The following is a 144,179-nucleotide window of genomic DNA, read 5'->3' as shown; positions in this document are numbered from 1 at the left end:
AGAACAAGTTATCTTTTTAAAGGAACTATTGACTGGGAGGAGGTACAAGGAATACTTCTGGGGTGCTTGTGTTATTTCATATCTTCATGTGGTATTGTGATTACCCCTGGGAAGAAGGCTACAAGCCTGCCAAGACCTGGCCTCAAAGACCATGCACCCTCTCAAGGTTATGTCATTACAGTGGATACAGATGGTGCTCCACCCACATCCCCTTGGGTCTTCTTATGGAGCCCCCTCAAGTTCTCTCTGTTGTACTTTAGCAGCTCACAGCTGCAATTTTCAGAAGACTCTCCTTTGGTTACTGGAGCTCCTTCGGCTGTACCTGCATGGAGCTGGAAGTGCTTGTATCCCGCACAGGGCAGCCTGTGGCTAATGGCTGACTGCTGTGGGAGAGTGAAAGCCCATCTCCTTTCCCCCAGGACAAGACAAACTCTCTGCACAACTACCTATAGGATTAGACTAGAGCTGTGACTTGAACTAAAACTGCTCCACTGCTTAGCTTCTTCCCCCTGCCTATCTAGTTTCTCCTACTCCGCTACTGGCCTCTTTTGTGAGTTCAGCCTTAACAAATCTCTTGCCTACAGATTCTCATGTCAAGGCCATCCCAACCATATTGGAAAACCAATATCATATGGATGTGGCTTTCTATCCCCCATACTGCTTCAAAATACTTAACACTGCCTTCCTTATTATACCCACACAGTCTGTTTCAGGAGTCGAGGTCCTAAAAGGCTTCTATTAATTAAACGGAGACTAATCCAGGAGGCATGACTCATGAAGCATTCGTTCTCATCCTGAGTTCTTGGATCATCTTTACGATCACTGCTCTAAATTCTTTCTCAGTAGATTGCCTATCTCCTCTTCACTTAGTTCTTTTTCTGGGGTTTTATCTTGTTCCTTTGATTGAAACCTGTTCCTCTGCTGCCTCATTTTGTTTTAGATGCTGTTTGTATTTTTGTGTATGTGGTAGGTAAGTTATGTTTCTTGACCTTGGAGAAGTAAGCCTTCAATAAGAGGCATCACATGTGTCCCAGCAGTGCATTCCTCTCTCATTGACAAAGCTGTGTGCTCTAGAGATTCCTCCTAAGGGGGCTGTATGGGTCCTTCTGTTGTGGCAGGCTATGTGGGCAGTCTGATAAGCTTGGTTCCTGTCTAGTCTGGTTGATCGCCAGGCCCTGCCTGTGAGGATCCTGTTGGTTGCTGTTTAGCAGTTCTGGTCAGGAGGTGGGCCTACAGAGCCCTAGGGGGCCCAGGGCTAGTGCTGGCTCACTGGTGCATGGAGTCAGGGTCCTGAAGACTCGGGGGCTGTTGCCCACCCCTGCTTCCACTGGCAGGTGAAGCAGATCCTGGAGTTGGTGGCACAGTGGTAAAGAATCCATCTGCCAATGCAAGGGATGCGACAGATGTGGGTTCGATCCTTGGGTTGGGATCCCCTAGATCCCCTGGAGGAGGAAATGGCAACCCACTCCTGTATTCTTGCCTGGGAAATTACATGGACAGAGTGGCCTAGTGGGCTACAGTCCATAGAGTCACAAAACAGTTGGATATGACTGAGCACACACACACACACACACACACACACTTGCAGAGAGAGATGGTTAGATGGTTCCTGGAGTCTGACTGCAGGGCCTGTGGATCCCAGAGCTCAGTTCGTATCTTTGGTAGGGGGTGTGTTTCCTGGTATAGTTGGATTCAGGGTCCCAGGTGTCCTGAAGCTTGAATTGGCCTGCTACAGGCAGGAGCAAGACCCAGCTGGTCTCAGGGAAGGATCTAGCCTACATTGCAGGGTCCTACTTCTGCTGTCTGCCCTCTGGTGGGCAGAGCTAGGTCTTGACCCTGTGGTGGGCTTGGCCATGTCTAGGGGCTTGTCCAGAGACAGCTGTGGCTCTTGAGGAAGTCTTTAGGAAACCTGTCTTCTGATGGTGGGGCTGTGCCCCAGCCCAGTTAGTTGTTTGGCTTGAGGCACCTCAGCACTGGTGCCTGCAGACTTTTGAATGCTCTTGGCATTAAAGAGCTACTAGGAGTGTTCCAGCACCTGACTGTCTGGTGTTTATGTCCCCCAGGGTGAGCCACAGTCTTGCCCCTCCCCCTCTCCAAGAGACTCTCCAAGACCAGCAGGTAGGTCTCGTCCAGGCACCTATCAAATTACTGCTTTTGCCCTGGGTCATCAAGCATGTGAGAGTTTGTGTTCTCCCTTTAAGAGTGAAGTCTCTATTTCCCCTAATCTTGTGGGGCTCCTGCAGTCAAGCCCCGCTGGCCTTCAAGGCCAAATGCTCTGGGGGCTCGTCTTCCCAGTGCTGGATCCCAGGCTGAGGAACCTGATGTGAGGTGGAAGAAACTCTGTGATATAATTATTCTCCAGTTTGTGGGCTACGCACTGGTCGGGGGTAATGGGATTTGGGATTTGATTATATGTGGGTTTACCCATCTACTCATCTCACCGATTTTTTTCTTTATGTATTTAGTTGAAAAAGGTATTTTCTGGTAAAATCTAGTCTTTTCCATTGATGGTTGTTTTGCATATAACTGATTTTGGTGCATCAGTGAGAGGGGGTGAGCTCAGGGTCTTTCTATGCCATCCTGGCCTGCCAACATCTTGTGAAACATTTACCAGTGATTTACATTTTGGCAAAATGCAAAAAGATTAGCAATGCAGTCATCTGACAGGACCCTCAGCCAGCAAGACATCCACTGCTGGCTCATGATTGGGCTCAAGGAATGATGTTTAGTGGAGAAGGCAATGGCAACCCACTCCAGTACTCGTGCCTGGAAAATCCCATGGATGGAGGAGCCTGGTAGGCTGCAGTCCATGGGGTCGCTAGGAGTCAGACACGACTGAGCGACTTCACTTTCACTTTTCACTTTCTTGCATTGGAGAAGGAAATGGCAACCCACTCCAGTGTTCTTGCCTGGAGAATCCCAGGGACGGGGGAGGCTGATGGGCTGCCGTCTAGGGTCGCACAGAGTCGGACACGACTGAAGCGACTTAGCAGCAGCAGCAGCAATGATGTTTAGAAAAGGTCCAAAGCACGAGCCTTGCCTGGAAAGGAGGCCTGAGTGGGGCGTGGGAAACATTCTTCAGGCTGCAAGGAGCAGTGTTAGATTTTCATCACCTGGACACAGGAAAGAAAGAAAAAAGACACAAAAAAGAAACTATTTTGAGCAGAAGACAGTCTAACTTCGTGAATTTTATCTAGGACTAGCCTTTAACTAATATTTATTAACTCTGTGTGTGAATGAATGTTGTGATTTAATACATCAGGGGACTTAATATTTTTAAGTGATTGAGAATGGGGTAATAACTCCTTGTTCCACATTGCAATAACTACCTGTCCCAGATGAAACCATAAGCTTTCATGATTGAATAAGACTTCAAGAGCATGTTGGATAAGAGCACAGTTATCCAATAGAAAAGCAGATCAGAACTAATTACTCCAACTCAAATAGGTGATCAAAAATTTTTGGCCCAAAATCCATGTTAAGATTACTGATATTAACAGCGAGTGGTATGAGCTTTAGAGTTAATTACCTAGTGAGTCAATAATCATAAAAATATCTAACATACTAGATGGAAATTTCAAAAATATTTTAAACCTATACCTCACAATTTCAGTTTATTTATATCTAAAGTTATTTTAAATTGGCCTTTTAAACAGTTTGTGCTAAAAGTGTTAAGTGATTGAACCGGAGTGAATGGTAATTAAAGTTACCAAAAGAGCCTGTGACAAAAGGAGATGATCAAAACAAAAAGTGTACAAAAGAAACTCTGCATCAACAAAGGCTATACTGAAGCATGCCAACATTTCAGTTGTGTTTATCTCTGTTTGCTAGGATTGAGGATCATTTTATTTTCTTCATCAGGAAAAGGGTAGTTTATGAAAAACATGCTGTGTAAGAGCCTCTCTCTAATTCACAGTTTCCTCAAATAGAGACTTAGTGGGTGACTGTCACCTAGGCATGGGCATGCTGTGAAACACATGATTATGAAGGCTTGTGTGAATTGGGTAGAGAGATTTACTTTGATTTCTTTGAATTATCCTATAGTGCTTAGAGAATATGCCAACATAAGGGAGCATTACAGACCAAAATGGAACTGGTTTTGTTGATAGCGGTAAGGTTAAACCATCAGCCATTTTCCTAACATCTATTTCCTTGATGGACAGATACTCAAAGGGAGTGGATAGGCACATGTAAACACCCCCACACACACAACCTTTACCTGATGGGAAATAAATTATATTTGTGCACGTCTCCCTTAGTAATTGCTCAATGACTCCCTTGCAGTTTATAAAAGCCAGTAAATTATAAGGCATGGCAAAAATAAGAAAAAAAATTTTAAAAGGAATGACTTTCAAAGAAAAGGTATAGCTGATGAGAACAAACTTCTTACCAAGAAGTTTTAATTAACAAGTTTTCATTACATTGAATGGGATCAGATGTGAACCCGTGGGATCATTTATTTAATACTTGGCATTTCCTGTGAGTAATGCTTTTATCTGAGCATCTTAGAATATTTTTTAAACACAAAACCTCTATAATATCTGCATTGTTGTTTTGTTTTATGGTAAGTCATCAAAGAACTTGTAAAGTCGACAGAGGTCACCTAGAATGAGATTGATTCCATAACACACCCCTCCCCTATGGCCTTCAATTAGGATTTAAGAAATCCACAACTTCAATTCTAGAACATTCTACAACATGAGACTCATATCTTTAACTTTTAGAGGTAATTTTTAAGGAGATGTCTCTAGGAAAAAAATATCTATACATGAACACATACAGTTAAATATAATCTACCTAAGAATGTATTCCTTATGATTATACAGTGGAGGTGATGAATAGATTCAAAGGATTAGATTTGGTAGACAGTGCCTGAAGAACTATGGATGGAGGTTTGTAAAACTGTATAGGAGGCAGTGACCAAAATCATCCCAAAGAAAAAGAAATACAAGGAGACAAAGTGGTTGTCTGATGAGGCTTTACAAAGAGCTGAGAAAAGAAGACAAATGAAAGGCACAGGAGAAAGGGAAAGATATACCCAGCTGAATGCAGAGTTCGAGAGAATAGCAGGATAGATAAAAAAGCCTTCTTAAGTGAACAATACAAAGAAATAGAGGAAAACAACAGAGTAGGAAACACTATAGAGCTCTTCAAGAAAACTGGAGATATCAAGGGAACATTTCATGCAAGGATGGGGACGGTAAAGATCAGAAACAGCAAGGACCTAACAAAGGAAGGAGAGATTAAGAAGTGGCAAAAATACACAGAAAAACTATCCTAGAAAAGTCTTAATGACCCAGATAACCATGATGATGTCACTCACCTAGAGATAGACATTGTGGAGTGTGAAGTCAAGTGAACCTTAGGAAGCATTACTAAGAACAAAGCTAGTGGAGGTGATGGAATAACAGCTGAGGTATTTCAAATCCTAAAAGATGATGCTGTTAAAGTGCTGCACTCAATATGCCAGCAACTTTGGATAACTCAGCAGTGACCACAGGACTGGAGAAGATCTGTTTTCATTTCAATCTCAAAGACGATCTGTGCCAAAAAATGTTCAAACTACCATACAATTGTGCTCATTTCACATGCTAGCAAGGTGTAATGCTCAAAATCCTTCAAGCTACGCTTCAGCAATACATGAACCAAGAACTTACAGATGTACAACTTGGTTTAGAAAAGGCAGAGGAACCAGAAATCAAATTGCCAACATTCATTGGGTCATAGAGAAAGCAAAGGAATTCCAGAAAATATCTACTTCTGCTTCATCAACTACACTAAAGCCTTTACCTGTGTGGATCACAAAAATCTGTGGAAACTTCTTAAAGAGATGGCAATACCAGCCCACCTTACATGTCTTCTGAGAAACCTGTATGCAGGTCAAGAAGGAACAGTTAGAACTGGATGATAGAGCAGACTGGTTCAAAATTAGAAAAGGAATAAGTCAAGGCTGTATATTATCACCCAGCTTGTTTAACTTCTTTGCAGAGGACATTATGCAAAATGCTGAGCTAAATAAATCACAAGTTGGGATCAAGACTGCTGGAAGAAATGTCAATGACCTCAGATATACAGATGATACTGCTCTAATGGCAGAAAGTGAAGAGGAACTAAAGAGCCTCTTGATGAGGGTGAAAGAGGAGAATGAAAAAGCTGGCTTAAAACTCAGCATTCAAAAAACTAAGATCATGGCATCTGGTCCTATCACTTCATGCCAAATAGAAGGGTAAAAAGTAGAAACAGTGACAGACTATTTTCTTGGGCTCTCAAATCACTGCAGACAGTGACTGCAGCCATAAAGTTAAAAGATGCTTGCTTTCTTGGAAGGCAAACTACGACAAACCTAAACTGCATATTAAAAGCAGAGACATCACTTCTCTGACAAAGGTCCATATAGTCAAAGCTATGGTTTTTCTAGTAGTCATGTATGGATGTGAGAGTTCGGCCATAAAATAGGCTGTGTTAGTTGCTCAGTCGTGTCTGACTCTTTGAGACCCCATGAACTATAGCCCGACAGGCGCCTCTGTCCATGGAATTCTCCAGGCAAGAATACTGGAGTGGGTTACCTTTTCTTTCTCCAGAGGATCATCCCTACCCAGGGATCGAACCTGGATCTCCCTCATTGCAGGCAGATTATTTACCATCTGAGCCACCAGGGATGCAGAGAAGGCTGAGCGCCAAAGAATTGATGCTTTCAGATTGTGGTGCTGGAGAAGTGCGACACGTGCAACAGACTCTTGAGAGTCTGTTGGATTACAGGGAGATCAAACCAATCAATCTTAAAGGAATCAACCCTGAATATTCATTGGAAGGACTGATGTTGAAGTTCCAATACTTTGGCCACCCTATTTGAAGATCAGACTCATTGGAAATGACCTTGATGATGGGAAAAATTGTGGGCAAGAGGAGAAGAGGGCAACAGAGGATGAGATGATTGTATGCTATCACTGACTCAATGGACATGAGTTTGAGCAAACTCTGGGAGATGGTGAAGGACAGAGAAGCCTCATGTGCTGCAGTCCATGAGGTCACAAAGAGTCGGACACCACGTAGATACGGAACAACAATAAGATATACATATAAAGGGTTCATAATCAATGAAATATTAATAGCAGTAGAACCAAATGGAGGAGTCTGTATACGGTAAATAGAAAGGTAGAGTGCTTAGGATTTTTTTCCCCTGACTCCTTTGTTAGATGTAACCTTTCTGAAGTCTCTTAATGTTTGTTCAGAGGTTCTCAAATTTTCTTGGTTTGTGATTCCCTAATGTCTCAGCATATTTTTCACCATGCCCCTAAGGCAAAGGAAATACCTAAGAGTTCCATTTATTAAGTAGTTTGGTCGGAACAACTAATAAAATGTTGGTGTGATGTCCAACAGACAGCGTTGTGCTTTCCTCACAATTAACGTTCCCCCTCAGCCGCTTCTATGGGTTCACTGCCCTTGGGCAGCTCAGCTCAGCTTGCAAAGAACAGCTTTAGATCATCTAGGCATGAGGTGGAGTGAGCGGAAGAACTGGTCTTGGAGGAACCTGAGACAAGAGAAAGGGATTCCATGGAGGGAGGATCTTTCATTACAACTCCAGGTAAAAGTGCCTATTACTACCCTTTAAGACTAATGAGTATAATGCTCACCCTAGGAAAGAGGGGAACGGCGGGTCTCTTATATAGAACTCATAGGAAGCCCCCATCTAGTGCGGATTTCGCGGTCTCCTCTTTCGACAAAACCTGCACTATTACAAGCCCTCTACATTGGTTTCTATTCTATTCATTTCACCTTTTCATTGTCTATGACTCATTCTACAATCTACATAACCTCAAGGATAACTATTTTAAATAAAATAGGCCTCTGTATCTGAATCACACCAAAAGAACTAGACTTCTCGTAAATACTGAGCTTTGTTTGGGGCAGCCAGATTTAAAATATAAGCATAAATGAAATTTGCTTTGGAGAGCCCTGATGGGGCAGCCCAAAGAACGGGGCAGTTTGTGGATCTGACAATAAAGTGTGATAAAACACATCTGTGTGCTCACCAGTTGGATGAGAGGAACTGGAAGTTTCAAAGTGCTCTGGGCAGAGGAAATGGTGATTTTAAGTGAACCTGCAGATGAGAAGTTTCAAGAGTAGGAGGCTTTCAACTGCAGGTGTTGATTGGTTCTGGAACTGATTGTCACACAGGAAACTCCATGAGCATGCATTTGGGAGAACGCAGGGATTTTTGTTTGTTTTAGCCAGCAATTGGTGATTCTCCTGTCACTCCAAGAACGCCAGAGACTTTCTAATCAGGCTCTGTTGAGAATGAAATGCTCTGTTCACAGTTAAACACAATTCTTCTCTTTAAGAAATGTAGAGAGAGTGCCTGCTAAGCACCAGGCACTGTCTGAATTTATGGAATATCAAGGCCTGAAGTGAAGGATGAGCAGCGTGAGGACAAGTCCTTCCCTTTCAGGGTTGGGCCCCGTTGTTAAGAACAACAGGAGGCTCCGTTTGACAACTCAGAGGAATCAGAGGAGATGTCTGGGCAGTTCACGTTCCTCTCTGACTTCAGTTTACTCTTTTTAAATGAGGGGGTTGGAATACATGATCGCTAAGCCCTAACATTCTGATTCTAGGACTGAACGAAGTTCACTTCAAAGTCAGGGAAAGAGTTACAGCAACATAAATAGACCTCAGGGTATAAACACTGTGTTATCCAAAGGGAAAATAAAGATGACAGGCTACATGTTTTAAAATAAACTCACTGTGGTTTTCAATTCTCAATTCTAACCTTGAATTTTATGAGTATTGATTTCCTAAGAAAGAAAGCCGACAGCTCCTACCTTCCTTAAGTACCTTTCTATTCATTTTACATAAGTCCATTAAAAAAAATCTCAGGCCCAATATATATAACTTTCCATTTAAATGTCCTTATTACCATCCCCCAAAGGACCTTTCTTATGTAACTAAAACAAAAGATTTAATTTTGGACAAAAGAAGTTATACTTGACCTTTGCAAGAAATTAATACCTTACTTTGCCTTAAAAAACAGTCTTGACTGGTGGGTACTTCAGGGAAATGTTATTGATAACACAATTGGATGGGCGAACTGAGGAACTGAGACCTGCAACACCTGTGATTTACTTAAAGTCACACAACTGCTTTATATTTCTGCCTCATTATCATCTTAATGCATTGTATTTATCTCTCACAGTAGTCCTTTAGGGTTATTTCCCTGCTCTACAGACAAGAAAATAGAGTTTCAGAGAAAATGTGTGCTTAAAATAGTAATGAATTTGAAAATGTTGCTGCTGCTAAGTCACTTCAGTCGACCCTAGAGATAGCAGCCCACCAGGCTCCCCCATCCCTGGGATTCTCCAGGCAAGAACACTGGAGTGGGCTGCTCCAATGCATGAGAGTGAAAATTGAAAGTGAAGTCGCTCAGTCATGTCTGACTCCTAACGACCCCATGGACTGCAGCCTACCAGGCTCCTCCATCCATGGGATTTTCCAGGCAAGAGTACTGGAGTGGGGTGCCATTGAATTCGAAACTAGGTGTAGCTATCTCAAAAGCTCTTGCAATTTCCCCCTATATCTTATGAGATTCCAGCACATAATCTTTACTTTGAGAATTGTACATTCTCACATAGAAAGGATATCTCCATTTTTCTTCAGAGAATGAGAGGGAGGCAATTGTAAAGAAGGGAAGGGGGCGGGGGGCGGGGGGGAAATGGTGTTAAAGAACTGCCACTCTATTACTCTAACATGTTTCCAAACTTACCTTACACTAACCCTACACAGACCTTATATTGTCCCAAATTGGATTCCCACAGTTCCTGGAATACACCTTATCTAGCCTCAGCGTCTTCACTCTTTTCTCTCTTACAATGCCTGACCTTTCTGCTCTGCTTACTGAAAGCCTGCTCATCCTGCAAAGTCCATTTCATGAGTCACTCCCCTCTCATGAGGCTGTTTGAACCTCAGTTTTCTCAATCACAGAGTAGAGAAAAGAATTCTGACTGAGATAATCACATCTACTTGGCAGAGTCATTTAAATGATGACTGACACTTCCATCAGTGATAAAAGGTAAAAAAAATAAATAAATATTTTTTTTCTCACTGTTAAACATCAAATTTTAGTAGATCCATAGCTTTTATACTTGCTCTTAGGTCATGTTTTGGCATTAAAATTTCTAATCTAGTCTAACAATTGCAAAGATGGAGGCTAGTTCAATAAAGAAATAAATGATCTAAACTTTTATATGGTATCAAGCTTTAACCATTGATGGAGGTCTGGGAAAGGAGGGGAGGGGTGCCCTTCAAAATTAGCTTTGGAAGAAACTCATCTTCTGCCTCCTTTCTGTTAATTAAGCCACTGTTCTAGTCTCTCTCAAGTCAGCCTGGGAAAAGAGGGACTGGAGGGAAGGGGCCATGGCTGCATGCTCTCTTCTGAATAACTGTTTTGAGCATCTAGGAATCCACCATTTCTTCATGTACCATCACCCACCGAGGCTGTCTTTTTGGAGGAGATTCCTTTTGAAGATGACCCATGTCAACTCACTTTTGGAAGCGGTCTCATTTTGTTCCCACAAGCCAACTGGAGTGGAAGTGCATACCATCACAATGGTGTCTCCTTACACCCCTTGACTTTAGACTTCTGAAACTTGAACACCATTATCTGTCTCCTTCAATCTCCAGGACACAAATATCAGAATCTCCCCATTGTCTTTGCTCATTGGCATGAGGTGAAAATAAATTATCTTTCTATTTCTGTGAGAATGGAGAAGAGAATACAAGGCTCACACGAAGAAATCTCTCTACTCTGCAAACCTCGTCCTTATACCAGGGGTGCCTGATCAAGCTGGCAAGCTACCTGATAACAATCCTGTTATCCCTTAACATCATGCACAGCACTTCACTTTGAGATAGAAATTGTTAGGCAGTTGAGAACTCAAAGTGTGGGAACTCTGAGACCTCGGCCTGTTTCAATAAACATCCCACTCCATTAACCTAAAACTATATTCCTTTGTCCCGAGTTCTTGACTTTCGGAGAAATGTGTCCTTGGTCTGATAAACTATCAGCACTCAGATCCAGGAGAGGGTAGTAATTGTTCCTTGTCTGAAGGAAAAACAACTGGTGATCATTGATCTTTAGCCCTTACATCTGATCTATTGTAAAATGGCCAGAGGTCATGAGATAAGGTCACAGGATGACTGACTTAATGTCTAAGAAAAATAAGAATCTGAAGATCAAAAGAAGCCACAAAGATGTCAAGTTAAACATTGTGACCTTTAAGCTGATTGGTTAGAAATGACATATGTTAAAAGTAAGAACCAATCAAAAAGGTACAAATCAATACTAGTATAACTGTTTAAACTGCTCTAAGTCCCGCCTTTTCAGGCATGTCACCCCCTCTCAGTGTCTATGATGAGAGCTTTGAAGTAAATCCTGTTTGCTTGCTCTTTGCTTGCCATTTGAGTGTTTGCATGTTTGCTAAGTTCATTCTTCAGCTCTGAGAACAAGAGCTCAGATTCCTGTTTCAACTTCATTATCTGGACCATTGGGTGAGGGAAGGAAATTATTCTTTGGAATCTATTATACTGATCTTTGTCTTTGGGCTCCATTTAACAACCTGTTCAACAGATAAAGGGTTTAAGGGGTAATTGAACCGTAAATGTGAAAGTCGTCAAGAGCCAAGGAAACTCTTCTGTCTTTCCTTCTCTGTTGTGAAACGGCTACCGTAACTCTGCTTCTTCCTGCTCATAATCCATTTCATTCTCCTCTTCCTGCCCAAATTTTCTTTCTTTGTTTCTCTCTGTATCAATACATACAAAAAACAGCTATCCCACAGCTTCCAATGTTATATATTTGCCCCCAGAAGCCATAGAAACTGACTAGCTTGAATCTCACTCACTTCAAAATTCCTAGAGAGAAAATACAATTGGCCTGGTCCAGACTAAATATCTATTCCTGATCCACTGACCCTTGTTCAACAAACAGGCTATCTGACCCCATCCCTAAGGACAGGGAAATTCTTAAAGAAAGGAGGTAATAGGTTAGGTCAATAATCTCCAGGGCTGCCTACATGACTCAGTGGTAAAGAATCTACCTGCCAACTCGGGTACTCGAGTTCGATCCCTGGTTCAGAAAGATCCTCTGGAGATGGAAATGGCAACTCACTCTAGTATTCTTGCCTGGGAAATCCCATGGACAGAGGAGCCTGGCATTTTGCAGTCCATGAGATTGCAAAGAGTAGGACACAACTTAACTGACTAAACAGCGTTAGCAGTAGATATTCCCCCAACAGTGTCAGAAATACACATATTGCCTGCCACAGGGTCTGGCATAAATAGATGCTTAGCATGTTCTTCTGCCTTTTCAAGACATTTATTGTCTTCTGAGGACTTAGATAGAGCAGATATTGTGGTTAGCTCTCCAAATTACTCTCCCTTTCCTTAGTCACTGCCCCAGTTTTCATTCAGATATCTTCACCTCCCCTGGGCATCTCACACTAGCAGTGGAGCAAGTGGCTGGAGCCCAACTAATGAACATAATCCCTCTCCCTAGTCACAGTTATTTGTTCCGGGATGACTGATCAGGCTAAGGAGATCAAAGTAGAGGTTATCTGGTGACTTCTGGAGAAAAAGTGTCCTCCCCCTTCAATTTCCAGAGCTGGCAAGAGTAAGTTTTTGTCTTTGTTTTTAACTTCATAACCTCTCCTTTATATGTTAAGAAACAAAGCACAGAAATCTGAGGAAAGTATTTTTCTAAATATGAAGCATATAAGAGATGACAGGAGGGAGTTTTGGGGTCCAAAAAACAGAAACAAAGTAACAAAACTCCTTAGGTGTGGTATCTTAGACTGCTTGGGTTGCTGTAACAAAATACCGCAGACTTGGTAGCTAAACAACAGGGATTTATTTCTCATAGTTCTGAGCTAGGAAGTCCAAGGTTAATTTAGTTCTAAATTAGCAAGCCTGAGGACTTTCCTCCTGGCTTGCAGGTGGTCAGTTCTCTTTGTGTCCTTGTGTGGCAGAGAGAGAGAATGAGGATATGGGTGTCTCCTTATAAATATGCTAATTTTATCAGATCAGCTTTTTTCTGTTTTTTTTTTTTTTTTTTAAGTATAGTTGATTTACGATGCCTATTATGTTAGTTTCAGGTGTATAGCAGAGTGATTCTATGTGTCTGTGCTTAATTTCTCAGTCGTGTCTGACTTTTTGAACCCTTTTGGACTGTAGCCCACCAAGCTCCTCTGTCTGTGGGATTTTTCAGGCAAGAATACTGGAGTGGGTTGTCAATCCCTTCTCTAGGGGATCTTCCCAACTCAGGGATCGAACCTGTGTCTCCTGCATTGCAGGTGGATTCTTTACCTGCTGAGCCTTCAGGGAAGCCCTAGTAATTCAATAATATATATATTTATATTCCTTTTAAGATTCTTTTCCCTTATTATACAATATGTATATAGTTCCCAGTGCTATATAGTAGGTTGTTGTGGTTATCTGTTTTATATATATCAGTGTGTTTATGTTGATCCCAACCTCTAAATATATCCCACCTCACCCCCTTTTCCTCTTTGGTAACCATGAGTTTGATTTCCTAATCTGAGAATCTCTGTTTTGCGAGTAAGTTCATTTGTATCATTTTTTTTTAATAGATTCCACATATGAGTGATATCAAATGATATTTCCTTTGTCTGTCTTAATTCAATTAGCATGATAATCCCTGAGTCCATCCATGTTGCTATATACAAATGGCATTATTTCATTTGTTTTTATGGCTAAGTAGTATTCCATTGTATGTATATGTATATGTGTGTGTGTGTATGTATATATATAGATATAGATATAGATATACTGCCTCTTCTTTATCCATTCATCTGTTGAAGATATTTAGATTATCTCTATGTCTTGGCTATTGTGAATAGTGCTGCTATAAACATAGTAGTTTTGCATTCTAGTTTTGTCTGGATATTTGCCTAGGAGTGGGATTGCTGGATCATATGGTAATTCTACTTTTAGTTTTCTGAGGGACTAAGAAAACTAGTGTTCTAGTTTTCTAGTCACTGTGTTCCTTAGTGGCTGCACTAATTTACATTCCCATCAGCAACAGAGGATTCCTTTTTCTCACACCTCTCCAGTATTTGTTTTCTGTAGACTTTTAATGATGACCATTCAGACTGGTGTGAGGGGGTAGGGCACCTCATTGTAATTTTGATTTGCATTTCTATAATAATTAGTGATGTTGAGCATCTTTTCTTGTGCCTGTTGGCCATCTGTATTCTTTGCAGAAAGTTTATTTAGGTCTTCTGCCCATTTTTCAATTGTGGGGTGTGTGTGTGTGTGTGTGTGTGTGTGTTTGTTAAGTTGTATGAGCTGTTTTTATGTTTTGAAAATTAATCCCTCATTGATCTCATTTGTAAATATTTTCTCCCATTCTGTAGGTTGTCTTTTCATTTTGTTTATGGTTTCCTTTACTGTACAAAAGTTTATACGTTTGATTAGAATTCAGTTTTTTTTGTTTGTTTGTCTTTATTTCTATTGCCTTGGGAGGCTGACCTAAGGAAACATTGGTATGATTTATGTCAGAAAATATTTTGCCCAATTTTTTCCTCTATGAGTTTTATGCTGTCTTATGTTTAAGTCTTTAAGCCATTTTGAGCTTATTTTTGTGTACAGTGAAAGGATCTAACTTTATTGATTTACATGCAGCTGTAAATCAGAGACTGTAAAAAACAGACTGTCTTTTTCCCTTGCCCAAAGGAGCCAAGGTATATTCTTGCCTCCTTTGTCAAAGGTTAATTGACCGTAACTGTGTAGTTTATTTCTGGGTTCTCTCTTCTGTTCCATTGATCCGTATGTCTGTTCTTAAGCCAGCACCATGCTGTTTTGATTACTGTAGCTTTGTGGTAGTGTCTGGAATATGCCCCCTGCTTTGTTATTTTCCTCAGGATTGTTTTGGTGATTCTGGGTCTTTAACAGCTCCATGTGAATTTTAGGGTTATTTGTTCAGTGTGTGCATGTGTGCTCAGTTGTGTCTGACTCTTTATGACCCCATAGACTGTAGCCTGCCAGGCTCCTCTTTTGATGGAATTTTCCAAGCAAAAATACTGCAGTGGGTTACCATTTCCTGCTCCAGGGGATCTCTCTGACCCAGGGATCAAAACTGAGACTCTTGCATCTCCCACATTGTCCGGCAGATTCTTTACCAACCTGCACCATCTGGGAAGCCCCAAGTTCTATGAAAAGTCATGGGTAACTTGATAGGGATCACAGTAAATATACAGATCAGAACATTTTAAAATTAGTTTTGTTTATTCTTCTGGAGCCTTTAGCAATTAACTAAATTAATCTTTGACACTTGCTAATTTTGTATTTGTCAGAATTGTATGTTTAATTTTTTTGAATATTATGTTTTTATGACCATCAAATGCAAATGGTGAGTAAGCTCAGTTTTAAAATAAAAACCTACATTTATAAACATTTAATTCACAATGCATGAATTAAAAACATTTCAGTTGAGTCATAGGATTGGCTATCTGCATGGGAATTTTTATTTTAAAGAGATCAGCCTTTTCCCACACTATTCCTTAGGCTAATCTCCCAAGAAAAAATGTCAAAGCACTAGGCATACACAGTCTTACTAGCTGACCCTCAAGATAAGTACACAGATCTGTACTTTTATGTTTCACTAATGTTTATTTTTGGAAAACAAATGGACATGAAAAATAATAAAAATATTGGGAAACCTACAAAATACTATTTAGCCATAACTACATTTCAGTTCAGTTCAGTTCAGGTCAGTCACTCAGTTGTGTCTGACTCTTTGTGACCCCATGAATTGCAGCATGCCAGGCCTCTGTCCATCACCAACTCCCGGAATTCACCCAAACTCTTGTGCATCGAGTCGGTGATGCCATCCAGCCATCTCATCCTCTGTCATCCCCTTCTCCTCCTGCCCCCAATTCCTCCCAGCATCAGGGTCTTTTCCAATGAGTCAACTCTTTGCATCAGGTGGCCAAAGTACTGGAGTTTCAGCCTCAGCATCAATCCTTCCAATGAACACCCAGGACTGGTCTCCTTCAGAATGGACTGGTTGGATCTCCTTGCAGTCCAAGGGACTCTCAAGAGTCTTCTCCAACACCACAGTTCAATAGCATTAATTCTTCGGTGCTCAGCTTTCTTCAGAGTCCAACTCTCACATCTATACATGACCATTGGAAAAACCATAGCCTTGACTAGACAGACCTTTTTGGCAAAGTAATGTCTCTGCTTTTGAATATGCTATCTAGGTTGGTCATAACTTTCCTTCCAAGGAGTAAACGTCTTTTAATGTCATGGCTGCAATCACCATCTGCAGTGATTTTGGAGTCCCCCCAAATAAATCTGACACTGTTTCCACTGTTTCCCCATCTATTTCCCATGAAGTGATAACTACATTTAAGACCCTCCAAATTCCTTTAGTCATCATCTGTTGCATACAGTCCCTAATTTCCTTTTGACCGAGTGATAGGAAATCCTATTAAATTGTTTTACATGAACTTTGAAGTTCACAAAATTTGTCCCTCTTCTTCCTGAAAATAATCCTAAAGAAAGAGTATGTGGGCTTCTTTCTACAGAAGTCCTTCTTCTTAGCCCATGTTTTATGTAAGTCGTCAGAGTTGAACTGTGGGTGCCTGGTTTTCATTTCTCTTGATACTCTGCCATGGAAAGATCGTAGTTGCTGGCTTGTGCTGGTGATGAGTTTGCTCACAATACAGTCAAAAGGTGAGGGCCATGTTGATGGATGGCAGAAACCAACACACTATTGTAAAGCAATTATGCTTCAATTAAAAATAAACAATTTTTTTTAAAAAGATGAGGGCCATAGTGGAGCCCTCTCAAATGTGGAGTCCAGAAGAGTAGCTGCTTCTTTTTTAGTGTTGGAGAATGAGACCTGCCTCACAATCCTGAAATAAGGGATTATAAACCTTGATTAGTATCTTCTAATTGCAGAGAGAAGAATACTAAGGAAATAATCATAAATTAATATAAAAAAATTATCCGACCAGAACAATCAGGAATAAAGGCCTGACAGACACTGATTCTGTTAAACTATACAAAACTAGACTGATAAACAACTAAATGTGAAATTCCACCCTTGCTCAACATTAGGTCTTGAGATAATGACTTGACTAAGTTGGTATGTTTCTTTCTTTCTTTTTTTTTTTTTTTTCAAAAATTTTATTTAAAAAAAAATCACATGCTCCCCATCCTGAACCCTCCTCCCTCCCAACCTCCCCATACCATCCCCCTGGGCCTTCCCAGCGCACCAGCCCCAAGCATCCAGCATCGTGCACTGAACCTGGACTGGCATCTCGTTTCATACATGACATTTCACATGTTTCAATGACATTCTCCCAAATCTTCCCACCCTCTCCCACAGAGTCCATAAGACTGTTCTATACATCAGTGTCTCTTTTGCTGTCTCGTACACAGGGTTATCGTTACCATCTTTCTAAATTCCATATACATGCGTTAGTATACTGTATTTATGTTTTTCCTTCTGGCTTACTTCACTCTGTATAATAGTCTCCAGTTTCATCCACCTCATTAGAACTGATTCAAATGTATTCTTTTTAATGGCTGAGTAATACTCCATTGTGTATATGTACCACAGCTTTCTTATCCATTCATCTGCTGATGGACATCTAGGTTGCTTCCATGTCCTGGCTATTATAAACAGTGCTGCGATGAACATTGGGGTACACGTGTCTCTTTCCCTTCTGGTTTCCTCAGTGTGTATGCCCAGCAGTGGGATTGCTGGATCATAAGGCAGTTCTATTTCCAGTTTTTTAAGGAATCTCCACACTGTTCTCCATAGTGGCTGTACTAATTTGCATTCCCACCAACAGTGTAAGAGGGTTCCCTTTTCTCCACACCCTCTCCAGCATTTATTATTTGTAGACTTTTGGATCGCAGCCATTCTGACTGGTGTGAAATGGTACCTCATAGTGGTTTTGATTTGCATTTCTCTGATAAAGAGTGATGTTGAACATCTTTTCAAGTGTTTGTTAGCCATCTGTATGTCTTCTTTGGAGAAATGTCTATTTAGATCTTTGGCCCATTTTTTAATTGGGTCATTTATTTTTCTGGAGTTGAGCTGTAGGAGTTGCTTGTATATTTTTGAGATTAGTTGTTTGTCGGTTGCTTCATTTGCTATTATTTTCTCCCATTCTGAAGGCTGTCTTTTCACCTTGCTAATAGTTTCCTTTGATGTGCAGAAGCTTTTAAGTTTAATTAGGTCCCATTTGTTTATTTTTGCTTTTATTTCCAATATTCTGGGAGGTGGGTCATAGAGGATCCTGCTGTGATGTATGTCAGAGAGTGTTTTGCCTATGTTCTCCTCTAGGAGTTTTATAGTTTCTGGTCTTATGTTGAGATCTTTAATCCATTTTGAGTTTATTTTTGTATATGGTGTTAGAAAGTGTTCTAGTTTCATTCTTTTACAAGTGGTTGACCAGATTTCCCAGCACCACTTGTTAAAGAGATTGTCTTTAATCCACTGTATATTCTTGCCTCCTTTGTCAAAGATAAGGTGTCCATATGTGCGTGGGTTTATCTCTGGGCTTTCTATTTTGTTCCATTGATCTATATTTCTGTCTTTGTGCCAGTACCATACTGTCTTGATAACTGTGGCTTTGTAGTAGAGCCTGAAGTCAGGTAGGTTGATTCCTCCAGTTCCATTTTTCTTTCTCAAGATCGCTTTGGCTATTCGAGGTTTTTTGTATTTCCATACAAATTGTGAAATTATTTGTTCTAGCTCTGTGAAGAATACTGTTGGTAGCTTGATAGGGATTGCATTGAATCTATAAATTGCTTTGGGTAGTATACTCATTTTCACTATATTGATTCTTCCAATCCATGAACATGGTATATTTCTCCATGGTATGTTTCTTTCTAAGTAAATGATTTTGAATCCAGAACAAGTGACTAGTTGTTCGAATAATAGAAAATCATTTGTATAGAACTTGTCTAGAAATGCTAACTCATGGGGCCAAATTCTGTATATGTCTCTACGAAACTTGGGAAACACAAACAAGGGAAGCTCCTTCACATTTTTAGCTTTCTATAAACAAAGATGACAGAGAAAAGGATGAGCTGCTGATGTTTTTCCATTTCATCTTGTGAACATTTCATTCTGGGAATTAGCACCAGGGCTAAGGTCTTTGGGCTCACCATAATTGGACTGTTTTACAAGGAATGCAGCCCAACTGGTACTTACTTAGTTACTGTGGACAATGGCAGTACATGCTGCACAGGGAGAGACATACTTCACATGGGATCCGAGACAATCCCAAATATGTACATGCTGTAACACTGACTTCCAGTCGCCAAATACTAAATGCAAATGAAAGTATTTTTCATATATGTAACTTCAGTTCACCCCCTTAAGCTTAACATTATTGAAAGAATAAAAGGAAACGTGGGATAATTCTCTGTTGCTTTTCAAATGGGATTCTGCCAGTATTTACTATTTCTACTGACAACATTTGATATGATATTTTTGTCCTACTTTTTTCCCCACAATCCATGAAACATTTCTAATAGAAGCAATGTAATCTCCTTGCTCTGGGATTTATGGCTAAAGATATTTAAGTAAATTTTTCAGTCACACCAAATCTAGTAAGACAAGTATCATCTCCATGATCATCAAGAAAAGTATTGCAGTAAATAGAAGATAAAACCTTGTCCTGATCTTTGACAAAGACTGCATATGTCTGCTCTGAAACATTTAGTGTAGTTCTGGCCAATAGACTTTAAGAAAGACAGAGCAAATTCAGAAAATAGAAAAAGGAACTCATAAACTATTGAAGCAAAGTAGATGGTGGGTAGTGGGTAGGAGGAGATCTCATTTTTGAGAGTAAAAAATATCTAGTGTTTTGCAATCTGAAAGTCAGTGTGATCATTTATTTGAAACCTTTTAAAACTTATTATTAAGGCTTCCCTGGTGGCTCAGATGGTAAAGAATCTGCCTGCAATGTAGAAGGCCTGGGTTTGATCCTTGGGTTGGGAAGATCCCTGGAGAAGAGAATGGCTACCCACTCCAGTATTTTTGCCTGGAGAATTACATGGACAGAGGAGCCTGGCAGGTTACAGTCCATGGGGACACAAAGAGTTGGACACGACTGAGAAACTAACACTTTCACTTTCACAACTTACCAAAATGATGGATTAGAGACTTCTGGTTTTTACAATTCCAGTAATATTAAAAACAAGAAAATGCCCTTCAAAACCAGAAACATGAAAATTTAAGACACGTGAAAGAAAATACTTTGCTCAAGTGAGGCAATAAATAATCTGATCCAGCACAAAGGCAGTGGGAACTGACAAGGGCTGCCTCCTTTTTGGAGGATTTGGGGATCCAAGGCCCTCTTAATTTTATATCTTTCTTTCAGTCTAAGCAGATACAATTTTTTTTTTAAAACTTGAGAGTTTCTTATGTATCAGTTTATAACCAGCTCCATTAGACAAAATTCATATCCAAAAAACTCTTAAGGTAAACCCTTATATAGTAAGGCTTCTTTTGAGACTCCTGTGGGAAAATACACTTGAGAATCTTAGAAGTCTGACTATTTAACAGAAATGATGTGGCCAGGTGGAGAAGGCAAGGCACCCCACTCCAGTACTCTTGCCTGGAAAATCCCATGGATGGAGGAACCTGGTAGGCTGCAGTCCATGGGGTCCCTAAGAGTCAGACACGACTGAGCGACTTCACTTTCACTTTTTGCTTTCATGCATTGGAGAAGGAAATGGCAACCCACTCCAGTGTTCTTGCCTGGAGAATCCCAGGGACAGGGGAGCCTGGTGGGCTGCTGTCTATGGGGTCTCACAGAGTCGGACACGACTGAAGTGACTTAGCAGTAGCAGCATGTGGCCAGGTAGATATTAAGGTTTCTTAAGGACCTTTCCTTTGTTGAAATGTTTTATGAACAACTGTCTTAAATTCTTCTGAGGTATTAACAAAGATCTTATAGACTCATCTTCGATTCAATCTTTCCCAGCACCATTTTTTTAAAACTTAGTAATTGTTTTACAGATTTGGGGTATGAAAAATGCTTTTATTTAAAACTCAGCAAGTTTTGGTTCTTTTATATTTAATAGTTTATTCTTTAGATAACTTCTCTGTCCTCACGTTTTATCTTAGACAATGAAAAAAAAAAAAACCCAGGTGGCATTTTGAATATTATTCCTAGAACTCTCCTTAGCTAGGTCATTTAGTTTATTAGGTACATTCTTCTCTTTGCCACATTATTACAGACAACTATGTTGGCAGACTCTGACATCACAAAAGTTTCCATTCCTTAACCTTCCAATAATATTTTCCTCTCCTTTTTAATGACTTTGCTGACAGTCTGCTCAGGGCCTTGTAGGTCTTCCACAACCTGTTTCCCTAAGACCCCTTTGGTTTCACTAACAGTCTCCTCAACACCATTCCAACTTCTCCACACAGTCCAATTCCAAAGCCAGTGTCACATGTAGAAGGTTTTGTTATGGCAGCATCCCTGTTTTAGATACCTAAATTAGTAGTCGTTTCCTGTTGATATACAGATTATCCTCCAAACTTAGTGGCTTAAAGTAAAAACCATCATTTATTTTGTTCATTAATCTGAAATTTGGGCATGATTTAGCAGGGACACCTGTCTCAACTCTACATGGCATCATCTGGGATGACTTTCCTGGCAACTGGAGAATCCAAATTCATGATAACTTGTTCACATACTCGGCACTTTGGTGCTGTTCATTGGCTGGCAGTTCAGCCAGAAGCTTCTGTTTTTCTCATAGGTCTCTTCTTCCAAGATGTTTTGGCCTTCCTTACAGGGTGGTGGCTGGGTGCCAAAACCAAACATCCTGAAAGAACCAGAATGACATGCATAACATTTTTGTGTTCTAACCTGGAAAATAACAATCCACATTTCTACTACACTCTAGCGTTTGAAGTAGTCATAAAGTTCCAACCAATTGCAAGGGGAAATAATATATATTGCAGCTCTTAATGGGGAGGTAGCAAGGTTTAGAAGAGTGCATGGGAAAGGAGATATTCTTGGGCCCATCTTTAGAAAATAGAATCTGCTACATTAAGTTAAAAATTATATAAAAGTTAATATTTTGGCAGTATATTTCTTATCACTGATACCAAAACTATGAAGAAGAATTAAACACTTTATAGCATAGCTCTTGTTCCTTTGAAAGTAAATGAAATTTGTCTAGATGGATTATAGATCTAACCCAGTTTGGGAATCTTTTTATGCCCATCTAAAATGGACATATCTTTGCACATAAAGTACATGTATACAATTGTTTTCTAAGAGCATTGAGTTGTTTAGGTAATAATAAGAAGAGTTATGCTGTTTTTTATAATGTTCAATACAGTATATTTACAAGTTCCTTCAATAGGTGAATACTTCCAATTAGCAAATAGTGAGGGCTTCCCAGGTGGCTCAGTAGTAAAGATTCTGGTTTCCAATTCAGGAGTCACAGGAGATGTGAGTTCAATCCCTGGGCCAGGAACATCCCATAGAGTAGGAAATGGCAACCCACTCCAGTATTCTTGCCTGGAAAATTCCATGGACAGAGGAGCTTGGCAAACTACAGTCCATGGGGTCACAAAGAGTTGGTCATGAGCACGCGCATGCTTGCACACAATAAAATACAAGTTAGTTTCTAAATGTTAATCTAAATAATCACTCTTGCCTCCAAAACTATTCATCCTCCCCAGTAAAAAGTACTATGGTTCTGACTGTAAAATTAACATGTCTGATGCAGTAGCATCCTTTGGAATCATCTGTAGCAAGTTCCTGAACAACTTTTGATCCTGTTCTGACTCACAACCTTTATCAAGTGTTTAATGTCCTTTTCTCATCAACCAATAACATATGCTTTTTTATTAAATGCATGGCTTGCAGAATACAATAAATAATTTGACCTGAGTTTTTAAAAAAATGGGCATATCCTTATAAAATATAGCTATCAAGTAATAGTGCATGCTTCGATCAAAATAATTTATTGTTTTTTAATAAGAAAAAATGTCTATATTTACCATCCAGTTCAGTTCCATTTGGGCTTCCTTGGTAGCTCAGCTGGTAAAGAATCCACCCGTAGTGCAGGAGACCCCAGTTTGATTCCTGGGTCTGGAAGATCCCCTAGAGAAGGGATAGGCTACCTACTCCAGTATTCTTGGGCTTTTCTGATGGCTCAGACTGTAAGGAATCTGCTTGCAATGTGGGAGACTTGGGTTCAATCCCTGGGTTGGGAAGATCCCCTGGAAGAGGGCATGGCAACCCACTCCAGTATTCTTGCCTGGAGAATCCCCATGAACAGAGGAGCCTGGCAGGCTACAGTTCATGGGGTTGCAAAGAGTCAGACATGACTGAGTGACTAAACACAAGTTCCATCAAGTATATTTTGAATATCTGTTAGATGCCAAGCATTGAGCTAGGTATACTGTGGTAAATAAGGCCTGTTCTCTTTGCATAGTTCTAAAGGCATATACTCCTGAAAAAAAAATTAAAAGTATATACTGTATCTACATGAAAATCAATGAAGTTGGACCCCTACCTCAAATTATATATTAAAATTAAAACTTTCAGTATCCATACAGATCTAAATGTAATAGCTTAAACCATAAAACTCTTGGGAGACAACATAAGAGTAAATCTTCATGACTTTGGGTTAGGCAGTGGTTTCTTTGATATGATACCAGAACACAGGCAATGAAAGAACAAAATAGATCAGTTGGATGTCATTCAAATTAAAAACTTTTGTGCTTCAAGGACACTATCAAGAAAGTGAAAAGACAGCACACAGAATAGGAGGAAAGGTTTTCAAATCATGCATATGATAAGGAACTCATATCTAGGGTATATAAATAAAAGAGAAATAGTTTGATTTTTTTAAAATGGTAAATAGATTAGAAGAGACATTTTTCCAAAGAAGATAGGCAAGTGGATGATAAGCACATGAAAAGAGACTCGGTGTCATTCAGGGAAAGTTAGTCTTTCAGTCGTGTCTGACTCTCTACAACTCCTGCCAGGCTCCTCTGTCCATGGAATTCTCCAGGCAAGAATACTGGAGTGAGTTGCCATTTCCTCCTCTAAGGGATCTTCCTGACCCAGGGTTTGAACCTGGGAAATACCCATAGAAACCACAATGAGATATGACCCCTCACCTATTAAGATAGCTAGAGATTTAAAAAAAAAATTTTTTGTCAAAAATGTGGAGAAACTGTAATCTTCATACACTCCTAGTAGAATTGTAAAATGGTTTGCATGGTAACTCTATTTAGCCTTTAATAACTCTAACTATGGGGTTCCTTTGTGGCTCAGCTGGTAAAGAATCCACCTGCAATGCAAGAGACCTGGGTTCAGTCCCTGGGTTGGGAAGATCCCATGGAGAAGGAAAAGTCTACCCACTCCAGTATTCTGGCCTGGAGAATTCCATGGACTATATAGTCCATGGGTTGGCAAAGAGTCAGACACAACTGAGTGACTTTCACTTTCAACTCTAACTAGTCACTTTGGAAAACAGTCTGGCAGTTCTTTAAAAGGTTAAACAAAGAGTTGCCATATTCCCAATAAAATCCACTTCTCAATATTTATCCAAGAGAAATAAAAATATATATCTATACAAAAACTTGCACATGAAAGTTCTTAACAATGTTATTATTAATAGGCAAAAAATGAAAATACTCCAAATGTCCATCAAATGATGGATAAACAAAATGTGGTATATCCATACAATGGAATATTATTCAGCAATAAAAAGGGATGAAGAATTGATACATAATATATATGTGGATGAACTTTAAAAACATTACGTTAAATGAAAGAAGCCAGTCACACAACTTAACATATTGTATTATTCTGTTTATCTGAAATGTCCAGAATAGGCAAATCTTTAGAGACAGAAAGTAGACTAGTAGTTGTATAGGAAGGAGGTGGGATGGGAAAAAATGGAGTGACTGCTAAGGGGAACTGGATATTTGGGGAGGTAATGAAAATATTCTAAAATTAATTGTGATGATGGTTTCCCAACTCTATGAATATACTGAAAACTGTAGTTTTGTACACATTAAATAGGTAAAATGTATGATATGTGAATTATGTTTTAATAAAGCTTATATTGGAGAAGGAAATGGCAACCCACTCCAGTGTTCTTGCCTGGAGAATCCCAGGGATGGCGGAGCTTTGTGGGCTTCTGTCTATGGGGTTGCACAGAGTCGGACATGACTGACGCGACTTAGCAGCAAAGCTTATATACTCATATAAAGATATGCACTAGGTAAAGTGGAGGTAAAGTAGTTATCTCTACTTGGTGGATTTCAGAGGGCTTCTAGGAGAAAGATATGCCTAGTGGGTGGTACTGGAGAAAAAGGAAAGGACTTCTAAGCAGAGAGAACAGAAATGTACAAATACAGGGAATGATGGAGTGGCATGGTTGAGTGTGGTTGAAGCACAGTTGCACATTGAGAGCTTTCCAGAAATGAGACTTGGAGATGTAAAAAGGGATGCATTTGGACTTTTAACTGCAAAACAATGGGAAGTCATTGTAAGGCTTTGAGCAAATGTATGAAGGTAATGGCATCATATTTGCATTCAGAATAATATTCAAACAATATGGAATAATATGGACTGTAGATGAATTACTAAATGCAGAATGGCCTAGGTGAGATATAGTACCATAACTCAGGCAAGAGGTCTTAACTGAGATATTAGCAATGGAGATGATTAGATATGAAGGAGCTAGACTCTCAGGACTTGTAAAGAAGCAAAATACCTAGCAAAAAAAAAAAAAAAAGGCAATATTTGCTAAGCAAAAACCAGAACTTGGGGCATTTACTCTGCTATTTCAACAATGGAAAAATGTAAAAAATTATGTGAAATGGCTAATGCCTCAAATGACATAATTTTTGTATGTAATATTCCCTTGAATGGAAAGACATGACATATGGCACAGTCTAGAAATGTATATTTATATAATTATAATCTATAAAAGTGGGCTCAAGTATATAAAATTGTTTATACAAACTCTTCAAAGAGAAGCCAAGAATTGATGCTTTTGAACTGCGGTGTTGGAGAACACTCTTGAGAGTCCCTTGGACTGCAAGGAGATCCAACCAGTCCTTTCTAAAGGAGATCAGCCCTGGATGTTCTTCAGAAGGAATGATGCTAAAGCTGAAATTCCAGTATTTTGGCCACCTCATGCGAAGAGTTGACTCATTGGAAAAGACTTTGATGCTGGGAGGGATTGGGGGCAGGAGGAGAAGGGGACGACAGAGGATGAGATGGCTGGATGGCATCACTGACTCGATGGACCCGGGTTTGAGTGAACTCCGGGAGTTGGTGATGGACAGGGAGGCCTGGCGTGCTGCGATTCATGGGGTCGCAAAGAGTTGGACACGAATGAGCAACTGAACTGAACTGATGTATATATTAACAAATGACTCGATGGATGTGAGTCTTAGAGAACTCCGGGAGTTGGTGATGGACAGGGAGGCCTGGCGTGCTGCGATTCATGGGGTTGCAAAGAGTCGGATACGACTGAGCAACTGATCTGATCTGATATAACTACTAAACCAGGGGCTTATTTTAGATATTTAGAAGTTTTTTTTAGAGTTATTTTTGTGAATTAGTGTCATTATTAATTAGGAGTCCCATAATGTTTGAGAAATAACTATGACATTTTGTACCAGCAACTGTAAAAATAGATGGACAGGGCAGCAGCACCTGCTGCATATGGGATGTTTTTTTAGCATCGTGCCAGAAAACTTCAGAGAGGTCTAAATTTTCCTTGTTTGAAGAAGAAACCAGGAAGTTGGCAGTGAACATCACTTCTCAAAAGTGCTTCTTCTTTTTTGCTTCTAATTAGATATCAGGTCATGAAACACTGATGTCCACACGTCCTTATTTTCAGTCTTTGAGATATACAAGTCATGATTAAGTAAGTATCACTCCCTTAGCAATCCTTATCACCCAGAGCTATAAACTCTCCCTTCTAGAGAGAAGATGCTAACTGCTCCATTGTACTGACTTAAAAGTTTGTTGTTGAAATTATATGAAATTTCTGCCAGTTGAATATTCAACTTTAGGTTGTATGTCTTTCAGAATTATATTAGCTTGAAAATAATTTGACCGTTACATATCCATTAGAGCTCTAATATTCTAATAGTAGAACCTCTCAAAAGTAAATAAATAGTCCAGGTATAGTATATTTTATTTCTAATATTTAAGTGTTGATAATAAATTGGCTTGATATATTAGTTTTTTTCAACTTTTTAAAACCCACACCTCACCAGTTCAGAAGATTTTGAAAGGTTGTGTTTTAAAAGACTTACATGCCAAAGAATTATTTCTTCAAATATAAAATTATAAAACTGAATAAAAACAACACACCTATGCATATATGCATAAATCGAAACACATAGACAGAAAAGCTTGGTGTGCTGCAGTCCGTGAGGTTGCAAAAAGTTGGGCACAACTTAGTGACTAAACAACAGCATGCACATTCACACATACAGCATATATTCTCATAACTGCCTTTGGCCAACTGAGAATCTCTGCTTAGAGGATTTTTAAAAGCTCAACTCTGTGGTTCATTAATTCATTTTTTAAAACTGAGAAACAGAAAAGAAACAGGAGTATTATGCTAAGAGGAACAGGAGCTTCCCTGTATCTCAGATGGTAAAGAATCTGCCTGCTATGCAGGAGACAAGTGTTCGATCTCTGAGTTGGAAGGATCCTCTGGAGAAGGGAATGGCAACCCACTCCAGTATTCTTGCCTGGAGAACTCCATGGACAAAGGAGCCTGGTGGGCTACAAGTCTGTGGGGTTGCAAAGAGTGGGACACAATTGAGCAACTAACACATACACATATGCTAAGAGAATGTTGTCAAGGACATTCTTATTAAAAAAAAACGATGAATGATTGCAGATAGCCAAAACTAAGGATTCGAGCTTTCTGAAACCCCAAAGCCTTCGAATAGGATTTGATACAGGATAAAGCATCTCATCATTGACAATTACCCTAATTAATCATTTATTGTGGTGCCAATTAAGTGTATTATAAATAATAGGAAAGACAAACTTCTGACAAGTGTACCTAATGTTGAGCTTTTCCTGAATTAAATAAAGCTTTAGCAAAACAAATCAAAGAATTTTGATTATGGTTCATTTAACATAAAGTTGGGAAAAGTCAACTGTATTTTCACGCATATTTGACTCAGATAATCAATACATCATCTTGATAGTTAATACAGTACTGTCTATTTTTGCTTTCTATTCTATTGTTATTATTCCTACCTTTTGCTAATAGCTAATATTAATTGAGCTCTTGTCATATGCTAGATGATATCCTAAATACCCTTATATTATTATACCTTATTAATCTCCTCTAGTAAACCAGAGAGGAAGGTGCTATTGTTATTTTCAGGAGACTGAGTAAAAAAGTGGCAGAGCTAAGCCTGGAACTGAGGTTTGTCTGCCTCTAGATTGGGACTCTTAATGCTTACATTCATCCACTCCCTTCAGTTAACAATATTTTCTTGTTAACTAAAAATATTGTAAATACTGTAAAAATATATGTGAACACAGATGTCTTTTTTTTTTTTTTAGCACACTCAGTACAGATTCAAACATGTAGCCCAGGTCACAGGAAGAACTAGTTTGTTTTACATACCTAAAGTCTCAAGCTCATTGTTCAAGGAACAGTGACATTGAAAGGAACATTTATTGATAAAATGTTATATTCTAAGCCACTTATGATATTTTAATCTATAATCAGATATGGTAATGCACAGATTTGAAAAAGGAAGCAATCTTCTTAGAGCAGAAAAGTAGGATTCAAGAAATCTCTTGGTGAGGAAATAATTTGTAGGCCTTGAAGAGCAAGAGGTAAGAAAAGAAGAGGAGAAAGGAAATGCTGAAATTGAGAACAAACTATAAAAGAAATACTCATTGCTCTAGAGTACCTGGGTTTTTCAATCATAGAAGCATTTCCTTATCTAACAGTTTAAGTTCATACTATTACTGATTGTCCTAACTGGCTCCTGTGTTCCTTTTATTTTTGTTATTAATTGGAAGGTATAGCACACTTTGAAGAACCTGGTTTACTGCCAGTTTTGGTACAAGTCATTTAATCCGTAAACCAAGACATGTTGTAAATGAATGGTTATCTGTTTCATTGGTGGTCCATGTTGGGTTCCAGGTTTTACTGATGAAGCCAAGCATTCTGTCACTTGGATTTCTAAAAATTAGTTTATTTATAAAATAGACACAATTCAAAATCTTTGGAAGGTTAAGCCTGTTTTGGGAAACTGTCCCCAAAACCATGAGTGATAATTACAACTGTATTCTGTATCTCACATAGTTTCTGATCATGGATACAGTTTTGTTCACTGCTACTGTCTATGGGATTGCACAGAGTCGAACATGACTGAAGCGACTTAGCAACAACAACTGTGTCTTTTTATAAATAATTTCTGTCAAATATATATCTAAAGTCTAAAGAAGTAGAACATCTTAAAAAAGATGGGGTGTTTCACTCTTTTACCTTTCCCGTTATGTGCATTCCTGATGCTGCTGCTAAGTCGCTTCAATTGTGTCTGACTCTGTGCTACCCCATAGATGGTCGCCCACCATGCGCCCCCGTCCCTGAGATTCTCCAGGCAAGAACACTGGAGTGGGTTGCCATTTCCTTCTCCAACACATGAAAGTGAAAAGTGAAAGTGAAGCCGCTCAGTTGTGTCCTACTCTGCGACCCCATGGACTGCAGCCAACCAGGCTCCTCCATCCATGGGATTTTCCAGGCAAGAGTACTGGAGTGGTATGCCATTGCCTTCTCTGGTTATGTGCATTACAGGCAAAATAGACCAAGAAAAGACTCTCCTAGGAAATTAACGTTTACTCCAAAAACTGGTTTAGGATTATACCTGACAGAATCTGTGATGTTATTTGTGTTCTGGTTTTCACTTCTTGGACAGCAATTGAAAGACAACAACAACAATGAGAAGATGCGCCAAAATAAAATTTCTCTTTTGTTGAGAAAGTTGATCCAAATGCTGGCAAATTTGGTAATTTAGCCAATGTGTGGATGTGAGAGTTGGACTGTGAAGAAAGCTGAGCTCCGAAGAAGTGATGCTTTTGAACTGTGGTGCTGGAGAAGACTCTTGCGAGTCCCTTGGACTGCAAGGTGATCCAACCAGTCCATCCTAAAGGAGACCAGTCCTGGATGTTCACTGGAAGGACTGATGCTGAGGCTGAAACTCCAGTACTTTGGCCACCTCATGTGAAGAGTTGACTCATTGGAAAAGACCCTGATTCTGGGAAGGATTGGGGGCAGGAGGAGAAGGGGATGACAGAGGATGAGATGGCTAGATGGTATCACCGACTCAGACATGGGTTTGGGTGAACTCCGGGAGTTGGTGATGGACAGGGAGGCCGGGCGTGCTGCGATTCATGGGGTCCCAAAGAGACAACACGACTGAGCGACTGAACTGAACTGAACTGAACTGAAAATAAAACCAAAGTGCTCCGGCCGTGACAGACCACGCAGAAGCACGGCGGAGACGAGCTACCCTACGCCTGAGGTCAGGGACAGCGGCAGAGGAGCTACCCCACATCCGAGATCAGAGGCGGCGGCAGAGTGGAGCAACCCCACATCCAAGGAGCGGTGGCTGTGTGGGTGCAAGAGGGCCGAGGGGAGCTACTCCACGTTCAAGGTCAGGAGGGGCGACTCGCCCAAAGTAAGTAGTGGCTGCGCTTTGCTGGAACAGCCGTGAAGAGATACCCCACGTCCAAGTAAGAGCAACCCAAGTAAGATGGTAAGTGTTCGAGAGGGCATCAGAGGGCAGACACACTAAAACCATACTCACAGGAAACTAGCCAATCTGATCACACGGACCACAGCCTTGTCTAACTCAATGAAACCAAGCCATGCCGTGTGGGGCCACCCAAGACAGGCGGGTCATGGTGGAGAGGTCTGATAGAATGTGGTCCACAGGAGAAGGGAATGGCAAACCACTTCAGTATTCTTGCCTTGAGAACCCCATAAACAGTATGAAAAGGCAAAATGATAGGATACTGAAAGAGGAACTCCCCAGGTCAGTAGGTGCCCAATATGCTACTGGAGATCAGTGAAGAAATAACTCCAGAAAGAATGAAGGGATGGAGCCAAAGCAAAAACAATACCCAGCTGTGGATGTGACTGGTGATGGAAGCAAGGTCTGATGCTGTAAAGGACAATATTGCATAGGAATCTGGAATGTTAGGTCCATGAATCAAGGCAAATTGGAAGTGGTCAAACAGGAGATGGCAAGAGTGAATGTTGACATTCTAGGAATCAGCAAACTAAAATGGACTGGAATGGATGAATTTAACTCAGATGACCATTATACCTACTACTGTGGGCAGGAATCCCTTAGAAGAAATGGAGTAGCCATCATGATCAACAAAAGAGTCTGAAATACAGTACTTGGATGCAATCTCAGCAAAGACAGAATGATCTCTGTTTGTTTCCAAGGCAAACCACTCAATATCACAGTAATCCAAGCCTATGCCCCAACCAGTAATGCTGAAGAAGCTGAAGTTGAACAGTTCTATGAAGACCTCCAAGATCTTCTAGAACTAGCACCCAAAAAAGATGTCCTTTTCATTATAGGGGACTGGAATGCAAAAGTAGGAAGTCAAGAAGCACCTGGAGTAACAGGCAAATTTGGCCTTGGAATACGGAATGAAGCAGGGCGAAGACTAATAGAGTTTTGCCAAGAAAATGCACTGGTCATAGCAAACACCCTCTTCCAACAACACAAGAGAATGCTCTACACATGGACATCACCAGATGCTCAACACCAAAATCAGATTGATATATTTTTGTAGCTAGAGATGGAGAGGCTCTATACAGTCAACAAAAACAAGACCAGGAACTGACTGTGGCTCAGATCATGAACTCCTTATTGCCAAATTCAGACTTAAATTGAAGAAAGTAGAGAAAACCACTAGACCATTCAGATATGACCTAAATCAAATCCCTTACAGTTATACATGGAAGTGACAAACAGATTCAAGGGATAAAATTTGATAGAGTGCTTAACGAACTATGGATATAGGTTCATGACATTGTACAGGAGGCAGTGATCAAGATCATCCCCAAGAAAAGGAGATGCAAAAAGGCAAAATGGCTGCCTGAGGAAGCCTTACAAATAGCTGAGAAAAGAAGAGAAGTGAAAGGCAAAGGAGAAAAGGAAAGATATACCCATCTGAATGCAAAGTGCCAAAGAATAGCAAGGAGAGATAAGAAAGCCTTCCTCAGTGATCAATGCAAAGAAATAGAGGAAAACAGTAGAATGGGAAAGACTAAACATCTCTTCAAGAAAATCAGAGATACCAAAGGAACATTTCATGCAAAGAGGAGCACAACAAAGGATAGAAATGATATGGACCTAACAGAAGCAGAACATATTAAGAAGAGGTGGCAAGAATACACAGAACTATCCAGAAAAGATCTTAATGACCCAGGTGACCATGATGGTGTGATCACTCACCTAGAGCCAGACATCCTGGAATGTGAAGTCAAGAGGGCCTTAGGAAGCATCACTACAAACAAAGCTAGTTGAGGTGATGGAATTCCAGTTGAGCTATTTCAAATCCTAAAAGATGATGCTGTGAAAGTGCTGCACTCAATATGCCAGCACGTTTGGAAAACTCAGCAGTGGCCACAGGACTGGAATAGATCTTCATTCCAATCCCAAAGAAAAGCAATACCAAAGAGTGTTCAAACTATCGCACAATTGCACTCATCTCACACGCTAGTCATTCCCCGTGGCTCAGACGGTAAAGCATCTGCCTGAAATGTGGGAGATGTGGGTTCGATCCCTGGGTCAAGAAGATCCCCTGGAGAAGGAAATGGCAACCCACTCCAGTATTCTTGCCTGGTAAATTCCATGGACAGAGGAGCCTGGTGGGCTACAGTACATGGAGTTGCAAAGAGTCGGACACGACTGAGCAACTTCACTTTCTTTCACATGCTAGTAAAGTAATGCTCAAAATTCTCCAAGCCAGGCTCCAACAGTTCGTGAACCATGAACTCCAAGATGTTCAAACTGCATTTAGCTGGATCAAATTGCCAACATCCATAGGATGATAGAAAAAGCAAAAGAATTCCAGAATAACATCTACTTCTTCTTTATTGACCATACCAAAGCCTTTGATGTGTGGATCACAACGAACTGGGGAAAATTCTGAAAGAGATGGAAATACCAGACGACCTTATCTGTCTCCTGAGAAATCTGTGTGCAGGTCAAGAAGCAACATTTAGAACTGGACGTGGAACAACAGACTCTTACAAATTGGAAAAGGAGTACATTGAGTCTATATATTGTCACCCTTCTTATTTAACTTATATGCAGAGTTCAGTTCAGTTCAGTCCAGTTGCTGTCGTGTTCAACTCTTTGTGACCCCATGGACTGCAGCACTCCAGGCCTCCCTGTCCATCACCAACTCCCAGAGTTTACTCAGACTCATGTCCATTAACTTGCTGATGCCATCCAAACATCTCATCCTCTGTTGTCCCCTTCTCCCGCCTTCAATCTTTCCCAGCATCAGGGTCTTTTCAAATGAGTTGGTGCTTTGCATCAGGTGGCCTAAGTATTGGTTTCAGCTTCAGCATCAGTCCTTCCAATTAATATTCAGAACTGATTTTGTTTAGGATGGACTGGTTGGATCTCCTTGCAGTCCAAGGGACTATCAAGAGTCTCCTCCAACACCACAGCTCAAAAGCATCAATTCTTCCATGCTCAGCTTTCCTTATAGTCCAACTCTCACATCCATACATGACTACTGGAAAAACCATAGCTTTGACTAGATGGACCTTTGTTGGCAAAGTAATGTCTCTGCTTTAAAAAATATGCTGTCTATGGGTTTGTCATATATAGCTTTTATTATGTTGAGGTATGTTCCTTCTATTCCTGCTTTCTGGAGGGTTTTTATCATAAATGGATGTTGAATTTTGTCAAAGGCTTTCTCTGCATCTATTGAGCTAATCATATGGTTTTTATCTTTAATTTGTTAATGTGATGTATTACATTGATTGATTTGCAAATACTGAAGAATCCTTGCATCCCTGGGGTAAAGCCCACTTGGTCATTATCCTCAATGGTGAAAAATTGAAAGCATTTCCCCTAAAGTCAGGAACAAGACAAGGGTGCCCACTTTCACCATTACTATTCAACATAGTTTTGGAAGTTTTGGCCACAGCAGTCAGAGCAAAAAAAGAAATAAAAAGAATCCAGATTGGAAAATAAGAAGCAAAACTCTCACTGTTTGTGGATGACATGATTCTCTACATAGAAAACCCTAAAGATTCCACTAGAAAATTACTAGAGCTAATCAGTGAATATAGTAAAGTTGCAAGATATAAAATTAACACACAGAAATCCCTTGCATTCCTATACACTAACCATGAGAAAACAGAAAGAGAAATTAAGGAAACAATTTCATTCACCATTGCAACAAAAAGAATAAAATACTTAGGAATATATCTACCTAAGAAACAAAAGACTTATATATAGAAAACTATAAAACACGGATGAAAGAAATCAAAGAGGACACAAAAGATGGAGAAATATACCATGTTCATGGATTGGAAAAATCAATATAGTGAAAATGAGTATACTACTCAAAGCAATCTATGGATTCAATGCAATCCCTATCAAGCTACCAATGGTATTTTTCACAGAACTAGAACAAATAATTTCACAATTTGTATGGAAATACAAAAAACTTCAAATACTCAAAGCAATCTCGAGAAAGAAGAATGGAACTGGAGGAATCAACCTGCCTGACTTCGGGCTATACTATAAAGCCACAGTCATCAAGACAGTATGGTACTGGCACAAAGACAGAAATATAGATCAATGGAACAAAATAGAAACCCCAGAGATAAATCCACGCACCTATGGACACCTTATTTTCAACAAAGGAGGCAAGAATATACAATGGAGAAAAGACAATCTCTTTAACAAGTGGTGCTGGGAAAATTGGTTAACCACTTGTGAAAGAGTGAAACTAGAACACTTTCGAACACCATACACAAAAATAAACTCAAAATGGATTAAAGATCTTAATGGGAGACCAGAAACTATAAAACTCCTAGAGGAAAACATAGGCAAAACACTCTCCGACATAAATCACAGCAGGATCCTCTATGATCCACCTCCCAGAGTAATGGAAATAAAAGCAAAAATAAACAAATGGGACCTAATTAAATTTAAAAGCATTTTTACAATGAAGGAAACTATAAGCAAGGTGAAAAGACAACCTTCAGAATGGGAGAAAATAATAGCAAATGAAGCAACTGACAATTAATCTCAAAAATATATAGCAATTACTGCAGCTCAATTCCAGAAAAATAAACGACCCAATCAAAACATGGGCCAAAGAACTAAACAGAATTTTATCCAAAGAAGACATGCAAATGGCTAACAAACACATGAAAAAATGCTCAACATCACTCATTACTAGAGAAATGCAAATCAAAACCACAATGAGGTACCATATCATGCAGTCAGAATGGCTGCTATCCAAAAGTCTAGAAACAATGAATGATTGAGAGAGTGTGGAGAAAAGGGAACCCTCTTACATTGTTGGTGGGGATGCAGAGTACAGCCACTATGGAGAACAGTGTGGAGATTCCTTAAAAAACTGGAAATAGGAATGGCATATGACCCAGCAATCCCACTGCTGGGCATACACACTGAGGAAACCAGAATTGAAAGAGACACGTGTACCCCAGTTCATTGCAGCACTGTTTATAATAGCCAGGACATGGAAGCAACCTAGATGTCTATCGGCAGATGAATGGATAAGAAAGCTGTGGTACATATACACAATGGAATATTACTCAGCCATTAAAAAGAACACATTTGAATCAGTTCTAATGAGCTGGATGAAACTGGAGCCTATTATACAGAGTGAAGTAAGCCAGAAAGAAAAACACCAATACCGTATACTAACACATATATATGGAATTTAGAAAGATGGTAACAATAACCTTATATGGGAGATAACAAAAGAGACACAGATGTATAGAACAGTCTTTTGGACTCGGTGGGAGAAGGCGAGGGTGGGATGATTTGAGAGAATAGCATTGAAACATTTATATTATCATAGGTGAAACAGAATGCCAGTCCGGGTTCAATGCATGAGACAGGGTGCTCAGGGCTGGTGCACTGAGATGACCCAGAGGGATGGGATGGGGAGGGAGGTGGGAAAGGGGTTCAGGATGGGGAACACATGTACATCCATGGCAGATTCATGTTGATGTATGGCAAAGCCACTACAATATTGTAAGCTAATTAGCCTCCAATTAAAATAAATTTTAAAAAATATATGCTGTCTAGGTTGGTCATAACTTTTCTTACGAGGAGTAAGCATCTTTAATTTCATGGCTGCAGCCACCATTTGCACTAATTTTGGAGACCAACAAAATAAAGTCTGTCACTGTTTCCACTGTTTCCCATCTATTTGCTTTGAAGTGATGGGACCAGATGCTATGATCTTAGTTTTCTGAATGTTGAGCTTTAAGCCAACTTTTCACTCTCCTCTTTCACTTTTATCCTGAGGTTCTTTAGTTCCTCTTCTCTTTCTGCCATAAGGGAGGTGTAATCTGCATATCTGAGGTTACAGATTATTTCTCCCAGTAATCTTGATTCCAGCTTGTGATTCATCCAGTCCAGTGTTTCTCATGATGTACTCTGCATAGAAGTTAAATAAGCAGGGTGACAATATACAGCCTTGACGTACTCCTTTCCCAATTTGGAACCAGTCTGTTGTTCCATGTCCAGTTCTAACTGTTGCTTCCTGACCTGCATACAGATTTCTCAAGAGGCAGGTCAGGTGATCTGGTACTCCCATCTCTTTCAGAATTTTCCACAGTTTGTTGTGGAAACAACAGTCAAAGGTTTTGGCATAGTCATTAAGCAGAAATAGATGTTTTTCTGGAACTCTCTTGCTGTTCTGATGATCCAATGGATGCTGGCAATTTGATTTCTGGTTCCTCTGCCTTTTCTAAATCCAGCTTGGACATCTGGAAGTTCATGGTAAATGTACTGTTGGAGCCTGGCTTGGAGAATTTTGAGCATTACTTTACTACCATGTGAGATGAGTGCAATTGTGCAGTAGTTTGAACATTCACTCTTTGGCACTGCCTTTCTTTGGGACTGGAATGAAAACTGACCTTTTCCAGTCCTGTGGCCACTGCTGAGTTTTCCAAATTTGCTGGCATATTGATTGTGGCACTTCCACAGCATCATCTTTTAGGATTTGAAATAGCTCAACTGGAATTCCATCACCTCAACTAGCTTTGTTTGTAGTGATGCTTCCTAAGGCCCTCTTGACTTCACATTCCAGGATGTCTGGCTCTAGGTGAGTGATCACACCATCACGGTCACCTGGGTCATTAAGATCTTTTTTGGATAGTTCTGTGCATTCTTGCCACCTCTTAATATCTTCTGCTTCTGTTAGGTCCATAACATTTCTGTCCTTTATTGTGCCCCTCTTTGCATGAAATGTTCCCTTGGTATCTCTGATTTTCTTGAAGAGATGTCTAGTCTTTCCCATTCTACTGTTTCCTTCTATTTCTTTGCACTGATCACTGAGGAAGGCTTTCTTATCTCTCCTTGCTTTTCTTTGGCACTCTGCATTCAGATGGGTATATTTTTCCTTTTCTCCTTTGCTTTTCACTTTTCTTCATTTCACAGCTATTTGTAAGGCCTCCTCATACAGCCATTTTGCTTTTTTTCATTTCTTTTTCTTTGGGATGGTCTTGATGTACTTGATGCAGAGTACATCATGCAAAATGCAGGGTTGGAGGAAGCGCAAGCTGGAAACAACTTTGCTGGGAGAAATATCAATAATCTCACATTCGAAGATGACACCACCCTTATGGCAGAAAGTGAAAAAGAACTAAAGAGCCTCTTGATGAAAGTGAAAGAAGAGAGTGAAAAAGCTGGCTTAAAACTCAACATTCAGAAAACTAAGATCATGGTATTTGGTCCCATCACTTCATGGCAAATAGATGGGGAAACAGTGACAGACTTTATTTTCTTGGGCTGAAAAATCACTGCAGATGGTGAATGCAGCCATGAAAGTAAGACACTTGCTCCTTGGAAGAAAAGCTATGACCAACCTAGACAACATATTAAAAAGCAGAGACATTACTTTGCTGACAAATGTCACCATAGTCAAAGCTATGGTTTTTCCAGTGGTCATGTATGGATGTGAAAGTTGGACCATAAAAAAAGCTCAGTGCTGAAGAATTGATTCTTTTGAACTGTGGTTTTGGAGAAAGCTCTTGAGAGTCCCTTAGACTGCCAGGAGATCAAAACAGTCAATTGTAAAAGAAATCAGTCCTGATATTCTTTGGAAGAACTGACAATGAAGCTGAAGCTGCAATACTTTGGCCATCTAATGTGAAGAACTGACTCATTGGAAAAGACCCTGTTGCTGGGAAACGTTGAAGGCAGGAGAAGGGGACGGAAGAGGATGAGATGGTTGGATGGCATCATTGACTCGATGGACATGAGTTTGAGCAGGCTCCAGGATTTGACGATGGACAGAGAAGCCTGGAGTGCTGGTCCATGGGATCTCAAAGAGTCAGACATGACTTAGTGACTGAACTGAACTGAACTGTCCAACTTTCCCAACCCCCCTTGATGAAGAGCCTCTTTTTCCCATTGTATATTCTTGCTTCCTTTGTCAAAGATTAATTGACCATAAATGTGTAAGTTTATTTATGGGTTCTATGCTGTTCCATTGATCCATATGTGTGTTTTTGTGCCAGATCATGATGTTTTGATTACTGTAGCTTTGTATGATTGTCTGGAGTATGTGACCTACTTTGTTCTTTTTCCTTAGGATTGCTTTGGCAATTCTCGGTCTTTTAAATGGTTCCATATGAAATTTAGGATTATTATAGTTCTGTGAAAAATGTCATGGATAATTTGATAGGGATCATATTAAATATGTAGATCATTTTGTGTATTAAGGCCATTTTAACATTAATTCTTCCAATCCAAGAGCTTGGAATTCTTTCCATGTCTTTGAATCATCTTCAGTTTCTTTTATTAATGTTTTATGGTTATTTCTAGCATTGTCTTTCACCTCTTTGGTCAGGTTTATTCCTAAGCTGTTTTTTTTTTTTTTTTTTTTGATGTGATTTCAAAAGCAGTTATTTTATTATATCTTTTTGATATTTCATTGTTAGTATAAAGAAATGCAACAGATTTCTGTATGTTAATGTTGTATCCTGTGCTACTGTGATTAATCTTTTTATTCATTCTAGTACTTTGAATGTAGAGTCTTTAGGGTTTTCTACATAGAATGTAATATTTTCTGCATATTGTTGTCATTGTTCAGTTGCTCAGTCATATCTGACTTTTTGTGATCCCATGAACTGCTGCACACCAGGCTTCCCTGACCTTCACTATCTCCTGGAGTTTGCTCAAATTCATGTCCATTGAGTCGATGATGCCATCCAACCATCTCCTCTTCCATCTCTCCCTTCTTCTCCTGCTTTCTGTCTTTTTCAGCATCAGGGTCTTTTCCAGTGAGTCAGCTCTTCTCATCAGGTGGCCACAGTATTGGAGTTTCAGCTTCAGCATCAGTCCTTCCAATGTGTATTCAGCATTGATTTCCTTTAGGATTGACTGGTTTGATCTCCTTGCTGTCCATGGGATTCTTAAGAGTCTTTTCCAACATCACAGTTTGAAAGCATCAGGTTTTTGCTGCTTAGCCTTCTTTATGGTCCAACCCTCACATCTGTACCTGACTACTGGAAAAACCATAGCTTTGACTGTCTGCATATAATGAATTTTATCTCTTCCTTTCCAATTTGGATACTTTGTCTTTCTTTTTCTTGCTTGATTACTGTGGAACTTCTAATACTGTACTATTGAATAGCAGTGGTGAGACTGGGGGATCTTTGCCTTGTTCCAGATTTTATCAGGAAGACTATCAGCTTTTCTGGAGAAGACAATGGCACCCCACTCCAGTACTCTTGCCTGGAAAATCCCATGGGTGGAGGAGCCTGGAAGGCTGCAGTCCATGGGGTCGCTGAGGGTCGGACACGACTGAACGACTTCACTTTCACTTTTCACTTTCATGCATTGGAGAAGAAAATGGCAACCCACTCCAGTGTTCTTGCCTGGAGAATCCCAGGGACGGGGGAGCCTGGTGGGCTGCCGTCTATGGGGTTGCAGAGAGTCAGACACAACTGAAGCGACTTAGCAGCAGCAGCAGCTATTCACACCATTAAGTATCGTATCAGCTGAGAGTCTGTCATAAGTAGCTTCCATTCTGTTGAGCTGTGTTCCCTCCGTATGCAATTTGGTAAGAGGTTTTTATCATGAATGGTGTTGATATTTATCCAATGCTTTTTCTGTATCTATTGGGATGATTATGTGGGTTTTTTCTTTTGTTGATGTGGTGTATCATATTTGTTTGTTTTAAACCATCCTTGTGGCTCTGGGATGAGTCTAGTCTGGTCATGGTCTTTGATGTGTTGTTGGATTTGGTTTGCTAATATTTTCTTGAGAATTTTTGTATCCATATTCATCAAAGATATGGGCTGTAATTTTCTTTAGTATCCTTATCTTGTTTTGGTATACATTTGTTTCCAGTTACTACCTTTGGGCTATAATGAAAAGTTCCCTGAAGATGGCCTCTAAGTTGACATACCTTTGGATATAAAAATTCCTTTTCCTGCTTACCAACTGTCACGTGAGTGTATGTTCCTCGGTTCTTTGTCTCGTCACAACAAAGATTTGGAGCGACGGACATTAAAGCCCTCGGCGCATCACAGCTCTTGGGTCTTGGACAAACTGTGCTACAGCTCTTAGGCAAATCAGTGTTACAGCTCTATTTTATTTAGAAGATAGCAGGAAAGTGAGAGAGAGAGAGAGAAAGAAAAGAGCGCACGCACGTGGGAGAGAGAGTCCATGAGAGAGCGCTTTGGCTCCTCCTTTTATATGTTTTTTTCCTCCACCTGGGCCTGCCCTATGCAAATTGGGCTTAGCCAGGAGTGCTGTTTGTTCTGTTTGTTCTGCCTGAAGTCTTCACTCTGGTCCTCAGACCTTCCTTGTCTTTTAGCCACCGCAATTTTGGACTCCTTTTCCCTATTCTACCTACCTAACACAACTTTCTCTCTCCAAAGTAACTAGCAGATAGGTAGTAAGACTTACTAATATAAATCCTTGCTACTAAAAGTACAGTTAATGGATTAGAAGCATCAGTTTCTCCTGAGTGCTTCTAGAAATGCAGGAATGTGGAGCCAAGAAAGTAGGACCAGGACCTACGCAATCAGAATCTTCATTTCCACAAAATCTCAGGTAATTCGATTTCCATGCGTGGAGAAATATAGAAGCATTACTCTAAGTGGTATTTCATGAGAATTTTTTGTTGTTGTTCCAAAGGAACAAAATTGAAAATTGAAATTCAGTATTGTCCACCTTCCACTTAAAAAAGGTGAAAGATATAACCAACTGAATTCAGTTTCAAAGAATAGCAAGGAGAGATAAGAAAGCCTTCTTAAGTGAATAGTGCAAATAGAGAAAAACAATAGAATGGGAAAGACCAGAGATCTCTTCAAGAAAACTGGAGATACCAAGGGAACATTTTATATAAGGATGGGCACGATAAAGGACAGAACTCATTAGCATGACTTAACAGAAGCAGAAGAGATTAAGAAGAGGTGGCAACAGTACACAGAAGTATACAAAAATGGTCTTAATGACCCAGATAACAATGAGGTGTAGTCAGTCACCTAGAGCTAGACATCTTGGACTTCACAGTCAAATGAGCCTTTGCAAACTCTACTATGAACAAAGCCAGTGGAGGTGATGGAATTCCAGTTGAGCTATTTTAAATCCTAAAAGATGATGTTGTTAAAGTGCTGCACTCATTATGCCAGCAAAATTGGGAAATTCAACAGTGGCCACAGAACTGGGAAAGGTCTGTTTTCATTTCAGTCCCAAAGAAGGGCAAATGCCAAAGACTATTCAAATTACCTTATGACTGCGCTTATTTCACATGCTGTTAGTAGCAAGGTTATGCTCAAAATCCTTCAAGCTAAGCTTGAACAGTACAAGAACCAAGAACTTTCAGATGTATAAGCTCAGTTTAGAAAAAGGCAGAGGAACCAGAGATCAAATTGCCAACATCCATTGGATCATAGAAAAAGGAAGGGAATTTCAGAAAAACATCTATTTCTGCTTCACTGACTATGCTAAAGGCTTTGACTGTGTGGATCACAACAAACTGTGTTAAATTCTTAGAGATGGGAATGCCAGACCACCTTACCTGTCTCCTAAGAAACCTGTATGCAGGTCAAGAAGCAACAGTTAGAAACAAGCATGGAACAATGGACTGGTTCAAAATTGGGAAAGGAGTATGTCAAGGCTGTATATTGTCACTCTGACTGTTTAACTTGTATGCAGAGTATATCATGCAAAATGCTTGGCTGGATGAATCAAAAGCTGCAGTCAAGATTGGCAGAAGAAATGTAACAGCCTTAGTTATGCCAATGACACCACTCTAATGGCAGAAAGTGAAGAGGAACTAAAGAGCCTCTTGATGAGGATCAAAGAGGAGAGTGAAAAAGCTGGTTTAAAACTCAACATTCAGAAAACTAAGATCATGGCATCTTGTCCCAACACTTTATGGCAAATAGAAGGGGAAAAGTAGAAGCAGTGACAGATTTTGTTTTCTTGGGGTCCAAAATCACTGTGAACAGTGACTGCAGCCACGAAATTAGAAGATGCTTGCTCCTTGGTAGGAAAGCTATAACAAACCTAGATAGTGTATTAAAAAGCAGAGACATCACTTTGGCAACAAAGGTCCATAGAGTCAAAGTTGTGGATTTTCCAGTAGTCCTGTACAGATGTGAGAGTTGAACCATAAAGAAGGCTGAGCACCAAAAAATTGGTGCTTCCGAATTTTGGGACCCTTGAAGAATCCCTTGGACAGCAAGATCAAACCACTCAATCCTAAAAGAAATCAATGCTGAATATTTCATTGGAAGGACTGATACTGAAGCTGAAGCTCCAATATTTTGGCTACCTCATAGGAAGAGCTGACTCATTAGAAAAGACCCTGATCTGGGAAAGACTAAAGGCAGGAGGAGAAGGGGACAGCAGAGGATGAGATGGTTAGGATAGCATCACCAACTCAATAGACATGAATTTGAGCAAACTCTGGGAGATAGTGAAGGACAGGTGAGCCTGGCCTGTTGCAGTCCATAAGGTCACAAACAGTCAGACATGACTAAGCAACTGAACAACAAGAACTAAAATATTCTTAATTACTTAAACTCCATCCTTTCTATTTCCCATTAAGACTTTACTGAAACTAGGTCTTCTTGGTAAAGACTTACATCTCCAACCATCCCAGGCTCCCTCCTGCAAATTCTTTTTATGATTTTCATGTTTTTTATTTGGTACTTCTAAACTTACCCATTCAGGAAAAAAAGGTGCCCTGTTCTTCCATTTAGACCCCCTCTCATTCATTTCAGCAGCTAGCAGGGTGGCTTGAATACAGTAGCTTTCAAATGTTTGAGTACACAAGCTTTACATGGGCGTCAACATGAAACTCTGATAGTGCTTGAGTTCATTTTATTTTACATGCCAACTCTGTAAGGGATTTGCCCATTGAATCAAGCTATTTAATACTGATTATCAAATTCTGGGTTCTTATATAGTCAGAAAAGAACTGTTAGTGGCTACAAAGCTGATTAGTTAAAAATCATTGATATCTGTATTAATATTAGTATTAATATCAGTGCTTGGTTTATATGTATCATTACTATTATTAGAATTGGGTAGTCAAATTGCTGAATTTGAATTTGGCCAGAGAATAAAGTAGTATTTTAATGTCTGTTCTTTGTAGCTTAACAGTACAGTTTAAAGAAAATTTTTGACTCAGATGGTAATAATTAAAACGACAGAACTAGATGAGACCAAGAGGCATCAGTGTGCATTCTTTCTCCATGGTGGTCTAGTATTAACCACATTTTTGAAAGCATCGTAGACGCCTTTTCAGGAAAAGAGAATTTTAGCCTAATAGATTATATGCTCCAATTCTTTTGGGTCTTGTTACTTATCAAATCTAATCCAAATTCTTCATGTTGTGGTTCAAGAAAATAAATCACTAAAAACATGTTAGGCAAAATAAATACTTTATTAATTTTTTTTTAGAAATCAGCCTTTGTGTGATGTGATAATTCAAACATTTAAAAAACCTTTTAGATATTCTTTCAAAGTATATTGTTAACCTCTCAACCACTTTTGATTAAAATTTCACACAAAGAAATATAATAGGAGTTGAAAATTATAAATGCTAAAGAATAATTCTAATAACATCTGGTTGTTACTTTACACATTTATTTAACATATATAAAACCAAATAGGAAACTACCTTCCTTTTTTTTCCCCCCCTATAAAACAAACAGTTCTCACTGGTTAAGAATGAATTAAAATTTGTTTATGAGAAAACAAAAATCTAAATTACTTCCATTATGAAAAAACAAAACCAGCTTATTCATTTCTATCCATTCAAGTCACAGGCCCCATTATTTTGGCAATAATCTACTATTTAGTCTAAAAGAAGAAACATGTCCTTATAATAAAGAAGTCTGGACAATGCAAAAAGTACATAGTGTTTAACATAAGACATGTTTCCAAAAAACAAACAAACAAAAATCCCCAAACTACATAAGCTACAATAAAATTACAATTGTCTTGGGTAAAATAACAATGCTTACAGTGTAAGAACATTAAGTAGTTTTAGGTAACATAAATTCTATCCTACTGCTATTAGTAACCTCCTCAAGAATTAAAAGCAGTTTTTACAACAGGATAATTTTTCTTCTTGGAAGTGACACTAATTAACAGCAGTGGAGGGAGTATCATTGGTTGTTTCAAGCTCTCAAAAAATGAATCAGTTATTGCACAGTAAATACCTCATAGAGGTCAGTGTTTTAAGAAGCTAGTCTGAAGAAATATGTTATTTATAAGTTGGTTAATTATGGAAGTTTTCAAGTTTTAAAATTAATTCTACCTAGGCAATCAACTGGAAAATACTGACATACAAATAAATATTAGGCTTTTCAAATGGCTATGGTTTTGATAGTTTAGAAAAGAAATAAAGTCAGCAAAGTGCCTATGTTTCTATGTTTTTTGAAAAGATATGCACAGAAGAAATAAACATTGTATACAGTAGCCCAGCTCAGCAGCAAGTATCTTCTGAAGCACAAATGACACCCCCACCAGTGTATATCCTTGATAACTCCAGTATCACGCAGCTAACAGGACCCACGCAAACCTTAAAAAAAGGAAGAAAAGTAAAAATTAAGCATTTTTCAATTATTACTGAAAAGTCTTTAAAAGGAAGGATGAGAATAAAGATTCTCCATTATCTATTATGACATGATTAGATATGAGACCTAATGTACTATGTACAATGAGATCTATGGGATATGTTTCTTTAAAAAACAAAAGACACTAAAAATTTATGATTAAATCTTGAAATCTTGGTATGCACGCATGCTTGAATTCTTCATCCATTTGAAGTAATATTATAATCAGGGCAGTGCTATCAAAATTCAGGTTTGAAGGACCCAATTTCCCCAATTCCAGAATTTACTATAATGAAATTTCAATAAAATGATAAAATATCAATATAACTTGGAGGTTTGAGATTATGAGATTTGAATCACTTACACTTCAAATGAGGTTATAAAAGGTTTTCACACTGTAAAATAACATATTACATACTTCCTAAAAATAAAAATTTAGCTAGGGAAACAGACCTATATACTAAGAAAAAGCATTAAAAACTAAGTACTAAGTTACCTTTAGCTAAACAAAGAAATTCAGAAAAATTTACCTATAAATTCCATTAGTGACTATCTTGCTTAGAATTGGATGCTTTACTTGAAGATACTGCTGCCAGAAGTCCACTTACAATTTCCCGTCTGATTTCCCCAACAATAGACTCTTTAATCTAGAATGGAAAAAAGAAGAAAACGAGAACTTAACAGTATCACTATAATCCATTTTATTCTGTTATCAGAAAAAACAAGTAAATAACATTTAATTTCTACAGTCAGCTAAACTACAGAGAAAACTAAATCTTTGTGTAAATCCTTCATGAAATAGAGAGAGAGAGCAGGGAATCACATCCATCTATCCTCAAACTCAGATCATGTTCTGAGATCTTGTCTAGCATAATTCAAATAACTCCATTACAAAATAACACAATTCTCAAGTTGAGAGCATTAACAAATGTTAAAGCTTCATAGATAATTTAGCCTATGACACAAAATAACCTGAAAGAACTGATTAAATATTATGTTCACTTTTATGTTGTTTTTCTTTTAAATTAATGTCTATCTACCTAAAGGCAGAAAGCAAAGAGGGACTAAAGAGCCACTTGATGAAAGTGAAAGAAAAGTGTGAAAAAGCTGGCTTAAAACTCAACATTCAAAAAACTAAGATCATGGCATCTGGTCCCATCACTTCAAGGCAAATAGATGGGGAAACATTGGAAACAGTGACAGACTTTATTTTCTTGGGCTCCAAAATCACTGCAGATGGTAAATGTAGCCATGAAATTAAAAGGTGCTTGCTCCTTGGAAGAAAAGCTATAACAAACTTAAGACAGCATATTAAAAAGCGGAGACATCACTTTGCCAACAAAGGTCCATGGTTTTTCCAGTAGTCATGTGTGGATGTGAGAGTTGGACCATAAAGGAGGCTGAGCATGGAAGAATTGATGCTTTTGAACTGTGGTGTTGGAGAAGACTCTTGGGAGTCCCGTGGACAGAAAGGAGATCAAACAAGTCAATCCTAAAGGAAATCAACCCTAAATATTCATTGGAAGGACTGATGCTGAAGCTGAAGCTCCAATACTTTGGCCACCTGATGCAAAGAGCTGACTCATTAGAAAAAACCCTGATGCTGGGAAAGATTGAGGTAGGAGGAGAAGAGGAAGACAGAGGATGAGACGGTTGGATGGCATCACTGACTCAATGGACATGAACTTGAGCAAGCTCCAGGAGATGGTGAAGGACAGGGAAGCCTGGCATGCTGCAGTGCATGTGGTAGGAAAGAGTCGGACACGACTGAGTGACTGAACACCACCACCAAAACAACCATAAACTCTAAATAAGTCAATATTTAGTTGTATGGTACGTTTGTCACCTGACTGAAAATTTTGCTTTGGATGAGGATTTACATGTCATTTTATTGTTAGAAAACGCAAACAGATCTAGAGGCAATGACAATTCCCTCGAGATTTTCTTCTCCAGATGCCCAAACACTACACATGCACACCTACATCTTTTTCTCTCTGATTTGTGACCCCATGGAATGCAGGCCACAAATCTCTTCTATCTATGGGATTTTCCAGGCAAGAATACTTGGGTGGGTTGCCATTTCCTCCTCCAAGGGATCCTCCAGACCCAGGGATCAAACCCACAGCTCCTGCATGTCCTGCATCGGCCACAGATTCTTTACTAACTGAGCCACCTGGGAAGCCCAGTGCATCAGCTCTGAGTAGCCCCCTGAAGGCTTTACATGTGTGCTTCCTCAAATAAACTGGTAATGCCTTCCCGAACCAGCACTCAGGACACACTCAACCAGCTTTTAAAAATTCTACATTTTCAGTTTCCTGCCAGCCTGATCTCTTTCCTAAAATGTTCCTAAGTACATCCTGAACACATCTCAATGGAAGTCTTTCCAAAAATGGCTCTGTAATAATGTCATGCAATATATACGTTACAGAATATATATATTGTGGTGTTGGAGAAGACTCTTGAGAGTCCCATGGACTGCAAGGAGATCCAACCAGTCCATTCTGAAGGAGATCAGCCCTGGGATTGCTTTGGAAGGAATGATGCTAAAGCTGAAACTCCAGTACTTTGGCCACCTCATGTGAAGGGTTGACTCATTGGAAAAGACTCTGATGCTGGGAGGGATTTGGGGGCAGGAGGAGAAGGGGACGACAGAGGAGGAGATGGCTGGGTGGCATCACGGACTCGATGGACAAGAGTCTGAGTGAACTCCGGGAGTTGGTGATGGACAGGGAGGCCTGGCGTGCTGCGATTCATGGGGTCGCAAAGAGTTGGACACGACTGAGCGACTGAACTGAACTGATACATAAATATTCAGAGAGACAAATGCTCCTTAACTACCAACTATCTATACTGAAATATATTTAAATAAATAAAATCTTCTCATTTTACCTTCTAAACTTTAAACATCAAAGGTCTGTTAAGTTCATAGTCCTTCAGATTTGTTTTTTAAACAAATATATATTGGACACAAATATGATACCAGAATTTCTTTGCCACAGCATACAAGTACAAATGCAGTGTGTTAAATTAGATCCTCTGTAAATCCATATTTACAAAAGACGATGACTTAGCAGAGTCTTTCAGTCCTGTTGTCCAATGCACATCTCATCACACTTCACTCAAAAATTCTTTTTCATTCTTCATCATTCAAAAACAAACTAGCCCAAAGTATTATCTACAAACCAAAAAAGTATGCCAACATTTGGAGGGTAGGGATAAGTACAGACATCACTGCAGTAAAACATAAAAAGTCTCTACCAAGGATGTCATTATCTATGTGTGCTCAGAACAAACATTTCATAAAATATTAAAAAGGAAAAACTGTTAACTCATTAATGACATAAGAACAGAATAAAAAATGAGAGACTAGTATGGGATAGAAGAGGAAAAAGTTATCAGAGAATAGCGAATTTTAACATAGTGATGAAAAAGTGAGGCCAACTGCAGACAACAGTGAGGATGAAAGCAGTAGCAAGAGCACCTTAAGAGAGGGAGCAGAAAGAAGCCTAGCTGGTAAGATAGTCCCCACTAGTCAGAGAGCAGAAGGGAATCAGAATGGAAGGGGTGCACTCAAATGGAAGTTTATCAGTGTGTTCTGGCACACAGTAAATGCTCAATGAATGTCTGAATAAATGCCTTCAATGAGAGACTGAAAGAATATCACACACAAAAAAGAACAGAAAGTGAAAAAAAAAGGACTACATATAAGCACTGGAAAACAACAAAATGCCTTTGATTATTTATTGAAGTAACAAATGTATGAACGCAGAAATTAGTTCCAAAGTCTCCCACGTTACAGAGGTGGGGAAGGATAAGTAGTGAGAAAATCAGTGGAATGGATGGTGAAGTCCATTTTATAACTTCCAAAAAGTAATATCCACTGAAGACCGACTCCTTGAGATCAAGGAACGCACATTGGCATATTAACAAGATGACAGCAAGCCTAAAGTGTGGGACAACACATCCATTTATTAGCCTCTACTGAGTGCCTCCTGTGCGGCAGCCATTATTACAGAGATCACTAACAGAATTGTAGTAAGGACACAGGCAAGCTGTGTAGTTACCAAAATACATACAAAAGTGTGCCAGATGAAATACAGTTACTCAGAGGCATGGACCAAGCCTAGGAACGTCAATGAACAAAGAAGAAAACTCTATACAGAGCAATCTATCTTTATACTCTGACATTTAATTCTGTTCAATTTGCTTCTGTGGACACATGCTCATTTATTCTATTAAGTTATCTTTTTAACTTACTTTTTCTTTCAGTGTTCTCTTTCAAAAGAATTCTACTGTATCAGTATTATAAGTAATGAAAGCATTCTTTTAAAAAACTTCACATATGGTGAAATAATGGAAACAAAGGCCTGACAGACATCGTTGTTTTCATGCACCCATGAGAGCAATAAGAAAACTTCCCTAAAAGTGTTTGCCAAACATGCTTAATCCTCACCTGCAAAACTGTTCAACCCAAGCTTAAATCTTCCCTTCCTGAATAATGGCTTTGTTTATAGGGTTAGGGACCCAGAATTTGCTGGGAAGACAATTCTGTTTTTCTTGGTAGCTGATACAATAAGAGTTTAAAAAAACTGGAATTCAGTAACATTAAGGGAAAAGATTACCCATTTTAAATGAACAGAATCAAGACTAATCTGAATTTAAATATTTTACAAAGTTTAACAGAACACCATTGTAACTGAGCTAAAATGATAATAACCCAAATGATTTTTAAAATTATAGATGACATTAGACTAATTTATCCATTAACATATGCTTTTAAAGTGCTTCAAAAGTTTTTTTTTTTTAAGGACATCAATGTTCCTCTTATGCCCTGTTTCATCTACTATACAATTTGCTTGGTAAGCTCTTCTTTGGAGACATTTAAAAGGGTCAGTGTTAAGCTAAAGTTCCTCCAAACTATGTCAAATTCTGAATCAGGAAGTTTCTAATTAATAGTAACAAATTCTGAAAAATTCTTCAAACATTTGTCTCACATGTCAGTCCTTCAAATCATAAAATCTCTGATATTTAATAGGGAGGTTCTTATAAATGATTAAGTAATTCTCTAGCACCACCACAGTATGATGGGAACAACCAAGTTTTCTATATATGCTAAGTTCTACCAGCCCAAAAAAATCAATGTTCTGGTTTAGGGATGCTTTGAAAGTGAAAGTGAAAGTCACTCAGTCTTGTCTGATTCTTTGTGATCCCACAGACTATCCATGGAATTCTCCAGGCCAGAATATTAATTAGAGTGGGTAGCCATTCCCTTCTCCAGCAGATCTTCCTGACCCAGGGATCAAACCAGGGTCTCCTGCATTGCAGGTGGATTCTTTATCAACTGAGCTATCAGGAAATCACTTATAGCACACATCAGGCCATCCATTAGCAACATTAAATATGAGGACTCAAGTATGCATTAAAAGAGTATTTGTGCCAAATGAGTATATAAAGTCCAGTTTCCAAGGAAGTTTTTCAAACCAAAGCAAGCTAAAGGGAACAAAAATACCACATTTTGTGTCAAGGGAGTACCTTAAAACTGATTTCCTCAGTTAACAAATACATTATGAAGAAAAATAATTACTTAGTTCTACTCAAAAATTGATCTTTGACGTGAAACACCATCAGTCACACCTAACTAACTGAGCAAGGTGGATGTACAGAGCCTGCTAAAGAGTAGCCAGATACAACCAACCTACAAAATAATTACATTTATAGGACAAATAAATTTATAGAATTAAGATCTTTTAAATTTCAAGTTGGTAATTCACGTCATGAAAAGAAATTACATACATGCAGTGTCTTCTGCTATTGACAGAATGCTTGTTTTTTAAGTGTTAACTTGTCTGAATGCCAGCTGAACCTAGGAACAGAGCACCCAACATGCGCAAACACTGAACAGCTACCAGATGTCTTAGTTCACTGTGTTGTGAAGCACACCTGTCTGCACCTGGCATTACAATTTCTGTTAGATTTCATTATCACCCCCCTCTACCACATCACAGTAACTCACAAGTAACTTATTTTGCAGCCCTTCCAAAATCCAATTCCAGAAGCAAATTTCAGGTCTTTTTCAAGGCAGTGTCACACTATTGTAGCATTTATTTCTTAACAAAACAGTGTTAGGGTTTTTATTAGGTTTTCATCTTTTCAAAAATCTGTCACTGACAAAAGTTTTGAATGTTATGCTTCTAATACTATTTTCCCCATGAGCTCTGTAGTTTTTACTACACAAATCTGCATAGCGTGATTTTTAGGAATGCATATATTAATGTCATATAAAGCAAAACTGACTTTATTTTCAAGGTACTTCTCAAGCTACTGTTATGCAGCTGTAAATGATGGCACCTCATACATACACTAATCTTTGGACCCAGAGGAGCAATGGCTCATTTGAAAAAAACATTTTGGTATGTTGCCACCATTCTTAAAAAAAAAAAAAAAATTAATTTTGTACTGGGTATAGCCCATTAGCAATGTCGTGAATTTCAGATGAAGAGTGAAAGGACTCAGCCATATATATACATGTATCCACTTTTCATCCAGGCTGCCACATAACATTGAGCAGAGTTCCATGTGCTACAAAGTTACCATTTTAAATATAGCAAGGTGTCCATGTCCATCCTAAACTTCCTAACTATCCCCCTCTCCCTTCCCCCTGCCAACCATAAGTTCAGTTCTCTAAGTCTGCAAGTCTCTCTCTGTTTGTAAGTAAGTTCAATTGTATCATTTCTTTATAGATTCCACATACAAGGGATGTCATCCTGTATTTCTCCTTCTCTGACTTAATCACTCAGTATGACAATCTCTAGGTCCATGCATGTTGCTGCGAATTGCTGCCACCATTCTTGACCTATAACCACTAAAAATTTGTTCAATGTTACTCACAAATTAATTCTAAAAATGTGTTACATTCACATCACTGAATTTATTGGAAGTACAAAGATTAAAAAGGAGCCACTGACTCTTATTTCTCTGGTTCATTTCAGTATTTTCCATTTCTAAATCCTTACTTCTCAATACATTATACTAAATGCTTTTCTGTATGATTTTTCAACTGTTCCCTGAGTTAGTTCTATTTACCTTCCTACTAGACTTTAAGCTTAAGGATTTCATGGTCTTACATCCATTTTTCTTTTCTCCTTTACAGAGCAGGTACTCATTAAGACACTTGTAAACCATTTTTTTTAAAAACACAGTAGGCTATTCTTTTTACTAATGGAAAGAATGAATGATCCTTTTTATCATGGATTTTAGTATCCCAGTTGGAAAGAACTATGAATAATTACAGTTCTTCCTCAGAGTTATTCTTAAGACAGGGACAGAATGAAAAAAATAAATTCAACACGTGTAATTTTTATCTTATGCATTCTACTGAATTTTGCATCCGAAGACACAATGTAATTTGAGAAAAGGAAAAAACAAAGTCATACATAAATATGTACCTATAGCAGTTTCCTTTTTTAAATGATATCCATACTGTTCCTTACTGTCTGATCCTGGTGTCAAAAGCAACTATTTTACTAATTTCTGAAACATTTTGCCTTTGATTACTAGTCCTCCTAAGTTTCTGCAGTCCTTTCGGTAACCTAGAACTATTGCTAAATGTTTCAGGTCTGCATACTGCTAACCACACAAGGTAAACTTTAATTCTATATTTCTATCTTTGAATGACTTACATAATTTCTATAGGTCTCTACTCACTAAACCAAATAGATTAAATGCTTCATACTTCTTAAAATCTCAACTGACATTATAAAATGGCAGATTTTAATCTTGGAAGAGATCTAAATTATAATCCTTAATTTTACAAAGGTGGAAACAGAGGTCTAAAGTCCTCGTCACATGTTCACCTATTCTGAAACCCGCACATACCTTCTTCACCAGAGTGAATATAGAGAATTGCAATTACTTCACATGGGAGTATGAAATTTGCAGAAACAGCATTACAAACATAATAGACACGAGCTAGATCAATGGGAAAATTACTGAATACAGTGAATCAAAGGAGTACCTTACAAATAATTAATGTTAAAATAAAACCTATTCAAAACAAATTAATTAAGCATAGATTTTACTCACCTCCCTTATGACTTGCTGTAACTCATCTTGCTCCACATTTTTATGCACTTCCTCAGCAGCTGGCAATAACGAGACTTTTCCCTGTTCTTCCTCCACTTCAGATTTAGGTCCTACAGCTTCTGAGGTTTCTTCAGTTGCTCCAGCTTCCTCAGAACTTTCCACATCTGGAGGTGTCTGCACAGAGCCTGTTCTAGAAGGAGCAGTTGGTGTTAGGGCCACTGATGCTCGGAATAATTTCTTGCTTGGTACCAGATGGGTTTTGGGTTTGCCCACTGAGTCAATAGGAGGTACTCCAGTTCTTCTACTGGCATGAGAGGGACCAGAACATACGGACGATGACTCTGATGTTGCTTGGGAAAAAACAGATTCTGAGCTTTCTCCAGGAGGAATTTCAAATCCCATTTCTCCATGGCCCAGGCCCAATTCAGACTTTAGGTATGACTGTTCCCGCATCAGTTCAGTGACCTAGAGATCAGAAAAACTGTAATTCTTCTCTCTTTAAATTAATATTCATAGTTAAAAGAAGATTAATATCCTCGATGCTGCCCCAAATCATTTAACTTGTAGAGACATGATTCAAATGCACTCATTTAGTTACTACTCAATTTCATTTGCAAAAACAGCAAGAAAAATTAAAATTTGCAGTGAGATCAAGCCATAAAATATTTAACTAGGCTATAGCTGGATGAAATTTTACTTGGTTCTACATGGGTGTCCAAATTACTTACAAAGAAAAGTAACCAGTAAAAAAAACTCATAATGCCCTCAAATGAACTAATTCATTTAAAATACAATAAAAATCAATCTTTGTTCAAAATGTAGTCATCTTAAAGATCCAATTACCTAAAGAACCTGGAATCAGACTGCGAAAGCACATTTCCTGAAATATAAATTACTTTTTATGATGCATTATTTCCTTTAGGCCATGAAGATAAATCATTATTGCAATTAACTGGCTTTCTAGTGGCCAAAGATGGCAACAGACTTCAAGAAGTGCCAGACTCACTTCTAATCAAATTAACTAACTTATCAAATTGTGTATTTAAATTTTTTTTCATCTACATTAGGAAAACTGTGTGTTTATTAAATATGATATCATTCCCTTCCCCAGTGATTTAAAAGGAAAGAGGCTTACTGGTTCCATTACATTCAATGGAGAAGGGCATGACAAGTTATCAGCGCTTCTACTGCCACACATTCCCTGAAAAAGCAAAACAATATATATATATGTGATATATGTGTGTGTTTCTGTGTGTAGTTTTTTCAAATTGCAAGTGCTTTATAATAAAATGAGCTAATTATTTTTGCTCTAAAGCAGTCCTTTATGTCACAAAAGTCAGCCTCAGCTGTCACAGGATCCTATAAAATGTGTTACTGTGACTGAAGGTTGCATAGAAGATGTTCTGATTCTCTGATCTCACCAATGCACATTTCTCAGAATAATAGATCAAAACTGTTGATGAGATGAAATAGATCAAAACTGCCGATGAGATATTCATTGACAAGATATGCATAGTCTGTGCTATCATATACATATACACACACACACACATTCTTACTCTACTTGCTATGTGTGCATATATACGTGTGTGTTCATGCAATTGTTTTTAACAAAATCAGTTATGTTCAATTAACAAAGAGAAGAATTCACTGTTTCAACATTTCAAAACAATATATTCTACAACTGAAAGATTTTGGCAAAAATAAGAATACAATTGTTGAAGTTCAGATTGCATGAAAAGGAACATTAGGAGTAAGAATAGTGGTACAAAATAGAGAGAGAGAGTGTTTGTCTCTATTTTTGTTTGTATACAGGTTTTTCTGCTTTTACAAAGATCTTATTTGATTCCTCAAAAAACATACAGAATGGAAAAGATCCAAAATAAAGGAAAAATGTAAAGGGAACAGTATTTTTTCAAAGGCAAGAAAGGGTGGGGGAAAAGGTTACATGAAATACATATGTGTGTGTTCTTCAGTTATACACAATGAGTAACATCTAAATTAGTCATATGCTAACCTACTATCATTTTTCCTTTAAAATCCTTAAATTTTTGCATTGCTCTTTATTCTCTATTATTAAATTACGATTTTTCAATATATTTATATATATATAAATATGCTAAATATTTAAGAAGTTAACCACAACTTACACATTCCATTGATTTGTCAGAAAGACTCATTAAACACGGCATGTCTCTAATGCCATTTTTAAAATATGTTGTTTTTAAATTAAGGCATTTGTCCTAAATTGTGTGGAACACTATTAACAAGTTCTGAGTGAAAAAACCGTGACAACCCGAGGAAGCATACCATGAGTGCGGAGGGGCGGAAGGCTGACGGCAAGTGCACAGGGCGGAGCTGCTCCTCCAGCCCCAGCAGGCGCTCCTCCAGCTGCAGCTCCAGGTCCTGGAGTTCCATTCGGACTGAATTTCTCAAACTCTGCAGCTGATCAACTTCATACCTATTAGTAGGAAACTCAGTGTCACAACTCTCACAAGCTTTTGGAAGTTACTGAAACTCCAAGTTCTATAGATTAGCACAACAGCGTCTGCAATGAGTATAACCATTATAACTGCTTTTTCTTCCTCTAGCTTCCATCACAAATATTCCAGACAATAAGAAACAGATTCCAACCACTGTCTTCCTCAGTTCAGCGAAGACAGAGAAGTTTACTTAGCAAAACATTGTGCCCAATTTTATTTACAATGGTTCACAGACTAGATAAAGGGTACACAGCAGTATAAATAAAAGTCAGCTTCCAAGAAAAAAAAAAGTTAAAATGCTTTTTAGAATGAAAAATATTTTAAGTCAACATTAAGACATATGAACTGTTACCTTTCCTCCTCAGTCATATGATGATAAACCATGGTTTGCTGACGCAGCATTGCCAATTCTAAATCCATCATTTGCGTTCTAAACAAATTCAGACTCCGCCTCATTACTTGGAGCTCCTGGAAAGTATTCTAAAATGCAATATAAGAGCATTAACTTCTAAATCACACAAATTATTCTGTAACACAAGGATTTAAGTAACAACTTACTTCATAAAGAGGTAGAACAGATGATTTCTGAGTACTATACGGAGCAGCAGCAAGATCAGGTCCTCTCATCATAGGGTACTTCAAAAGAGTGAAAGTCTGATTAGAAAGCAATGTTAAAGTGACTACTTCCACATCATCTAAGGTGTTAAAAAGGCAGAATTTGGGGAGTACATATGTTTCTCTTTGGGGCATAAAACAAAACCTAAAACCACTTCATGTTGTACGCCAAAATCAGATAAATCAGTCACCAGTACCACCTACTACTCCTATCTGTTGTAGTTATAAGTCAGTGTATTTGGAACAGGAAAGAGGCAAAGGAACACATATAGTTTAAATCTATTAATATGTCTTACAGGACCTCCTTCTTGCCTTGAGAAAGTAGAAAAATAAAAACAAAACTCAGAAATACAGAAGCAATAGCAAATGTCATTCTGAGATGACAGAAACGACTGACTTGGCTGAAGAAAGTAGCAAGCAATCACCACATTCACTCTTAGATATCTGAGTATCTACTATGCACCCCTTAGGTAGTGAAAAAGATAAAAGGAAGATAGAAGGCATTCCCAGCCTTCAAGCATTCTCACAGAGGAAGAAACAAGGAGAAAACAGAAGTAGAAATATATACATAATATTGGTTGGGGTTGGTGTGGGGACTGCTATGATGAAAACAATCAAAAATCCAGATTAGGTTTGGGGTTGGTGTGGGGACTGCTATGATGAAAACAATCAAAAATCCAGATTAGGTTAAGTGTTTTCGACAGTGGTGACACTTGAGCTGTATCTTAACAGTAAACAGGACTTAGTCAGGTGAAGAAAGGCAAGGGCAGGCCATCCCAGGTTAAAAAAAAATGTGGCATGTGTAAAAAAAAAAAAAACAGACAGCTAGGGACACACACCTAGGCAGGAGCCTGCATGTTATGTGGAGCATGCTCACAGGGAATGGGCCTGGAGACACAGGCAGAGGCCAGGAGATACACAGCACCTGTCTCCTGAGGTGGGGTGGAGTGAGGATGGGGAAATCAGCGGAGTCACTCATGAACACTGAAGAGAAAACCACATCTCGAGCAGAACAAGCTGGTCTAGGCAGGTGGAACATGAAGGTGTAGGTGGACAGGACCCTGGGAATCCCCAGCTTCCCGTAACTGCAGCTCAAAGGTTAATTTCTCATTTGTAGACAGAACTACATTTTGTAAGGAGGAAAGAGAGACACCCACTTTCTGGTTAGACTGAAAATCATTAGTAGAAGACAATCATCATGAGGATAAAATCGCTACTTAAAAGTGTGTTTTACTACATAACTTGAAAGGTTTCCAACTTTCATTTTTACTGTCAAAGGGGCTTCCTGTCTACTACATCATCATGAAAAGGAACGTATCATATACACTCTAGGCTTCTCGACTCTTAGCTGAACACCCCGTTCATTACATTACACTGTCATTTTCTTCATTCCTCAACTGCCTAATCTAAGTAGCTCAGGAAGAGATTTAGAAAGGAAATGTGAAAGGCAAACCAACAATTTACTTCTCAAAACTTATTTTGGAAATTGTTCCCATCCCACTAACAAATCTGAGAGCAGGGACTTTAAAAGTGACAAGACATATAGACTAGATCCACACGTTTACCTGATTTTTTTCTCTTCTTTTAACCCAGTGGAAGCAGACTAATTCTGTACCAGGAGACCAGCATCAGGAGTCAGCAGATGAAGGAAAAGCTTAGTCAGAGAGCAACGAGTGGAACCAGGAGAACACACGGCCACACAAGCCAAGGGAGGAAAACTTAGAAAGAAGTGGTGAACACTGTCAGATGGAAGAGAAAAGGACAGACGGCGCTTGAGAAGTTTTCTTTTTTAATGACAAAGACAACTTGACTAAGACAGAGACAAAAAGGCTAAAGAAAGGAGGACACCTAAAAAAACAAAATCTCCTCTCCAGAAGGGAAGGAGACTGTGAACAGAGACATTCACCTTGTTCAGAATTAGTTACAGCTTTTTCCTTGAGCTAGGAAGGAAGAGGCTGGGGCGGGGGTCGGGGGGTGGAGGGGGGGAAAGTACAGATAAATTTAAGGATGTAGGAAAATGAGGCTGAGGTGATTCATGTCTGATGGCTCCTAGCTTTCCAGTGAATTACGAGGTACTCAGACCAATAAAAGAAAACAAGAGTAAGAAAGATAAACTTGGTTTCATACCTGGGAAAGATTCTGCAGTGAGTTTCTAATATCATGCAACACTCTTCGCAACTGCATCTCGATGGCAGAAGGGGGGTTCACAGAGCACGCTCGGTAAGGGGAGGCAGCATGTCTGTGTGAGTAAGGACATCCGAGAGGGCACGGGAAGGCACTGCAGGTGGCGCCTGCTACACTGGGAACACTGTGAGTGCTCAGAGTTCTCATGTGTTCACACAGGTGCCTTTCCTGCCACTCCGAGTGGAGAGAGTGAAGGGAGCAGGTGGACTGAGATACAGGCGCTGGAGCAGGCAGCGAGCAGGCCGGAGTCCTCCGCTGATGGCACTCCTCCAGCCGCGTCACCTCACTCGGGGCATTGGCTTCTTTCTTCCCAGACGTCGGAGAGATGAAAATAGTGGATTTGACAGAAGACTGACCATCATGCTCAGTCACTTCTTTCTCTAATCTCTGTTCCTCCTCCTGTGTATACTTGTAGGTGAAGGATGGTGGACTGCATCTGGTCTCTTTTCCAGGGGACAACCGGACATTGACAGATGACACAACCCTTACTGGGCTCAGCAAGGTGGTTGGTAAAGACTGAGACCTCCTTAGAGGATAGCCAGCTTTTGCAAACAGGTACCCCTGTTTTAACAGATCTTTTGACTTTATCAAACTACGCCCCACTCTTTGATTAGACAGACTACAAACCTTCATTTGCGCTCTTTGTAAAGCTGTATTAACTCTGTCCACAGAAGAGGGAGACCCCGTTGTATTTTCAGCCCCTTTCTCACCACATTTAGCTTCAATAGAAGCCAATGATTTAAGAATATGGTGGGTGGTATACTGGACAAATTCACATTCGCTGCTTTTATCCACATCACTTTCAGCACTTGCTTCCCTTAGTAATTCCACAGACTGTGCTGGAGACACATCCTCTTTCCTTTCAGTAATTTCAGTAGCGTGATCCCCTGCACTCCAGGTGGACTGCTGATGCCCTATGTTCTCAACAGTCTGGCACAGGAGGGAATCCTGGCCATCTGACCTTTTCTCAGCAACTGTTGCTGCCTTTTCTCTTTCCATCTGAGGACACGTAAGAGACTCCTCCTCTGATTCATTAAAATAAGACTGGTCTTGCACTGTTGGTGTGACAAGGTCTTCACCAAATGATGTGACTGTTGTCTCACTGTCGCAGCTATCTGCACTACTCCCCATGGCCTGCAAGGACTCATGAACCTGTGAAAGGAAAACAGGTAGAAGGATGGGGAACTCAAATAAGTAGTAGCATTAACAAAATACCAAACTGCTGTGAGGCTTCTTCACTTTCAGGGTCTCCCACCTTGGTTTTGGCCCTGGTGCTGCTCTAAACTGCTCTCAGTGTCCTTGATCAACAACAACTCTGCTTTCTCACAAAGATTATTCCAGATCTTTACTAATTTCCTTAAATACCCCCTTTCAACACCCATCTCCTTTCCTTCTTGGAAGAGGAAATGGAAACCCACTCCAGTAACCTTGCCTGAAAAATTTCACGGACAGAGGAACCTAGCGGACTACACTGCACGAGGCTGCAAAGAGTCGGACATGACGGGGCAAATAAGCACTCCATTCCTTCCAACATATGACACTGACTCAGAGAAAACAGACAAAAATGTCTTAACCTCTTCCTCAATACCTACAAACTTCCCTGTACCTTACCCCATCATTCCCTCCTCTCCATTCTGAAAGAAAACTGTGTCTTTTTTCAAAGCGAATCCGTCCAATCTATACTTCTGACCACCTCCTCTCAAAGGTTAGGGTATTTCTCCAGGTTCATCCCAGACTTTTCTGCATCAAGCTCTCTTTCTCTTAGCCTTCTCTTAGCCAAACAACTTTCCTAAATCATTATTGTATAAAAAAGACAAAAAGACTTGTAATCCTTAGCTATCATCCTTATTTGAAAAAAGAACATAATTCATATCTTCTCTGTCACTGATTTACTCTCCAATCACACTTCTCATTCAATGCATCAGAACTACTCACTTAAGTACTCAATTTCAGAATTAAACAAATTTTTATCTTTTCACTCCAATGGCTACAGCTCTCCTTTTAAAAGTTTCTCCTCCATCTCTCAATTTTTATGCCTGCTGGATTATTCTTAGTCTCCTTAGAAACTTCTCACTGTCTACTCCTTAAATGCTGTTTCTAAGGTACTTTTTTAGGTTCTTTTTTTCTCTTATTCCAGTTTTCTTTAAAATTTCCTTACATATGTTTAAAACACTTTTCATGTACATTATGTACTGCACACATAAACTATAAGTTCCTTGAGAACAGTTTAAGACATGCCTGTCTTTGCTAACACACTATAGCATAAAAGTCAAGTAATATTGAGCAAGCTATGAAACCACAGTTTTAGTTAGTTATTAATTAATTATTATAAAATACTGAAATACAGGCACAAATTGTAAAGAATCTGCCTACAATTCTGGAGACCTGGGTTCGAGCCCTGGGTAGGGAAGATCCCCTGGAAAAAAGAATGGCTACCCACTTAAGTATTCCTGCCTGGAAGATTCCATGGACAGAGGAGTCTGGCAAATCCATGTGGCAGCAAAGAGTTAGACAAGACTGACTGACTACCACTTTCATTTTCTCTCATTGAAATACAATGATGATAGAAAATTAAAAAAAAAAATAAAATAGGTTAAGGATTAAAATACTCTGTTTATTGGTGGTTCAAAAATGAAGAAGCTTTTTTGGTTGTTGTTTTTAAATATTCAGTCAGAGAAAGATGAATAATTAGTGTAACTTAACATTTATAGACAAATGCTCAGATAATAAGACTAAAACTCTAGGATACAGATGCTATCATTTGAAAAATAAATATTGCACAGATTCTCTTGAATATATAGACAATGAAAAATCACCTAAATATAAAGAAGTTAATCATAACGCCTACTATGATAGGAAATATTACCTGAAGATGATTAAGTGAGAGGCAGTCTGTCGAATCTTCAGCAAAACCACTGCTATCAGAGTGCTGACTTGCAGTACGTAATAATTGATCTACCAAAAAAGAAATGCAGTTATACAAAACTGCTACATAGGACTTCGGTGAGTACCTTTATTACATGATTTCCAAAAGATACATGGTACACAACAGTGACTCTTTCTGAGAAAAGTATGCATTACTTATGCCAAATTGTGGCTTCAAAGCATAGGAAGTGACCTGAATTCAAATAAAACTGAATCACATCAGAAATTCTCAGTGTTGCAAATTAAGCTCTAATTATCATGTATTTTGGTCTTATCCTTGGAGAACAACCTGCTGAAATGAAAAATGGCTCTAATAAAAATTAAAGTCCCAAATAAACCATTTTCATTATGTAAAATATGTAAAGACACTTAGGTGAAATCAGAAGTTTAAGTGCAGTGTATAAAACATGTACGGGCTTCCTTGGTGCTCAGTGGTAAAGAGTCCACCTGCTAATGCAGGAGACAGTGTGAGGCCTGGTCCACAAGGGCCCCACACGCCACGGAGCAGCTTGGCCACGGGCCACAACTACGCAGTCTGTGACTAGAGCCCATGTGCCACACCCCTGGAGCCTGTGCATCTACAGCCTGTGCTCCACAACGAGCGAGGCCAGTGGGGTGAGAGGCCCACGCACCATCGCTATAAGGCAGCCCCTGCTCGCCACACCTAGGGAAGGCCTGTGTGTGGCAACAAAGGCCCAGCATGACCGAAAATAAATACATAAAATTCTATGTATTTAAAAACACCTATTACCTTCCCAATAAGAAAATAAAAATACAATTAAGGCCAACAAATTAATAATTTATATGCAAGAAAACTTAAATGTCTCTGATGTTTCAAATGCTGCAAACATTTGTAAGTTATGAAACAATTATTTCTTAGCTGAATGAAAATCACATAGGTTCAACTAGAAGGTAATATTGTTAATTTTTATCATTCCTGGTTAGTATAAGCTAAAAAAAATTTTTTTAAGTAACTAAAAAAGCCAACTAAGCACAGTAGGCATGATTACATGCCCAGTTACACTGTGAGCACCATAGTAGGGGAGACTTTACAGCTGTTACATTTACTGAGGATGACATTTCATGACACAGTCAAGTTCTGCAGAAGCAATAGGCTAAATACTCTGTGTTTACCAAGTCCACATTCATTTAAGATTTGAATGACAGGAAGTACTCCATAATATGTTTGAATAAAATCCAAAATTAATTATTGGTTGCCTGACTTTGAAAAATATTCTAATTACCTTAGGTTCAACCTGGAGCAACATGAAATGGAATAATATTTTTCCCATTAAAAATGTAAAATAATTCTGTAATGTTTTGAAGTCAAAAAAATTGTATAATATAAGGAACTGATCCATATCTTGATAAGTTTAGGTAAATTGTAATAACTGTGAAACTGAATTAGAGTAAGCTGTTACTACAGGTACTAATTATGCAGTACATTATCCGAGAAAATGATTAACATGCCACAGGAGTCATCACCATAATTGTATGTTTGCATACCTTTTTAAAAAGAAAAACTAGATTGTCAGTATTCTGAAAACAGGAACCTTATTTATTCCTGTTTGTATCCCAAGTAACTAGAGCAAGCCAACAATAAAAACGTATTTGCTGAATTAATCAATCTCCATAAAGTTATCTCCATAAAGCAACAACAGACTTCAACAGTTGCTTAGAGGATTTAGAGGTGAAACTGCCCAATCTGCTTGGGCAAAGGGCAGCTGCCAAAGAGCCCAGGAAGCCCTGACCAGCTTCCCTCCGGTTCTCTCCCCTGAGTCGTCTTGGCCACCGTGCAGCACCGCCCGTGCCAAGAGCCCCCTCCGCAGTCAGCCCAGTCTGAATTCACACACACACCAGGTCAAGTGTGGACTGCTTAGGCTTCAGAGCAGATGTCAGGCAGTGGAAAGAACAAGGAGACCTGGGTCAAGTCCTGGCTTTATCATCGTAAGCAGTAACTCCTCTCCTCAGAAAATGAGACAATAGTTCTCCTACCTTACCGTGTTACTTCAGAAACTAAGTAGAATGTAGGTGAAACCGTTTTTGTAAACTATAAATCACGATTGAGACTCTTTAGTCAGACATTTCAGTTTCACAAAAAGCATAGTTTACCAAAGAAAAAGGCAGAATTAAAAAGAAACAGACTTGTGTCCTAACTGAAGAGGTAAGACATTATTTCTAATTAAAAACTAGGAAGTTAAAGCAAACATTACAGTGAGAACAAAACAAAAGGTGCCAATTCTATTTATCCAGCATCACAGAGAAACAGTGCACCTGCATACCCTGCTAGGCCAAAGAAAATATTGAACATCTTTGGCAGTAAGGACACTATTGGACTGTTCTTAACATGCCAGTGAATGTTAACTTGTGACATGAGTTGCGTCACTAAACCTCTATTGTAAATCCTGGGACTGCATCTGAAATTTAGATTACTGTAGCTTCAGAAATTCTATTACCAAAGTGGGAAGCATTTTTATACATGCGCTGTGTGCACTTTTACTAAACTTGTGAGATGAATATATTACCAGTGATTCAAATTCTGCCACTAGGATTAACATACTTGCATATCACATCAAAATTTGGAAGGCTACTTTAAAAAAAATGACTAAAACACACTATTGTTCTTTCTCCCTCTTTCATGCATATACACAAAACTATTTTACTGTTAATTTACAAAGATGTGATTCAAAAAAGAGTTACCATTTTTAGTTATGGCACCAGAAATAAGAGCTCCTACAGAAGACAAGAGGAAGAAACTCAGATGTGAATACAAACCACATTCCATCTTTCCCACTACAGGAAGCTTACTCCTCAAGGATCTTAAGGTAATTATACTGTTTTCATCCCCCTTTTGACACAGGGCAAGCTGCTTTATCCAATGCATCCCTTTACCTATCTAAAGCAAAGATTCCTGGATGGCTATGAACTCTGCCTTACAGCTCAGGAACACATATATTTATGGGCTCACAAAGGGAAAAAAATTAAGCAGTAAAGTTCATTTTGTGTCTGAGCAGAACTGTGGTGCCCTAGGGAGAGTGGGGATCTTGTTTGTCAGTACTGTACTGCAATAGAAAAAGAAAATTTATATGCAGATTGTTTCATATGGAGTCACTCCAGAGATCAGAAGAGAACATGTAATTTCCTATTCTAGGAACACACATATGAATCTTGCTTTAAAAAAAAACAAAAACGAAAAAACAGGGTGGTTCAGCATGTGTGAAGTTTTAAAAATAAATACTCCTACCTTCAGTGGTCATTTAACTTCTCTTCTCCTTTCCTTTCTCCCTAAATCTCCAAAGCTTTACAACTTTGAAGATGATCAGACATGTTTTTCTTGTTGCAAGTTAAAAGTGAAAGAAATTGATTCAAAGGGTCTTTGGTCAATAATTAATAACTCAAGAGAAGAACAGTACCTACAGCAACTCACCTTTGATCTAGTTTGAATTTAACTAGCTTTAACTATCGCTGAGAAACTGGTGTTTTCTGCCAGAGGCACATTCATGTATTATACCTAGGAGCTAGATTTAAGTAATGAAAACCCAGAGGTGGCTAATACAAGTCTACATCTCAAACATAAGCATGTAAAAAGCAGGCCTGACTTTGTTGCTCTACCACTTCCCATCTAGCCCTTGTGCAGAACTAAAACATTATTTAGAATACACATAACTGTGCAAGGAGGTCATTACAAGATAAGTGAATTAAAATTACTTTATGAGCACAAAAGTCTTCAGGAAGATACCAAAGATTCTACAATCAAACCATAATGAAGCATGCACACCTGTGTTCTTCATCTTCTTTTTATATTTATAAGCACTGCAAACACTGACCGATGAAAAAACCCCTTTTCCACATCACCCAAAGACATTTCGGTAATGTGCTCAGATACCAGTGAATACAGGCTTACTTACCTCTTTTTGACTTGTTAAGACCTAGCTGGTAAGTGGTTGGAACATGAGGAGCTTCTCCCTCTGTACTTTGGACCTACAGAAGAGTTTTAGGTAGTTAAAACTTGAAGAATCGGTGGCAAAGAAGAATACTTCTTAATAATCATTTACTAACAACCAATCTAACTAAGAAGGTACCAATGCTTTATATATTTAAAAAGTGCAACCTATCTCAAAATTGTTATAATGTCCCACATCTCAATTTTATGATCTATTTTTCAGTTAACAACAGGACTTTCTAGCTAACAAAGAAAACTAACTACATGCGTAAAGTATAATACTTCATTAAAAATAAGTTGCTATTAAATGAAAAACAGAGCCATAAGAAAAAGTTCTTCTCTAAATGTTAAACTTAGAAGTGTAAGGTCAATCCCAGAGAAACACTAGTACACTCACTGCAATCACTTAAGGCGATTACAAGTCTTGCATCTTGAAAACCAGCACATCATGCTCCCATTGCAAAATCTTATAAAAGTCCACAAATTTTCAGGTTTCACATAACCACTCATGTGTAAGATGGCTTTGTCTTGACATAAATGTTCTTTCAAGACATAACTTGGAAGTTGTATGTGGACAAGCAGGTTTCATTACAGGATTAAAATGTGAAAGATCTTAGCCATAAATTCTCCATGAAAATTACGTTCAAATAGATACCAAACCCACAGAAGCTGTCCTTTTATGCTGTCTTTTTGTTTTCCTACCTGAACAACTACATAATTTAGGAACTGCCTGATTCTTTACTCATCATACCCACTCCTCCAATATTCTATCTATCCTAACAACCTAACTCTATCCTAAAATTAAATACTTGCGGGAGTATAATACTAATGCCCAACCGTTTACTCTGAAATGATTTGTACTTAAAATACTAAATAACATCCTAGTAAAGTGGGAAAACCCGCCAAACGTTTGGGCTTTTGGCCTTGAACAAACTGGAAAGTAAATAGCAAACAAGTTTTAGATAGAACCCTGTTTTTGAGCTATGAATCCCATTCCAGAGTAAGAAATATTCCATAGGAATGAGAGTAGAAAAGCCAACATGAAAAACTTAAAAGGTTAAAGATCTTATTATCCAGTTTTAAAACTGCTCTGATCTGTGCTTTGTTCTTAGCAGTAGCAGCAGCTACATAGTTGAACATGAATCCATGTTTGTCTATCTTTTGAAAACTGAAAGCATACTGGTCATTTAAAACCATCACCTATAAATTACATATAAAACAGTTTCTACTATTCTTTGTTATTATCAAAAAATTATACTCTTCAAAGCAGCAGACATAAGTTCAACAGGAAAACCATTGTTTTGTGTGCAAAGAAACAAAATACATTTTCTTTTTATAGTCAACAGAAGGTCTATTATTAGCCTCTATTCAGGCCTAGCCTACTTCAAAGAGTTTTCTGTAAAACCAAATATCAAACAGACTGAAAAAGTATAACAGAAACCAAAATGTCTCCTTAATTTTATTCTAAGAATCTCAGCTTAGGCAAAAGATTATGATCTCTCGTTTTTAAATGCAGAATTATCACATATTCTATTCTTCGTGTGTGTGCTCAGTCATGTTCAACTCTTTGCAACCACATGGACTGTAGCCCTCCAGGCTCCTCTGTCCATGAAACTGTCCAGGCAAAAATACTAGAGTGGGTAGCCATTTCCTTCTCCAGGAGGTCTTTCCGACCCAGAGATCAAACTGTGTCTCTTGCATTGCAAGCAGATTCTTTACCACTATGCCATAGGAATTCCCTATTCTATTCTTCAGATTTATAAATTTAGTCACAAGATAACATGACTTTAATGTGTATGTATCCTCAGTGAACTATCCTTCAAGATGCTACTCCACTGTCAAAAAAAACCCAAAAAACAAAAAACTCCCTCTCCCTCCACTACAAATTCCATAATTAACAAAAAAAAAAAGAACAGGGCCCTTAAAAATGAGCTGACAGTATCATATTTTACTAATAAAGCCACTAAAGTTAGGATCCTTCCTCCCACTTACTTAAAATCATCAATCACTTGGAAGACACTTGCTAGCGATAATGGTTGAATTTCACAGCTCATTATGTTTCAGTATTAGTTATAGTCTATGGGGTCGCACAGAGTTGGACACGACTGAAGCGACTTAGCAGCAGCAGCAGCAATAGTTATAGAAGTGCAGAGGAAAGCATTCAAATTCAAGATGGGGTGCCCCACAGAAAATTATAATCCAAACACAGATCTTAAGATTTATTTGGCAAGATTTTTCCTATTCCATGGTTTTAAATCCTTAGTGAAATTCTGGTCCTTTGCTATAAGTTGATCTTTTATCAACTACAGCTAAATATTGATAACTGAATTAAGTGATGGATAATGGGTGTTCCCTCTACTATTTAATCTCTGGGTAAGTTTGAAGCTTCTCATAATAAAAATTAAAAAAAAAACACTCAAAATGATAAAAATCACTGGGTCTCAGTGTTTTGGGATTTAAAGCTATAGGAAAACAGCTTTAGAATAATCCACACATTTGAGTTACGACATTTTAAAAATGTTTTAATCAAACAAAGATTTCTTTTTGAATCAATGTCCTGCTACCACGCAGATACCTAGTTTGGTTTTTCAAAACCTGTCACATTTATCTTGACTAAAATACATCTTCTTAGGCACAATACTGTTGTACTGTGTTTTATAGAGCAGCAAACACACAGAATGTTCTAACTCAACCCTTCCTCTAAGATTTAAAAAAACGTATACAGCAAAAAGGTCTTCCCAGGTGGCGCTAATGGTAAAGAACCTGCCTGCCAATGCAGGAGACATAAGGGACATGGGTTCAACCCCTAGGTCAGGAAGATCCCCTGGAGGAGCGCACAGCAACCCACCCCAGAATTCTTGCCAGAAGAAGCCCATGGACAGAGGAGCCTGGCGGACTACAGTCCATAGGGTTACACAGAGCTGGACATGATTACAGCGCCTTAGCAGGCAAAAAACCAAAAACCAACTTAGTATAGCAAAAAACAAAACTGAAGCTTCAAAAATCACAATCCTAATTTTTAATGATGCCTCAAAAAATTCAAAGGAAAGCATTATTTTTCCAAAGAAGTGGCATGAAGCTGTGCATTGCATGACTTGAGTTCTTGCCAGTGTCTGACCCTATTAACCGTCGGACTGTACAAATTGTATGGCATAATCAAAAGGAGTAGGTTTGTACAAAGACCCAAATTCAAGTCTTATTCTGAAAGACCAATGGAACAAGTTAACTGTCAGGTATTTGACTGGTTTGGGATTTCTTTAACTCAGGCCAGTAAATGTAATAAGAATCCTGAAATTTAATGGCTAAAAATAGGTAATGAAGTACATAAGTTAAATCAGTAATCAGTGTGAAGACAGGATTAGAAACATTTACTAAAGCATCAGTAGGTTAAAAAATTGCATATGCAGCTGATGGTATCTTAATTTAAATATAAACTTATTTATAGAGACACAAGGTAACTTATTTACAGAAATACATAGATAAAAACTCTCCTTCCTTTAACGTTCAAAGTATAAGAAATTTTTCCTTTACACCTAAAAGATGAACAATTGCTTATAGAGTAAAATCATTCTGGGTTAACTGTGAATCATTCATACTACTAATCTGTGGCTCTAGACAGTTACCATGATGTATCTATTCGAAATAAATTATTTCAAGAACACAAGAATAATCCAAGCAAGTCATTAAGAATTAGAAAACTCAAGAGTAGGTCTTTAAAACTTTCAGATACAATGAAACTAGCCTGCAAGATAGTTTTTATAAGGAAAATTGATTTTTAATTGAAAAGTATCTGACCCTTTTTTTTTATCTTAAGAGATAGTCATTTTCACTCTCCAAGGCCTGGCTCAGTCTTGTCATCTATTTAACTCTTTTTACATTTAAATAGTTCTCTCTGCTCCTGGTGACTGTCAGATCTTACCTTCTGCCTCAGGGGGACCACGCAGCTTCATACAGAGAGCCACGTCTGCAATTTTTTCTCCCACCTAGTTACCTAGAGCAGTTGGCATTCAAGGAACCTGAAAACTGGCTTACTGAGAGACAGTGTGTGTGCTCTAGCTTATATTTATTCTCTGTTTTTACAAAAGGAAGAAAGTTCCCAATAGGAATCAAGCCTCAAGGGAAAAGAGTGCAAAAGAAAAAAGTAACAACCTACTTTGAATAGGATCTAAAAGTTTGCTTTAATAAGATTGTTCTCTTCATTTGTTGGTATGATTCAACAAGCTTGGGAGAAAAGGAAATTAAAGAAACACACTATTTCCTTTCTTTATCCATTGTTCTACAAGCTTTCTTTACAGTTCCCAAAGGGATTAAAAACACAATTCTAAGAGGTTTTTATCCATATTTGAAATATATCTGAAGAATAAGGATTATCCTTAAAATTCCCTGTATTTACAACATAGCTATGGTTGACTATGTATTATTTTTGGAAAACAGAAATCTTCAGTTATTCTTAAACCATCCATGCCTGTAATCTTGGACTTCAAAAAAATACACTTCCATGTCAAGTTACTTTCTTCAGTAACTGCTCTTGCCAGCAGAGGGAGCAAAAAAAAAAAAAACAAAACCCTGCCCATAAAAAAACAACCCAGTTTTAATGTTCACTTGCCACCAAAGTACATCTATCTAGCACTTAATAAACATTGTAAAGAACTTTTGTGTATGGTATCAGTAACAAAACTTTGGCTTAGAACTCAAGAATTCTAGAAATTAAAAAGCAACATGTAAGAGTGTTTTTTCATCTGAGTCACTAAATCAGGTCTACAAGTAACCAACAAGTATTTGCACTCTATTTGACTGTCATAGAAGAGGGGCCCTAAAGGAAGGCAAGAAGGTACACTTTATGAATGCTAGGACAAGTTTAGACCAAAACAAAGACAAAAGAGCAACTCAACAACAAAATGGAACAAAAAGGTTCTATTAAAGTTGTCATCTTCTGAATTCATTATAATGAGAAATAAAGCAGCTTACCAAAAAATGTAACATATTTCAAAGGCCTGCTCTTGCCTCCTTTTTAGTTGGAATTAAAGTACTAAAAGGTGCATTCAAAGACCACAAAAAAGATATGAACAACTGGAATTTTGCAATAAATGAAAAGTCTTAACTGAATGAGGGATACACACTCACCTAAGAGGACATTTTATGGGCAGAATCAATTATCGCTTCCTAGTTCCCTAAAACAATGGCAAGCGATTCTAAAACAGCTGTGAACTATCACTATTCTGTAATAAAATTTAAAAAGAAAAATTACACACTGTACAATTTATAGCCACAAATCGTCCAATTTGAAATTTATGTAAACTAGTAAGAAAGTCAGTCAATCCTAAAGAAAATCAACCCTGAATATTCACTGGAAGGACTGTTTTGCTGAAGCTGAAGCTCCAATGCTTTGGCCATCTGATGGGAAGAGCAGACTCATTGGAAAAGTCACTGATGCTGTGAAAGACTGAAGGCAAAAGGAGAAAGGGGTGACAGAGGATCAGATGGCTAGACAGCACCACTGGCTCCAGCTCAATGGATATAAATTTGAGCAAACTCTGGGAGACAGTAGAAGACCAGGGAGCCTGGCAGGCTACAGTCCATGGTGTCCCAGAGTCCGACACGACTTAGCGACTGAACACCACCACCAACAAAGAATACCACGTTTAAAAAAAAGTAACCAAACACTCACTGGTGGTCTTCCCGGGCTGCAGAAATTCTTTCAAACCTTCTTCCTCAAGGTTTCCTATAGCTTCATGTTCTTTCTAGTCCCATACCCAGACCTAACCTCAAAATCTTCACACTTACCCTTCCACTGAGATAACATTCAGAAAAGCTTGCCCAAAGGCACACAGCAATTCAGTGGCCCAAACAGAACTCAAACCCATCTGGCTTCAAAGCCTGTTATCTCTAACTACTAGGCAACATTGATCTGAGTTTGAATATACTCTCTCAGGGCATTCTCACAGCATCAAACTGTTAAAACTGAGAAAGAAAAACAATGGTGACAGAAGACCCAGAGGAGCTATTATACTGACACCACACAGTCCAGTGACATCTTGGTCTGTGAAACAAAAAACCTGAAAAGTCAAAATCAAGATTTTTTCTAGTATACATCCATTCACCAACTTTCATTTTAAAGACATTTGGGGGCACTGTTTTCCCTAACTCACTGGTTGAAACAGTCCTCAGTAGTTTTCCACCTACCTCTTCCATTTCAAAGGAGTCCTTCTGCTGTGCCATTATATTTCTTATGGATGGGATCATGAGTGGTGCACATGGCTCTTTTTCAGGTGTGCACAAAGGGACATTTTTCAGCTCCCCGCTATTTTCCAGCTCACTATGACTGGACATGTTGAAATCACCACCTAAATCAGTTTCTAGAATACCAGATTCCTCATCCAGTTTATTCTCATGACTTTGAGTTTCTTGACTTTGTCCACTTTCAGCTTCACGGTTAAAATTACTATTTGCTTCATCAGAAAGTCCATCAATGTCAGAATTCTCCACAAGAGCTGCTGAACTGCCTGACACTTCTTCTTTAACTGTAGCCAACACAGAAGACGACTCTTTCTTCTTCACAACTTTCTGAGACTTCTGATCGTTTTTATTGCCACTTTCTTCCATCACTGAAATGTTTACTATCTTTCCTTTGTCAACTGCCAGGGAAGGAGTACTGCCTTCTCCTTTCTCTGTTTTTTCAATACATAAGTTTAGTTTCGATAGTGTTTTCATTAAGCGATTTGCAGTGTTACTCCGGGTTAGAGGTGGAGGTGAGTCTGTCTCCTTGTTAGAGGTCACTGAGGACATACTTCCAATTCTCTGCAGGGGAGTCCCAGAGACTTGGGAATATAAAGAAGAAAATGCGTTGGCCACAGTAGTAAGCACTTCAATTTGACGAAAACGGCCTACAAAAGTAAATAAATAAATAAATTATATATATATATTTATGTTTATATGTGTATATATACACCTATTATTAATTAAACCATTATTATGGTTCAGAATTTCAATAACTGAACTACTTAGATCACAAAGATTATGAAACCAGATTCTTTTCTTTATCTAACACTTAAAACCTCTCTATTTACTGTGGAGAGGGAGAAAGATTTTTCACTCTTAAGTACTAGAATTTATGTTTTAAAAAATCACAAGGAAGGACAAAGCATAACGACAACACGGAATAAAATAGACAGGACTGCTATTGATCTATAGCTGCTATTGAACTCTTCCAAATGTTAAGTATATGTAAGCATATATTTTATACCTAATGGGAGGGGGCTTGGATTTACAGATCTCTTAAAACTAATCCAAGGACCACCGAGTTTCCCACTGTTGGGAATGCCTGGTCAATAGAAAAAAATAAATAAGCAAGCAGAAGATTTAACATGAAAAATCATCAGATTAGCCATACCTTTATAGATTTATAGGAAAAGCATCTGAAAGTGACTGACCTCAACTAATAGTAAAAGGCCTCTCCTTTATTTATTTTCTTTTGGAACAAAAGCAATCTGGAGATATGTGTAAGGTTCCACAGGTAAGTTACATTCTCCAATGTAACACTTAAGTGGAGAATGGGGTGGGAGGATAGGTAAATTAACTTCTATAAATAGAATAATAAAAATTTAGAATAAGCAAACAGCTTTTGTACTAACCTCAATAATTAAATTTCCACAATTATTCTTAGAAATTAGTAAGGTTTTAAAAACAAGACCATCTTGCTGTGTAGATGAAAAAATTTTTTAAATAATATGCTAACATTTAAAAACCTTACTTGTTAAAGCGTAATTTGGATTTTCTACTTCCATCCGTTGCATCTGTGCACTCAGAAATACTTTAATATCTATTCCTCTGGCAAATGATGATGAATTAAAAAATCTGGAAGGAATTTTGGAAGCAATATCTGGTTCATCTCGTCCAAATCCAAGATTATAGAGGATTTCTTCAGGGTCTTCCTCATAAAGTTCCAACAATTCTGAAACACTAAAAAAGAAAAAAAGAAATCAAGATGTAAAGTAAGTTTATAGTCCACATCACATTATAAATGAATTCACATCCCTACTTTCTTGTGAAAAGATCCTATACCCCTTCTACTCTTTAAACCATTATTTATTTCAACATTTTTATACATTATGCACCAAATGCAATAAATAACCCTTAAAAGGAGTCTGTTCTTTCAAGCTGTTAGTTTTGAGAAAAAGAGCTAAGCCCTAAGAACACCAATAACACCCTCAGTAAAGAAACTATCTGATTCCTCACCTTATTTTTTTTGTCATTTTAAGAGATGTCCAGTAAAGCAGCTAAACAATTAGAGGACAGATGAGGGAGAACAAAGAGTAAACAGATTAAAGAAAAAATGAAAGTGGAAAATGGACTAGGAAGTTGGTACAACTTTGGTATCAAGGGACACTCTGCAGAACTTGAGTTTTTCTGCTATCTTTCGCTGTCCTAGAAGAGGCAATACAGGTAACAACTGATCTCAGAAAGGTGAGGGAGGAGCTTACTTTCAACTTTTTTCTAACCACTTGCACCCAGGAAGCAGGAGGAGTAAAGTAAGGAGAGTTTGGATAACACAGGGGTTAATTCCTGCTCTAATTCTATTGGGAATTGAACACTTTGTAACCCTTATCTCTCATGCCGGGGATAATCCAAGCTGAGACTCACTGGGGAAACCAGGAATGTTAGAGACAGAAGGTGAGCAGAAGGAAATTTCAATTTGTTTCAGAGAAAATGTTCAAATTTCACAACAATAATCTGGACAATAAGCTGCTTGTTTATGCATACGTATTTGCTTATTTTTATATTTTAAAGATATTTGGTTTTATATGAAGATAAATCTATGTTTCAATATCAAGCTTTAAATTACAAAGATTTATTCTGATATTTATATCAGAGTAACTCAAGACTCTAGCAGAATGGAAAATTTTGGAAGTAGAAATTATTCCACTATGGAGTTCCTCTCTCATAGGGCTCAAAATACTCATTATGGATTCCAGCAACATTATTAACATATTTGTTAACTTTTACTTAATCTTAATTTAAAAAAAAAGACACTTCTGTCAGTTATGTTGATCTATGAAACACTCTGGATTCCTTTTGACTTCACACTGTCAAGCCAAATCCAAGGCTAAAAAAGTGATCAGATTAGGTCATCTACAACACAATGTAATTGCAGTATAAGCTCAGAATAAGGTACCTTGAGACTGTCCCACTACTTTTCCCAGATCCAGTGGAATTCATACTTCTTCCCTTCTGATGAAACTGTAGTCTTCTCTCTTTGGCCAAAATATTACTGCTATAAACAAAAGTATATTATATAAATTTTATCTCCACAAATATTCCTAATGTTTAGAAAGGAAAAAAAACAAACAGCTACATACCAATTATCAATTTGAGCATCAATTTCATGAAGGTGGTTCGCTAAAGGTAAAAAGAGTAAGTGGAAAGCACAACTATTAGCAAGACAATAACTACTGTGATACAATCATTTAAAAAGCAAATTAGCCACTGATTCTTTTCTTACCTATCTGTATATTATCTTTAATGACAGATTTAATGTGCCAGGACAAGAGTTTGGTATATTAGACATTTAGCAATAATAATGTGGCTAATTTGCCTTATTCTAGGTTCATCAACTGTAACAAATGTGCTAGTCTAGTAGGGGGATGTTGACAACAAAGAAGCTATGCATATATAGGGCAGAAACCATATGGGAAACCTCTGTACCTTCCCCTCAATTTTTCTCTGAAAAGAACTGTTTAAAAAAAATAAAAATGAAGTCTTACAAAGAAATTCCATATTGTGAGGCTACTAAGGTAGTTATTAAAAGTGCTATTTACAATAACATTGGAAATGCATTTTAATACTGATTGGGGAGCAGTAAGTTTAAGCTTTACAGTTTATTTTATAGAGTTTATTCCTGGAAAAGATATTAACAGAAATATAAAAACTAACATATTCACATATTCTATAGAGTTTTCAGTGTTAGATGGCTCTTAATAAGTAATCTATCACACAGATTGGCTTCAAACAGCAAGAGATCAAGAATATTAAATTCAGTGGGTAAATTCACTATACATCAACTTACAATTCAAAAAGATTTAATAAAATCCTTAACTCTTTTTTTATAAAAAGCACTCATTAATAACCTAGCTAAACAGCAACGAATAATTTCAAAATACCAATAAAACAATAAAAAATTCTTAAGTTTACATTGTGGAAAGCTTTATTATGAATCCACAGGAAAAGATAATCTGCGAAAATTTAAACATAGCATAATACACTTTTAAAATCCTAATTTAGCTTTGAACAGACATCAGTATAATGATTTCTAATTAACTTCTAGTAACTCTAATTTGTCTTTTCCTTTAATCTTCTAAAAATCTGGAAAAAGAGGAAGGAAAGAAAGGCACTTGAATGCAAAAAAAAAAAAAAAGACAAGCTGCAGCTGTATACCTCACACTAAAATAAGTTTCACTGCAATTTTCTCACATATAAATATTTAAGCTTCCTTTTGTGGGACAAGTCTTCCCTCAGTTATATCACCATTATTTGCCCCCAAACAGTTCCTTTAGAGCATTAAAGTCCAATGAAAACCTTTGAGTATTTCACAGTGGTTTTTCAGAGCCATTTCTACAGGTCTCCAAAAGGCTCTCACTAGATTAACACCTAAAAGTTTCTGTAAAATGTGTCTGAGCCACTTTTAAGAACTTTAACTCTGAGGGTCATAAACCTGAAAACATGTCACTTTCTGTTTTTTTTTAATTTTAAAACTATATGAAAATACAGTTCTTCCAAACATACCTTCAGCTCCCAATGACAAATCATCTTCAAAACTTCCCCCATTTCTCACAAGCACACCTGAAAGAAACATCAGAAGATTCATCCCAGTCATCTGTTCTTCCTGACCCCCATATAAAATCATTGTTTTAATTTAAACAAACTGACCAAGCAAAATATAAGACAGAGTAAAGGATTTCAGACATGAATGTCCTCATAAGTTACTCTCCTTATAATTTCAGGAAGAAGACACACGTTTTCACTTCATTGTGAAGGAAACCATCATTTGCAACCAGGTAAAATTGCTAGAAGCTAGAATCTACTGGCTACTTTATACTCAATAAGCCTTTAAGACGTTGAATTAGATAATGTATCTTACCCAACAGTTTCACGGAAAACCAGATTCCGGTACAGTCACTTCTTTTACCCCCTTATATTAAGTTGGGAGCTCAAGCTAGATTTTCCTGATACTGTAAATAGTTTTTATATGTCTTGCCACTACCTGCACATTCTTATTGTACTTTGAACTTTAGAATTCCACCTTGCACAGGTGGTAAAATTTCAGGTGTGGCAATTTCAGTTCATGTAAGCAAAGAAATGACCTAATTCACTCAATATATATTTTCCCTATGTTTACACATCACATTTCTGTATTTAATTAGTCTCTATAATATCTAACTGAACAATAAAAAAAAACGAGTTTCACATTGTGCAAAGGCTTAGTAATTTGTTTAAACTCACCACAGTTTTTATGGTTCATGACAAGGTTTCCCCCTTTTGGCTTTTATCTTAGAACTGCATATTTTATAAACATGAACATCACTTTTATAATTTATATATACACACGCACACATTCACTTTCACTCCCAGGACAATAGTAGGACCCTTATAAAGAACAGATTTAGAAAGGCAGCTTTCTCTTACCCTTGAGCGTACTACCGCTTTGTTCATCCAGTGAGGCTCCCAAAGGGGTACTGAAATCACAGAAACATATCAGCCTTAGTCTTAAAAAGCTGTCTGGAGAGCTGCCATTGCCCTGCCTGACACTTTAAAGGGTTATAGCTAAGCAAGCTTCTAATCACAGTTTAACATTTCTCCCCAACACACAGGGAATGCAAGTGGATTACATAAGTAATATGCTACCAAGCAAATACCTATCATCAAGTCAGCTCACCAGGAATGATTTAATCACATGTCTGATCTGCCAGCAATTAAGAGCAAGAATGGCAATTACAAATGATATGAATTGGCATTTTCTTTACAAAAACAGAAAAAAGAGAATGACAGTAGGCATTTAGAAAATGTCTGCTCCTCTCAATCCCTTCTCTAGAAACAGGAAACAGAATTAAAAGAAAACAAGTCCTTATCTCAATAAAATTAAAAAGTCAAAGTCTAGTTAGAAATAAGGCTCAACAGTTTTCTTAAATCTCATCTAGCATTTTAGAGCGCCACTCAGCACCTCCCCTACACCAACTATTATCTTTTCTGATACAGTAGAGAAGTTTGGAATTCATTTTATGCTTTTAAACTGAAAAAATACATATATTCTTCATTTAACTCTGAAAAGATTACTAAAAAGTTGGCTTGAGAATCTATCTTAAGAATTAGCCATTACTAAAATTCTTTCACGTTCTTATTGTTCAAACAAGTCTTTTAAATGCAAAATATTTATCTCTTTCTCAAAACTAAGCTAAAGAAACAGATTATTTTATTATAAAAGTTCTACTTTGTGTCATAAGTCTTTTGCCAGTAACAATTTGTACCTGTTATAGATTCACACCAGACATGGAATCAATCATAAAAATATCAGTTTCAAAAAAATATTACTGAAACGCCAATATTAAAAGTTTCTACAAACAAATATACAAGCAATGGCAATTCTTTAAAAATTAGTGTTTTTGAAATCTAAAAGAATAAGCAGTGACCATAAAATCTCTAAGTTTTTGCACATATTTTAAAAAGCTAAACTTTATGCCTTCAAAAAAAGTCATTCCTCTCCCATGATGGCTTCTTGTGTAGGACAAAACACTGCCTTACTCCTGCAGATATCTCTACTGGCCTGGGCACCAACAGAAGATGGCAAATGAGCAGACTATAACTGCCATTCTCCTTCAGAAACAAGTCTCTCATAATTGCTGTCTTACAAATCTTATCAAAAACTCTATATCTTCTTAGAGGCTACTTTATTCAAGCAATGTGTTTCCACTTAGCCTGTGGTGGGGGGAGGTGGATTTTTAAAATAAAGACTCCCTTTAAGAAAAAACAACAAGGTATCTTTATTCAGGATATAGAAAGCAATAAGAAAACAAAGATTATTTGAGAACCTATCATGGGGGAATATGCTGTCTTTAAATCACCTGTACATAATACACAAAGTAGACTGAGTCTAGGAAGGATCCTAAATTGTTATAGGGGAAAAAAAAAAAAATACAGTCACATATACTCTACAGTCAAATCTGTGATGATTAAAACTCACAGTAAAAGACTGTTCTAGCATTCCAGAGTACAAATGAATGTCCCTTTTGTACAGAATAGGTACAACAGTAGGGAACAAGAAAGAAATTGATGAAAGAAATCCATGAGGGAAGAAGCAAGAGAATTTAGAATCTGCCTATATGAATCAAGATTAGCAACAAAACTTTAGGAATTTTCAGAGATCACATGTCCTGGTGAATGTTAACATTTGCCCATTGCATTTATCTGTAAAGATGTACTTATTTATTGTCTGCTTGATGTGATCTCTTATACAATCTTAATTCCTACACGTCATAAAAACATGATTCTTCTCTTTCTCTTAAACATTTTTTTGTGTATTTTTACAAAGAGGGTCCATATATCTCATATTTCAGAAGGGTCTGTGATATCCAGAATAAAAGGAGTTCAATAATGGAGTGTTCAGCAAGACTCCAAGCAATTCACCAAAACAGGATACCAACAGAGCAGTGGCCAGTATTTTGGGTCTTTAGGAGAGAAAAACAAACTGGCATCTATAAGAATCAGTTCTCTCTCCTCTCCCAAAAGAGACTTTCCAAACTCTGGTACTTGGACAAAAAGGTGAAGAAAAGCCCAAATTGACATGGCAAAAAATATATACAGAAGCAAACACCTTAACAAAAGTTAAAAAGCCTACATTCTTCACAGGAGATTTTATAAGTAGCAAATAAGTTGGAAAAAATAATTAAAATATGAAACAGGCACATTTTACTGTAGTAAGATATGATCAATCTCCTCTGTACTTTATCAAACATTTCTGTGCCAGCTATCAAAGCATGTAATTAAACTGATTTATGTAGCCTGAATGTCTTCAAAGCTCTATTTCCCTTCTGTGAATTCCAGGGCCATCTGACAAATCCACGTCCAAGGTGTAAACTAGAACAAAATTAGCTAGTTTTAATAGCTCTCCAAACAGAATTAAGGCACCAGCATAAAGTTAAAGCCCAGTTAATGTAGTTAAGTAAATTAAACTCATTTAAAACACATTTGAAAAGGAAATGACTCTATGCCAGATGTACAGATGTCAAAACAAATGCAAAATAAAATACTGTGTGAAATGTGACATGCCTTTCAAATAAAACCGGGCCAGCATAATAATATGGCATGATTATCTGTTTTAGGTTTCTGATCTCTGATGCTAACATCACGCTCCGGAACTGAAGTCCTAACAACTGTAAAGTCAACATGGTCACCAAATAATCGGCGGTCACAGCACTTCCATTTCTAATCGTTTAAAGGAGGAAGCTATCCGCCGGCTTACTTTCCGGTTCAGAGCTTATGAGGTTCACGGGACCCACAGGGACTGCGGCCCGAGTCACTCCGCCCGGGCGTCCCAGCTGAGCGGATCTCCCCCCGGACGCGAGCGAGGACTCACCGGCAGTCCTTGAGCCATATCGCGATCTTCTCGTTGGGCACGTTTCCTGCAGGACAGAGCGAGGGGACAGCTCGTTACCGACCCCAGGGGAACTCTGTCCACGGGGTCACCCTGGATACCCCTAGGGAGAATCTTACTGGGGACAAAATGCAGCCTAAGCCACACGTAGCAGTGACCACCTGAAGGGAAATGATGGCACCGGGGTGTCTGTGTTGACGCTGGAGACGCCTTGCCAAGCGCGCGCGTTTAAAGGTCGAAAGTGTCCCCTCTCCCCCCTGCCTGGAGCCCAGGAGGTCTTCCAGAACTCAGAGCAGTCGCCCAAGGCGCACGAGACTTTCCTCAGCCAGCCCGCACTCCCCCGAGCTCCCGGCCCGCCGCTGCCCGGCCGGGCGCACGGACCTCTCCCCGCGGCCGCCGGCAGCTTCGTTCCGGAGAGGTCGTCCTCGTCCTCGTCCTCGTCCTCGTCCTGCGTCGTCGCTTCTGTGGACAGGTCCTCTGTCTCCGACGCCTGCCAGGAGCCGCGGCACTTGGCCCAGGCCTTCCTCCTGCGACTCGCCACTTGCCACTCGAGTTCCTCCTCCGCCTCCGCCGACGCCACCAGGGGCCGGTCCATGGCCACACTGGGGGCTCCGCAGCCCCAGCCGGAGCCTGTGAGAGACACGGCGGCGGCAGGGACCCCCGCCCCTAGCTGTCAGCGCCCGCCGGGCTGGGGGCCCCGGGGAGCGGGAGCGGGCGCGGGAGGAGGAGGAGGAGGGGACGGGAGGGAGGGAGGGAAGGAAGGGGAGGGAGGGGGCGGAGGGCCAGCGCTTCACATGAAGCCGGCCGGGCGCGGCGCGGGAGCGCGAGTGGCCCGAGCGAGCGCGGCTGGGAGCCGAGCGCCTGCCAGCCCCCTTCCCGGCTCCCCCGCCCCTGCCTCCGCCTGACGCCCAGGGGCCTGGCCGGCAGCCGCGCGTCAGCGCGCCCCTCCCTCGGCGGCATTCCACGCCCCCTTCCGGCCGGGGGCGCGCGGGGCGGGCGCGACGAGCCCGGAGCGGGGAGACCCGCCCCCGAACCCCCGCCCTCCGCCACACGCCGCGGCTTTTGCGCCTGTTTGTAGGTTAATAATCTTTGCTTTCTCTCAAGTTCTCCTCGCACCCTAAAAGAGAAGGAATGTAGAAATGCCAAGTTTCCTTGAACGCCCTTCTTCACCTCAAAACAAGTGTCTGCTTGGGCTCCCTGAAAGTTACTCTTCGAGGAGTCCAAAGATTTGTGTACAAGGAATTGTGAAGAAAGCTAGGAAAAAGAGGCGCATAATTGGTATTTGTCAAAATGTCTAAACAGGAAAAGACTAGACTTCGTGGAGTGCTACTTTATGCTTAAGAACGTTATTTAACGTGCTGTGTTATGTATGAAATTGAATTAAGAGTGATTTAAGCAGGAAGTTCCACGTTGAAATTGGACTTATAAAGAGGTGAAGGAAAATAGAGTGAGAAACGGCTGGGGAAAGTAGAAATATTTGAATTTGGGTGCTACCAGATACAAATGATGTCAAGGTTTGGAATTATTTTAAAAATGGGTTTGAGCATTTCCTTTTGTTGTTTTTAAACTCCTACTAGCAGAAAGACTATAAAATACTAATCAGCATCATATCCAAGATCCAGAATAGCTTTCCAGAGTCATCACGGTATCATTCTGGGCCTTCTACTGTAAAGTATGAGGGGTAACTATAACAGGGGTACTGGTACATCACTGCCTTGAAATTTCACTATTAATCTTTTTTTTGAATCTCAGAAACTTTCGTTTTCAAGGGCCCTATAGCAAACTACAGCTAACAGTTGAATTGCCCTGCAAAATAGGCCAGAGTCTAGCTGCCTGTAGGAAAGGTAAGCAGGAGAGCCAGTGTGGATGGTACCTGGAGAGAAGGCATTGAAAGGGCTGGTTCATAAGTCCCAGAGAACAAACCTTGCTGTCTTCAGTTTCATTCGGGGCCCAGAGGGACCCCAACTTACTTAGCTCTGTCATTGCCACATGGTGTTGTTGACTGTATCCTAGCCTCTCAGTTCATTCCTTTTCTTTCTATCCAGTACCTCCATGATCTTCAAGATCCAGCCAAGTCAGAAATTTTCCTGGACAACATCTTTCCACCACCTCTGGTCACATCTTTTCCACAGTTCCTTGGTATGTAACTGAATGTCTGTCTCATTTATTTTGGGACTGAACTTGTGCAGTAAATAATATGACTGGCTTCTAAGGGTATGTCTGGCTTCCTAGGCAGCCTATAAAGGGAGAGACCAAAGAACACTATTCTATATTCTTCTTGCATCCTTTACACTTTTAGCACAGTGCCTATCCCATGAGGAATATTGAGTTCTCAAGGTAAATTTTCTATGCTTCACATTCCTCAGAATGGATAGTCAAATGGATAAAATACTTGACTCTATGTTGTATCTCTTTGGCCTATTATCTTTAGTTTTGTTGTTTAAATACTTTTAAACAACGAAGAATTTTTTAGGGTAATGAACCACATTTTATATTTAAAAACCCAGCCACCAGGACCTCTCTGGCGGTCCAATGATTAAGACTCTGCGCTTCCAGAGCAGGGGGCACTAGTTCCACCTCTGACTGAGGAGCTAAGATCCAACATGATGCATGGCATGGCCAAAAAGAAAAAAAAAAAAACAAACCCAACCAAGTCAAATAATAAAGGGGAGAAAATGCCAGCAGATCCTACAGGACTGAGCGACTTCACTTTCACTTTTCACCTTCATGCATTGGAGAAGGAAATGGCAGCCCACTCCAGTGTTCTTGCCGGGAGAATCCCAGGGACGGGGAGCCTGGTGGGCTGCCGTCTATGGGGTCGCACAGAGTCGGACATGACTGAATCGACTTAGCAGCAGCAGCAAGCTTAGAATAACATTAGATAATAGCTTTAGTGCAACAATTCTTGAATTTCTAATTGCACAATCATGTTTTCTTCTACATGATGATTTTTAACCTAAAACACTGAGGGTACAGAAGTAATAGAGAAGGAAATCCTTGCAACAGGAGCTATTTTGAAAAGTAATGACTTATAATTGTATTCTCAACTTTGAGATTTTACAAAATTTACCGTGTTTCATTTATGAGGAGAGTCCATCTGTTTGCTTGCTTCTTCAAGGATTTTTCTTTTTTCCAAACAGCTACTATATTGTAGACCATCTGCCACTACACTTTGCAGAAGTTCTACATAAAGAATAATGTTTGAGTTACTAATCCCCATGGACTTCCCAAGTGGCACTAGTGATAAGTCCGTTCAGTCATTCAAGTGACCTCATGGACTGCATGGACCTCATGGACTGCAGCACACCAGGCCTCCCTGTCCATCACCAACTCCCGGAGTTTACTCAAACTCATATCCATTGAGTTAGTGATGCTATCCAACCAACTCATCCTCTGTCGTCCCCTTCTCCTCCCACCCTCAATCTGGGTCTTTTGCAGTGAGTCAGTTCTTCCCATCGGGTGGCCAAAGTATTGGAGTTTCAGCTTCAATGTCAGTCCTTCCGATGGATATTCAGAACTGATTTCCTTTAGGATTGACTGGTTGGATCTTCTTGCAGTCCAAGGGACTCTCAAGAGTCATCTCCAACACCACAATTCAAAAGCATCAATTCTTTGGTGCTTAGCTTTCTTTATAGTCCAACTCTCACATCCATACATGACCACTGGAAAAACCATAGCTTTGACTAGATGGACCTTTGTTGGCATAGTAATATCTCTGCTTTTTAATATGCTATCTAGGTTGGTCATAACTTTTCTTCCAAGGAGCAAGCATCTTTTAACTTCATGGCTGCAATCACCATCTGCAATGATTTTGGAGCCCCCTCAAATAAAATCTGTCACTGTTTCCACTGTTTCCCCATCTATTTCCCATGAAGTGATGGGACCGGATGCCATGATCTTAGTTTTCTGAATGTTGAGTCTTAAGCCAACTGTTTCACTCTCCTCTTTCACTTTCATCAAGAGGCTCTTTAGTTCTTTTTCACTTTCTGCCATAAGGGTGGTGTCATCTGCATATCTGAGGTTATTGATATTTCTCCTGGCAGTCTTGATTCCAGCTATGCTTCATCCAGCCCAGCGTTTCTCATGATATACTCTGCATCTAAGTTAAATAAGCAGGGTGACAATATACAGCCTTGACGTACTCCTTTCCCTATTTGGTGGTAAAGAAACTGCCTGCCAGTATGGGAGACTTAAGAGACAACAGGTTCAATCCCTAGATCAGGAAGATGCCCTGGAGGAGGAAGTAGTAACCCACTCCAGTATTCTTGCCTGGAGAATCCCATGGACAGAGGAGCCTGACAGGCTACAGTCCATAGGGTCACACACAGTTGGACACAACTGAAGTGACTACTAATGCCTACAAGGTGGAGAAAGAAAAATATTTATACTAGATGCAGATAATCCCATCCAGCATGCTATAGTGGAAACAGTAGAGTCTTTGGTATCAGACTGAAGTTTGAAATCTGTTCCTATCTCCTTCTGTCTCTTGTATGGCCCGGGGGTAAAGCAGCTGATATCTCTAGCTATTACATTCCTCATCTGTGAAATAGTGGTCATGATAACTGCCTGCCCAAAGGTGAAGTGAGGATTACAGGAAGCAAAGTAGATGTTCAGTGAAAGTGAAAGAAAGTGAAATCGCTTAGTCATGTCTGACTCTTTACGACCCAGTGGACTGTAGCCCACCAGGCTCCTCCATCCATGGGATTCTCCAGGCAAGAATACTGAAGTGGGTTGCCATTTCCTTCTCCAGGGAATCTTCCCGACCCAGGGATCAAACCCAGGTCTCTCCCATTACAGGCAGACACTTTAACCTCTGAGCAACCAGGGAAGCCCACAGATGTTCAGTATCACTACTGAAATTGGCATATTGCACAAGACAAAAATCAATCTCACGTGGGGATTTATTCTTATAGTAAATGACATCTACATGCTTTTGCAGCTGAAATTTTTAAACATTATAAAGTCAGGCTAGGACAGAAAACCAACTCCAGTTAATTTAGCCAATTTTAAATGGAAAAGCATATATCAAAAGTGAAACATTATGCTCAGTATAATTCATTACTGATAAAGAAGGCTGAGTGCCAAAGAATTGATGCTTTTGAATTGTGGTGCTGCAGAAGACTCTTGAGAGTCCCTTGGACTGCAAGGAGATCAAACCAGTCAATCCTAAAGGAAATCAACCCTGAATATTCATTGAAAGGACTGATGCTGAAGCTGAAGCTCCAATATTTTGGCCACCCGATGGGAAGAGCTGACTCATTGCAAAAGACCCTAATGCTGGGAAAGATTGAGGGCGGAAGGAGAAGGGGATGACAGAGGATGAGATGGTTGGATGGCATCATCAACTCAATGAACATGAGTCTGAGCAAACTCCTGGAGATAGTGAAGGACAGGGAATCCTGGTGTGCTGTAGTTCATGGGGTTGCATACAGTCAGATATGACTTAGTGACTGAACAACAACAGGGCCTTAACATATTCCTCCAAATTACAAAACAAGATTTACTAGTAGGAAAACTGGCTCGTAGCTCAGTTGGTAAACAATCTGCCTGCAATGCAGGAGACCCGGCTTCAATCCCTGGGTTGGGAAGATCCCCTGGAGAAGGAAATGGCCACACACTCCGGTATTCTTGCCTGGAGAATCCCATGGACAGAGGATCCTGGCAGGCCACAGTCCTTGGGGTCACGAGACTCAGACACGACTTAGCAACTAAGCCATCAGCCACCATACTAAGACAATTTGGTTCTAGTTAAGGTATTGTTTCTTTAGTATTTACATAATTTAAAAATTTTATTTTGTGCATCAAAATCTTAATAATTCAAAATCTGATCAGAACATGGTATAGTGTTGCAGTTTACCAAATTGAAATATAAAATGCTACACTTTTTATTTAATCTGCCACTCTATTTACTTAACACCTTCCAGATCCCTTTGTCATAATAATAGAATTATCTGGAGGAAAGAATTCTGTATAAAGTAAGTTTGGTAAACTCTGCTTATTCTCTTGTCTCCCCCAATCCCAACCCAGTCACGATGAATATTAAAGACCTGAGAAGTCCTCAAGTGTTTTTTTTTTTTTAAATAAAACTGTTTAACTTTGTTTAACCCAGCATTTCTAAAGTTCATTTCAACATGTAATCCTTTGGGCCCCCTCAATATAACTGTTAACATTTCCAGGGATACTAGTTTAATGAACTACCGCACAATTGCACTCATCTCACATGCTAGTAAAGTAGTGCTCAAAATTCTCCAAGCCAGGCTTCAGCAATATATGAACCGTGAACTTCCTGATGTTCAAGCTGGTTTTAGAAAAGGCAGAGGAACCAGAGATCAAATTGCCAACATCTGCTGGATCATAGAAAAAGCAAGAGAGTTCCAGAAAAACATCTATTTCTGCTTTATTGACTATGCCAAAGCCTTTGACTGTGTGGATCACAATAAACTGTGAAAAATTCTGAAAGAGATGGGAATACCAGACTACCTGATCTGCCTCTTGAGAAATTTGTATGCAGGTCAGGAAGCAACAGTTAGAACTGGACATGGAACAACAGACTCGTTCCAAATAGGAAAAGGAGTACGTCAAGGCTGTATATTGTCACCCTGCTTATTTAACTTAGATGCAGAGTACATCATGAGAAATGCTGGACTGGAAGAAACACAAGCTGGAATCAAGATTGCCGGGAGAAATATCAATAACCTCAGATATGCAGATGACACCACCCTTATGGCAGAAAGTGAAGAGGACCTCAAAAGCCTCTTGATGAAAGTGAAAGTGGCGAGTGAAAAAGTTGGCTTAAAGCTCAACATTCAGAAAAAGAAGATCATGGCATCCGGTCCCACCACTTCATGGGAAATAGATGGGGAAATAGTGGAAACAGTGTCAGACTTTATTTTTCTGGGCTCCAAAATCACTACAGATGGTGACTGCAGCCATGAAATTAAAAGACGCTTACTCCTTGGAAGGAAAGTTATGACCAACCTAGATAGCATATTCAAAAACAGAGACATTACTTTGCCAACAAAGGTTCGTCTAGTCAAGGCTATGGTTTTTCCTGTGGTCATGTATGGATGTGAGAGTTGGACTGTGAAGAAGGCTGAGCGCCGAAGAATTGATCCTTTTGAACTCTGATGTTGGAGAAGACTCATGAGAGTCCCTTGAACTGCAAGGAGATCCAACCAGTCCATTCTGAAGGACATGAGCCCTGGGATTTCTTTGGAAGGAATGATGCTAAAGCTGAAGCTCCAGTACTTTGGCCACCTCATGCGAAGAGTTGACTCATTGGAAAAGACTCTGATGCTGGGAGGGATTGGGGGCAGGAGGAGAAGGGGACGACAGAGGAGGAGATGGCTGGATGGCATCACTGACTCAATGGATGTGAGTCTGAGTGAACTCGGAGTTGGTGATGGACAGGGAGGCCTGGCGTGCTGCGATTCATGGGGTCGCAAAGAGTCGGACACGACTGAGGGACTGATCTGATCTGAAAAGAGGATGAATGGAAAATGTTTCTGAACCAGTGAATTCTTCAAAAACTTTCAAAGATTTGTTTACAAATCATATAATTAAACTATGCAGAAAGGTGGTTAGTTTGCCTTAGGCTGGTTTTTTTTTTTTTTTTTTTGATATAGTTTAAAGTCATTATTAGCCATTAAAGTATTTCTGTTTATTGTATATATTTTAAAGTAATAAAATTGAATATTTAAGGTCTATGATTTAAACCTATTACCTATTGTCTGGTTTTTTCCACATTAGCAAAAACTCTTACTATACTAGTTCACTGTCCTCATAAATAAGTATTAACATAACAAAATAATCTTCTATTTTGATTTGCCTCATTTTCCCGAGTCTACATCAGAAGATACAGGTGTTAATACCACTGGAACTTTGCCTTACAAACTATTTATATAATCTGAGTAAATTTATATACTTTCTAATTTTGTGCAAATTAAAAACTTGTCATTTATCTCTCATTTCACCATTCCTAGGTTACAAGGTCTTCAGTTTGCCACACAGTGCTAAATTTACCCTCTCCATGGTAAAACCTTTTAGTCTTCGTGCTTTCCTTTTAGTGGCTCAATTTTCTGGTGTTTCTGAGCAACAGGTAAAAATGGCTCATCTATTCTTCATCAACAATGACATGAAGCAACATTATATAACAGAATAAGTTTTATTTGTTAAATTCATTAAGGAACTCAAAGAAGGTTTTGAAAATCCTCATAACTGGACATAGTAACACATGGGAAAGCCAAAATGTATTTAATTCATTTGTGAAGCTTTAAGATCAGTCCTTTTCTTCATTTTCTTTTCAGTCCTGCCTTAAAATATTGCCTTTAAAGGACTCTGATGTTTTGAATCATGAAAGCTTTGGAAAAGGTATATTTATTGATATCAAATGCTCAGTCTTTGCCACTTGAATTAAACATTTTTCTGTGGTACACAACAAAACAGGAGGACGTCATTATTGCATTTTGCAGTTTTCACAGTTCTTTTATGTGATCAATGTACTGATACGTATTTTCTTCCTAATTTAAGATTAATTCCTAGCTCTTATGTTACCTATATGATTCTTCCTATTTAAAGGCATTTAAAACTTAAAAAAAAATTATTTCACTATGCATATATTTGGAATTATATGTTTATTATAATTGTAACCTCTCCTTCCACCACATTTTATGAGGATCAGAAAAACAGGTTGGTAACTAGATGAGCCATGTATCTATATAATACTGATAATCTATAAAAGCTTTAAATGGTACAGACCTCACAAATGGTTCTTTAAAATATACACCACCCCCCCGCCACACACACACACATACAGTCCTTTTAAGAAGTAATTCTGATGTGTTCCTGAACCTGAATAAACTATAAACTGCACTGGCCTCTCCTACCACATTTCCCCTCTCTAATCTCCCTTTTGCAGCCCCTTCATGCCCATCTCAGAACAAACAATCTGCATTCAGAACAGGACCGTTTACAAGTTGAATGGAGTTATTTTGGGTGAGTCATTGAAAACACAGTACAAAACCTTTCCTCACTCACCAGAAATGCATTTTTAAAATAAAGCCAAAGAGAACAAGGCTTGGCAAGTTTGAGGACAAAATGGGGAGAGAGCGGGGTTTCTGCCAGACTCAGCCAGGATTCTACTCAACCATTTTTGGCTATTCTTTACATTCAGTTCCACCAACTTTCCTTACCATCATTAACCAAAATGTACAAGATTGAGCAGGTAAGCCATCAAAACTAGGGCATTCAGTTTCAACCAGCTCTGCACTGGTAGGTAGGGTCAGTAGATCCTTGAGAATTTAGTGACAGTTTTAAATACCCACTTTTGTCCCCCTGAATTCAGAAGTTACATACTTACTTAATAATTTCTTTTCTCTGATTAAATCATTTTGACAAATAATGATTATAGGCAATTTTTAGAAAGTTGTGTATAAATTCAGTATGCAATCTTTTAAAGTAAGAGAAGTTTTATGAGAGTTAATCCAACAATAAGATATTAAAGGAAATAGAGCTATAGAGACAGAAAATAATAATCTAGTTCCTAAGAACTTTTAAAATTGAATCAATATAAGTCTATACAATGGCTTGATAAATTTGGGGGTTTTAATATGCAGGTATTCAAGATTCATGCAACAATGTAAGGTCTTATTTATTTATCTATCTATAAAACATGTCACTCACCTTTTATCCTACAGAGTGCTTTCTAGCTGAAATACAAGTGATTACTCTTCTACAACCTATTACAAATCAGCTGAAGCTCACATCTCATAAATGAAGAAAAACCTAGAATCTGCAAGGAGACATCCTTAACATAAAATGGTAATTTAGAACTCTTTCACTGTAAAATTTGATAGTTCCTGAAAATCATGTTTGACTAATTAGCACATTACTGTGTGCTAATTAGTACATCTTGTAGAGGAAACTACTCTTAAAAGGGGTCCCTGTTCACAAAGAGTCTATCCCCAAGTGGTGGGGACAAGGCAGGCTCTAGTGCCTGGAAAGTCCCATGGGCGGAGAAGCCTGGTAGGCTGCAGTCCATGGGGTTGCTAAGAGTCGGACACAACTGAGTGACTTCACTTTCACTTTTCACTTTCATACATTGGAGAAGGAAATGGCAACCCACTCCAGTATTCTTGCCTGGAGAATCCCAGGGACGGGAGAGCCTGGTGGGCTGCCGTCTATGGGGTCGCACAGAGTTGGACAAGACTGAAGCGACTTAGCAGCAGCAGCAGCAGTGGATATAATTATGCAAGTATTCTTGAACTCCCTGCAAATTATCAGTTTCCACAGTCAAGGTGAAAATTATTGGTTAGGCAGAATGAAAACTCTGTGTTTGAAAGTTAATCTGGCTATGGAAGCACGAGGGTCATAATAAACAAACACATATTTCCTGCTGTAGTTAAAATACAGTAAAGAACTCTGGTTTCCCACAATTTTTTCCTTTTGTGATTAAACAATTGCTTTAAAGTTATAAAATAAGTACTTACATGACCTTCAAAGCTTATCTCTCCTATCTAAGAATGAGTTTATTGTATTTAATTGTATTGAAATATGATCTACATATGATCAAAGGTTAAAGGACCAAATATCTATTGGTGGGAACCTCAAACTAAGAACTTCTTCACAATCTTATTTCAAAACAGAAAAATAAAGCAAACCTCCACTAAAATTTCTTTGAGGCAAGAAAGTTCATTACTGATGTTTCAGTGGCGTATTTGGCCTGGATTCCATTAGTATTAATCAAACAGCTTAAAGTTGTGTTTGTTAATAGATTGTTATTAAATGAAAGAACTACAGGGTAAAGGTCAACACACAGGTTGTTTTGCTTAATTTTTTAAAATTCCCCTGAGCCTATGTCTTTCCAATATTTTTAAAAACAACTCAGCCCAAGTTGGCACCTTAAAACCTTTAAACACTGTAACCACACTAGTGGATAATCAACTTGAAGAAATGCTGTTAGAGAGCATTTATTTCAGTAAACCCAAGGAAATAACAGTGTTAAAAATGGGTACTTTTGATTGAGCACTTGCCTTGTTTCAGACACTGTATTTATACCTGGATTTACAGTGTCTGGTTTAATACAACTCTATACAAGTTTGTCCCTGGAGAAGGAAATGGCAACCCACTCCAATATTCTGGCCTGGAGAATTCCTTGCACAGAGGAGCCTGGCAGGCTACAGTCCATGGGGTCACAAAGAGTTAGACATGACTAAGCGACTAACGCACACAAGCGAGTTTGTAATACTTTGACTTTACAGATAAGGAAACTGAGCTTCAGAGGGGTTAGTGCTTGCCCCAGGCCACATACTAGTAAGGGGCAGAGTGGAACCAGGACTTTCCCCCTGCAGAGCCAGTGCTCCTACACAAGATGTGTGGATGTCTTAGATTCTCCAAGTCTAGTTAGAGAAACCTTGGCAACCATTTATTCTCGTCAAACCGAGGGCACTTTGCACTTACAGTTGATGGGCAGAGGAAATCAGTAACCTGCTACCACTCCTTAACTTTATGAAGGAGGAAACTGAGCTGAGAAATTTGCCTGCCTAAGGTCAGCCATGTTAGTTAGTGGCAGAATTAATTACGGCTAAAAATCCATATCTTAGCAGTCCTACAAACATAAAGGCAGAGATTTTGTTTTAAAAAAATTGTTTTTAATCTCATCAATCTTCTGAAAAACTCAGAGAATGTAAAAACAAAGATTTGCGTATCCAGGCTCCTTAGCAGCATGTAACTTTACTTACTTAGCAGCAAGTAAAGTTGATACTTCAGGCCCCAAATCTGTAGCTCCACCTAGCCATATTTCTGGAGAGGACTTCAGGTTGGAGACAGTGAAAACAAGTATGTTCTCTGCAAACAAGTATGTTCTTCAGCTTATGTTTGAGTCCTTTCTTCTAGGATAACATCCTGTTCTCTATTAGATGCAAGACTAACCCAAGACAAGCCCAAGACTGTAATACCCTTGGCCCAGCCGCTTTTTTGCTCTCAGAGGACTTTCTCAAAGGGAACAATGTTCATGATCAAACCGAGGGGGTTTTTTCTTCTCAACCTAAAATCTGGTCTTCCCAGTAAGCTTTGACTGCCCAGTATAGGACATGACACTTTAAGACTTCGCCTATGACAGTTGCTTAGTCGTGTCCAACTCTTTGCAACCCCATAGACTATACAGTCCATGGAATTCTCCAGGCTAGAATATTGGAGTGGGTAGCCATTCCCTTCTCTAGGGGATCTTCCCAACCCAGGGATTGAACCCAGGTCTCCTGCATTGCAGGTGGATTCTTTACCAGCTGAACCATAAGGGAAGTCTTTGCCTAAGAACTATTATAAACTCTTTTATGAAGAGAAACAACTTTCAGAAGGATTTTCTAAAGAAACTTCAGTCACTACTGTGACTAACATATGATATGTGGGCATTTTAATATATTTACTCATGATTTAAATACATGCATGCATGCTAAGTCACTTCAGCCGTGTCCAATTCTTTGTGATCCTATGAACTGTAGCCCGCCAGGCTCCTCTGTCCATGGGATTTTCCAGGAAAGAAGTGGAGTGGGTTGCCATGCCCTCCTCCAGGGGATCTTCCCAACCCAGGGATTGAACCCGCTTCTCTTGAATTGGTAGGCAGGTTCTTTACCACTAGTGCCACTCAAGCAGACCAGCAAAGAGCTGGGTGCCTTGTTAGTATCAAATTATTTTCAAGAAGATGGTTTTTACAAAATCACTCTATGATTTGTGCAATGGCATCTGCCTATATTGATTCTCAGTTTGAACAGTGACATGGAATGAAATGTGCCATCTCTAATAAGAATCTTGTTAAGTATATCGCCCTGTATTCTTTATAGGAGAACCTCAGGATAAATATCCTTTTACAATATTTGTTCCAAGAAGAGTTAAAATTACCAGGACATTTTTGTTTAATCTCACAGGCACTGGGAGTTGGATAACTGACAAAGTGTCTGTTTTCACACTGGCAGCTAGAAAATTGAAAGCCAAATGTATGGCTCACTCATGGTAGATGAGTAGGTCATCATGGTATGCATCTTAAACCTTATTCATGGATCTGTTCTGTCCCCACCCTTTTTTTTTCTCTTTCGTCTTTATTTCTTTTCCTTATAATAAATTGTATAATTTTTGTTATTTCTTTTCTGCAACATGACAAGGACTAGCTAAGGAAAATATGTGAGAAAATATTATGCAAAATTGTTTGTTTCCTACACAAATGTTTACATTCTTAGAGGGACATTAGGAGGGATGTAAACAAAGATATTCTGTTAAATGACAATATTATGGCTAATATTTTTCCAGCCTTTTAGAAATTGTATTTACAATTTAAGGATAAAAACTTATTTGAACTTTAAAAGCTCTAAGTATTCCAGAGATACAAATGTGGGAAGTATGTGCTGACCCCATGCAGTGTACTTCAGTGTGATTATGTTAAGGCAAGTGGAAAACTGTCATCAACTAAGGTTGAAATGGTAGATGAGAGCTAAATTTTAAGGGCCCTGATGTGCTATTCCAAGGGAGTGTGTAAATGCCAGTGTGAAGTTAGAAGCAGCTTTCAGTTTTTAACTGAAGTGTTTTACTGAAAGCTATATAACTATAACTATATAGTTGGAAGAAAAGGGCATGAGAAAGCCTCAGGCAAGAGACCCAGTTAGGAGGCTAATTAGTGGCAGGGGTTGGAGGATGGAGGTTTATGAAAACTAGAGTTAGACAGTGGAGATGGGGCTGCAATCAGATTTGACATATTAGAATCAGAAGGAAAGTTATGACCAACCTAGATAGCATATTGAAAAGCAGAGATATTACTTGCCAACAAAGGTCCATCTAGTCAAGGTTATGGTTTTTCCAGTGGTCATGTGTGGATGTGAGAGGTGGACTGTGAAGAAAGCTGAGTGCCGAAAAATTGATGCTTTTGAACTGTGGTGTTGGAGAAGACTCTTGAGAGTCCCTTAGACTGCAAGGAAATCCAACCAGTCCATTCTAAAGGAGATCAGGCCTGGGTGTTCATTGGAAGGACTGATGCTAAAGCTGAAACTCCAATACTTTGGCCACCTCATGCGAAGAGTTGACTCATTGGAAAAGACTCTGATGCTGGGAGGGATTGGGGGCAAGAGGAGAAGGGGACGACAGAGGATGAGATTGCTGGATGGCATCACCAACTTGATGGATGTGAGTTTGAGTAAACTCTGGGAGTTGGTGATGGACAGGGGGCCTGACGTGTTGTGATTCATGGGGTCGCAAAGAGTCGGACACGACTGAGCGACTGAACTGAACTGATGAGTGGGGAGGAAGAAATAGAATGACCTCCAAGTTTGCTTTCTACTTTAGGTAAACGGATAAGTATTGGTGTCATTTAACATGACAGAGAATTTAGAATGATTAGTCTTGTGGAATTAATTTGTTTGAGAATAAAGAGAATAGAGAAGAAAGGAAATGAGTTCATTATTGGACATATTGGATGCAAGGTTAGAAACATAGTACAAAGTTGGAACTATGGATGAAAAGATTGTAAAGGTTAATGTGTGTCTATGTATACGTGTGTCTGTGTGTGTTCGGAATCATTATATCAGACAGCCAGTTTTTCTTCCATATCATTCTGATCAGCCTTCTTCCTATTTCCTGGGTAAGCAACTCCAAGCCTACTGAGGCAGTAGTCATTAATGACTTCTGAAATATCAAATCTAGTGGATCCTTTCAGCCCTCATTTTCTAGATTTCTTTATAGCTTTTGTCAGGATTGACTATTCCTCACATTTCTTTCCTGATCTTACATTTGCATACTTTATTACTTCCCAGTCTCCTTTACTAACTTTCATCCTTTTCCTAGTATAAACTGTTAAGTTCTTATACTCTCTTTGACTGAAATGGAGAAGACTAAAGACGGAGGAGTTCTGGGAGAAATAAAAGTTTGTTCAGTGTGTTAAGTTTGAAAACCCATTAGACATCCAAGTGGATATATTGAGTAGGTATTTGGGTATTATGAGGGTTTACCTGGTGGCCCAGATGGTAGAGAATCCACCTGCAGTTCTGGAGACTCAGGTTCAATCCTTGGGTCAGGAAGATCCCCTGGAGAAGGGAATGGCAACCCACTTCAGTATTCTTACCTGGAGAATTCCATGGATAGAGGAGCCTGGCGGGCTACAGTCCGTGGGGTCATAGAGTTGGACATGACTGAGCAACTAACTCTAACACTTGGGTAAATGAGTATAGAGTTCAAGGGGAAAATCTGGACTAGAACCTCAGTTTCGGCATCATCAGCGTATAAATGGTATCTGAAGCTACAAATTTAGTTGGGGCCACCAGAAGGGAATTGGTGGAGAATGTTAAGATGAGGTATTTAAGGATACTGTCTTGGGGTGCTTCACATTTTCAAGGCAGATAAATGAGAAGCATCCATCAAAGGAGGCTAAGAAAGATCAGCTAGCAAGGTAGGAAGAGAACTGAAAGTGGTATTCAGAAGGCAACTGGGAGAAAAAAGGTTTTAAAGAAGAGGAAATAGTAAACTCTACCAACTTCCTTAGAAGTTGATTAAGATGAAAACTGAGAATTGACCTCTGGATTTGGAAGTTGAGATGTTATTGCTGACCTTGACAAATAATTGTGGTGGGATAGTGAAGAATGAAGTCTTGATTGTAGTGGGAGTCTCTAGGGCTAATTCCTTTTAAAAGAGGGAAACAGGAAATAGCTGGGGTAGTCAAATGATAACAATTAATTGGTTATGCCAGAACAAAAGAGCAGGAAAGCCATTACATATAAATATACAAGCATTCAAAATCATGAATATCTATGTCTGCTAAGGTTGGAGAAAAGCCAGTTCTAAAGTTTTGATCCCTTGGAGTTTATTCCTACTTGATTTTAATATTAGACCTTCTTATAATTATTATACTATCATTTCCCAATAGCGTAGTCATGAGAAAAGTAAAGGTAGGAAATTTCCATGTACATGGTTGCTGGCTCTTTCTTCTTCCTTTATATTAGTTCACATTACCCATGGTAATGTGAAATACAGACATCTGATGAAGAGAAGGATGAAGATAGGAAAATAGTTAAAAGGAAATGTTGAAGGATTTTTTTTTTTTTTATAGTACTGCATGGGAATTAAAACATGTTTACTGGTGAGAAACAGGAACAAGTAGACAGAAAGGTTAACTATACACAGAAAATGTTAGGTATTTGAAGGGATAAGATCGTGAGAAGAGGATAAAAATTAATTTTAGAAGGTGATTTCTTTCTTTTAAATGGGAAGGAGATATAAATGCACCAGTGTAGTTAAATTTCCAGAGAAAGATAATTTAAAGAAATTCACACCAACTGTCCTATGTGTACTCTGAGAATATGGCCAGATCATCTGCTGAAGTGATGGAGTGTGAGCCATAAGAGAGTAAAGGTTTGGAATAGTTGCTATTAACAATGGAATAAAACTACAAGAGAAGTAGAAACTTCTATAAGCACCTTATAAATATTGCCTCATTTATTCATCATAGTATCTCTATGAGATGTGTTCAGTTATTATTTCCTTCTTACAGATGAAAAAAAGGAGTCACACAGAGATCGTGCTATTTTGCTATGGGTACCCAGCTGGTAAGTGGAGGAGCCAAGAACTTGGCTTTGGTGGTCAGGCTCCAGAGTCCATGCTTTTAACCACTTTACAATGCTGATGACAGTGATGTAACTTCCTTTAGCAGGCTTAGGTACATTGAAGTGGAATTTCAAGAGACAAAATTTTGGATTCCTCCAGGAGAGGATTTCAGTGCTTAAGTGTGATGACAATAGAGAGATTAGTTGATGAGATAAACCACAGAAAGAAGGTTGGATAGAAGAGGTAGGGCAGGGGATGAAGAAGCAGGGTCATAGAAGGACTTAAAGATGTGAATCTTTGCTGTTTTCTTAAGGTTTTGGATTATTTATGAAGCCTAACTGTTAGTTTGCTAGAAGTAAAGAAGAGGGATAGTTGAAAGGAGCAGGAACTCAGATTAAGATAGTATGATTGTGAAATGTAATTAAGAGAGGTGAGGAGTTTCCGGGAAGGACTGGGTAGCATTGGCAGTAGATCACTGAAGTCCAAAGGAGTTCAAGGCCTGGGCAATAGAGGCGGTCAAGAAATGATGAGTCCAGGGTGTTGGGTGGGGCATCTCTGTAAATACTGAAGTCACGTATGAATCACTCCAGATGAGACAGGAAACTGGGTGGAGAAAATGGCTGCAGAAACCAGCAGATGACAATGTGAGTTTGATGAGGGAATGAGAAGTGGCCTAGGATGAGAGAGCAGGCTGACGACACAAACAAACTCCAGACGGTGGAGTCATACGGGCCAACCAAACTTTCTTGTAGCCACCTGCCTCTGTGAGTATGACAGGAAAGCCAAAACGGCCATTACCCCAAGATGTGTAAACTGGCAGCATTCCTGAAGAGCTTTTTAAAGGAGTTGAACTTTTGAAATGATTAAAGCCTTAAATTACCTCAGAGGCTCAACACATTAGCAAAGTAAATATTAGCACAGTTAATCTAGCCCACATAAAACCATTATCATGTAAGTACAAATAGGGCCCTAAGGATATGAATATGTTTTAAAAGGTGGGAGAGTGGAAGGAGGAAGAGAACACAGGAAATTGAGGTTTTGGCCATGTGAACTAATATAAAGGAAGAAGAAAGAGCCAGCAACCATGTACATGGAAAACCTCTAACACATGCCCTAGGAATGATGTAGAAAAGGGGAAGTATGCAAATGAGCCATTTCCTTTTCTTACTTCAGAATACTCATTAGAATTTTTTACTCATTTTACATACAGTGATATGGGCCTTCCTTGTTCTAATGAAGTTAAAAGCCTCAGAAAACAAAAAATAAATTTTTATAGAAAAAGATCCCACCCCTGAATCAGAAGGCAGGCTAAATTACATAGTTACAGAACTAACTACCTAATATTAGAAGAAATTGTGTTTCAGTCAACAAAAATTCAGATTTGCTTTGGTGACCTGCCAAACCATCACTGCTCCACTTTCTTCCTTACCAACAGAATCCTTTTTATTCCACTGGATATTGGCATCTACATATAATACTAAATGGTATATTAACCATCTTATACCATGAGTAGAGAGCTTGCAAAGAAAAACCAAGATTCTGATAAGTTCCCCGGATTTAGGAAATAATAATGCAAGGTCTCCATTAAATTTGAAATTTCAGTTAACAATATCTCATGGGCTATACATTATTTAACTAAAAGTCAACTTGTTGATTCTGACAACTTGTTGATTCTCTGACAGAATCAGAGGTATGCAATCTGATAACTTGTTGATTCTCAGGATGAAAACATGGAAAGTTGAATAGATCCTAAGTCACGGATGAAGTAATTGAGTGGCTGAATAGCCAACTCTGCATGAATGCTAAGCTGCTTCAGTTATGTCCAATTCTTTGCAACCCTATGGACTATAGCCCACCAAGCTCCTCCTCTTGTCCATGGGATTCTCCAGGCAAGAATATTGGAGTGGGATGCCACGCCCTCCTCCAGGGGATTTTCCCGACCAGGGATCGAACCCATGTCTCCTGCATTGGCAGGTGAGTTCATTACCACTAGCACCACCTGGGAAGAATGTTTTCATATTGGGCATATCTTCCTTACTGTTAAGCCAATTCTTGTTGTGTTTTCTGTTACTCACAGCCCAAAGCATCCTAACTAATGCAGTTTTATCAGCCCTCTCATTTAGTAAGTCAGTAATACATATCATTCATCCGTAAGTATCAACTTACAAATTCTAATTAATAGTGTCAAATGGGTTCTTTGTGAAAGTTCTTCATTATGAAGCCCAGGTATATTTTCTGAATGTATAGTTTTACATCTTTGTGTAGTTCTCCATAAAAATTATTTATGTGTAATGCATAACATGTAATGTTTCCCTCTGCACAGTTTAGCTGGATTGGATGTTCTCTAAGATCTATTCTAGTTCAGAAAATGTTAATTATTATGGGACAAATGAAAGAAACATGGGCAGATATTTTCTTACTTGGTAAAGCACCTAACAATAAAGATTATTCAGTGTTGCTGCTGCTGCTGCTAAGTCGCTTCAGTCGTGTCTGACTCTGTACGACCCCATAGACGGCAGCCCACCAGGCTCCCCCATCTCTGTGATTCTCCAGGCAAGAGTACTGGAGTGGGTTGTCATTTCCTTCTCCAATGCATGAAAGTGAAAAAGTGAAAGTAAAGTGGCTCAGTCGTGTCCGACTCTTAGCAACCCCATGGACTGCAGCCTACCAGGCTCCTCCATCCATGGGATTTTCCAGGCAAGAGTACTGGAGTGGGGTGCCATTGCCTTATCCGTATTCAGTGTTAAAAGGAATTATATAACAAAGGGCTTCTTTTGACAGTAGTCACTTATTTTAAGAGTTAACAGGGCTATATTTATAATATTTGATGAAAAGCAGTAATTCAACAACTCTGACATGGAGTTTCTTGAGTTATGAAAAGAGATTAGAATGAAGTCCTTTATGTAATTACATAGTTATGATTCTTAATATCCCAGAGTACAATATAACTTGTGGCAAAATAAAACAAGATAAATAACGAAAGATTTCTAAATTATTATAATCACAGGCTAGGTGGCTCTGAAAGCACCAAAAATTCTGAATTTTCTATCCATTTCCAAAGATTTACCAAAGGGCCAAATCAGTTTGTAAATGCTCTTCAAGTTCTATTTTCTACCATGAGTACAACCACAGTGTTTTATAAACAGTACAAGTTTTGCTTTAACTGACCTCCTTCAGTCAGTTTGGAAATGGCTTAAGCTGACAGGTGCTTTTTATGTGGCGATATGTATCTGTGTGCGTATGCACAGGGCTGTGTGTGTGTATGTCTGTGAGTGTATATGTGCACTACTTATGCTTGTGAGCCGTCCAGAGGTTATTACAACAAGAAGCCTCTGCTCTAGCCCCCATGTTCATCCTCAAGGCAGATCCAGATGCACAATACCAGAGGAGGTGAAGTCGGTTTTCCCAAGATCTACAGGCCTGGGTAATGGAGGGGGGCTACCAAGGAGATTGTAATCAACACCTTTATCTGGCACAGCAGTACTCTTCAAAATTATGCTCTTATCTGAAACTAGTCATCTCATCTCTCTCCCCTCCCTTTCTTTACACAGTTCTATTTAAATGTAATTCTGCTCTCTTTCCAAGCTTGCCTTCTAAGAAAAACTAGAACAATGCAGTTATAGACACCATTTATTTTAGAAAACTGTCCAATTACCACTGCTGTCACTCATACACACATTTTGATGGACTTCCCTTGCACACCCCTCAACAAATATATCAAAGTATCCAGCAAAACCGAGTAATTCCTAAGAAAGAATTTTTTTTTCTCCTTAGAAAAATAATTTTATCCATATTGGATTTTAGAAAGAAGAACCATGGTACATGCATGCATAGCCACACACCTCTGCAACAGACTTGAGGGGAAAAAAAGAAAGAAAGAATAGAAACATTTAGCATTCAGTGGGTTGGTTCAAAAACACTGGAGATTGAAGAAATATATTTAGAAGTTAAAAATATTTTCATAAAATAATTTTCATTTGAGATTGATTTTAACCTATATAGCAGGATGTGTTGTTTCGCTGCTTCCCCCTAAAAATTAATAATCATACAATATAGGGACCATTCATTGAATTGATCTTGGAAGGATATTTCTAGCTTACTGTTTCCTTCTTTATATTATTTATTTATACTAGGTAAAATTTTGTCTCCATGTCTCACATAAAGAAGAAACAGAAATATAAACTATCAATGGAAAAGAACACTTCTCCAGGGTCATTTATTTGAAATATTTTTTAAGGGAATTTCCTTCCTCAATTTTAATTATCTAGTAATAGCCTTTAGTTTTCTACTGTATCCAAGTATTGCTACTCTCAGATGTACAAGTTGAATTCAAATATCATTTCTCAAATAAATAGTGCTAACCATTAAATAAAATTTCTTAGTTTATTTTCCAAATTATTTTTAAAAGATGATAAAAATTTAAAACTATTGCATAAATATGACATGAAAGATATGAGTTAGGTCATGGTGTATGCTTCCTAAATAGCCATATAGAGTATTCATTTGGGTCTACTATTGCATATGTGATTTTATTTTAAATTTTTTTTAATTGGAGGATAATTGCTTTACAAACATGTTGATTTCTGCTGTACAACAATACAAATAAGATACAACTATATATATATAACCCCTCTCTCATGAGTCTCCTTCCTCCATCCCATCCCACCCCTCCAGGTCATCAGAGTGCCAGGCTGGGCTCTCTGTGTTATATAGCAGCTTCTCACCAGCTATCTGTTTTACACATGATAGTGTATATATGTCAGTGCTACTTTCTCAGGTCATCCTCATGCATCAGTACAGTTCAGTTCAGTTACTCAGTTGTGTCCAACTCTTTGTGACCCCATGGACTGCAGCATGCCAGGCCTCCCTGTCCATTACCAGCTCCTGGAGCTTGCTCAAACCCATGTCCATCGAGTCAATGATGCCATCCAACCATCTCATCCTCTGTTGTCCCCTTCTCCTCCTGCCCTCAATCTTTCCCAGCATCAGAGTCTTTTCCAATGAGTCAGCTCTTCACATCAGGTGGCCAAAGTATTGAAGTTTCAGCTTCAGCATCAGTCCTTCCAATGAATATTCAGAACTGATTTACTTTAGGATGGACTGGTTGGATCTCCTTGCAGTCCAAGGGACTCTCAAGAGTCTTCTCCAATTCCACAGTTCAAAGGCATCTATTCTTTGGCGCTCAGCTTTCTTTATAGTCCAACTCTCACATCCATACACGACCACTGGAAAAACCATATTTTTGACTATATGGACCTTTGTTGGCAAAGTAATGTCTCTGCTTTTTAAGATGCTGTCTAGGTTGGTCATAGCTTTTCTTCCAAGGAGTAAGCGTCTTTTAATTTCATGGCTGCAGTCATCATCTGCAGTGATTTTGGAGCCCAAGAAAATAAAGTCTGTCACTATTTCCATTGTTTCCCCATCTATTTGTCACGAAGTGATGGGACCAGATGCCATGATCTTCGTTTTTTGAATGTTGAGCTTTAAGCCAGCTTTTTCACTCTCTTCTTTTACTTTCATCAAGAGGCTCTTTAGTTCTTCTTCACTTTCTGCCATAAGGGTGGTGTTATCTGCATATCTGAGGTTATTGATATTTCTCCCAGCAATCTTGATTCCAGCTTGTGCTTCATCCAGTCTGGCATTTTGCATATTGTACTCTGCATCTAAGTTAAATAAGCATGGTGACAATATACAGCCTTAATGTACTCCTTTCCTGATTTGGAACCAGTCTATTGTTCCATGTCCAGTTCTAGCTATTGCTTCTTGACCTGCATACAGGTTTCTCAGGAGGCAGGTAAGGTGGTCTTTAAGAATTTTCCACAGTTTGTTGTGATCCACAGTCAAAGGCTTTAGCGTAGTCAATGAAGCAGAAATAGATATTTTTATGGAGTTCTCTTGCTTTTTCTATGATCCAACAGATACTGGCAATATTATGTCTGGCTCCTCTACCTTTTCTAAACCCAGTGTGAACGTCTGGAAGTTCTTGGTTCACATACTGTTGAAGCCTGGCTTGGAGAACTTTGAGCATTACTTTGCTAGCGTCTGAGATGTGTACAATTGTGCAATAGTTTGAACATTCTTTGGCATTGCCTTTCTTTGGGACTAGAATGAGAACTGACCTTTTCCGACTAGAATGAAAACTGACCTTTTCCAGTCCTGTGGCCACTGCTGAGTTTTCCAAATTTGCCGGCATATTGAGTGCAACACTTTCACAGCTGTATCATCTTTGAGGATTTGAAATAGCTCAGCTGGAATTCCATCACCTCCACTAGCTTTGTTCATAGTGATGCTTCCTAAGGCCCACTTGACTTCAGTCTCCAGAATGTCTGGCTATAGGTGAGTGATCATACCATTGTGGTTATCTGGGTCATGAAGATCTTTTTTGTATAGTGCTTCTGTGTATTCTTGCCACCTATTTTTAGTATCTTCTGCTTCTGTTAGGTCCACACTGTTTCTGTCCTTTATTGTGCCCATCTTTGCATGAAATATTCCGTTGGTGTCTCTAATTTTCTTCAAGCGATCTCTAGTCTTTCCCATTCTGTTGTTTTCCTCTATTTCTTTGCACTGATCACTTAGGAAGGCTCTCTCACCTCTCCTTGCTATTCTTTGGAACTCTGCATTCAGATGGATATATCTTTCCTTTTCTCCTTTGCCTTTACCTTCTCTTCTTTACTGCATATGTGATTTTAAATCTCTACCAACAATCTAGCATCTTTGAAAGAACCATGTACATATTTTCTACCACCAGTAATTTAACACAGTAACAGAAATGTCCTTGAATATTCAGAACACACTGCCTGCAAGCCTCTAGTACTTCTTTTGTTGAGTACCAAAGGTATACCATTTTATTATCCTTATGCCTACTTTAAATGCTGCTCAAATGCCTTCAGCGTGCTTCTTCAATTCAATCCTGTTTTACCAATTCAAGCTCGTATCCCACTGACACAAACAATCTTCTGCATTTGGTTGTATCTTCTTCCTCTTCAGTAAATGTGCTCCCCCACTCACCCCCCCCCCACTTCATTTCCTTGTTCTTGCCACCAGGAATGCCTTCTCCTTTACCTTCTACTTTTATTTGAGTGCATCTTTTCCAAAAAACTCTTCCTTAGTGTTGTTGTCCATATGGTGCTCTTGCTGTCGTTTAATATTCATTGTTCTAATTCCTGTTAACTAGTTTATTCTTATGCTTTTTTGTAAGCTCCACCCCTTCTTGCATTCTGAAACACATTGGAAGTTTCTGTACCAAACTTTGTTTATTCATTGTTCATTTTTGTACAATTCAAATTTCTAGAAATGCTAAGTCAACAAGTAAAAGAAAAAAAATAAGGGGTTTACTTGTATGAAAAACTACATTCAGGATCCCTTTCCCTTATTTTGGAATGTAGTTTCTAAATCTTTCTCCTGCTGGCTACTAACAGGAATATCATTTCAAGTTTAGATCTGCTATTCCCCCTCTTTCTTCCTTATGGTGCACAAGGTAATACTGCTACTCCTAAATCACTTCAGTCGTGTCCGACTCTGTGCGACCCCATAAACAGTAGCCCACCAGGCTCCCCCATCCCTGGGATTTTCCAGGCAAGAGTACTGGAGTGGGGTGCCATTGCCTTCTCCAATGCATGAAAGTGAAAAGTAAAAGGGAAGTCGCTCAGTCGTGTCCGACTCTGTGCGACCCCATAGACAGCAGCCCACCAGGCTCCTCCATCCATGGGATTTTCCAGGCAAGAGTACTGGAGTGGGGTGCCATTGCCTTCTCCAACAAGGTAATACAGTGGTTTTCAAATTTGTTTTTTTAGGATGAGTTTTTTGTTACACTCATTCTTACCCAGAATTTCAAATATGTGAAAGAGTTTCAGCAGAATAACTTTCATTAAAGAATGTAATGTGTGAGGGGGAAAGTGAAGTCCTGCCTGCTTGACCCTTCCACAGCCCCACCAGTGGCTCCTGTGGCTCCTTGGAATTCTGGAGGCACCGTGTAGAAACAGCAGAAATCTTGTCTTGGCTCTGCTCTCTTTTCTTTGTTCAGGCTTGTGCAAGTCTCCTCAACCTTAAAAGCAATGATCTTGATCTTCAGAGACCATTCCTACGAACTGCAAAGTCTCACAATGCCAGCAGTACTCAAAACAAATGAAAGATTCAAGCCTAGTCTATTTTGTATTCTATTAGTGTTTTCAGTCAACATTTTTAGATACTTTATTATAAAAAAATTGGTTGATATTTGATAAAAGTTAGTATCAAGGATTGATTAAAGATTTGAACAATTCAGGGGGTATTTAGATTCTGGTTTGTACGTACCTTTCATTATCAGTAAATTTCAAAAATTCTACTTTGAGGTAGCATTTCAAAAAAGAAACCAAAGTGTGTATTCAACATTCACAACGTCTAAGGGTCTGTATTCCTTCAAGGAAGCAAGCAGTGTAACACAGTGTTCCTACATAGAAACAATCTGGTATGAACATCAGTCAGATACTTGCTTTGGCGGGTGTTTTCACTTAACAGAATGTGTGAAGAAATACACAAACCTGGTGTCAGGCAAAGGCCACTGAAGAGCACTATCGTTCCAGGTAATAAAATATACGGGTGAAATTAGGCCATTTCATTTTGGCTGTATTTAAAAAACTGTCTCTACAGGGCACTGATTCATTTGTAAATGGAAAAAAAGTCAGGCAAAATACCAAAACAGTAAGTTCCATTTGATTCCGAGCAACCTGTTAAATAAACCATCTTTGCTTTTAACTGCAGAGGACTTAAATGTGCCTGCCAATGTCTGTAATTCCTTTTTAGAATTCCTGGTTTCCCCATCAGATAAACTTGATTCAACTATCAATATAAAAGTCCTTTAGCTTTCAGTTTGGCTTGATCAAAACAACTTTTGAGACTACTAAATCTTTTTACCAAAACTTTTCATTTTACAAAATAGATTTATAATGTGAAAATCTAAATGAAAAACCCAACTCATCCAAATGTGTATATATATGAATATATATATATACAATTTTAGAAATATTTATTGCTAAATATAGTTATTTCTAATGAGTTAAACTTTGCAAATAAAAGTAATACAATTATAAAACTTACTGAAAATTTAATTTTTTACCATATAACCCTTATTACTGACAGGTTAAATAAAAATTTAAAAACACTTAAATTAATCAGTCTATGTACATTTTTATTCATTCAGTAAGTAGTCATGTCATGCATTTTGTACAAGAAGATACACCCAGATAGGAACTGAGTACTAAGATTTTGTTTCTGATACCCAGAAACTTGCAAACTACTGAGAATCATAATGAGGAACGTCAGTATCAGGTAATTATCATCTTAATTGTATGCTGCTGCTGCTGCTGCCAAGTCCCTTCAGTCAAGTCCAACTCTGTGCGACCCCATATACAGCAGCCTACCAGGCTTCCCCGTCCCTGGGATTCTCCAGGCAAGAACACTGGAGTGGGTTGCCATTTCCTACTCCAATGCATGAAAGTGAAAAGTGAAAGTGAAGTCGCTCAGTCATGTCCGACTCTTTGCGACCCCATGGACTGCAGCCCATTAGGCTCCTCCTTCCATGGGATTTTCCAGGCAAGAGTACTGGAGTGGGGTGCCATTGCCTTCTCTGCTTAATTGTATAGGCAAATATTTTAAATTATCACTTTAAAAAAATGTTGAAAAGCAAGTAAGTTCTGAAAATGAATCAAAGGGGAACATTTTTGCCTGGAGAAGCAGTGAGAGATTCCTGGTCATACTTTCTTTCCCTTTTCCTGTAGAACCAACATTAACCAGCTTTAAAAGCTATAGGTTATAAACAAAGAAACAAAGTTTCTGGTGAGGGTAAGGAGAATGATTTTGACTTGGGAAAGCCGGATGGAGAAGGGAAGAGTAAAGATACAAGAAAGAAATGGAACTAATATACACTGAGTACTTACTTAGCAATTGAACGTTTGAGTCTATTAAGACACTTGTTTCTGCTTAAAGGGAACCAGTTAGAAAGCTATTGAAACCACTGAGGTAGGAATAGTAGATGAGCAAATAGGATTTCTTATCTTGCTCTATTTAACTCTGTCCCAATTGGCCAGTCCTTGAGGGAAGAATAAAACTAATAGAAAATGTTAAATAAGATTTTCTTTCATGTATTCGTGCCTTGAATTTAGTGATCATCAATGTTTTTATTTGGTTTAATTAAGCTATAAGTTACAAGGGAAATGGGTAAATAAAGGTAATGCTCAGAAGAGATATTATGAAATGAGTTTTGGAATAGATGCTACCCATGAATATAACTGCTACTGATAAGGCCCATCAGAAGTGTAATATAACCATGAAAAGACACTTGAAAGTAAAAAGATGTTGAGTTTGGGGTCTTTAAGGGAAAGATCCCATTATTTTTCAATAGCTGAAATACATCAAAATAAAATCCCAAAGCAAAGCATTCTGACAGTTAAAATGTTGTAGTTTCATTTTTATTTAAAAGCAATCTCTAACTATACATTTGTGTTTCATTTATCTACATCAGTTCTTTATTTTATGTTCCAAATAAATTTCCCTCAAATTTCTAGCAATAGTAAATGGGAATCTGGTTCTTCCTATTTCTCCAAAGTTAAATATCTTAAGAGTAGAAAGACAGGCAATAATTTGAAGTTATGTATGCCTTCCAGAGACTCTATACTTAGTTCATTTTTATATTTAACTAGTGAGAATCTATTATCATTGGTACATTTTTACATCACATATCATAGAATTAGAGTGCATCTTGTCTGAAGACAAAGTTTCTGAGAAAAGAGCCAGATATTTGTGCTCAAGTATAAAACTCTCTGGTAGGAAATGATGACCAAAAGTAAATCAGCCTTAGTGCATATTTTAAAAATAAGAATTATTTGATAATTGCTTCTGTTAAGAGCTAGTTACATGCCAGCTAACCTAAAATATTGATAGGAAAGGACTTGCGTGTCATACTAAATTACAATTGTGTTAATTTCACTTTAAGAGGAAACATTTTTTGAACTTCTCTGGTTCAGGCTAGTCACAGCAATATCAATAAATCAAAATTCCCATAGTTATTTTATTGTCCACATGCCTATCTCGGTATGCTGCTTCCTATATTATAAAGTAATAGTGTTAAATGCTGTGAAATTCCATATTTTACTTCTTGTGGTATGCAAATTCCTCACAGAAAATGTACATATAATGTTCAGACATTATTAATTTTGACAATAATCAAAAGTTTTAATTTGGCTATTTAAATATGGTTCTTAAGGAAAAATTGCTATAGCACAGGATCTCAAAATTTTTTTTTTTCATTGAGAGGCCAGATAGTAAATGTTTTAGGAATTTATGAGCCTAATTGTCTCTTGTCACTAGTCAGTCCTGCCATTGCACCATAAGCAGTATGTAAGTGACTGAGCAGGACTGCCTTCCAATAAAGCTGTGTTTTCAAAAGCAAGTGGTGGGTCAGATTTGGCCTCTGGGCCATAGTCCACTGACCACTGTTATAGGACATATAAACATTTTGTATTTTCTCTGTTTAACAAAGATGATTGCTGCTGCTTGCTGCTAAGTCACTTCAGTCGTGTCCAACTCTGTGCGACCCCATAGACGGCAGCCCACTATGCTCCTCTGTCCCTGGGATTCTCCAGGCAAGAATACTGGAGTGGGTTGCCATTTCCTTATATTTAATATGTATTATATATTATTAAATATATTGAGATTTTTGAGGATCAAACAAACCCATGGGGAAGGACTTTAAACACTAAAAGTATTGATCAAATGGTACAAATGCCTAGTTTAAGATAAGTAAGTCCTAGGGACCTAATGTATAATATGGTGATTATAGTTAATAATACTGTATTATATACTTGCAAATTGCTAATTGAGTAGATCTTAAACGTACTGTGGTGTTGGAGAAGACTCTTGAGAGTCCCTTAGACTGCAAGGAGATCCAACCAGTCCATTCTAAAGGAGATCAGTCCTGGGTGTTCTTTAGAAGGACTGATGCTGAAGCTGAAACTCCAGTACTTTGGCCACCTCATGCGAAGAGTTGATTCATTGGAAAAGACTCTGATGCTGGGAGGGATTGGGGGCAGGAGGAGAAGAGGACGACAGAGGATGAGATGGCTGGATGGCATCACTGACTCGATGGACGTGAGTTTGAACTCCGGGAGTTGGTGATGGACAGGGAGGCCTGGCGTGCTGCAATTCATGGAGTCACAAAGAGTTGGACACGACTGAGCGACTGAAATGAACTGAACTAAATGTACTTACCACAAAAAATGGTAATTATGTGCTATGCTACAGGTATGAACCACCAGGAAAGCCCATCTAGCTGTAAACATATCAGGACACTTTTTCTAATAGTATAGTCAGTGAGAATTATTTCATGTTTCTAACACTTGGGAAGATTTGGAAATATGTATTATTTATGATCCTCTATTATGTTTAATTCTATTATAAATAGGAATTATGTTTGAAACCAATTTGGCATTTTTGGACTTTGTATTTCAAATACATAGAACCAGCAATATTTCTTTTTTTCTACACCTAAAAACTAAGGTACTGATTTTTTTAATGAAATATAGCCTCATTAATATAAAATTAGTATCATTGCCATATGATTATTCGGTATGAGGAAATTAGGAAAAAAAGAAATGAGCTAAAGAAGTTACAGTATCAGCACTGTTGCCAAGTGAAGCTGATGTCACTGTCCTATGGAAAAGTAGAGAAAATATTGAATCTGAAATTCTCCATGTAAAGTGGGAAATATAAATTCTGACCTAGCTAGACAAAGATACTCCTTTAAATTATTTTAATGTAAAGACCGTTTAGATTAAAAATTGTGATTTATCCATAATAAATTATCAATAATAGATTGAGGACAATTTATTATGGATTGAAGAGGGGTCCCCTGGTGACTCAGATGGTAGACTCTGCCTGCAATGCTAGAAGACCCAGTTCAACCCCTGGGTCAGGAAGATTCCCTAGAAAAGGAAATGGCAGCCCACTTCAGTATTCTTGCCTGGAGAATTCCATGGACGGAGGAGCCTGGTGGGCTATAGTCACAAGAGTCAGACACAATTGAGCGACTAACACTTTCACACATTCAATAGACTGAAATATTCAGATTGCAGTGACAGATGACTCACAGATTTATTACATTAAAATGTTTCTGCTTCAAAGACAACCAAAAAATTGCTTCAGAGTTTTAGAGAAATATGTTTTGGTGTTTTCAGAGTCTCAAAAGAATCTTAATTGCATAAATTATAATACCACATTAAGTGTTCTTAGGAATAACTATCACAATTTAGAGAGTTATGACTTTAAAAATATCTTGTAATAATATTACATAATCTAAGGAAACATTTCCAGTTAAGCAGGTGGATATTACATAATTTGCATTTTTAGAGCATATAAGGGGAGATGAGTGTTTCAAAAGATAAGGGAACTAACAATTCCAGTAACATCATCACTCATTTGAATTAAGATCAAACACTAGACAAGTTAGTGCTAATCAGATGTTTTTCTGACCTATATAAAATGATTCAGCTCTCCCACATCTAGTTACTAGTGAAAAAATTAATTATTTAATTGTTTGCTCCAGGTTTGGGAATGTTCTCTCTAGATTCTCAAGCAGATATGAATTTGATGCATACTTCTATATTAGTACTTATCATATTACATCATAGATATTTTATATTTGTGCACATAGACATTCCTAGTGCTTAACACAGAGTTGGGCACTCAGTCACATTTTATTGCTTAAATTGAATTAAAGACTACACCACAGGAGTTCTGCTGTCACTGATATTAACAATATTAACAATGTGAAGATGGATGATTTCTCAATTTGCTGGCACCATGCAAATCACTTTTCTACAGACTATCCGGGGAGTCATTAGATGGACAAAGTTGTCTTTCAGAGTAAGGAAGGTACTGTGTTAAAATTTCCTAAAGTGCCCAAGTACCTCAGATTTTAATTACTTCTTAATAAATGGTTTCAATAGTAAACTTGTGCTATTAGGACCCACTATTATTTTGAGATAGTCTACTGTTAGGAGTAACAGAGAAGAAAATGGCAACTCACTCCAGGATTCTTGCCTGGGAAATCCCATGGACAGAGGAGCCTGTCCTCTGGCTAAAGTCCATGGGGTTGTAAAAGAGGTGGACCTGACCTAGTGATTAAACAACAAAGACTGTTAGGAGTAAAGATTAAAGAGGCCCTAAGCCAACACTTTTCTGTAGCCCATCTGTAGGAACAAAGATGCTCTAGAGATGATGTACTGCTGTAAGAATGGTTAGATTGAAACACCAAAATTAGTATATTTTCTTCACACAAGAAATCAGGAAGATGTTTTTCCTTTAGAAACAAAGAAATTGTAACATATAATTCTAATGCAGATAAGTTTCCTCAGGGAAGAATACCTAGAAGAGGCAAGTGGCAATTTCTCTCAGTCATTCATGAGGTCATTTTCCCTGTAAAATATACACTACCTGTAGACAGATCTGCCCTCCCCAGGCCTGAGGCATACATTATATTTAAAAGTATTTTGACTTACGCCTCAAAATGAATGAGTACTAACCTGTCCAACTAAGGGTACTGAATGGGGCCTGTGCATCGCATACAAGCATTTGCGCGGCCTCTTCGTGACGCGTATTTTCGTGACTAGTAGAAAAGAACCACTTCAACTTCTTCCCCTTAAAACCAGGCCCCAACCCTACCCCAAACTCCACATTCCAGATGAGCTGATCTGTTGTAAATCCTGAATGTTTTGTGTCTTCTCTCATAGCCTTGTGGTACCTTCTCATGCTAAGCATCCTCTCCACTGCGTTGTCTGCTGTTGCCTCTGCTTAGGACGCTCTCCACCCCACCAAAGCCCATGATCTAATTCCTGTCCACACTTCAAGGCCCGATTTAGCTGTAAACTGCTGTAGGTGCCATCCCCAGTCCTTCCAGATGAGTTCAGCACCTTTTACCCGTGCTCCTGCAGCACTTGTGCAGAACTGTCCATTCATTGTGTGTTTTTCTCTCTTTCAATAGTTAACCCTGATGACAACATCTGCTGCATTAGCTTGTCTCTAGTAACACAAAAGCAAGGAGGCAGCATGGAGAAAGAGCTAAGATTTTGGAGTTTGTTGAGGCTGTGGATCTTAGTGTTACTTTAGGCAAATTGCAATCTCTCTGTGGCTTGATTTCATAATCTGTAAAACAGATATAATACTGTCTACTTTGCAGCATTCTTAATAAGCTTTCAAATACATACTTGCTGCCGTTTTTTAAGCACTTTGCCTGCCTTATCCCATTTATTCCCCAGCACAACTCTATGAGGTAGGTAGTTTCATTATTTATCTTCTATAGTTAACAAAACTGAAACATAGAAAAATTAAGTAACTTACCCACAAATACCTGGCTAATAAAGGCATAACCAGGATTTGAACCTGGGCGGTCTGACTCCAGAGCACTTATAAGTTCTGTACTGTATTTCCCTTTACATTAAAATTCTAGAGTGTGGTTCAATTAATTGGTTTGAGTTGCCAGTTCTACTGGATATCATACAGATATTGTATTTGAGGATCTTTATCTTCTTGTATTTTCAGCTTTTAGGAAGTCTCACACATCCCACAGGTTCGATCCCTGGGTCGGGAAGATCCTGTGCAGAAGGGCACAGCAACCCACTCCAGTATTCTTGCCTGAAGGATCTCATGGACAGAGGATCCTGGCAGGCAACGCTCTACAGGGTTGCAAAGAGTTGGATACTACTGAAGCAACTTGGCATGCACACATCTCACAAGGCTTTCTATTTAAAGTATACTTAAAGTAAATTGTATAGATTGAAAAAAGATTATAATAAGGACAAGTCCTTCTTAAAACATGTTTTTAAGATATGTTATTCCAATTTAAGGAGCAGTATCAAATATTGAATATTTACAGTTTCTTGCGTTAACTCTTAAGTCTTTTCTCATAGGCTTTAATACATAAACACATCAGATTCTTGCTTCATTTCTATCTGACCTTGATATTAAATGCTCTCTTGTGAGATATTACCTCCTTAGGCTTCCAGAGTATCCTAGTGTGTCTGGGAGGCCCCAGCCTCACTCAGACAGGAGGCCAAATCCCTCTGCTTTCTGCCCTTTTTATTCCCTTTGTCAATGTATTTTTTCTAAAAATCTGTTTCCACAGTTGTTTATTCTTATTCCTGTTTGCAGAAAAAGATGATCTCCCAACAGATCTACAGATATGAGATTAAACAAACTCTGTTAAGAATCAAAACTCTCCTTACATTAAAATTCTCAGTTCTAAACTGTCCCTCTTCTATTTCAAAACACAGCAATTTAACTTTTCTTGATGGGATCAGAGAGTTGTGGTGGGTCTTGAATGTGCAGGGTTTAGACTTCATCCTGTATTCCTTGAAAAACTACTTATGATACAGAAGCATGGTATAAAATACTTTACAGAGATTCAGCTGGCAGGTTTCATGGGGAACTTGTTAGAGAATTGAGACTGTAAGTGAACAGATAGTTGCAATATTGCAAATGCAGGATGTTTTCACTTAGGGAGGGGCAGAGAAAAGTCAGAGGGTTACTTTTGAAAAAGAATGTGAGGCAAGAATCCACGTACTATCTGAGAGGAGAAAGGAATGCAGGAAAAGAGGGAACAGGAAGAGCAAGGGGTTTCTCTGTTGTATTAATAAAACTGGGTGACCAAACAAAGGATGCTATAAACAGAGATGGAGAAAGCTGATTCTGGCAGCAGGTGTAGGAAATTGTTTAGGATGGTAGACAGGAGACAAGAAGTGGGATGAGTAATTCAGCTACAGGCTGTTTCATGAAAGGCAGTACAAATGCATCTTACATGTCACATACAAGATTCTTTGTGCTGAAATGAATATATTCTAAGAACCCCAAAGACTTCTTCTTAAATTCTATTTCTCTTAAGTAATTTCTAAATCATTAAAAACATGTCATTAATTTAAAAAGTAGGACATTTAATTTAGACATATAAAAAACTGACAATGCTTTCTGAGTGTCCAGCAAATATTGAGACACTTCACATAATACTTCTTTCTAGAAATGACATGTTTTAAAAATGATTTCTCAAATATTCCACTGACCTAAAATAGTCCTTTCATAGTATGTTCTCTGCCCAGTGAATGAATGAATGAATGAATGAATGAATAAGAGTATATAACCAATGGGGAGTTATTTTTAAACTGTATGTTGTTGTTCAGTCGTTAAGTCATGTCCGACTGTTTGCAACCCCATGGACTGCAGCATGCCAGGCTGCTGTATAAAGGAGATCAAAAATAAAGCTGTCAGTTTGGAGCTATCCCTAAAGCAGTGACAGTTAGTCAAGACAACTCTAAGGGAGTGAGAGCCAGTGAGAAAAAGGCACAGGGTATAGGAATATATCTTGTATTAAAGCCAAATTTGAGATATAGAGAGAAGAGTGAGAGCCAAGCCAGAAGGTTGAGTAGGGTCACAGAAATGAGAGGGTACACAGAATAAAGGATGGACTCTGGTGATAAATGCAATTGAAGATCTAGGAGGGGGAGGGCTAGAAAAAGTTGTTGTGTGTGCATTCCAGTGGAGAAGCCAGTGAGTAGGAGAGCATGGAAATTATGCTACAATAACAACACTGGATATCGACGTAAAGAAACTGCATTACACAGTCAGGCTTTTGGCATTTGTCCCACACCCACAATTTACAACATTGGTTTGGTTTGCAAATGCAGGTAATTACAGATCAGTGCTCACCTTCATTCTGCACCCTGATGATTACATATGTATGTGTATATATATATATATAGAGAGAGAGAGAGAAAGAGAGAGAGAGAGAGAGTTTGCTGAAATGCTCAGTGCAGCTGACCATGTATCATTGTGCCAATCACAATTCAGGATCTTTTCTTTATTTGCCAGGTATTGTTTGAGCGTGAAAAAATAAAACCAAGTGACGCAAGTAGCTTTTCAGTGGCTGTATTATTTGCCAAAGCTATGATTGGATAAGGTCCAATACCTTTAGGATAGGCCCAGACATAAATTAAAAAAGCAGTGTGTATTTTGAAAGAAACTTCTAGAAAAAAAATCACATGATTTCATCATTTTAATTGACTTTATAAGTCAGAGCCCAGCCCTTCATTTACAGTGAGAAACACTGAATGCCAAAGGAGATCGAATGGCTTGTCCAAGTTCAGCAGACTGGTTATTGGCAAAGTTAGGAACAAAGTCAAATGTAGTTCTTGTTCCCAGGGCTCTGCTCATTTTATAAGCCGTGCTGCCTTCATGTGAATTCACAAACTCTCTGTTGCCAACAGTTTTAGCTCTGACATAGTCTAAAAATACCTTTTTTCTGTATAAAGCAATCTAGTTACAACACAAGCAAGTACATTTAGTGTCTGAGACACTCTGAAATTAACATCTACTATTCGAAACTGAGTCTTGGTAGGGAAAATTTTAACCAAATATTTAATATCAGGTGTTTAAAACAAATTAGTTCAGTTGAAACACTTCCCATATTTTATCTGCCTGTTGTTAGGTTTCACAGGTTAGAAACTAGAAAACACTTTATCTTTTTCATGAGGGCTTGAAAATGGCTTTAATGATTAATACAATTCATATTTAAGAATGAATATCTTTTTAATACACGTCATTTTGCAGTGAGGTAACATTAGCTCAAGTTCCTGTTAGAGAAATCCAGTTACCATTTTCTCTCTCTCTCATCCTCTTGATCTTTGTCCTTGACAAGGAAAACAGTTCCCTAAAGACATTAATAACGTGTGATTTTTTTTTTTAAACTGTGCTCTCTAAACTGTGTGTGAAAATGAAAGTGGGGCTTCCCTGGTGGCTTAGACGGTAAAGAATCTGCCTGCAATGCAGGAGCCACAGGAGACAAAGGTTCGATCCCTGGGTTGGAAGAACCCCAGGAGAAAGGAATGGCGACCCACTCCAGTATTTTTGCCTGGAGGATTCCATGGACAGAGAAGCCTGGCAGGCTATATAGTCCATAGATAGGGTCACAAAGACTCAGAAACAACTGAGCAACTAACACTTTCACTTTCTAAAGTGCCTGTGGAAGGCACTACATCATCCCAGTCAAAAATGCTTATTGCCAGTGGCAAGAACACTATCTGATGTGGGTTTGTTTGGTTTTCATCAGTATTTACAGTTTATATTTAATTTCATTTTTCACAAGACCCCCTCATTTCAGTTCAAACTAACATTTAGCAGTACCTTAGCAAAACAACCCAAAGTCGATCCAGTATACACACACAGACACTCTATAGTCCTTTTGCAAATGTCAGATACCTGCGATACCTGCAGTGAGAGAAAACCTGATATTCATATTCTTAAAGATTCACCTCTAGAGCCTATCTGAACAAAGGGAAGACCCACAGAAGTACTATAATACAGTAACATAAAAGACAGTTTAAAGTAAGAGCTAACTTATTTTTCAGTTGTTTTTTTAGGACTCCTAAGGTTTTCCGCAGTTCACTGCTTAGGTGGTCATGAGGTTACGTAGGCTAAGTGAACATGCAGAGGAGTGTAATGAGCCAGATAGGTTCTGGCAGAAACCATCCTTTGAGAGCCTCGGGAAGGCCAGGGGAGGTAGACGCAAGGCTGGGAGGGGCATGAGATTGTTGTACTTTAGGCTGGCATCCAGGGAAGCCAGATGAGGGCAGGCACAGCTGACTAGAGCTGTGGTTCCAGGTAATCAAGGCCCAGAGCCCAGGAAATCAGAGCATGTTGAAAAGAAAGGTTCTGGAGAACACATGAAGCTTTGTTCTTTCTGCTGTGTGTGGCCATCACAGGTCCCTGATTACTGATCACCACCAGAAGGAGGTTAGAAGTCTGTTCAGCAATTGTGCCTCTCCCTAAAGCAGAGGAGCCAGGATTATAAGTGCATATAATTTTTCCATTTTAGATCACAGGTTACTGGCTTCCCTCTTTCAAATATACTGGTAGCCTTGAAAGGAAGTTACTATGTATAACTATTACATTCTTTATATGCCAATCACAGCTAATATTTAAATCTGTGATATATATATAAATATGAAGAAATAAAAATATCAATAAAATGATAGTGTAGTTGGTAGGTGGGTCCATCATTTCACAAATTCTCTTGGGCAGGTTATATAACCATGTTGATTTTCATTTTCTTCACTTTGAAGACTTAATTCCATATAGTATACCAAACACTAATCAAATAAAACACTCATCTCTGGGCCATAGTGAGTACTTGATTAAATTACTTCCATTAATTCACTTATTCTTTTGTTAGCCATCAAATGCTTCTAAGGACCCTACCATGGGCCTCTCTAGATTCTAGATTCTGGAAAGAGGGTGGTCAGCCAGTGAGATGTCCTTGTCCTCAGGCAGCGTATACACTTGCTCACTTCCTCTGTTTATTCACGTAGGCCAGTTACCCACTTTCTTCTTCACATAGTAACAACATATTTGAGAACATGATTATGTGTAAGGAAACCTACAGATAGTCATAATGATCATGATCCAGGGTGTGGATCACTTAAAATATCAGGAATATACCTTGTCTCATTTCAAATTCTGGCAAATCAGATCATAGCAGATTAAATTCAGTAGTTCAAGTTGTCCAAGATTAAATACAATGTTAACCTGAGTGGTTCACATATGTGTATTTGCAATATCTGCTCAAACATCTGATTCATTTTACTAAGGATTACTTAACTGCATCTTATATAACTTAGTGGCTTCTCCTATTATCTAGACACAAGTCTTTGACTTTTCCACTTCTGAAATAGACTCTAGCTGAAACATCATCTTTCAAAAAAGTAAAAAACCACGTTCACACACAAAAAAATGGTCTTATTCACGTGCTTCATTTTATTGATCATCTCCTTTCATGTTACCATTCCACTAAAGTAAATATAGTTAGGGCCTTTTTCCTTCAAAAGACTAAAGATTGCGCTTTTGTTCTCTCTATTGGTTAAAATATTCAGCAGCTCATGAGATGAAAGGCTGTGAAATTTTAAGAAAATCTCTTCCAGAGTGCATACAAGAGAGCAAGGGCATTCAAGGTAAGATTGTGAAGATACCAAAACCTAGCTGAAGGGAACCTCGCTAAAGGAGGATCCACACCTAGAGGAGGTTCCTGCAGGACTCTGCAGAAAATAATCCTCCTCATTTTCCCTCAGACAGAGCAGTGCATTAAGAAGTGAGATGAAATTGATCCTTCTGTAGGTGGATGAGAGAAAGCTTTCTAGGCCTTTCTAAAAGGAGCTTCAATCTCATTCTTTTATAATAGATCATTATTCAAAGTATTTCGATGTCCACAGTCAATTAATTGTTGAGTGCACCTAATGACAAATCTGTTGTATTGCTCATCCTTTCAGATCATCCATAAGGTTATACCCTCCCTTAATACATGAGTATATTTCAAATGTATTTTCAAATATTTAAAAAAATAAATTTTTTTTTTAATATTTTAAAAGATACATAGGCACCAGAGCTTGGCATGCACGCACACACACATATATATACACACAGTATTGCTCTTTGATTCAGCAAGAAGGGCATCTGTTCTGGGCCTTCTACTTCAGAAAATCTCTCTGCCCTTCCTCTGACTACCGCCCTTTGCACAAGACAAAGAATCAGGAACTAAAGGGGATGGTGCCTACCCTGTAAAGACTGAACTTGTCTCTCGGCCTTCTCTGGTTACTGGAATTCCAGACTACCCCACCCAAAAGGCCCCAGCCTGCTTAGTTTCTTCCCCAGTCCCCAGGCATGGGTTGTTCCATTTGCATGAAACATCCCTAAGCCTGAGGGAGGCCCAAGAGGCAGCTGTCTACAGGGGCTATGATATGCATATGTGAGTAGATATGGCCACCTGCTACTCTTGAGACCTCTCATCTTATAAGGTGGAGCTGGGGATGGGAAGAGAAGGGTGGGGGCCCTGGGCTGTGGGCTGTTAGGCAGGCTCTTCCAGGATCTCCACTCTTTAAACAGGAAGCTCCAAGGTTATCAAAGAATTTTAGAAAGTTTTAAAAAATATTTATTTATTTGACTGCACCAGGTCTTGGTTGCGGCAGGTGGGACCTTTTTAGTTGCAACGTATGAACTTTTAGTTGTGACATGTGAGATCTACTTCCCTGACAGGGATTGAACCTGGCCCCCGGCATTGGAAGTATGGAGTCTTAGCCACTGGACCACCAGGGAAGCCCCTTCAAAGAATTTTAAATTTTAACTTGGGGCTTCCCTGGTGTTTAGCAATAAAGAATCTGCCTTCAGTGCAGGAGATGGAGGAGACTTGGGTTCAATTCCTTGGTGGGGAAGATCCCCTGGAGAAGGAAATGGCAACCCACTCCAGTATTCTTGCCAGGAGAATCCTATGGACAGAGGAGCCTGGGGGGCTACAGTCCATGTGAACATGGCACAGCAAAGATTTATTTTTAAGGTAGGAGGAAAGAGCATACTTTATTTGAAGATACTAACCATGGCCACTCAGCAGTGGCCACAGGACTGGAAAAGGTCAGTTTTCATTCTAATCCCAAAGAAAGTCAATGCCAAAGAATGCTTAAACTACTGCACAATTGCACTCATCTCACACGCTAGTAAAGTAATGCTCAAAATTCTCCAAGCCAGGCTTAAGCAGTATGTGAACCGTGAACTTCCAGATGTTGGAGCTGGTTTTAGAAAAGGCAGAAGAACCAGAGATCAAATTACCAACTTCTGGATCATCCAAAAAGGCAAGAGAGTTCCAGAAAAACATCTATTTCTGCTTTATTGACTATGCCAAAGCATTTGACTGTGTGGATCACAATAAACTGTGGAAAATTCTGAAAGAGATGGGCATACCAGACCACCTGATCTGCCTCTTGAGAAACCTATATGCAAGTAAGGAAGCAACAGTTAGAACTGGACATGGAACAACAGACTGGTTCCAAACAGGAAAAGGAGTACGTCAAGGTTGTATATTGTCACTCTGATTATTTAACTTATATGCAGAGTACATCATGAGAAATGCTGGACTGGAAGAAGCACAAACTGGAATCAAGATTGCCAGGAGAAATACCAATAGCCTTATATATGCAGATGACACCACCCTTATGGCAGATGAAAGTGAAAGAGGAGAGTGAAAAGTTGGCTTAAAGCTCAACATTCAGAAAACTAAGATCATGGCATCTAGTCCCATCACTTCATGGCAAATAGATGGGGAAGCAGCGGAAACAGTGGCTGACTTTATCTTTGGGGGCTCCAAAATCACTGCAGATGTGATTGCAGCCATGAAATAAAAAGACGCTTACTCCTTGGAAGGAAAGTTATGACCAACCTAGACAGCATATTCAAAAGCAGAGACATTACTTTGCCAACAAAGGTCTGTCTAGTCAAGGCTATGGTTTTTCCAGTAGTCATGTATGGATGTGAGAGTTGGACTGTGAAGAAAGCTGAGTGCCAAAGAATTGATGCTTTTGAACTGTGTTGTTGGAGAAGACTCTTGAGAGTCCCTTGGACTGCAAGGAGATCCAACCAGTCCATTCTGAAGGAGATCAGTCCTAGGTGTTCTTTGGAAGGAATGATGCTAAAGCTGAAACTCCAGTACTTTGGCCACCTCATGCGAAGAACTGACTCATTGGAAAAGACTCTGATGCTGGGAGGGATTGGGGGCAGGAGGAGAAGAGGACGACAGAGGATGAGATGGCTGGATGACATCACCGACTCAATGGACGTGAGTTTGAGTGAACTCCAGGAGTTGGTGATGGACTTGGAGGCCTAACATGCTGCAATTCATGGGGTTGCAAAGAGTCGGACACGACTGAGCGACTGAATTGAACTGAATTGAACCATGTTTTATATTAATGTTTTTATATGTGGCCTTTACGTGTACTGTTTTTCAAGTCCCACAAATGTTTCAAGTCCCACACAAAGGGACTGTTTGTGAGTGTGTGTGTGTGTGTGTGTGTGTGTGTGTGTATGAGTTAATTTTCCTTAACATTTCTGGTATGTGAATTTCCAAGAGGATAACAAAACAATCTCTAAGTTTTATAAGGTATGCTTCAGACTGATTTCATAGTGAGTCCACATTACTTTGGATTGCTTTTCCCAACATGTCTCAGCAAAACATTATACAGCCTGACTAAACAAAGCTTCATTCCCACACAGCTCCACCTTCCTTTCTTGGCAAATATGTAATCTGGTAACACCCTTTCAAGACTACCATTCCAGCCACATTCAAAGGAAATAACCATTAGGACTCAATACAATATTTGTTTTGTTTTTAAGGTGAATTCTGTTTGTAACCATAGGGCAGGTAAAACCAAAGGAAAAAAGAAATCCCTAAAGAAATAACATACTTTAAACTTTTCTTCCCACTTCTTTTCTTTTTTTTTTTTTTTAACCAAAGCTTTTTGAATTAAAGAAACAAAACTAAGAAGCCAAACAAAACTGAACCCCATGGGATCATTCTGATATTTATCTCCCTTGTACTTCCAGGCCATAATAATAATTCATCAGTAAATATTTACTGAGAACCCTCCAGCCCAAGGATATGCTCTTAGGTGTTGGCATTCAGCAGATGTATAACCCAGTGAGGAAAATAAGGCAAAAGAAGTGCTAGGCAAGAGGAAAGTGTTTTAATGTGAGTTTGAGGGAAGGAAGGATTATTTTAGGTGGTGGGTAGGAATGAATAAGGGCTTCCCTGGTGGTTCAGATGGTAAAGAATCCACCTGCAGTGCAGGTCTCCTGGGTTTGATCCTGGGTAGGGAATATCTCCTGGATAAGGGAATGGCAACCCACTCCAGTATTTTTGCCTGGGAAATCCCATAGATAGAGGAGCCTGGTGGGCTACAGTTCATGGGATCACAAAGAGTTGGACATGATGAGTGGCTAACACTGTAGGAATGAATATATTTGGTGAAAAGGCAAAAAGGCATCTCATAATTGCATTTTAATTTAGGGCATTCTGGAATGTTCCAAGTTTAAATATTGAAAATATCAAAACACCTTACTTTCACATATCCAGGCCACTTAAGGTTTGCCAACTGCCTCAAGTAACCCAAAACAGAAATCACAAACATGGTAAGAGGGAATAGAGAAATGTTGGGCCATTGATTTTCAGGGCATTACTGTCAAAAATATGACTTTTAAAGAAAAGTATTAACAATGTCTATAACTTTATAGACATTGACATTGTGCATTGAAAATTTCATAGCAAATATAAGTTCTCTTTGGTTATTGTTATTCAGTGGGAACATAGCATATAGGCAACAATGATTTGCTAACATTAACTCCAGTGAGTCATTAAATTAGCACAGCCATATGTGGCATAGATGACAAATTGAGCTCATGATACACACCCGGTGTGGCATAGCCTATGATGCTCAACGTAGGCTGTTCATAAGCCACCCATTTTCCTCAACATACAGCTCCTTGGAATTCAGTCACTGTGGTGACATTCACTACATTCCGTATTGTCAGAACACAAGCATACAAGCATAGTTATAAACTACCGAGGCCTGACTAACTGTCTTTAATCACTCAAACCATTGCCAAGTCCCTGTTGAAAGTTCTGAGCCATAAATATGGTCCATAAATTACAATTTAGGAAACATCACCAAGGCATTCAGTTATGTTTGCTCAATTGGATTGAAGTTGCAATATTAGAAACTGGGCTTCATCGGATGTGAAATGTAATATAGGAAAAGTTTGGGAGTGTTTTGTTGTTTTTGTCTTAGTTTTAAATTTATCTAGTTTTGAAACATCCAAACAGAATCTTCTTAGATATGGTACAATATATAATCAATTATGGAAAAATGTTTTTAGAAAAGAAACTGTATTGAAATAGGGATGTATATAGAAATTATCTTGGCATTGGAATTACAGAGGGAGGGAGAAAATTTGAACTCAGTTCCAGGCTTCTCAACTAGTAAAGAATCCACCTGCAATGTGGGAGACCTGGGTTTGATCCCTGGGTTGGGAAGATCTCCTGGAGAAGGGAAAGGCTACCCACTCCAGTATTCTGGCCTTGAGAATTCTATGGACTATTTAGTCCATGGAGTCTCAGAGTCAAACATGACTGAGTGAATTTCACTTCACTTCACTTCACTTCTGGAGAAGGCAGTGGCAACCCACTCCAGTAGTCTTGCCTGGAAAATCCCATGGATGGAGGAGCCTGGTAGGCTGCAGTCCATGGGGTCGCTAAGAGTCGGACACAACTGAGCGACTTCACTTTCACTTTTCACTTTCATGCATTGGAGTAGGAAATGGCAAACCCACTCCAGCGTTCTTCCCTGGAGAATCCCAGCCTGGTGGGCTGCTGTCTCTGGGGTCACACAGAGTCGGACACTGAGTCACTTCACTTCAAGCATATCCCATCTCAGGTCACTCACTTGCTTCTCCTGCTGCATGGAACACTCTACCTTAGCACATCTGCATTGATAGTTCCCTGGAGACTTCCAGTTTCTGGCTAAATATTGCCTTAACCAAAGAGATTGCTCACTCTTTCTGCCTTACTCTCTACTCTCTTCCTCTGGCTTTCATTTTTTTTTCTTAATATATATCAACATTAATACTTCACATATTATACATTTACTTCTGGGCATTTTGTTTTTGTTATTGCTGCTTCTCTCTAGAATGTATTTTTTGTTTATTACTGTAAGCTCAGCATTATATCCATAACCACATAGTAGACACTCAATACGTTTTTCTGGAGGAAATAAATGGATGAATTGCTGACATAATGTAGGTCAAGAATAATTACTTGTGGCAGCTCCCACCCATAATAACCTTATATACATTAAGTTATATATTTACTTTGGGGAAGAGAAATGCATCCAAACATCTGAGGTACTCAACGGAACAAAAGTCATAAAATATTCAAAATCGAGAAGAGACACAGTATATACAAATCTACAGAACCAAGCGCTGATACCTAAAGTCTCTCAGAGTTGAATTTGCTTACTAGGTTACTCAGTAACAGATAGCTAACATACCTGCTAACTTAACAGCTTCCCAGTGCATGGTTTAAAAGCATATGCAGTTTCAAAAAAGTGTGTTGGGATAACTGGATACCCACATGAAACAGAATGAAGTTAGATACCCGCTTTACACCATATACAAAACTTAATCAAAAGTTAATTTAATCTTAGACCTTAAGAGCTAAAATTATTAAACTATTAGGGAAAAAAACGTGAAAGCAAACCTTTGTGACTGTAGCTTAGGCAATATTTTCTTGGATATGACTCCAAAGGAATAAGCAAGAAAAACAAAACAGAAAAACCAGACTTTCTCAAAATTAAAAAATTTTCTACTTCAAAAGAAATTGACCAAAAAAAAAAAAAAAAGGGGGAAGAGATAACTCACAAAATGGGAGACTATATTGTAAATCATGTATCTGAAAGTTAGGGTTAGGGTTATAAATAAATCTTATAACTTAATAATTAGAAAAAACAACAATAAAAATGGGCAATGGATGTGAATAGACATTTTTCCAAGGAAGATATACAAATGGCCAGTAAGCACATGTAAAGATGATCAACATCATTAGTTGTTAGGGAAAGGCAAGTCAAAGCCATAATGAGATGCTGCTTCACTCCCACTAGGATGGCGGTAATGAGGGTTGGCAAAGGTGTGGAGGCTTCCCCGGTGGCTCAGATGGTAAAGTGTCTGCCGGCAACGCGGGAGACCCAGGTTCAGTCCCTGGGTTGGGAAGATCTCCTGGAGAAGGCAATGGCACCCCACTCCAGTACTCTTGCCTGGAAAATCCCATGGGCGGAGGAGCCTGGTAGGCTGCAGTCCATGGGGTCTCGAAGAGTCAGACACGACTGAGTGGCTTCATTTTCACTTTTCACTTTCATGCATTGGAGAAGGAAATGGCAACCCACTCCAGTGTTCTTGCCTGGAGAATCCCAGGGACGGGGGAGCCTGGTGGGCTACAGTCCATGGGGTCGCAAAGAGTCGGACATGGCTGAGCGACTTCACTTTCACTTTCAAAGGTGTGGAGAAATCAGAATACTCATACCTTGCTGATGGGAATATAAACTGGTGTAGCCACTTTGGAAACAGTTTGGCCTTTTCTCAAAAAGTTAAATGTAGAATTACCATACCAATAATTCTACAACAAGGTACACAAGCAAGAGAATTGAAAACATATGTTTGCATCAACATGTGTACTAATGTTCATAGCAGCAATATCCACAATAGACAAAAAGTGGAAACAACCCAAATATCCATGAACTCGTTTATGGATAAACAATGGTGGCACATTCGTGCAATGGAATATTATTTGGCGACAAAAAGGAATGAAGTACTGATATATGCTACAACATGAAGGAAGCTTGGAAACATTATGCTTAGGTGAAGGATACCACTCACAAAAGGTCACATGTTGTATGATTCCATTTGTACAAAAAGGTCAGAATAAGCAAATCTATAGAATCAGAAAATAGATGATTTGTTACTTAGTGCTGGGTTGGGGTAGAGGGAGTGGGGACAGGGAATGACTACTGATAGTTCTTTTGGGGGTTCTTTTGAGGATGATGAGAATGTTTGAAAATTAGATAGTGGTAACAGTTGCACAGTTCTGAAAATATACTAAAACTCACTCAACTCTACCCTTCAAATAAGGGTGAATTTTGTAGCATGTAAATTATATCTGAATAAAGCTATTTAAAAAGCATATGGACAGTTCAAGTATGTGGGAATCACAGCTGGATGGCAAAATATCCCTGTTGGTACACCGAGGTTGTGCTACATAATAGAGGAATATACAGCAGCATGAAACCCTGTCCTGAGGAATGCAGATTATACAAAGGCAATAGAATTCTTCCCTTCAGGGTCAGTTCTATTCACAGGCAGGGCAAGAACCTTGGGTTTAAGAGGTGTTCAAAGCCCATTTGCTTACATTTTCCCCTCAGTTTATTGCTTCAAGGTCTGAAATGCCTTTTTATAGGTCATCCTGTGGAATAAGTCACGAATAACTTTATTAAAATAGAAATGCTGTATGTGGAAATGCATAGTACATTAACTTATTAACACTAATAAGAATAAGCTTATTATGAACTTACTTAGCCATGCGTTTCAGTAAGGCCCTAAAGGAATGAAGTGTTAATTAAAACTGAAGAGAAAAAATCTGGTACCTGGAACACTGCCCCAAGTATGAATTTTAGAAGTAAAATATGAAAGACATAGATTCAAAACGTGGCATGGCACAAAAGACTATTTTTTTTTTAATATATCATAATTTACCTACCTTGCCTTACCTTTCTTGCTATGTAAATCAAAATGTAGGCTAGATTTATACAATTTTATTCTTTGGTTCTTTAAGCTTTAGCAGGCAAGTGGGAAATCTAGGATTATAAATCATAATCCTTGGCAGTGAAAAGTTACAGAAGTGTTTTTAAGAAAGCAAGTGTCGTGATCAGGTGTTTTAGAAATATCATTCTGTCTGCAATGTGAACAGATTTGTGGAAACAAGAGTGATTGTGGGGAGATAGTATAGGGATCATCAACCCACCAAGAGGGAATGTCGATTACTTCAAAATGAAAACATCTGCAGAAAGTAATCTTATCAGAACTTCCCTTATCTGACTAAAGCAGTGCCTTATGGGAGCCAGCTGCCACAAACCCAGTCTCTGGGGAAGTCTCTAGTCAGAGAGGTGGCTGGCCTTGGGCACTGGGGCATTCCAGAAAATTTTATGCACAAACCTCATCAGAACCTTCCATCTTTTGAATCCCTTATCTCCCCCACCCCTCTTCATTAAAACTGTATACAAACCCTTACTCCTAGATGTTTGGGGAGTCACTTCTTATGAGGTATTCTCACTTGCATGTGAAAATTAACTTTTCTTCTGTCAATCCGTCTGTCATCAATTAATTTTCAGGCCCCTAACCACTTGGACATAAGTTGGTAGAGCATGTTTTTTTCCTTCCAACAATAGATTAGGAGGCTGTTTAACTAACACTGGTGAAAAGACAGTGGTGGTTTGTACTAGGGTAACAGTAGAAGGAAGAGAGGGGTTCCCTGGTGGCTCAGATGGTAAAGAATCTACCTTTATTGCAGGAGACCCAAGTTCGATCCCTGGGTTGGTAAGACCCCTGGGGAAGGAAATGGCAACCCACTCCAGTATTGTTGCCTGGGAAATCGTATGGATAGAGGAACCTGGGGGGCTACAGTCTGTGGGGTTACAAAGAGTCGGACATGACTTAGTGACTAACACACCAAGAAGGAAGAGAGATGTTTCCAGCAGAATTAACAGGGCTTGGGGTTTGGTTATGGTCAGGAGGGAATAGGGAGAACATGGGAATGTATCCTAGGTCTCTTCCCTAGGACTCTTCAAAAACTTAATATCCTGCTGGTATTAAGCAGGGTGAATGGCCTTGAATGGCCTTCAAGATGTGAGTATGCTGAAAAAAAAAAACCTGTCTGTGTGTGTGGGTGGGGGGACAGGTGGGCAGCTCAAGAGCAGATAACGGAATTTCTCATGGAAAAAAAAATGTCTTATTTAGCAAAAACATTTTAGTGAACCATCTTTGATCTGCATTTGGAGCTTGTCTAAATGAACTAAAAAGTGGACAAAGAAGACATTGCCTGCATCATGAAGAAGAATGTTTTGCTTCAGCCAGAGGTGGATGAATCAAGTGTTCCAAGACCAGGAAAAGCAGTGAAGAATAACAGGAGGTAGGGGAGATGGCCCTGCAAGACATCAGGGGCTAGATCCTAAGCACAGGTCCTGCCTAGTAGCAAGTACTGCCAATGGACAGAGACATCTGATATTCACTTTCATAGTATGTGCCATGCTGTGCTGTGATACAATGCTCTTGCATCCCAAGATGCACACCCAAATATTTAACCCAACTGCCTGGTGTGATTGTGTTTCAGGGAAATACATGAATACACTTGTGTTTTATATTTGCATTTGTGCAGAATGGATGGTCAGGAAGCGACAGTTAGAACTGGACATGGAACAACAGACTGGTTCCAAATAGGACAAGGAGTACATCAAGGCTGTATATTGTCACCCCGCTTATTTAACTTATATGCAGAGTACATTATGAGAAACGCTGGGCTGAATTAAGCACGAGCTGGAATCAAGATTGCTGGGAGAAATATCAATAACCTCAGATATGCAGATTACACCACCCTTATGGCAGAAAGCAAAGAAGAACTAAAGAGCCTCTTGATGAAAGTGAAAGTGGAGAGTGAAAAAGTTGGCTTAAAGCTCAACATTCAGAAAACTAAAATCATGGCATCTGGTCCCATCACTTCATGTTAAATAGATGGAGAAATGGTGGAAACAGTGGCTGATTTTATTTTTTCTGGGCTCCAAAATCACTGCAGATGGTGATTGCAGCCATAAAATAAAAAGATGCTTACTCCTTGGAAGGAAGTTATGACCAACCTAGACAGCATATTCAAAAGCAGAGACATTACTTTGCCAACAAAGGTTCATCTAGTCAAGGCTATGGTTTTTCCAGTAGTCATGTATGGATGTGAGAGTTGGACTATAAAGAAAGCTGAGCACCAAAGAATTGATGCTTTTGAACTGTGGTGTTGGAGAAGACTCTTGAGAGTCCCTTGGACCTGCAAGGAGATCCAACCCTTCCATCCTAAAGGAGATCAGTCCTGCGTGTTCATTCGAAGGACTGATGTTGAAGCTGAAACTCCAATACTTTGGCCACCTGATACGAAGAGCTGACTCATTGGAAAAGACCCTGATGCTGGGAACAGTTGAAGACGAGAGGAGAAGGGGATGACAGAGGATGAGATGGTTGGATAGCATCACCAGCTCAATGGACATGAGTTTGAGTAAACTCCGGGAGTTGGTGTTGGACAGGGAGGCCTGGTGTGCTGCAGTCCATGGGGTTGCAAATTGTTGGACATGACTGAGTGACTAAACTGAACTGAACTGATGCAGAATGGATAGAAGAGGAAGGATGTGAAAGAGATAATTCAGCAGTAGTAGGAACTGAAAGAGTAAAGTGGGGAGGATGAACCCCCTGACCTTTACCACATCTATTGGGAAGTAGGGTAGCAGGCGGGGTAGCAGCAGAAAAACCCCAAGAAAATTATGTTTCACACTATATGTGAGACCCAGGGTAGGGGCAGAAGCAGTGCCATTTCCAGTCAACTATTGTAGGCTACTCTGAGTGAAGGGAGTGACCAGGACCTCCATGCTGCTGATACATGTATAAATAGCTAAATGAGAATCTTTTAAATTATCTATTCATAAATCTAACTGCTGAATTTCCTCATTTTTCATTTCTATGCAAAAATGTGAGTATTTCTCTATTTGTGAACATAAGTTATCTTGGACACATGGCTAATGGTTCAGAGTACTAAAGAACCTATTTCACATGTGTGATGTACCAGTTAGGTGGATGAGTTGAGCGTTGGGAACACAAAAGATAATATTGTCTGGAATAGAAAATAATATTGGACCATTTTTAATCTTATGACTCAGTGCTTCAATAAGACACAGGTTTTTCTTAATGAAGACTTCTGAACTAATGAAAATGTCTAAATTCCAGTATAAAACCAGTGCTTTCCTACCTGGAATATCTGTTAAGTCAGTGAAATATATTTTGAAGGAAAATACATTGAATGTCTTATATAACATTTAAAGTTTATTTTCTTATTGTTTCAACTATTCTCTGTAGAGGCATCCTTGAAACAGAGCAATTTAGAAGTTAAATTATGTACCTGCAAATTATCCTCAGGAGTTATTTTTTAAAAATCATGTCCTTCATTCATGATTTGCATGGAGACATGATTATACTAGCAAATTACTGGCGGTCTCTGTTGTTAGCACCAGGAACTCTGTTGAAAAATAATTGTTTTCTCCTCCTGTTGAGATCACCGCAATGTGTAGCACAGTACTTTTAATTTTTTAAAGAGGATCTAATAGAATACACCAGGAAAAGAAACTGTAAAATGAAGGTTTTTTAAAGTTGTAAGTTGCAGGTGTTTGGTCTTCTGAGTTGTATATTGTACCAATAAAAGGTATAAAACTACACTATTTTGGTTCTATGATAATGGATCAATTTAAAAACTTTTAGTAAATCAAGTTTTTTAGATTCTGTGGAAAATTTTAAATTAAATTTATTTACTTTTTCAGCAGTGAAAGAAAAGTACAAACATAAGCATTGTAGTTGGTCACTGTTATCTGTGTTATCTTTCCATGCAGTCATGTGCAGTGGTTAGTTATGGTCAGTGTATCACCGAGCTAGCCTAACCTTAATTAGCCTGACATACTAACCAGAGATAGTTAAAATGAAGTTACTTTTTTATCTTTGAAAGATTTAGCTTGTCACCAAGGCTGGTTCCTAACATCATCTTATAGAAAAGATATGTTCCTAGATCTTTCACATGAAACAAGTCTACTTTGGCCATAGACTTTCCACATACAACTTTTAAGTAAGAGTCACTATCTCTTAAGATGTAGATGTATAGTGGCAGAACATTTTTGCAATAGCTCCACAAAATGAGAAGTGAACAAAATGTCTCTGTTTTTGGAAATAACAATTCAGGAAATGAAACATAACTAGTCCTTTTATTTTAGCTCCTTTCCCCAGTCTGTTAATTACATTGTCTAACCAAAATTGGATGTTTTATTATTATAATTAGACCTCTCCAGTAGTTTTCTCATAGTTTTAGTTCTCTCTGCCATTTGAAGAAATCTCAAGAAGAGTAATAGATGGTTCACTAATAACATATTCTCCTCCTCTCAGACCCTTAATGCTGTAGATAAAGAGTTAGACTCTATAAGAGTCTATTTGCATGTATGGAATGAAATCATTAAAAGTAAATTTTTAGCAATATTTTTTCCCTAGAGTATAAGTATTCTGGACTTTTTGGGAAAATTTCAGCAAAGGAAATCCCTTCTTTCTAATGAAAGAAATATTGGGCATTTGTAGGAGTAACCACGTTTATCACAAAGAAAAATGGGAGGATAATGAAAAGTTTTATTTTACTAATTAGAAAGAAGATGTCAATATTAATGTTAACTATTATTTTCAATTAGCCATTATTTCCCAAGAAATTAACACCTGCTATGTTATTCCGTATTCTAAAATACAACAGGTTTCAAGTCTTGAAGTCAGTCAAAAATGAGAATAATAAAAGATTGTAGCTTAAACTCTCTCACCCCTTCAGCTTCAAAAGATTTGTACACACTTTACCCAGATGATTAACATACCTAGTAAAGTTTTGAGTCTCCATCATCAGCCATTTGCAGCATTTGTGGGAGTGGGAGAAATGAGAGAAAATTCCTCTCGCGTTTCCCTCCCACTGTCCTTTCTTCATGATAAAGGTCACAGTTTTGCTTAAAGATTGGCTTATAGACTGTTGTAGCTAAAAGAGACTCTTTCAGTCATCTAGGTTCATGTTCTTATTTTACACAGAAGAGGAAACTAAGATCCAGAGAATTTAAATGACTTGCCCAAGGTCACAAAGCTAAAAATAATGGGATAGGAGCTAGAAAATACCAAGCAGGAAGAGTTTTCCCTGTAAATTATTTTTGTGTGTGTGGTTGTTAGTTCAAATATGTTAGCCCTATAAAATGTTAATTCAGGTGAGCCTGCTAAAAATACTTATTGTTTCTTGATATAATAAAGATAGGGAAAAAAATCCAGAGGAATGAAAAGGGAAGTGGTCCACAGATCAAGTGAGACACAGCATATGTGCTTTGATTTTAACGCTTTGGGTCAAAATCCCACTTACAATCTTGGTAACCAAAAAGAATCTTGTTCTTGGAATGCTGGTAGGGACCTGAATTACTCATAAGCCTCTTAGGAAAGAATTCACCATTCATTTGATATTGCAGTGATTCTTGATCAGAATCAAGAAAGGCAAGCAAGTCTTGATCAGAAAGACAAGCAAGCCTCTTTTACTGTTATGAGCCTAGTCATACATAACAAATCCCTCAGAAACCTTCGATTGAAGGACCATCTATTTTGAATGATTTTAGTATGGACTAGATGCTCTACCATTCTTTCCCTGTTGGTGCCTGCACAGCAAACCTCACGTACTTGTATCAGGGAGTCAGAGCATCCAAAAATGATAGCATTTCTAATTGTAGACGTACTCAACTGACAACCATTTCCAAAGTATTGCCGAATCATTATTCTAAAAGGTTTAACTGAGGAGTACTCAAACGCCAGTATTCAGAGTAGAGTAACTCCAGTGAAGTCATCGGCTTTGGACCAAATATTTGGATCATTTGATAACTTAAGTGACAAGCCTAGCTTCTGGTTTTCCTTCTACTCAATTCCTCCTCCTCCTCCCCCTCCCACAAAGTATGTCTGTTACTGCCAGAGGATTAAAAATTCCTTTCTAATCTACTTTCACGGGTAGGAGACTGACCAAAAGCTCCATGGGGTCTTAATTTAAGTTTTCCATTTTGCTAAAAGATAAGAAAGAAGCACTCTACCTTTATTTCTGAAGTCTCTAGGAACAAGTTTAGCCTAATATAATATTAAAATACAACATTCAAAATAATATCTGGCATTTTCTTGACATTCCAGAGGCATGCTTGAAATAAATGATGACAAAAGGAGCTAAAAATGGTGAAGGAAATTACAGAAGTGTTTGACTATCATCCAAAAGATTCTAACAGAGGAAAATCTCCCCCCATCCCACAGTCATCTTAAGGCTTTGTACCAAAGACTGCTAAAGATTTTAACTGGTTGGCAAAATACATAGCACGTGACAAAATATTTTTGACGTGGTAGCTAAAAAATCTTCTTTTTCATTACATACTTGACCATTTTATAAACAAACATAATAATTAGGAAACAATAAAAAATCAGGAGTAGGAAACTATATTCGATATCCTACAATAAACCATAATGGAAAAGAATATGATGGAGAACATACATGTACATACATGTATATAGGCTTTCCAGGTGGCACTAGTGGTAAAGAACCTGCCTACTGAATCAGGAGACACAGATTCAATCCCTGGATCAGGAAGATCCCCTGGAGGAGGGCCTGGCAACCCACGCTAGTATCCGTGTCTGGAGAATCCCATGGACAGAGCAGCTTGGTGGGCTACGGTCCATAGGGTGACAAAGAATTGGACATGACTGAAGTGACTGAGCACGCATGCACATACACGTACGCACACACACACACACACACACACACACATATATATAAAACTGAATTACTTTGCTGTACAGCAAAAATTAACAGAACATTGTAAATCAACTATATCACAATAAATTTTTTAAAAATTCAAGAATAATTTATATATGATAGAGTCCTCGATTTGAAAACAGCGAGGCTCCTCAATCTTTTATAGCAAATAGAAACTCTTCAGTGCTCAAGTATTTGATTCTCTGGACTCCCTCTGTGTCTCCCTGCCCCCATTGAAATACTGTGAACAACTTTTCATGCTTACTCTTATGAATCAATGTGAAATTTGACACTTTCCCTTCCTCATTTCAGATGACTCATTACTCTTGGTGTAATCTCCAAGGACCAGAAGCTCTACTTAAAAGTGAGTAACAAAAGAAGCATCTATAATTCAACCTGGTTTACCTAGAGAACTCTAATAGTTATTGTTCACTGCCTTCTTAAGTATGCGTTATAAAGCTGAGCAAATGCAGAGAAGCTGGAGAGGTAAACTGACTGTTACACCTTAGACCTGAAGTTTATCAGCAGTTCTACCTAACCATCCATTATCTCTAGGATGCTATTGGATTTTAGCTTTGGGAGCATTTTATTTATTTTCAAGATTTTGGATCATCTTTCTTTCAGACCTCTCTAACTGTGCATATGGAAAGTAATAGATCTGAGCTACTTCTTAAAAATCTTTCTCATTTAAAGCTTGACCTCTTTTCTGCTGTGTGATAACCACTACCCCACCCCTGAGTCTCTCTCAGACTTAGAAAGTACTGTGGAGCTCAATCCACTACAGAAATCTTAAATCATCTAGAAAAGCCTGTGGTCTTTTAAACAAGAAGGAAGCATGAATATGGTACTCTAAGTAAAATTCTGCTTACCCTTACTTGAAAATGAGGGGATGGGGAAACTGAGGCCCCTTTACTTTTCCAAATCCTAGAAACATCTAGTCCTGAGAGAAATTGTTTCTTGGTCTAGAAGCTGAGAAGGATTTAAGTTAAACAATGATCCTTTTTCCATTTCTTAAAAAAAAAAAAAGGCCAGCAGAGGCAAATGTTCTGTTGGACAAATTGTTTCAGCAGATGTTCATTGTCCCAGGGAGAAAACAGCCCCTACTTTGCAGCTTAGCATTTGCAAATTTAGAAACTTAAAATATTTTTAACTTGAAATGGTCCATGTGGTATGAGTGAGATGTAAATATTAAAATCATTTCTGTGGCTACATTAGATATATCTGATACAGTGATGCAACAATTGTCATCTATCTGTGCTTTTCAAGTTTCTATAGATTGTTTGTTTTGTTTTTTTTTTCCCCTCAATCATTTATAGTTTTTCACCTGGAAGAATATTAATAATGTACTAACATTTTGAGAATACTTATGATGTACTAAGTACTAGTAATTATCCTATGATGTAAGTGCTGTAAGGATGGCTATTTTAAAATGTGGAAACCAAGGCTCACAAAGATTAAATAACTTATCTAAATCACAGAGCCAAGGAGTGAAAATGGAATTTGAATGTAGGCAGCTGGACTCTAAGACAGGGATAATCTAACTTTTTTCTGTAAAGGGCCAGATAATAAATATTGGATGCTTTTTAAGCCATAACACCTATATTGCAAATATTCGACTGTGTCTTTGCAGAACAATAGCAGCCTAAGACAATATGTAAATGAGTGAGCATGGGTTGTTCCAAGAAAACTTTATTTATGGACCCTGAAATTTGAATTTCATTTAATTTTCATATGTCACAAAGTATTATCTTTCTTTGAATTTTTTTTCAACTGTTTAAAAATGTAAAAACAATTCTTAGCGCATAGGCTGCACAAAACCACAGGACAGGCTGAATTTGGCCCACAGACTAGTCTGGCAGTCCTGGCTCAAAGTTCTTAAGGATTGAATTATATTTTTAGTAGTGTCTTTTAATAATTTTTTTAAAAGGCAGTTTATAAAACTATATTTACATTCTAGCATTTTTAAGTCAGACTTTATCATAGAAAACTGTATTTTGGGAAAAAAGATTTGCTTTTTATATTATATGTATTAGGTTGGAACATATGATTTTTGCCAATTTTGATTGGGCTGCTTGACCTATAAAAGTGACAATGTTTCAATATTAATATTTATAAATGTCTGTTGTCTCAGAAGGTAACTCTTATTTTATTAGAGTAATAAAACATAGGCTAGTGACCAGGGAAACATAAGCAATTTAAGAATCAGATGTGTAACAAACTAGATGATCCTTAAGTTCCCTTTACAATCTTTTCTATGAAATATGATAGTCTAGGAGTTATAAAGAAAGGCGAACATCATATTATCACTTAATTTCTCTTTGATAAGTACTAAACTGTAATATCTCATTTAGTTTCCATAATGACACTATGCTACTGCTGCTGCTGCTGCTAAGTCGCGTCAGTCGTATCCGACTCTGTGTGACCCCATAGACGGCAGCCCACCAGGCTTCCCCGTCCCTGGGATTCTCCAGGCAAGAACACTGGAGTGAGTTGCCATTTCCTTCTCCAATGCATGAAAGTGAAAAGTGAAAATGAAGCCGCTCAGTCGTGTCTGACTCTTCGAGACCCCATGGACTGCAGCCTACCAGGCTCCTCCGCCCATGGGATTTTCCAGGCAAGAGTACTGGAGTGGGGTGCCATTGCCTTCTCTGAATGACACTATAAGATAAGTGTTTTTACTGAGTTTATATTGAGACAGTCTAGATTCTTGCCCAATTCAGTGCTTTAATCAATGTCAGTACCACTACGACTTTTAACATAAAAATTTTAAAAATATATTCTTTTCAAATTCATTGCTAGAAAACCAATTGTAAAGGCATAGTATTCGAATTGCTCTCATTTTCAGTAAACTCTAGAAAACATACTCACATAATTGTGAAACATTTTTGTAGCCGCATTTATATTGTTTCTTTGGAATTTTTACACTAATAATCTCTGACTTGGGTATGATCTCAGTTTATTTTTAAATGGACGAGTGGAAGAAAATGAGAATCATAGCTTTTGGTAAACAGAAACTTCACAAGCTAAATGATTACTTGAAACTGATTGATAGGTTTAAAAAGTGAGAATTTTAGAGTATCAAATCTCTTTTTTCACTTATTAATATATTAGCAGAACTTTTAACTCCTATATGTACTAAGAAAACAACTATGCATACACCGAGAAAAAAAGCATTTGAAAAGGAAAGAAGCTACAAAATAAAAAGAAATATCTAGATTAGATCATTAAAATTATTAATACCTTTTTTCATTTATACTTCTCATTCCCTCTCTAAAGAAGAAACCAATAATTTCATCAGTGGCTACTAAGGAATAAACTATGACATTGGTAAGAAATTCTGAAGAATTCCTCAGGGATAAAAATATCCTCACAAGGAAATGAATTACTCTGGGATACAGTTACCCTGGAACTTTTTTCTTCTTTTCTTTTCCCTTTCTTTTATTTCCTTTTCCCTTTTTTTTGGGCATAGCGAATAAAATAAATTTCAGGCACAGTTGGCTTCCTTCCACTCACAACTTTCCATCCTTACTTTTATGTCTTTTTTTCCTAAATGCCATATTGACTTCTCCTGCTAACATTATTTCAACTCATCAAACTATATTTTCCTTCATTCAAAATTTACTTCAAAAGTCAGTCTTCTCTAGGATGCACATCAAGCAAGTTGAAAATAGAGACATCGGCCAGAAAGTGAAATTCAAAAATTAGTAAAAAGGTTCTTGGCAATTCCAAAGAAACAGAGGGTTTACATGAAAAAAATGTATGAACAGACTTTTGCAACATGGTTGAAGAAAGGGAGATTTTCGATCTTCTGATTTCCACTAGAATGTAATCACAGCAAAAATATGATTTTTATCTTATTTACCACTGAATTTTCAACAAAAAGTGTTTCTGGAACATGATAGGTGCTCAGTAAATATCTACAGAATGAATGAATGGCTATTGAAAAGTAACTTCAGACATGAAATCAGGAGCACAACAATTAAGCAGATGATATTATATTATTGTCTTGCTTTAATGAGTCTTCTTTATTCTTTATTCCCTCATTCACAACGAGGGAAATATTGTACAAGTCACTTGGACACAGCACTATTTAGTAATATGATATGAGTTTAAAGATAATGTGATCATTGTCATATTTGTTTTGTAATAATCAGATTCCAAAAAGCAGACTAGCAGATTATAAGCAGTTTCCAAAAAGTTCAATTAAAAATTAGGTGTGATCCTAGAGGCCAATATTATAAATAAAAGGAATGAAGGCACATGAGATTTCAGATTTTAGAAAACAACTCTAACCCATAATTATATATTTAGCCAGGATAAGATTTGTGAAGCCTGAAAAGCCATGTTTCTCAGTCTCAGCATTATTGACATTTGGAATCTGATACTTCTTTGCAGTAGGGATTGTCCTGTATGTAATGAGATGTTTAGCAGCTTCCCTGATCTCTATCCACTAAATGTAGGTAATACCACACCTCCTTTCTTGGGAAACCAAAAAATATCTTCAGATATTGCCAAATTGAGAACAACTGCTCTGAAGGAAAGAAGAGAGACAATATTCTCAGGTTTTAGAAATACTTATAAGCAAACGTGGAAAAAGGAGTTTATAAGAGTGATTCAAAAATCACATCACTGCAGCTGAGAAATTTAAAATGCCAGTTTAAAAAACTATATTAAGAATAAAAGAAAGGAATATCTCCTGTGGCTTATCACAGCAAGATAAACTTTGGTGCTCATTGTGTATAGATAAACAATAGGACCATTAACATTATGAAAATATTTTGCATAATCTTCTCCATTCAGACAAATAATCTTCTAATATTACAGACCATTTTTAGGTAAGAGAGAAAGAAAGTACTTTATTCCTTTATACATTATTGTGATTTCTAAAATTTGGTAAATTTCATATCACAAGAGTAGGGGAAATTATCAAAGGCACAATAATGTTTTTAGAAACATTTGAAATTGTTTTAAAAGTTATACCATAAAGTAAACAATCCAGATTTTTATAAAAATAATTTAAAATAGGTGGTGTTAAAAAGTTGCTAAGCTACTTAGTAAGGATCCCTGAAATGATTCTGGAATGATCAAAGACATACTGAGTGCCTGTAATAGAAGAATTGACTGTCAAAAACCTTGATTGCACTGTATATGTCAAATTACTCTCCTACTTGACTGGGTTTCTTGAATTGTAGATCAGTGTGATACTAAAAATACAGTGAATTTTGATTTCCACAAAGGGTTTGTGAAATATTCTTAGGCTATCTGTGTTCTTGCAGACAGACTTGAAAAGCATGGGCAGATTGAGAGTTCAGTTTGTTTTCCCTACACCACCAGATGAGTATTCCCCCTACCTTCAGAAGGCTCCTTGTTATAATGCTTTTTGGCAATCTCTAGGAGCCTGGTGGGCTGCTGTCTATGGGGTCGCACAGAGTCGGACACGACTGAAACGACTAAGCAGCAGCAGCAGCAGGACTCCTCAAAATGAATGTTCAAAGTCATTAGACTCAATAATCAATAAGTGGCCTTTAAAGTCTATCATCTTATGGTATTTCAACCACTGTGATCTACAAACTGTCAGTGCCATTCAGTCTGTCTTTAATTAAGGTTGAACAAAAATTTTATAGATTTATCCCCATCCCATCTTAGGTGGACATCATACTTTTTGTAAAATTCTTAATCCACAAAGAAGCAAATCAGTATCAGTTAGTATTTGTTTAGTTTAAAAAATAACACTCAAATAAAAACAGGATTTATTGTTACACTATTAAGTATATTTAATAGTTTACTAGTGTCACAATCATTTGGTTATACTGACAGAGAAGAAATGGTATGCTAGATGAGAAAAAAAATCTGCCTATCAGATATTGTATCAGTCTGAGTTTTGCTCTACTCCACCCATTCCACATGTTCACCTGTCACCCTGCTCCAATAAATACAAAATGACTAGGCAAAAACTTTACTAGCATAGATATTTTAAGCACCATGTCTTAGCTGCTTCAGTTGTGTTCAACTCTTTGTGATCCCATGTACTTTAGACCACAAAGCTCCTCTGTCCGTGGGATTTTTCAGGCTAGAATAGTGGAGTGGGTTGCTCTGCCTTCCTCCAGGGGATCTTCTTGACCCAGGGATCAAACCTTGTCTCCTGCATTGCAGGCAGGTTCTTCACCGCTGAGCCACTGGGGAAGTACATAGCTTAGAGTACTATGGTACTTTAAGCACCACAGTACTAATAATATCAAAAGTATATTTTCAGGCCAAAGAGAACTTTTTAACAAGATAAAAAGGAATGTAAGCTCGAATGAAAAATTTAAATTTACATCTTACCTGGGAAGAAGTACACTGTTTCAAAAATGGTACCAAGTCACACCAAGTGTACATAACTATAGCCACGCAGTTATCTAAATGGGCTGCTTAATTTTACAACTACATAAATTAAAAAATACAGTGTAATGAATTGGTGATAACTGATAATACTGTGATTTATTGTTTTACTTTAAAAAGTATAGGAATTCTAGAAAGGAGATTCCAATTTGACAAGCTAAAAATAAATGGATGGTTTGCATGTCATATTCAATCATCACTTCATGATAATGATTCATATTATTTCACATAATAGTTTCCTAACCAGAGTATTGGTTCACTGCTGGAAAACCCAAATCATATTATCAGGTAAAGACATGCTGCATTGCTTTCTCTCCAGCATCAGTGAGGGTCCTTATTGCACAGGTCATCTTTACCCTCAGGTGTCTTCAAACTCTGAACAAAAGGAAACTTACTTAATAAGACAACAAACATTTGACCTGACTTGTATCCATGATGATGATCTTCCTTGTAAAAGAAATATATCCCTAGGAAACCCAGAGCCATGGAGAAGAGGAGGCAAAGCATGACTTTGAAAGAGAGAATCAATAACAGCACTCAGCTAGGATCCTCTGCAAATTTGACAAAACTTGTTTTCAACATATAGTCTATGTAAACTGTGTGATGCTGTAAGTTTAAGCTCACAGGGTTGCAGAGTTCAACCTGCAGGCTTGTGAAAGTGTGAACTCTTTAAGAGTGAGAAGGTAATTTGGCCTAACAAACTCAATACAGAGTCCTTGTCAAGCACTTACCCCAAATTATTACCCAAGGTAAGCGTTACATTGCCTGGAGCAGCTAACTTTAAATCAAGAAATGCTATTTTCCTTCCTGAGAAATAAGAGTGAATTTTTTGTTTGTATCACATTTGGTCCATGTACTCACAATGAGTACAAGGACCCCTATTTTGTCTTCATCTTTAAGACATACTCATAAGGAAAATAGCCAACAGAAAACAGATAAGATAGAGATTTTGTTTTAAAAGAGAGACAAGTAACCAAGTTACTTGTTATGTACTTGATACATAAGATCAACAAGTCTTCCTTTTGAAGTTCACAAATATGAAGTCCATGTCTCAGCTGGAAACAGTCAGATTTGAAATCTTTTCTCCAAATAGAAATAATGATATTTGCTTTCATAACAATTATTTTAGAAATTTCGACCCTAAATACACTCACTTCTCCATTTACATGTATCCACTATTTGGAAATCAATGAGAAATGAACTCTAGAGCCTGTCTCACAGACCTCCATTATTAGGGCTACCTCTTAAAAAAATCTTTTTCCTCAGAACCTTTATCTGGAAGAAAAATCATTTTAGCATGCTTTTACTTGAAAACGATCCCAAGTAAAATCATCATTTCATATTCACTCATTCACTCATAAAAGCATTTAAGTGATTTAGGAAAAGTTAAGTATGGGAGAGGATAGCACTTTCAAATAAATCCAAATCTTACCTGGTAAATTGAAATGGAACAACACCCTGAAATCCTTCTTGACTTGCCTCCTCTCCTCAAGGGACGACTAAATCACAGCAGCCAATATTCTTAAACCCTGAAAGAAAAATCAGGAAGCTTGATCTGTGCACATAATGGCCTGCACAATGTAAGAAAGCGCCGTTTCTTGGCAACTAGGAAACAATCCTTTTCAATTAACTCAGAGCAATTGGCCCACGTTTGTTGTTAAACAGAGTAAAGAAAATGCTCTAAGAACTCAAAAGAACCTTGATAATAGCTCACCAAGAAAGTCAGGGCAGTTTGTTCATTTTGAAAAGCATTTTTAATTAATTGACTGCCCATTCGACTCGCCTAACCCTTTCCTAAGAATTTTTATTGACCTACCTGTTTCACTTCCCTGTTGCATATTATTTACTTAAAACCTCAGTCCTGAAGAGTTGGATTCGTTGTTGCAAAAACACAGTGAAAAGGTGAAAGATAATTCTAACAAATCAGGGATGTGTAATGTTATCCTGTGTACTATTTGCACACTATATTTTGCTTTCTAAATCATCAGCTTGAATGTAGCCCTGAGTGCTCACATAATTCAAAACAGTTGTATCTTCTATTCGTTTCATTGTTAAAGACCACCTCCAGCAGGCACTAATTTCAGGTGGTATGTAGGAAGTGTAGCTGGGCTAGGTTGACTTGTGTTGATTTAACTATCTGGGGGGATATGAATCATATATGAATACATAATTATCCTTGGGAAGATTGGTTCCAGCTCCCTAACCCCCACCAAGAGTAACAAACTCCATGGATGCTTAAATACTCTATGCAAAATGGAATAGTATTTACACATAACCTGTGCACATCTTCCCCTGTACTTTAAATCTTCTCTAGATTACTTCTAATATCTAATACACTATAAATATTATGGAAACAGTTTCCAGGCAGGTAACAAAGTCAAGTTTTGCCTTTTTGGAACTTTCTAAAATTTTTTTCTTCAAATATTTTTGATCCGTAGTTGATCTATGAATGTAGAACCTACAGATATGGAGAACCAACTGTACTTGTGAGAATTTGATGAACTCTTTGGGTGCTTTGCATTCTCCTGTACGTATTTGAAATTTAATGTATTAATTGGGGTCCATATGTGGGACCCTTACTTAAGAATTTCTATTCCAAAAGGCAAGTGGTGAGGAAAATACGTTATGTATAGATAATTTTTGTTGCTAATCAAATTTTACCATCGCAAATGGTAAAGCTTTAACTATCAAGTATGTTTGTATCTCCAAAGAGAGAAGACATTTTAAGATAGATAATCTCCATATTCAACCAATGTCAAATTGGATAAATTTTGTCTTCACACAACCCCCCTCCCATTTTGCCAAGGTTGATCAAGAGTATATGTTATGGTGTTTACTGTCAACAGCTCTTTTGTTTTCTTTTTTTCCTTTTATCATCCGGAACTCCCTAAAATATGTGTCATTCTTATTGTGCTATCATTAATGGGCAATTCTTCTTAGGTAATATTTTTAAAAACTATAACCTTTTGGAGGGATTGTCTTCACACAAAGCACTTTCTCTGCGGGTGGGAATTTGAGGCAGTGTTGCACACTGTTGAAGGTGATGTGTTTAGGTAGACCTTCTGGCACCTTCAAATCACATTCTCAACAGCTGTATACACTTTCCATGGATAGAACTGGCTGGGATAATTTTATAAGTGTTTCTTCAACCTTTGTACTGACTCTTGTGCTTGTTTGCTCCATGACCTCAGGTAGATTTGTTAAACATTTTGTGTCTCAGTTCCCTTATCTGTCAAATGAAGTTAATAATATTTACATCATAGGGTTATTTTGAGGATTGATTAAGATTGCATATGTAAAGCTTAAAACAGGGCCCAGCAAATGGTATGTGCTCAAAGGTTAGCTATATTGTTAATATTGTTGTGCTTGTTTGCGTTTCTGAACTGACTAACTTTCAAGCTCCTTTTCAGATTCCCCAAATCCTATATAATCCTGAAATAAAAATCTAAAGTTATGTAAACAAAGGCTTTGAGATATATAAAATGACTCTTCCTTTTTTTATAGATAAATCCTCATTCATCATCTAATATGTCTAATATTTAGAGCTTTTATATGCCCTTTCACTAACAGAGAAAAATGAAAATTGTTTTGAAAAGTTAAAAATGTCTTATTCTTTCTGAAAAATGCATTCTTGTTAAATAGATTCACTTCATTTAACCAAATGCAGAGAGAAGCAGAAATTCTGCAAGAATCTTTTCTCACAAGACATTTTATCACATGCAATACAATTATTTGAAAAATTACTAGCTTTTCTTCTTATATTCTTAAAATGTATGGACCTTACTTCAGTTTTTGGCATCCATTTAGAAGTATTTCTAACCAGCAGCTTCAGATCCTAATATTTGAGAAGTAATGCATGCTTTTGAGTATTTGCTGTAAAAACAGTCCAGCCAGAGTAGGCCATAAAGACTCCATCTGATCCTCTCCAGCTTAAAAGGCAGGTTTAACCCTAGGTCTTAGCTAAATGCATTGTGCAGCTTCCTCAATCAAATACAAAGCCATGTCTCTGCTGGGAGAAAATTCAAAATTATTTTGAGAGACCAAATAAACCAGCCTTCTTGGAAAGACTGGATTCAGCTACTCAAGTAGATATTAATTATCATATACTTGGTACATAACAGTGCCTCTCTTGTTCTTTATTTCTAGAAGTCTTATTTGCCTCAGTATCTTGAAATAACAAATTATGGAACAGGGGAAATTACCTATGAAATGTGCAAAAAAACTGAAAGGACAATATTTGTTTAAAAGTACTGAACTCTGGAGATTTTAACAGAAATACTCTGGAAAATTTCAATCCAATGTCTCTCTTTGCAGAAGATTGGGTGTAATGTCAAAACAGTGCTGCATAAGCTACTGGGAAATGTGAATTCCTCGTCAGAAATTCTGTAATAGCCTAAGTCTCAGTGTTATTTCCCTCCTATACTCTTTGAGGAGCTCTCCCAAGCCCGAGGTCAGGGGCGGCAGCCGAGAGGAGCTACCCAACGTCTGAGGTCAGGGGTGGCGGCCGAGAGAAGCAAACCCATGTCCAAGGAGCAGAGGCTGCGCAGGCACAAGAGGGCTGAGAGAGCTACTCCACGTTCAAGGTCAGGAGGGGCGACTTCGTTCAAGGTCAGGAGGGGCGACTTCGTCCAAGGTAAGGAGAAGCTGCTGCGCTTTGCTGGAACAGCCGTGAAGAGATACCCCACGTCCAAAGTAAGAGAAACTCAAGTAAGATGGTAGGTGTTGTGAGAGGGCATCAGAGGGTAGACACACTGAAACCATAATCACAGAAAACTGGCCAATCTGATCACATGGACCACAGCCTTGTCTAACTCAATGAAACTAAGCCATGCTGTGTGGGGCCACCCAAGACTGGCAGGT

General features: G+C 38.4%; 1 protein-coding gene across 14 annotated transcripts; it reads right to left on the bottom strand.

Annotated features, from left to right (window-relative positions):
- Window positions 1–44,218: 44,218 nt before the first annotated feature.
- On the bottom strand, window positions 44,219–141,263 carry ITPRID2 (ITPR interacting domain containing 2). Of its 14 annotated transcripts, none has more exons than XM_086361268.1 (21): window positions 141,136–141,263; window positions 140,752–140,848; window positions 95,275–95,349; window positions 80,669–80,917; window positions 80,270–80,315; window positions 77,326–77,375; window positions 76,426–76,482; window positions 75,003–75,042; window positions 74,819–74,914; window positions 73,397–73,605; window positions 71,830–72,530; window positions 65,612–65,684; window positions 61,645–61,733; window positions 58,722–59,930; window positions 56,538–56,615; window positions 56,332–56,459; window positions 55,807–55,957; window positions 54,632–54,697; window positions 53,497–53,961; window positions 45,945–46,061; window positions 44,219–45,380 (listed from the first exon to the last, which is right to left on the bottom strand). In XM_086361268.1, the coding sequence occupies exons 4-20, from the start codon at window positions 80,880–80,882 to the stop codon at window positions 45,957–45,959; spliced, it is 3,777 nt and encodes a 1,258-aa protein (XP_086217394.1). In that variant the 5' UTR covers window positions 80,883–80,917; window positions 95,275–95,349; window positions 140,752–140,848; window positions 141,136–141,263; the 3' UTR covers window positions 44,219–45,380; window positions 45,945–45,956. The 14 variants fall into 14 exon arrangements, with proteins under 14 accessions (XP_086217394.1, XP_086217370.1, XP_086217414.1 ...); XM_086361244.1 differs by having other exon boundaries at window positions 74,819–74,917; window positions 141,136–141,262; XM_086361288.1 differs by lacking the exon at window positions 95,275–95,349 and having other exon boundaries at window positions 54,644–54,697; window positions 74,819–74,917.
- Window positions 141,264–144,179: the final 2,916 nt, after the last annotated feature.

This window comes from Bos grunniens, chromosome 2 (assembly GCF_055505025.1).
Source record: "Bos grunniens cultivar Pamir isolate PY7600 chromosome 2, Bosgru_T2T1.0, whole genome shotgun sequence".
Lineage (NCBI taxonomy): Eukaryota > Metazoa > Chordata > Mammalia > Artiodactyla > Bovidae > Bos > Bos grunniens.
The sequence above is the reverse complement of the archived record's forward strand: the minus strand, read 5'-3'. Positions and strand labels throughout refer to the sequence as shown.

Coding starts and splice junctions, on each gene's coding strand:
- ITPRID2 (XM_086361244.1), bottom strand. CDS start 80,882: ATGGACCGGCCCCTGGTGGCGTCGGCGGAGGCGGAGGAGGAACTCGAG. Junction 73,606..74,818: donor AGTAGTGGGACAGTCTCAAG/GTACCTTATTCT, acceptor TTTCTTTTTTAG/TGTTTCAGAATTGTTGGAAC. Junction 56,460..56,537: donor CTGTTCTACCTCTTTATGAA/GTAAGTTGTTAC, acceptor ATTGCATTTTAG/AATACTTTCCAGGAGCTCCA.